The sequence below is a fragment of the Macrosteles quadrilineatus genome, unplaced genomic scaffold, assembly GCF_028750875.1.
Source record: "Macrosteles quadrilineatus isolate MER2022 unplaced genomic scaffold, UCM_ALF_1.0 Scaffold_4__1_contigs__length_99947679, whole genome shotgun sequence".
Lineage (NCBI taxonomy): Eukaryota > Metazoa > Arthropoda > Insecta > Hemiptera > Cicadellidae > Macrosteles > Macrosteles quadrilineatus.
Genome location: NW_026542597.1, coordinates 86,217,343 through 86,361,521, shown reverse-complemented (window position 1 = coordinate 86,361,521; position 144,179 = coordinate 86,217,343). Strand labels below are relative to the sequence as shown.

Here is a 144,179-nt window from a genome sequence, read left to right as displayed (position 1 = left end):
TATGATCTTGTTAAAATGGGTTGCTCTTGCTCGTAAAATAAACAAATAAACTTATATTGCAATCATAATGTTGTGTTGGCAGATTTTTGTTTACTATAATCAACAAAACAGGATGACGCCATCTTGATTTTGCCTCTCTAATTTGACAAATCCCACCAACCCGATCACCCGGCCAACCTAACGAAACGAAACTCTGAAACAAAACCAGCAAAAACAGTGGTACGTTTTTAAAACACAGAGTGGTTACTCCAGTTATTATTATAGCTCAGTGGTAGAATTATGCATATGGTCGTAATGTAAACAAATCTGAAGAGGCAACTTTAAAGGCTTCTGGGGCAGAGCCCCAAGGGAAATTACGTCGTTCCTCTTTTGATGGCTCATCTACAGACCAAGACCTTTCTTTAGAGACCCCTACCACGTTTTTACGCCCAGCCGTTCTCTCAAATTAGCTGTGACAAAAACCCCGTTTTCCTCCTTAAGAATAACATGGGATGGGAATTCAAAGGCCACTGGGGCAGAGCCCCAAGGGAATTCACCATGTTTCTCTTTTGATGGCTCATCTACAGACCAAGACCTTTCTTTAGACACCTCTACCGAGTTTCTACGCCCAGCCGTTCTCTCAAAATAGCTGTGACAAAGAAAAACAGTTTCAAATTAATATATAGATAGGAATGTCTGGTGGGGGTTCTTAGATTTGCTGTAGAGTAACCAATAAATACTCCCTTCAAAAAACTACATATTTTATTTTATTTTTGAAGTAGACATAGGTTAAGGGCTTCTTTAAAAAAGGTAATAGAAATGTTTTGTGGATTATCTGGGCATCGTTAACACTTTTAAATGAGTTTTACAGATTATGACAAGTAATACTTTTTACCATTATATGACCTTTGTCGATTTACCTATATTTTCCCTTTATAAAAGTACCTCAATACGTTTGGCATGTGATTCAGTATACTTTTCAGCATAATTTTTCCTATTTCCTAGCCATAGTGGGATTTCCTAGTGATGTTATATATTTTATTTGTTATTGTTACCTATAGTTATAGTCTGTTATTCGCTGAGCATGTTACTTAATTATTATGATTATAATCAGATGATTATGATTATTAGATGATTCAACTTTCACTCTTCAATTGTTATCACAACTGCATGTCATTTTCATTGAACGATGTATCTGTACAACATTATTAGCATGTAATAAGCATCTTGTCGCATGTATCACAATGTAAAACAATTGTAAAATATGGTGTTTGCCGTAAAAATAAATAAATAAATAGATAGATAAACCATATTCATAAAAAAAAGAAAAAAAAAACACAAATTGCCATCACCACCTTAGGGTTTTTGTATGTATATGATGGTAGCTACGCAGACAAATCATTAAAAGCATTACAAAATTTATTAATGAATTCAGAACAAATTTATTAGGAATCTATATCAAATACTAGGTAAAACTAGATAATGAAAAAAATTGATAATTTCAATTTCTACAAACACTGTGTGAATTTGTTTCATGGCTGTTGAGAATCGTAGAGCCTAGTGATCCCATAGACACATTGGGTTGACAGTTGCTAGTTTCGGTTCAAGTTAAGTGTTCTTGGATAGAGTCCAGGAAGTATAATTTGTAAGGAGCTATTTCTGTCGACAATATTTACCGAAGTTCAGGCTCGGTTGAACTTTTGTAAGCTAGTGCTCGCCCATGGAGAAATTTCTTTGTCGTCAGAGTTTTTGAACCACCAATTTTGCTTAACGTTTTAAAATCTGTTGGAGACAAATTAGTATGGAAATTACTCAATTTCACTCTTTTATGTTCAGAAAATAAGTTTAGGAGTTTGGATGTGTAAAAAACTTTAAAATTGGGAACCTTAATAATTTACGTTTAGTGGTGAACATAAAGCAGTAAATTTTAGTTTTAGTTTTTGTACTCTGCTTCGTCATCCGGAAAATAGCTTGGTCCAACCATACATTTTTGTTATTAATTTAAACTTCAAATCCCGTTTATGAGGAAATAACTCTTAAAAGGGGTATTTCAATTTAAATATGAATGGATTATAAAATAGAGCCTGGGACATATTTTGAAGCTTTACTAAGAACTAAAATCAGCTGTTTGTGTAGTTTTAAGCAGTTATATAAAGCCCGATCAAGAAGAAAATTCTGGGTATCGTCTCAAACCATCGAAAAATATTGCATTACCTAAATGTCGATTATTTGGCTATCCAGGCCTATATATATTGTATTTAGCATTTTTGAGTAGCATCACTTACGCTATTGGTGATAGTATCATAGAAGGAGAAAATAATCTAATTTCAAAAAAAAGCCAAGGCAATCGAGGTAAAAAAGGAGCATCAAATGTAACAGAAAGAATATCGTCAGAGATTTTCACTAACCTAGAAGGATCCATCATGGAACCCATCCATTAGAAGCTACTTGATATCAATCTTGAGGTACTTGTTTTCCATTTATGGAGCCCTAATAATAAGGATCATGTTTTCAAGAGAACGAAAAATGTTTACTTCTTCTTTATCGCAACACTTAAACATTGGGTTAATCTCTGAGCGAAAACTGACCATATAACTTACAACTTTACAACTTACATTAGCTACAACGTGTGATTCATAATTCATGAATTTGACCTTTGAATGGGACATTTTACTGTATTATTTTGTCCATACAGGGTGTATACAACTCGTTAAAAAAGGATGTGTGCTTTTCCTTAGGCGGAGACAGTAAATTTATTATATAAACATGGGTCTAGAACAAATAAATATGTTTATCTTTGTTTTGCGAATTTATTCATAGCTTTGGAACCTTTAAAACGATTGGCTTCAAACTGGGTAACATGTATGATGAAAAATCTGCATGTAAAGTGTCAAATTCCTACTTTGTACCAATTTTTCCCACAAAATTAAATTACCCTAAACATGGGTTCTTATATGTTAACAGAAATTTTGTACCAACCGCGTTCTATAAGATTTTTTTGTTTATCAATATTTTCCAATCACATTTTGAGAATATGTTTCTGTTCACTGCATATTGGATTTCTCCAACCACCATTTTGGATTCGTGCAACGATCTTACCTTTTTGTTTGGGTGTATTTCAAGCAATACTGCTAACCGAATTCGATATCTGGGGTTTTATGATGCAACCCCGAGCCTACGAGTAAAAACAATTCGTTTGTTTATATATATTTCAGTTATTACAGTTTTACTGGCCTCTGGCACTATGGCCTCCTTCAGGGTGATTTCATAATATGTTGGAATATTTTGTTGAGAATGTAGTCTTTTGTTTGTGTATAGTTTACTGTTGAAGGGAATTTTAAAGGAAGTTAATCGAGAGAAACCTGATGAGGGTTGCAGCATCAATAATAGAAAGCCCATATAGATTGACTTAAATAGCTAATGAAATATTTACTACAATTGGATGTGTTATAGTAAAATATTCACTCTCTGGTGCTAGGATTTAATAAGAAATTTAAAGCAGAGGGATAGGAAGTTCGTACCGATTCGAATACAACACAACAAAAAATTCGAATGGGCTGGATTTAAAAATACTTTTGCACTTGATACCTTGAAGAAAGCAGCCGTTGACCAGTAGACTGGAAAGGGCCTTGTCATTTAAAACTTGTCCCCTTTTGTATGATGAATGAGTGGTGGGATGAAAGTTCGATCAGCCATTTTGAGGGAATCTGGTAGTCAATTTTAAAATTTCCTTTGGTTTTTGGCCAACCAGTGATTTAGATGGTCGTTTGCTTCAGAGCCAGAAAACAGCCTTGAAAAGATTGTCGAGGATTCGAACACCGTCTCGGTCACTTATGTAGTCGACCTTGCAAGTCGATTTGGTAATGAGAATCTCTAAAAACTAAGGGTAGACATTTTACCAACAAAAAAATATTGTCACTAATTAACTAATCATAAATCTTGCACACCCTACTGTTTTCTCTACAGGACGTTGGATAACACACTATGTAGCCTTGCATGCCACCAATGCCATTACGGTCTCCCCTGGGGGCTTGTTTGGATTCAATTCTCTTAACTACTGCTCTACTTCCTACTACGGATTAACATTTGGATTATTTTCAATTTGTTAACGTAACTAGACTGGAAAGTAGTTTTTACTTGGCACATATGTATTTGTATGATATCACATGATGAAGATTGCTATCGTATTTTGAAAGTATCGAGGGTGTTAGAAGTAAAATAAATCCAGGATTTTAATCCCTTCACTTACAGTACGAATTTAATAAAATGGGTAAGACGTTAAAAATTGTTATCTTTTTAAAAGTTGAATACAGTGGTGTTGGAAACGTTAGTATTGAGATTTTAAGATAATTATGAGTTAGATAAATAATGGTTTTACTGTATGAATACAATTTATTAAATAGTTTGTCATAAATAATTATAGAACTTGTTTAATGAACAAAGAGTCACATGATCGCTTGTTTGAAATTGTTACGCCTTTTATCCTCCTAAAAATTAAATATTTTGTGCTCATTTCTTTTGTAGTCTATTGTTGGATACTACAGACTAGCTATTTCAAAAATTCCTTTGAAATAATAATATAATGACTCAAAATTAAAATTTGTTGCTTTCAATCTCCAAACAAAATATATTACATACATTTCTGTGTTAAAACACTTTTATTTTTCTGTTACATCGAAATTTTGTAGAATAATGGGACTTCCAGACACCTCAAAGGAAGGTTGTATACCTACTTTACATACTTAACCCATTCAATTATCTCTTAGCCATTGTTACAATCTATTACTTCAGAGAAAGGATAGAGGGTGAACCTCATGTTTTAACACAACCTTACAAATAATTAATGTCTTGATTTGTCGATATTCTGTGGTTTCAATTATACTTACAGAGAAGTAAAATAAAATAATGGCTGAATCCAGTAACATGGTTTCCCACTTAACGGTACATCAACTCAAAGCTGATCCAGCGAATTGTGGAGTCAGCAGGTGTAATGGGCTTTAGAAGCCTCAGCGGTGCTGAAGTTCCACTGATAAACATACTACTTAGTTGTAACATTTATTTGTCAAAGTGTTTTATTTGTATAGGCGTACACAGCTTCAATATTTGGTCGTCAGTGTCTCTTAGTGTTTTACAGTTATTTTAAAGGAAGTTCCTTAAACAGGCGTGGGTCTGTTTTATTTTAATGGACTGAAGAAAGCTTGGAACTTAAAACAAATGCTTAATTAAAAGCATTTGTGTAAAATGAGCCAGGATAATCCTTAAACAGAACATAACCCTCATCAAAAGTCAGAGAGATGATGAGATTAATAGTATTAATCTCATAGATTAATAGATTAATAGTACAAAACGTACGAGGAGTCTACTTTGGGATAAACATTGTTCGTAGAATGCGATACCAGACCGTCAGCCGTGCTGTGGTTACCATATATTCTGGCGCACACCGCTGAGATCGCCATGTAGTTGCGGCCTACGAGCTACGTAACTACACGGCGCTCCCAGTGGTGTGCGCCACAACCTATGGTAACCATGGTAACCACAGCACGGCTGTCAGTCTATATTTAATTCTTTGGTCTATAACGATACGTAAAATAATAATTCGCAATTTATTTTTAGTAGAGAGTTTAAGATTTTAGCATCTTCAATAACATTCTTCTTTTAGTCATAAGGCATCTTACTTCATCCTACACTCATCATTGCCTCATTTCGGGTGAAAACACGAACCTAGGGGCGTCTCTACGTCAGTAATTGGTAATTAATATTGGTAATGATTTTTACCTTCAAACCAAGATTATGTGTTTGGTTACAAGTGAGATGGTTGTAAAGTTTATCATTTGGATGATACAAGTGATACTGTAATGATGAATAATGGATATTAAAATTAATGTTGACAGTCGGATTACCAAAGTAATGCTATATTGATAGGGGGTTTCCTCTAGGTTCATTACTTTAGGCTAGGCCTAGGGGTTGCGTCATTATCACTTAGATAACATACTTTGGTGGTTGGCGGGATTTGAACCCGGGGCCTGGGGCCTAAACGAGGCTGCTTCCCACAATAATGATAGTTGAGGGTCCAGATATTCATATTCCGTCAAAACTGTAAACATGGCTTTAAATTTTAGTAATGTATTTATATTTTGCATCGCCACCTTTGTACCTTATTAGCTAACAGCATCAACAAAGATAAATTAATACTATCACGATACTATCTATTGATTGTGGAATGGATTAAATCTTCCTTTATTCTTAATTTACTTAATACATAAATCAAACTACTAGAAATGCTTTTGATTGTGGAGGTTATAATCAGATTACACTATGAAACAAGGAGTTAAGTGCATTATATACATAAGGGGGTGTTCTCTATTGTGTTATATTGACTATTACTGGCCTTGACATTTCAAGCTGAGAATAACACTCCAAATTGATATTGTTGATATTGCTAATGTTCATTTTGCGTATATAGCAGATATAATGTCTGATTAATTGTTTTAAGCTATTTAAATTATGATTCCGTTTGTATATACATTATAGGTATTATATTGTAATATTATTTATGTAACCCAAATTACATAAACTACAAATAATGCGGATATTGATGAAACAGTTTGAATTCTTTTGTAATTACATTTGAATTTAGCGTACCTAATTAAAATAATATAATGTTTCGTCCCTATGGTGTTAAGTGAATCTTTTTGAGAAACTATCTAATTTATGTCTAGTCCAGGTGTAAAAAGTTTGAACCAACATTTTTGGGCATTGTTTTTTACAAACGTTTACTAAAAATAGTAACGGTTTATAATTCTACTTTTTCCTTTATTTAAGAATGTTATTTACTTTTTTCAACAAAGCATTTCATGTTTTGTTTTTTTTTTTCAGCAGGCATAGTATCTTGTACATATTATAATCTCGGATAGTATATTTAATGTAAATGTTTTAAAGACTGTTTTGGAAGGAATTCAAAAATCAGCGGAAAGGTTGGATTCCAGCTGCCACTGAAGAAGAGTAATAAAGTTCGTGATAAATTTAATTCCGTCACCACCATGTTGAAAAACCCTTTAATAAGGCAGGGGTCTTTCATTTGTTAAACTATAACTAGTTATACATTGCATTATTTAAGGAAAATTATCAAGAAGTGATATTCTTTTAATTTTTTTATCTTAACAAATGTCTCATTAAAGCAAAAATCTCCATATCCACCCTAATTTAAAAAAAAACCTTCACTAAATCAATCCACATCTAAAGTTCACCCATGATTTGATTAAAAATATATTGATTAGTATCGCTAGGAATTTTTACTCTTGTTTGTCTTAAATAACACTATTTAACTGCAGATATGAGTATGTTTATATTTTTAATTTCTTCTTTTGGCTTTAAAACATTTTGACACATAAAAGAACATTTATAAAATTTTTATTTTTTCATTATATACAAAAGCGTTGTTTCTAAAACAATATCCAAGTAAAATATTTAAGGAGTCTAGTCACGTCAAATTCCAATAACTCACATCTTTAAGCTCACAACTATCTTTCCATGACGAACTCGGCCTTTTGCTATATTTTTCAGCTAAAAATAACGCTAGTGGTAAAAATTGCCAAAAATGGAAACATATTTTGCCAAATCGTCTATTACAAGAGTTAATCGTTAATAACTGATTTATTTACTCTAACTCAGCATAATACAGTGTGTTTAAAATCTAAATTAAGACGGAAATATTGCTACAACTTGATTTTTTTTATTTTACGTATAGCTATACTTTTAAATAATCAGAGCTTTAGTGACTTCTGGAACAGCCCTCATTCGAAAAATCTTCACAAATTTATTTATTGATTCATTTGGCACATTATTTAATTATGAAATTCAAGTGATGAACTGCTAAATTATAAACGAAACTAAAACAACATAGAACATTATCTAGTTCCTCTTTGATTTATAAATAAATTTATATTTTGCTTACAAATATTTTCTTAGAAAGAGTGTGACAGGTGGCAGCCCTGTTGGAGTCGCTCCAGGTAGACAGTGTTGCCAATCGCTTGAGGTAAACAGCTGTTTATGAGCCACAAAGCAGGCGTGCCAATCTGCATGATCAACATACAATATGGAACACCTGTTTTGTGATGGTATCTTTTCAAACATGAAGCTTTCAACATAAATTTTACTCATTTATAGGTATTGGCAAAATTTATTAGTTATGCTTCATTTTAAGTATGATTGGAAATGAGAAGCTTTTCTCATGAAACATGAACTGATTTATTTTTTATACTGGCTTTTAGCACTGTGCTTTTAGTGACAAGTTCTGCATTGCAGAAAAATCTTGTTATCAGTTGAAGATTTGTGGATCTTCAAAATATGATATATCTCACGCTAACACTACGGATTTCCACACGGTTAAAACCTATAGGTGTTTAACAGGATTTTAACCCTGTAAGATGTTTCTTAAGTAGAAGGCCCACACAAGATCCTCGCCATATTTCCGGCGGTTAAAATCAATGTCATCACTGAAGACATCCTTTAGGTGTATATTAGTAAATATATTTATCGTTTGGAAACATCATGAAGTAGAAAAAAGCAAATATTTCTCTCCACCAATAATGAAAAATAAGAACACCATTCTTAAATACTTTAGTAAACTTACTTAGGTATCATATTTTGAACTAGCCGGCCGGCTTAATAAGCCTGTAAATTTCTGTCTAAAAGTGAGCGCACGTTAGGCCCTGGGATCTTGCTCAACTATTCAGGTCTTTACTAAATTATTCAGCCATCAGCTCCCTCTCGCTGAAAGTGTTATGGGTCGTTTGGGAAGCATGTGATGTTTTTGTTTTGTCACATTGTTTACAGCATACGTTTTTTAGACGATTTAAGAAGCGAATTTTATGGCAGTTTTCGGTTTAAAAGTATATAACTTTGAAGTAGATACCATGAATATTAGAACAGAAAGTGGTATAGATTGTAAATATAAACAAATGACGTAACTGGTACGAAATCTATACTGTAAAATCAACACATGGTTTGGACAGTTCCATTTAAGCAGTGTTTTTTTTGCCAGTAACATAATTTGTTCATGTTAAGATCTATTTTAAGGTTGTATGTTTTACACATGTTTTATATGTATTTGGAATAGTTTTTGTTAAGGTAAAAAAGCAATTACTAAAATTGTCTGAGTGCTCTGTTATATTATGCTCGTTTTTAAATGTGTATGCTCTTAATTTGACCCTAGCTGAATTGTTTCTGGACTTAGATCCCATTTATAAATGGGTCACAAATCAGTTGTGCTTTCTTAGACAAGTTAGACAATACAATAGTATCAAGACTAGGGTTAGGACCGTTTCCGTAAATGTAAAAATTGCCATCGGCGTATTAAATCATGTCCATCTCAACAGTATCGAATAATATTTGATCCCCACTAAAAAGTTAAACAATTTTAAGAATAGCTGAAAATATTGAAAATTTAAATTTCTTACAATACTTTGATCCTAGCTTTATACACTAATAATAAAACAACTTGTCAGGACAAATTCAACAATCATCAATCATAGGGAAATTTTAAGTTTTTAAAGACCACAGTTTTTGCAAAAGTCATGAATTTTTAAAAAATATTCTTGCAGTAACTTTTAAGTATTTATAACAATACTGAACTCATCTTGGACTTGGCCTAAAGCCATGGCCTTGAGCGTGAATAGAGAAACTTGCCAACTAAACAATAGACACAAACTCAGCAACTGGTGAATCATGTTTGTATCGATAAGTGAAAATAAGTGAAAACTCAAACAGGGTCTGTAGTGTTTATTTGTGTATTTGTCCATGGATAAAACGCCTGATAGGTTATATCGAGTCGGTATGTTGGTATGGTTGTTTGTGGTTTTAAAATGATAATATCTGGTTATTGGTCCAGCTTTAATCAGTGAGGGGTTCCTGTTCAACAAAACAGGTTTTGACTTATATTCACAACTGATAGTATTTTAAACATATTCATATCAATAAAATCATACATTTTTTGTGGTCATTTTATTGTTATCTGTCTATTTATTGTTATCTTTTTTGTCAAAGTTTATATGTTATTGTTATTCTTTTTTTAGTCTGTTGTTTTAGTCTGTTTTTAGTTTTTTTGTTTCATATGTCATTGCTTTTTGCAATAACGAAATGTTACGATCTTGCCTTCGTTCAACTTGATTCAAATTAAATTGAAGTTGAATGAAGGCAAGATCGTATTATCCATGTAGTAATTTTGAAGTTGATGAATTAATACTGTTAAATCAATCAAACTGTGAAATCGCGGACATTGTTTTCAACGCCATCATATTTGTATTATTTTTATAAATTGTAAACTAAAAGGTACAGTCGTTATTTCATAACAAAAAACAGCCATAATTTTCGATGACTTAAAAGAGTCAACTCAAAGATAATGTATAATCAATCACTCCACTCCAGTTATCGAAACTGAAACGAACGCTCTTATGTGTATTATGTGTTTACTATGAACAGCTGTTAGTATGCAATCAATGCAAATTATTCGTCTATCTTAAGTAAACAAAATCTTTTCTTCATAAGAAATACATTAGGATTTTGATTTAATGTGGGACAAAGCCTGAGGACTTTTATTACAGAAATTGGTGAAAGGGGCTTTAAAAAAAAAAAAAAAAAAAAAAAAAAACACTTTTTAAAAATTGTTGTAGGAGTAGTGTTTCGTAGAAATCGCCTTCACGTATATATAAGGATAAGTTTCCTCAGATGATGCTGTAATCTCCACTTATCTAATCGCCAGTTCTGTTCACAGGTGACGCCACTAGTGTCCAATCAAACTGGCCCACCAGTTTTGGTTCTCCTACCCGCCTCCGGGCGCTGGTTCTTCGCGCTCGCAGACAGACGAGGAGAAGAAGGAGAAGAAAGACCTGCAGGAGCAGCAGCAGCAGCAGTTGTACCAACAGCAGCAACGTGCCATCCATCGTGCTGAGCGTCACGCCGAGCGAGAGCTGAGGGAACTCCAGCAGCAGGAGCTGATAGCCGCGTCAGCGTCGCTGGTAGAGGCGGTCAACCAGTCCAGGGAATGTCGGTCCAACTCTTTACAATCCATGTGAGTGATATGTGTTATATTTGACTTATAATAAGTTCTTGATCAGCATCGTGCTGAGCGTCACGCCGAGCGCGAGCTGAGGGAACTCCAGCAGCAGGAGCTGATAGCTGCGTCAGCGTCGCTGGTAGAGGCGGTCAACCAGTCCAGGGAATGTCGGTCCAACTCTTTACAATCCATGTGAGTGGGGTTACATTTGACTTATAATAGCTTCTTGATCAGCATTGTACGTTTTAAATTACCTGAAAGTACAAAAATTCGTAAAATAACACTAGTAATAGTATATTTACACTTATACTGTTTACTCACAAGACATGATACACACATATACCGGGTGTTCCACGTTTTGTACTTCCATTTTTTTACTTTCTCCCACTATACGTTATTACTACATTTCATACTTTGCATAAAAGCGTAAATGTAGAATGCTTGTATTATACTGTACTGTGTCGGTAACAATAACGGCGCTCTAGCAATACAGAGCCACGCATGTATTGCGGGTATTGCGTCGGGAAAATACAACGGCGCTGCCAACTAATAATGCTAAGCATGAGTTAACGGAAAATAATTTATAATTTAAAATATTAAATACTAAAATAAATCTTATTACTTTCTCCCCGTATACATTATATATTAATACAGTTTTTTCGACATTTTCGAGTTTGATTTAAAGGTGGAAATATCTGTGTAGGTCCATAGGTCTCATCTATGACCGAATGGTTCTATTGCGTTTCCGAAGGATTGGAGATTAAAAGAAAAGAGAGGTTAGTTAAGTTGAGCTTTCTACGCGAGAACCTTCCAAGAGTAACAGATTAACTATGATTAGGTCATTGGTTGCCACGTATAGGTCTGATCAGGAGTTATGTCTCATGTAAAAGACAGAGAAATAAGCAGGCTTCGTAGATAAATGATTTGTATCCTGCCTCAGTCAAGCCTGTTGGGAAACTCAACAGTTCAACTTATTGGCAGAACATTTAGGGTCACTTAAAATAAACGTTGGAAGGTTCGGGTGGAAATTGATGGGATAGGTGGAGCCATAGTGAGTCGCACGTCAAACTAGCATTTCACTACTTTTTGCAAATCCGTGCTGTTTACAGTTGTTCACTGAAACTTTTTTTTATTTTTTAGCTCATTGTATAGGAAAATACCCCCGCTGCAGCAAACCTGCAGACTAAGCGAATTTCCATTTGACTGATTGGATTTACACTGAAATGTCTACTTAAAAATATAACATTTATTCTTGATTTAAATAGAATTAGTTTAACAAGTACTTAGGTTTGCTGCATCAGGGAGGGTAAAACTGTTTTTTTTTTTGTAAAATGTGAATAGTTAGTAAGAAATAAAAACATTTTCCAAATTTGATCAAAATATGTTCACAAACAAGCAAACTACAACAACAGTTTACTTATTCTCCATAAGAATAACATGGGAATTTTAAATTTACAATTTTTTGGAATTTTCTCCGTAACCATTAGGCGCATAATAACGCTTCAATATACTAAATTATTTGTTTTTTTAAGCTCTACAAAATGGTTTGGAAAGAAATTGCTAAATTTTATGTATTTTGGGTCAAAAATGGGAAAAACCTATTTTTACCCCATAAAACCCTCCGTAAACCCCCGTTCCCATGGTCCGATCATGCTGGATCGCGAACTCGTTCGAATAAACGTACGTTTACACGTTTGTACCAAATTTCATCAAAATCGGATCATTTTTGCTCAAGTTATCGCGCTGACGGACACACACATATATATATATATATATATATATATATATATATATGAATTTGAACGGATGGTGTTTTTGGCCTCTAGGGACCTCAAAACTAAAAAAAAATTCGGTCCCGCGTCCAGGTCTTACCATGAGTACTACGGTAATAGCTTATTCCCTATATGGGAAATTCGCTAAAACAAGATGCAAATTTTCATTAACACTGATTAATTCCTGGAGCTCAACGGAGTAAGATAAAGATGCATATTTTACTTCCCACGATCATTTATTACAAGTAAAACACTTTTTAAGACCAAAGTCAACTAAAGAATTGAAATGTCTGAATGTTTCAGTTAAAAGTATTAAAATATTCAGTATAGAATTAAATTAAACAAACCATCGCACTAACAATGGGGTTTTTTTATAAGAAACATACAGAATATTTACCGATGAAATATTGTCCCGCTTCTATTTATTAAACATCTTTTTTTATCAAATACTTTGACCACATAGATGGTAAATATGTTAGTTGGAGCAAGCATATTTCCAATCAAAGTGTTACATTTTCATTTTTCTTCGAATCAACCTCCAATAACATTAATGATGATAAATACATAAGCCTGTTGATCAAATCAATTTAGGAGGTTTTATCACTTAACAACAAAACTAATTGTCATTTGGAATTTAAGCTTAGAAATCATTAATTGCAATCAAATATTCATAATGCAACACTTAAAAATTCAAAACTTCATTGCGAACCACTTTATATAATGCTCCCGTTTGTTTGTTAAATGTACAAAACATTCATCTGAATAAAGTATATTTCTCTTCCTTGGTTCAAGATATTTCGGTAAAAACCAACCGTTTAGAAAGAACATAAACTAAACTCTTGTTGTGTTTTCATGAAGACTGTAAAGTGAGTCAAAACCCGGGGTTCCCACCTGAGTCTGAAGATCTTGATTTTGCAAATTGTGACACTTCATGGTTAAAATGAATACATAACGAAAGTTTCATCAAGAACACCGTTGAAAAAAACGTTAATTGAAGTGTTAACATTATATTTACTTGGGATTTTATCGTAAACACATAGATCGGAGGGGTTTTAACAGCTTGTTTTCGTGACCCACTAAAACTAATCGGTTTCCTTTGAAAACTTTTAATGATACCTAAAAACGTTGTTTACATACAGTACTTAAGATTGATAAAAATATTTTATTGGATGGTTTAAGTAACAAATAAGACAATGATAGGTTTTTACAGGTTGAATAGTCTAACGAATACCATTGCTCATGAACTTACATGTTTCGTTGCGATGACAACAATATAGTAACAACAATAACAATATAGTCCAGGGACCAGAAACATGAATTTTAACTATAAAGTGCCTACTATGCTTAGTACAGGTAAATGTTATAATGTTAAATTAATAATACATAATTAAAAATAGGCCAACGTTTAAAACAAAAATATTCATTGATAACAAATTATAATTATATTTAAAATGTACAGTAAATTATAAAATACAAATCATTGATTTATTTATCTTTCTGCCTGGTAAATCACGTCGCTTTTCTTACAATCATTTCGATCTTACGAATAAAAAACAGATAAAACAATAATGGAAATTTTATATCCATTCATGACTTCTAAGCTTAAGTCAATTTTAAAGCAAAGACGTGTAAAGTAATGCCTCTTGCGGAAATGAAGCAACGACTGCAGTGGAGTGATTTTGAATCACTTTGATTTTCTCTCGCTTCTCCCATCAAGTAATTTCCGCTGTGAGCATTTTAGTGATCAGCTGATAAACATAAGCTCGATTTTGCCCTTAATCGAGAGAAAATTTTAAGATATCTTGGATTATAAATTGAGTTAACCATTGGGTTACCTACTCATTGTCTCATAATAGTATATTCCATAACTAAAGTGTGAAGAGACTATTCAACGAGCTCAAGTTTAACTAGTAAAAATCTTCACGTCCTCTAGTTATTTTACTATATTTCGATCAGCTGGTATAGTAGATTGTTTTGTACCACTCTTTACCAGAATTTCCATTGCAAACTGATGCGGAATCAACTAAAATGTCACAACAATGAAATATAATCAGCTGTTTCAGACAAATGAAAAGATTAATGTGAACACAGCTGTTAGGTTCACCTCTGTTCCATACATTACTAGTTGGTTGAATTCACCCTGTTACTTTGCAATGAAACTGAATAGGTTTTATTTAAACAGCTGATAGTGCGAGTTTATGTTTCTTTATACATTTAAAATATATATATATATATTATAACCGGGTAGAATTTTATATTTAAAACTCTTAAAAAAGTATTAATTGAGAGTAAACAGTATTAAACACATGTAACTGTCCTTTATGGTGCTGATATTAATGATTTCTCAACAATAAAAATTTTGTTTAGGCTTGTATAAACTTTACATATGTTTTTGATTCAAAATTTTGATCAAAACAAGTAATTTTGCCTTAAAATATTACTTTTTTATAATGTACTTTAAATTACTTTGAATTTTGTTTCTTATTCATTTTTCAAAATAAAAAATCCTCTTCTCATTATAGCAATGTGTCGTCTGAATTGTATTCTTTAAATTCTTCATAGGTTCATTTTTAAATAATTTATTAACTATGTCAAATTAAATTGAAAAACCGTTGAATCTGACTGACTTTTGTCAGCCTGGATAAAAAAGGTCTTTAAAACTTTAAACAATATAGTACTTTGAAATTTAATTCATAATCAACTCATAAGATAAATGATATATAAATAGTCAATCCAATCAGATAAACTAATAAAGTGTTAACTCTTTTTTTATCCTGTATCAAACATTTTAATAATACAAATTTCATAAATTAAACAAGATTGTTTAAAAGTGTACTAAAAAAACTTCTAGGAACAATTCCTTATCAGTAAGTTAAAGAAACCATTAAAAGTAATCATGTAAAGTTATAACTCTTAAAAGTTTTAATGGTGCCTTTTCTGAAAACAATTAATTTCAGAACGGCCAAATTATAAGTGGAATTTTCCACAAAGTATCTAAAGGCACTTCATCTTAATTATGTCAGCCATTATAAACATTAAATTTCCAAACAACTTTGGGACCCTTTATTATTCTTGTTTCCTTAAAAGTTAAATAGGTTGATTACATTTTGTATATAACATTTAAAGGTGATTAAGATGTCATTATTTGCAAATTATTGATAGTTTACTTCGGTAATATTACTTTAGATTCATTGTAAAATTTCCCACCTAATCAGCTGCCTTGGATCAGTTGTTTACATTTTCTTGGTTATAAATTGTAAACAACAAAGCGACCAAGGGCAAATTTTGAGATTTCAGGCAATGGGAAATGGTGGCTTACTGCTTACTGGCTTTACTGGCTTACTGTGGATATTGTTTATGAAACACACCTCATTTAGTGTTCTATATGTATTTGGAATAAAATTGCCTCTCTTTTAAATTGCAAGAACGCCACAAATACATTAATTTAAAGCGAAACTGGTATATTGCCTTACACTGTAAATTTTTTTAAACTGCAATTAGGCCTACATGTAAATAAATACCCAGAAACGGAATATTAATGTTTTATATGTGTAACTCTTAATTCTATATAAGCTTCAAATACTATTTTTAAGGCTGTGAAAGCTTGGTCCAATAATATAAAGTTCACTAGTTATCCCATTTCTGATGTAATATTATTTGTTCGTGATTTTAACTGTGAAAAATATTGTTTTTAAACAACACCATGTTAAAAATACTTTAATATTTTGGTATCAGAATGTCCAATGTTTCCCTCCGTTGTACACTTTTCACCTCATGTACCTGTCTCCACCCCTGACAGTAGCTTCTGTAAGAGTGGCAACCCTGAACGGGTGGTGGCTCTATGCGCACATGCCCGCTTGCTGCCAACCTTTCCAAACGAAATTTCCCCACCCAGCCTCCACTAATGATTCGTTTGCATCCCATCTCAGTAGTTCAGCTGGATGGCATTTCATAAACCATCTCAACGTTCCACTTCTTACATCGTAGCGTTTTGACGCGTGCTCTACCCCTATCTCTCCCACCCTCTCTCTCTCCCGCTCTCTCCCTCCCCTTCACAAGCAACTCCTCGAATCCTTGAACTCTCAACAACAGTTGGTATTTCCCTTTTGTTTACTTCCTGCTTTTTTTCTCCTCGATTCTGCTTCACAACGACGATGTCATTAAAATTCTTCCCGACCATATTGGATTTTGCAGTTGTGTTTAAATAACGTTACGGTCGTGAAGATTCATTTTTACTCTCTCCTCCCCCCCCCCTTATAACATAGATGGAGAAAGTATTGTTTTCATAAATACGTTTGCGATTTGGGAGGAAATGTCCGTTTTGGGCATCGATGTATAATAACTCCCTACATCGATGGTTTTGGGTTCCCGAGAACCTAAAATTTGGTTTACAAGTGATGTCTGTGCGTGTGTAGATGTGCACAAAGCTACATATAACACCTCTATGGTCCGATTTTAATGAAATTTTTTAACTACAGGGGTTTTTCCGTTTTTTAATTTAGTTTTAATGATGATTTCCCCTTAAAACCCAACAAATATTGAAACAATCGAAATTATACAAACACTGCTAAAACAATTTTGATTATAGTTTTGGATAGTGTAGTGCTTTTTAACGCCGAACAAAACAATACAACCCACAATAGTGTAAAAATGCGGTTCAAAATTATTGCTACTTTTATATTTTCATCTATAAAATAACATAATTAGTTCATCCTCTTACCAAAGGCTTTTGACAAATGGGAGAAAACCATTATGCATCATGCTTCCTTTTAAGTATTGGTTGTTTGCCGTTGGAAATAAAATAAATAAATAAATGAAAGTATGTGTGACTTTGCCGAGTCCGTTTATTTATAGGCCTAGCGTGTAAATGAACTCTTACAATTTTATTAATTTTGACAATAAGCTCTCAAAGAGTTAATGTAACACATGGTTTGTATCCCCGAAAATGCACAAATGAATCAATTTGAGTTTAGCCAATTCATAAAATACTGAACAAAACTTTTAAACGTTCTTTTGTGGCCGAATTTGCAAGAAAAAAAAACACTACGAGTATTCAGTTTATATTAAACATATTACTAAATGGTGTACATACTTAAGTAACTTATGTTTTTACCGATAATATAAATGAGATAACATTGCAAGCCGTTTAAAGGCAATACTGGTTTGATGTCGCATTTTTCATGATGCCTGTCTAACAATAAACAATAATAACTGTTCATGAAGTTACATCGAGTGCAAACACAAACAACCCCACCCCCTGTGAATGTGGAATAATATTTGTTTTTAAAGGACGTAGCATTACTGTTGATTTTACAGTGACAATGCTGTTTTTTACAATGTAAATAAACAAAGGTACTAGATGTAATTTGTTAATTAAATTATACCATGTCAATGATTATACTTAAATTTAGATGATTGCATGTTTTTTAATGCTTTTACCATAACAAACATGAATATTAACTTTGACCAACTATTTATCAATGTGACCATATTATCAGCGTTTACAAAAGCAACACAAATGTGGAATAAACTACATATTTGAGCATTATCCCATAAATTTACCATAAAGCTGTAAAGACTTACAATACGCGCAGACTCTCCATTTAATGCAACAGCTGTTTCAGTAGGCCTGAACTGCGGTGTTGCCACATCTCGCAGCCTTGTATTAGAGGATGGTAATGATTTTGATCAAGTTACCATTTGTGCTCCACAGCTGATATAACTAAACCTAACCAAAATTAATGAATCGTGGGTGTAACTCTTTTCAGTAGATTTTTTTGAACATCATTCTCTTCTATTTTTACACCCCATTGCGACGCACAGACAGAGCAACTAGTAAATTGTGTACATACTTACTTACTCTTACTCCTGTGGCCACTCAAAATCCAAGAAGATTTTTGGCCTCGCCAACATCCTTCCATCCTTCTCCTTCTTCTGCGTCGTCCACCTCTGCTTCCAGTCTTCTGACTCCCAAGCAAATTGGTCATCCCATCTCAATCTTGGTCTCCCCAGTGTTCTTCTTCCTTTTGGCTTTCCTCTCCACACTCTTCTTATACAGTTGTCTTCTTCTCTCTTTCTAACATGCCCAAGCCATCTGGTTATCCTACTTCGAATTAAAACTACAATATCAGATCTTCTATAAATTTCCCTTAACTCTTTATTCACACACCCCATCTTCCAAAGTTGGTACGTATATTCTCCTCAATATTTTATTTTCAAAAGTTTAAAAGTTTTCTTTGTATTATGTTCTTTGTGAGGGTCCATACTTCTGATCCATAGAGAACAGGTTGAATTATTGCCAGATATATTCGAATCTTGATGTTTCTTGACAGGAGCTATTTTTTTTTTAAGTATTTCCTCATAGTACGCTTTATTACTTAATACTAAAACAAAACTCTGAGCTAAATCAAATAATCATGTAAACAAATGGCCTAATGATTTGACCTACTTGGAATTTTCTAGTAAAAGTTGATGGTGGATTGCTGGCTTTAGCCGAACAAGTGACATATGGTGCAGTTAACTAGGACAGCAAAGCCGTGTTCAGTGATATATGTAACGCGTTAGTCGCGCCGAGTAAAATTCTGGTTATACTTTACAAAGGTATTGATAAATTCTTGTCATTTATTATCTAAGCTGAGCACTAATCCTATTTTACAAAGGCATTGGATATTAGCAAAGAGTGCGATTGTTAATATACATGTAAAAGATGATTAGAGTAGTATTGTGTTAATATTTCCTTTAACTTTATGGTTTTCGTCATAATTCGTAAATATTCCTTAGAGGGAAGTAATAAAATATTTATTTGTACGAAGATTGATTCAATAAGACCCTGGAAAATGTATTAGATCGATTTTTGTACTTAAAAGATTTATTGTATCTAATCACACATTTAAAAAAAGCAAAATCATGTTTTCGTCGTTAAATTTAGATGGGAAAAACACACATTTGAATATAAATAAGTTATAGTTCTAATTATTTTGGTTGTGTTTTAATACTGAACGTGTTTTAAGTCCAGAGTTTTCTATGTTGTACTTTTGTCTAATAAATAATTACCTTATGTTGCTTGAATACAGGTTAATCTTCGTATCAGTGGGCACATTTATTTAATCCATTGTAGGTTTCTTTATTTAAATTCAATTCAATTTCAATTTTTTATTTTGAAATTGATTTATGTAAGAGTTTACTATTTCAAAGATACATTGATGCTGGCCGACTTACTATATAGGATGGTTGTAAATGTGAACCGTAATTCAATAACAGCTGATCTTTCAGTCGAATTTTTAACAGGTTACTTTGATTTATGATTGTGAAACGTTTAGTTCGGTAAATCACTATTCATCGCATAGATTGAACTCGTTAAATTTATAATCATAATCATCGTATTCTGAAACAACACAACACTGTCTACAAAACACAAAATGTTTAACACTACTATTTTACCAATCCGTTCAGTACTTTACCGTCATATTTCGCCAGCTCACACACAATAAAGCATTCAATACCCAAAGCACTTTGAAAGATAAGACCCGCATAACGCTTCCAGATATAGCCGCTATACGAAATAGGTCGGTTATAGCGGGGCCTCACAAGAAACCGTACAATAGAGCTTGAGGCGGTCACTGGGCGCACAATGATACCTCCTTAACGTCGCCACTGAACACTTTGTGAATGACGAGAATAGAGCTCAATAGAAGTTGCTGAAATAGAACTTAACAGGAATTGAAACAAAATAATGATTTTTGTGAATTTGTACTTTTTGAAATAGTACACAGTTTTGGATGTTGGCAGTACAAAATACTTTTTATTTAATATTTTATTTTGCATAGGTTAAACAAAAGATTAATATACATAAGCGTGGTTTTTCTGTAGAATTTTAACAATTATAGCTCTCTTAAAATATATCTTAGCCCAAAAAGTTAGTTTCAACATATAATTTGTTTTTAAGTTAGTATGTGTTGGCATGTGCAAGATGAATTGTGTAAAATATGACACATAAATTGGTTTAAAATAATTAAGATAAATCTGTATTTATTTTTATTTTTTTCATGTCAAACTACATGGTTATTTTTTGTAAACAGAAAGGTGTGCGCGATGATAACTGTATAAAAATAGAATCATTTACTATAGCAAACTCAAGTATAAGCGAGATTAACTTTAAAATAAACACATATTAATGTAAGCACCGTAGACTTATACATAAATGTAGAATTTAGTTATGGTTTGACATGTTATGTGAAATTAAATAAACGTGTTTAATTTTTAAAACATTTCATAATTTATTTGAATAATAGCTAGGCCTACTGTTACAATTAAGTAATTATTTGGAAGGTAGGAGATTTGGTGCCATATAATTTTTAATATGATGTTATGAACTAAAAAACAAATAATTGAGCCCAAAACAAAATTGTCAACACGTGTGCTATTTTATTGTACTCTTTAAGACTTTATTAAACAGACAATTGCTATATTTACGCTTTAATATACAAGTTTTTCTCATTTAAGAAAGGCCGCGTTGTATTTCAATTCCGATGGTAATAATTCGCTTATTTTTATATGAGACCAAACAAAAATAACGTGGTATTCAGGAGTAATATATTTTTTATGATTTTAAATTATGCTATGTGTTTTCATAGTAACTTTAAAAATTTCAGTTCTGAACTTACAATACACAGATCACGTTTAAGACAATTTTAAAATATTTTATTTATGTGATTTAGGCTACTATTTAATAGTTTTGCTATGATTTGGTATTTTTCCTTGACATTTCTTGAAATGTAAAATATAAATCGCCCTCAAGCAGTTTATATTTATTAAATCAAGTTAAATTTATTATAGCAGTTTATATTTATTATAGCAGTTTGTATTTATTATAGCAAATTCATATTTACCATAGTAGATTATATTTATTCTATTCATTTACTAATATTTACAGTAGTAAATGTAGAATAATCCTCAGGCACTCTGTTGCTAATGAGTGGTTTATAAATTAAATGTTAATAGTTCAACAAATCGAAATAAAATCAATTCGGAGAATGTTTTACATTATCAATCATGTACATAATTCTATATGATATTTCAAAATCCTATTAGCAAAGAAGAAGTTTAATCCTCTGCCTCATTAAATTAAAAGTAATAAAAAATAATATAAACAAAGTTTTAAATGAGCCAAATTTTGTATTTTTAATTAAATGGAAGACACTATAAAAAGGCTGAATCAACATTAAACCTTACCTTACTATCTGGTGTAAAAGTCATAATGGATTTAGTACGTATTCTTGTTGCAACGAAATACTTTCCTCAAGCTATATTTTCGAACGTCGAAGAGGAACCTACCCGGCTTCATTGGACCCTTCCGGTTTATTTTTACTGTCATTATATTTCACCTCTGGACAAAAATAAACAGTCGTTGAATGAGGAGTGTAGTTTTAACGAATTTGACACTTCCTAGACAGAAAGTTTCGTAGTCAGATTGTGTTTTGTATTTCTCAATTGTTAATTTTGTTAACTCTTTGTATTGTCTTCGGATAAAGATACGATGCTGTAGAGAAGACAGATATAAAATTATAAAAAAAATCTTCTGCATTTTTAGTAAAACATTTCAACATCTCAGAACAAAATTAAGAAACCCCTTTCTTTTGACACATTAAAAATTAACCTGCAAATCTCTTGTTGGTTTAAACTGAAGGTATTTTTATCTTAAGCTTTTTAGGTGTAAGTTCCTCTAGGGAAATTTTCTTGTTAATGACTTACCCCTTTTATAGTATGTACGATTGAACTGTCTACATACCATCCTTCTACCTAGTACTAGACCGGGCCCCTATGCAGAGGAGGGTTGGGATACAGGTGTTATCATACAGACTATAAATAGCCGAGCTTGTAGAATATGGTGTTTCGTATGGTTTAAATTTGTCAAAATGTCATCACACTGCTAAAAGATATTTAGTGGTTAGTGGGATTTGAACCCAAGTTCCTCCAGTACAGAAGTCCAGGTTTCCAGTCGCTAGACTAGCTACACACCATATATTCGTTTTTGTGTTATCTACTTCAATGGTATTTTTCACGTTTTGAAAGGGAACAGCCCAAACCCTGGTCTTGTGGCATCTGGGTCTGAAAAGATCTTGGTTGGAATCGAACCAGCGTCCTTTGGATTTGAAGGCGAGCACTATAACCACTCGGCTACCCGGACGAATAAATTTAATTCTATGTACATTAGTTGCTTTCATATTCAAAAGCCAAAGAAAGTCCAGTAAACTTCCTTAAACTAATGTTAATTATTATTAGTTTAAGAATTAATGAAGCCTTTAAGTAACTAACCATATTATTTCATGGCTAAGCTTTTTTAAAATCGTATTTTCGTAATATCCGCGTGTAATATTTACTGTCAGTACACGACCAAATAATTTTATAATTTCAACAAACTATATAGACTAATTTTAACAATTTAAAACCAATTTTGACTCAACCGAGGTCTACGGATCAAGGTTACGTTCTAAACGTAAAATAATGAAAATCAGTTTACAAAATAATTTTGCAAAAGGGTGCAAACACTTTTAACCTCAAATTTTATTATTATTTGATAACAAATTACTCCCCCTGAAAGGATTATTTTATCTATGGAAATTGTCGATGTAAGTAGCTTAAGTTTACGTAGGGCGATAACGATCCTACAGCCAATTTTCCACGAGCTTTTACGAGTTACCAATTTGAATGTTTTTGGTGGACGTAGTTCCCGGTTTCCACTACAGATGTCTCCACCGGCCGCAACACCATCGCTTGTATTGATCATCAGCAGTCGGTAAGTGTGAGGGTAGATCGGCATTTCAGTCTACTTTACCGACAAAAATAAACATTTTTTTAAAAAACTGTATAATTTGATTGACTTTGAAAGTATTAAACGTGGGGTGGAATTTAATTGTTAAAAAAATGGAATGGAGCAAAATATTAGGTTCTTACAGAGTTTTATAAATCGTTGTATTATACCCTTTCAGGCACTTAAAACTACACCTATACAACGTTTCAGTGCAAAAAAATGTATTTAAAAATACATATTCTTAAAACAGTTTAAACATACATTCAGTAGTAATAATAATTAGCTTCTTATGATTTTTTTCCAAATTAGAAAATTCTAGGACTGTTTGTCCAGTAGGCTAAGTAATTTGTTATCTACTAATATCTTCCTTATCTGATACGTCTAATTACTTAAATTTGCACAAATAAAAAAATATATAATTGGTTCAAAATAATAAATTTTACCCATACAAAATCTATCCGACGATTAAGGAGTCCTTTTACGGAAATTGTTTAACATTGTTTACGATTACCGTATATGGGTTAAATTTTGTGAAATATTTTATTCGTATCCATTACTAATTTATAGAGTCAAAATTTAACATTTCCATGTGTAATTTTAAGTTCGTGATTATAAAAAATTAAATTGATGGTTGAAGTAGTTGGAATTATGACTAGGTTAAGTAAAATATTTAAAAAATAATTATTGGACGGATAGTTTTAGTGGTTAGAACCTTATGATTCTGTACTAGCCGAGATGTGTTTCTGAATCACACCTATTAAATGATTTTCAGCAATTGGCTATTAAGCTTAATGTAGTTAAAAGCTCATCTTAAGCTGTAGGACAACCCTTAGGCGAGTAGTTTTCTCTTTTCTTAGTACTTCTTTTCTAAAAGACATACGATAATGTATTTATTGTGGAGTTAAAACTTGTTCAATGTATAATTCCCCTATTACTATTGGTTTTTGAAATCGTAACAAAAATTTTAAAAACCTTTGTGAAAATTATTTATTGGAAATTATTTGAAATAATTTATTTACGCAAATTCGTAAAAAACTTTATTTTTGATTGATGATATTACCACACACACTCTCAGCTTAGCAACAAATAAACTACAACTACAGAGTCTTGCGGAAGTTTGAGGTTTGGGACATACAACCGACTTTGGCTTATTTATGCTTCTCAAGCAATGACGTGCATGTTCAAAATTTAAGAGACTACAAACATAACTCTTAACTTTTCGAAAATACTTTCTTGTATAGGTTTGAAAGATACACAGCTGTTACATAGAATAAAAAGTGATTAAATAACCTACTTAAAATAAGCTGTAAATTAGGTTATTTAATAGCATTTTTTAATATAGACTAACAATTTTGAAGCATACTTTTTATTCCCTTGTTACTGTTGTTATAGCAAGTGTTAGAATAAACCAAATCATGGTTATTATTATTGAGCCACAAACAAGGTAAAAGGGGAAAATGTATACATTTACTTATGTTCAAACGTAATATGGTTATTTAATCATTTAAAATGATTCAACAACCATGGTTAATGCTAATAAATAGTTTATTTATTATTAAAAAAATCTTAAGCACTATGTTTAATTAAAATAAGATTCAATTTAGTAACAAAGGACTGAAAAGAAGAGGAAAGAATGAAACTGAGAAAGAAGAATAATCTTGACCTGATATTTTTAATTTAAATGCTCATAACCTTGACCTTATTTATTTGAATGTCTTTCAACCAACCCATGAACTTAACCTCATTTCCTTTGGCTGTCCTTTATATATAGTGCAATGGCAAATACGGCGTAATTTTCATTTTTAATAATAATTTAAATTTCATGTATTAATTAAAAACTGTATTGACGTGTTATCTTCAAAACTAAAACTAATTTATGTGACCAGGATCAATTAAGACGTATTTAAAAAGTAGGCTGGTGACATAAAAGTTTAGATTACGATTTTAATTATTTTTTGCAGCGTTATATAGTTGATCGCCTCTTTTTACTATACATAAACACAGTTTACTGTTTACTGACTCTGACTATACTGAAGAAAATAGCTCCGAGTTATGAAAACGCGATGGTAAATTAGTAAAATGTTGTTGTATTTTCCAAAGTGTCATGTTGTATATTTTACTACAATAAATTCACCTTAATTGACTACACAAATATGAACGTAAAAATATTGTATATCCTAATATTAGTTTGAATTATGTATTGGTTGAATAATACTATTGCATTTAGGATACAAAATTAGGCAAGCCATTCGTATGACCATCTGTAGCCATTTACATCAACGGAGTTAAATGTTCTCACAGAGTGCTAGCCTGTCACCACTATATTTTATTTTTTGTTACTATTATTATAGTTGATGTCCTATACAAAAATTAAAGTCCTCAACACTTTTTAAGCTATTTGAAACGTTTCTGCATTCGAATCAGAAATCAGTAATTTATACTAGCACACCTTTTGGCTTAGTTTTACTACGTCCATTTTCAATGCTCTACTGACCATAACTGTAACATGGAAATGGGATGAATACATATATCAATAGTTAAAGTAATGCATGCACTTCGTATATAGATAAATTGAATTGGACCATGTTGGAGGCATATTAAAGGGAATCGGTGTACAATATTTGGTTTTGTGAATCAATTTCTTTAACAAATAGTGAAGCATGACGAAAAATGTAACATATTTTCGATAATTGTTCATTTCCGTAGTGTTTTTTGTCGAAAACAGTAGCTTTAGGTCCGAGTGATGGTGTTCCATTGTATTAATACATTGATTCAGACCTACTCATCATGGAAGTATTAGCTTATTAGTTTAGCTGTTACTATGTATACAGCTATAAAATCCATTCAAATTTTGAAGTTGTGTACAGTTTTAGAATTAAAATGTACGTCAAATTATAGGCCAGGGACAAAGTGTGAATTTACTAATTTCTGTCCAATAAGTTTACATTCCAAATTACAAGAAAAACTCATTGTGAACTACAGCATTTTAAACTCGCATCAACCACCATAGCCATTAACAACTAAGGAAGATAGTAAATCTTTAGACATTTAAGATCCTTGTGAGTTTACATTCGATTAGGTTCTTTATAAATAAACATTGACTACAGCTAGTCCGTACAGATACAGACGGGATGAGCCTGCAGTATCCAAAGGTCAGTCGTAATAGGCCTAACTTTGAATATTGGAACCGAAACTTTATTAATCATGAACATAAACAAATGGCGTCACAGCCCCGAATATTATACTAAAATTCGTAAGAGCTGACTTATACGTTATTTGTCAATTCCAATGGTTCCATTTCAATATTATTACAAAATTGTATACTTTTTGGCCAGTGATGTCATTTGTATAAAATCTTACAATCTTATCTTGTTCATGGTTTATGATCAATACAGTTTCCGTTCTAATATCCTTTATAAATAACTCGTACATCTAAATTACGGCAACAAACAACTGAACGAATGTGATAGACAAGCTGAACAGAAAACTTTTGAATTATTAACTATCCAGGAAAACAATATGGCCAATTATTGTTTTCTGACTTAACGAACCTGATTATACAGTATTACAAGAAGTTCATCATACCATTTTTTTGCCCTTGCTAACTATATTGTCAAAGTAGAACTGTCAAAAAGATTTATTTTTCGTCTCGGTGAATACATTAATTTGATTAATCCGTTGTTCCAGACTAATAGGGATATTTTTTATTGGTTTGCAACTAGACCCAATTAATTGTCCTTTAGGCTAAAATTGTCCTGGTTTGAGAAACAGCTGATTTTAATCACTACTCAACAAAATGAAGTCTACTACATTATACAAAGATTCACATATGTGGGCTAAAATTCACCCAGTTGCTTCCCCATCTCAATTGGTAATGCATCGCGAATATATTAGTTTGTATAGCTACACCATTAGCATGCGGCCAGGGGTAACTAGTGGTAACTATAGTTAGGTTAGTTACAGCCGGGACGGCGGCAGGTGGCGCATTGCGTCGCAGTGCAATATCGAACTAACCCCCCCCCCCTCTGAGGGCAACTCTCCCCCCACCACTCTCCCCCCACCACCACCCTAGTCGGTCGGAATCGTCAACTATTTAAACCCTAGGTGCATGCTCTGCTAGAATAGCTGCGGGCTGCGGGTGAGATTGTAAAGGCTGGTCGAGTTTTTAACTTTCGAGGTCAAGGTTTGGAGTTTGAAAATTATTGGGATTAAGTTTGTAGTACGAAAAAGTACTAATCTAGATCCAGAAATATTCACTCAATTTAACAGGAGTACTTAAAGACATGTCTGTCTGTGGGAGTCTTTAACTAAATGTAGGTGTCATTTACATTTTGTACTAAAATATAATTAAAATCCATATTTTTTAGCCCCTGAGCTGATCTTGTGACTAAATCGTTAAATAGAGTTACCTTCGTCAATCAGCTCATAGTAGTATTACAATGTTACGGCCGTTTCAGCATCTTCGTGCCATCATCAAAATTGAAATTAAATTAATGTAATTTTTTATGTATATTTTGTCTACACTTGTGGTATTTTTAGAGGAGGTAATTTACAAAACAAACTCTTTTAGGGAAGCGCTCCAAAAACCATACTTACAATTCAAATATCTATATTTTAGCTACTTAAAAAAGCTACTTAAAAAAGAACGATGTTTCAGAAACATTTCTTTAACTAATTTGATAGTTACTTAATTAGTTTAATTTACCAAAAAAATTAAAAAAGGGAATTTCCATTAAAAATTGAACATCTAATCCAATTTTATCCCTTCTTTTTTATTCTCTTGAACAAATGTGACAAACCATTCCATATCAGGACTGAAAAAGTGACCTAATAAAACTGTTTTGCTCAAATCCCATGGAAGATTGTCACGATCCTTAAGTGGGTCAGGTCTAGGTTAGACTACTTGACCTAAATAGGCAACCAACGTAAATGATCTAGGTACTTTATATAATCCCCATCCCATAGTTAGTTCATTAAAGTAATTCAGGACTTTGTAACATATCGCCAATATTAAGGCACTTTTGTTAAGGGGTTTATATATTTATTTTTAGTTTTTTTTTCAAATTTTCAATGTATTGTAGTCTAGTGCTAAAATTTTTGTGGTAAAAACATTTGGGGTCTGTTAAGAGTGATACACAATGTTTATCAGATTCAAACTTTGTAATCCAATCCCAAATTTTGGGATCTTTTCATTGGTTAGATATTATTAATTTTCATTACATTGACAACAATTTGGGATTATTTTGTTTGAAGTGTTTCTTTTGTTTTTAAACTTTTTTTATATGTTGCATATTCAAATGAAGTCTTTCCACTGGTGGGATACTGAATAGGGAAATTTGAACACTAAACCGTTTGTTTTCTTGCTAAATAATTCTGGGATTGGTATCATAGCATAATCATTTAATTTCACATAAATATTTAAAAAAAAACATCTTAACACAATTGATAATTATTCATCTGTAATGTAAAAGACTACTATTTATGAACTTTGTATGAAATATTATTTTGATTACGTTTGAAACATTATTGAGAATTACATGCGTTTTCATATTGTAAAGCTTTCATTGTCCTGTTTCATTGTGTTGTTTTGGTGTTGTTTGTAAAGCTTGTTGTGCGTTGTGTGTAAAGCTTAATCACTGAGTATTGAAATTATTTTAAATGGCTTAGCCCGTATTTTCATTCTTCCTATGTAAGCCAACACTTGATGGATTTTGTACAAATGATTGATAGGTTACCGACAGAGTTGTCAACTTTTAAGCTCTTGGTTTGACTTCATCGAGATCATTCTGCAAAAATTTCAACTCATATTTGTGAATACATAAACCAAAAATATTCTGTTAACTTTGCATAAATAAAATAACTATAATACCTTTTAAAGTTTGAGTTGTGTGAATATTTTGAAGTTAATTTTTAAACTTAATTTGCTTACATAACAGTAATCTTCAGATATTTGTCAATGCTTTAAACCCGTTGTACATCCAGTATATGAGAAATGCAGGGGTTTTTTCACTTTAAATGTTGTTTTAGTTCATTGAAATTATATTAGTGGCTAAATATTTATCTATATACAGTATAAGCAAGCATGTTTCTTGAAAACATTTTTTCTCAGCTGGTGTGCATCATAGGGAAAATCTACGCATACTGGAATAGTTATTTGTGTAACTAGTGGTGAAAGTGGCACTTTGCTGCACACGAGAGCAATGTTTACGCACGAGCCGCAGGCGAGTGCGGAATGATCTCGAGTGCAGCAAAGGCCTTTTTCACTCGTGTTACACATTATATTTTTCCTACAGTCACTATAAAGCATATAAATAATTAGTCTTTCAAACACTATACAACACGTTTTTAGGTTCAGCTGGCAACACAAATGGTGCCCTAGAGAAAGTAGTACCCGCGGTCCGTATCACTCCGCTATTTTTCCTCGGCAAGAAATGTGCTCCGCGTTTTGAGAATATAGTTCCGTATGTTTTTGTAATTTGAAATGGTTTCCGCGCCTAAAAAAATGCTTTAAAGGTATTTTCTTGTTTATTAAGATCGTAGGAATGTTTTAAAAACGTTTAAAAGAAAAGTCCAGAAAGTTCAGAAATACCGAAACTATAAACACAAAATGACAGGTTAAATCGTAGTTATAATAGTCAATCAGCTGCTCATAGTATTATTATCTTTAAGTGTTGCCAACCTATTTCCAAGCGTACACGGATTACGTGCATAATAGAACCACGCTGTTTTGTGTTGTTTCGTTGGAATCCTGATGTGCGGCAAAGTATAAACCGTACGGCAAAGTATAAACCGTACGGCAAAGTATAAACCGTACGGCAAAGTATAAATATGCAGCAATTAGCAGCTTTCTGTACTATAAACAGTACAAGAAAGCCAACTTTGTCGGGTGACTGTAGGAAAAGATATTTTCCTGTAGGTATTCAGAATCCCTTCATAAATAAAAATAGGGACATAGAATACATTTAAATTTAAACAAATTAACATTGGCCTTATGGGTTGTCATGCTGGTGACGAAATAACAACGCAATATACACAAATCAAAACAAAATAGAAGAAAACCAATCATATGTTTTATTTACAGCGTGAGGTGGAAATAGAGAAGTATGTACATTACATAATTTTGGTCAAGTTTTTCGACAACTGGACGACCTGAAGTTTATTTTAATACACATTCAACTTGTATAAGCAAATATAAAATTGTTAAATTTATGTTTTGGAAAAGAAAAATTAAAATTACTTACCCCAACGAATTGATGTTTCATAGATGAATTTTGTATTCCATTTTGTTTTTGATCAACTTATTTATTTGTTTCGTTTGGGTTTCAGGTAGGTAGACTAGAGTTGGAGTAATTTTTGTGTTGGTAAGTAGCATTTTGTTAATATTCAATTATCAGTTCTGTTTTGTTTCAATCATAATTATTGAATTTCGAAGTATATAAATTGGTATACCGTTATAAAACGAAGTTTTTTGTGTTGGCCGGAAAATAACAAAAAATATTTTAAGCATTTTTTTTTATAAAATTCTTAATATTATCTTTGACGATTACCTACATGAAGTTAGTAGGTTATTTAGATTTCTAACCATTCCAAATATCAAGTTACAAGATTCGTTGTGTATATTATAAAACAAATAAACTTAAAAATTATTAACTAAAACTCCTGTTCTCCTCAAACATTTGTCTCCAAAATTAAGTTTTTAAGAATTTCCAAGCCCCTCAAACATTTTATTTATGTAATAAATGTAATATAATACATTTATGTTTCTTGAATATAACCTTTATAATATTTAGAATAGAAATAATTAAAACATAATACCTATTACTGCTCCTTGTTCGTCAAAAAGGTCATTATTTTAAATATCAGATCTTAAGTGTTAGAAGTTTAATTTTTTAACGGCTCTCTTAAGTATAAATAATCGCAGAGAACTGACCCGTTTTAGAACCTAAGATAAATGTAATGCATAAAACATTTTCCATGATGTATCAACAAAGACGGCATGAATCTGAAATGATAAACTATGCTTTTAGGATAATCTGGCGATTTTCAACCACTTTGGAATCATTACGAACCTCAGCTGCAGAACATTCTGATTAATCTATGATAATCCTGTAATCCTTACTGAATTATCTTAATGTGGTACTTTGGTATTATACAGACCACACCTTAATTGTTTACCCTTAGGTTAGGTTAGGTTATGTTAGGTTATCTTATCCTAACCTAAACTAACCTAACGTAACCAAGGTGTAGTTTTTCTAGTATTCGTGGGTAACACCAAAGTACTGTTAATATTATCATAATGTTTATCTTCGCGTAAATCTCTGGTAAAACTTTGTTAGCAGCTTTATTTGCTTGTTCTGCAGTTTTTTTCTTTTTCAGTTTGTATTAACTTATTACAACTTAATAATGCAAGTAAATGCATTGGTCATTTAACCAGCTAAACTATTACAGTATACATATATTTTTTTTACATAAAATTAGAATCTGAAACCAGATGGGTCTTGTGTTGTTTTATTGTATTTCCATCATCAACTAAATTTGAAATAAGTTAATACAAACTTATTTCAAATTTAGTTGATAATATAAATACAAGAAAAAAACGCAAGACCAAAAAAATATATGTATACTGTAATAGTTTAGCTGGTTAAATGACCAATGCATTTTTCCATACAATACTTATGTTAATAAATTAGTTGCTATAGTACTGTTTTCAATACCAATTATGATTGTTTAAATGAATGGTTTTGAAAACGTCATGAATTCCTAATGCGTGTGCTAAACTTTAAAGTCATAAATTATCCAAGTTAGTGTATACATTATAACAAATGCCAAGAAAATGCATTTTAAATTGTATCCCTTTATAAAAATGCCAGACTAAAATTAAATTCGTTATGACATTTCATTAGCTACGGAGTATATTTAAAATGCACGTATTTGAAATTACTATTTGATATTTACTTCTATTTCTGAAACTAAGTGGTTATTTAATAAAGAAACTCCGAAGTGTCATTTAAGTACCGTGAAAGACAAATGTAACTTGGGCAATAAAATGACGCTTTTATTGCTTTTCCAAATTTATTACCAAACTAAGTCTCTTTAGGACTTCATCCGTCAGATGATGCTTCAGTAAATGTATTTTATAAAATATTCTGTGGTGACTGAGCTTTGAGAAGTTGAAACAAAACTGTTTCTTAGTTTTTTAAAAGAGCTTTATTTTTATTTAAACTGACAAAAATATTTACTTCCATCCTGATATTGTGTGTAGAAGAGCACGTAAAGAAAATCTCATTTTGATGTAATAGATTTAAAAATTAATTATTATTGTACCATATAAATATTCTATAAACAATTTTTATATACTAGTTAGGTACCCATTTAGTTATAACCCATGGGTTATATACCCATTTTTAGGTAAATTCACTCCCATGAGATCGAATCTCCTATTTCATGATCCGTTAAATATTTACAATAGTTAGAATCAACTATTTAAAAAAAGTTTGAGAAAGATACTTAGGATTGAAGTTATTTAATTCAAGTTTCTAGTAAAACTCAAAAGATACCTTTAAAAGGCCACTAACATGTATACATTTGTTTACAATCCTATCACAATAGGCTCAAGTACTTGTTTAACATATTTACAGAATATTAGGACGATAATTTTGAATATTATAAGATTCTTACTCGGAATACATGTAAGTTTTGAGATGTATATATTGAGAGATATAACCATACCTAAATCTGTCTTCAGCTGATTCATGTATTAGGCCTTTAAACACGAAAAGGGCTGATAAATTTCATTCTGTATTTTAGACAAATTTGTTTCCGATTGCAAATTGCCTGGTGGATATAAACAAACCTTAACCAGGCCCGATTGGAAAACTTTACGCTCCACGTGTTTTATGAGATTATACTACGAGCTTGTTTGAAAATATTTTTTCCTTTTATATCTCTAAAAATCTTTGAGTAAATACCCTTTCAATGGATGTAATATGACAAATTAAATATTGATAAGCTGTTAATTTTGTACTAAATTTACACATTACCTTCCATGAAGAAGGAAACACAAGTACTTTTAATATTAATTTTATCGAAACAAGGGAAAATCCTTTATGTTTAATGACATGTTTTAGTAAATCTTTTAATACTTTTTATTGAAATGGTGACCATACAAAGTAAGAATTTTAAGCCAAGTATGAATGGAGATGAGTGTAGGATGGGTGGCATGATCTTGTAGTCTTGTTAGCGAGGCCGACATATTCCGACACAGCTGCTATTTAATAGCCCATACAGCTAATGGCAACTAAGGGACCTACAGTTTATAGTGGAATCCGAACCATGTCTTCCTTTTAATTGGTCTAATTATCAGGATAGTACATCTTATAGTCGTCGTACTCACTAGTGCGGGGGAGCGAGCTGGTCTACTGGTAGAGCGCGGGACTTCGGTCCAAGAGGTCCCGTGTTCAAATCCCACCAAAACACCAATGGAATTAATCTAAGTGATAATGCCTCAACCCTGAACTAATGTGAAAAGCAATCCCAGGCTCGTGCCTAGGTCGATGGTCAAATTAGGACAAAAAAAGTACTCACTTGTGCGGTAGTTAATCCACACCAGGGAGTATCGCATCCACAGTGCATGCCTATAAATATCAGAATTCTTTCTATAGATGAACATTCAATCAGGTGAATAGAAATTCACTTAGTCTGCAGTTTACTGCGGTGGGAATATTTTTAAGATTACATTAGGTATGTAATGAAGACTGAATTGCTCATTGAAATGCTTTTATTGACTGAAGGATGAGTTTTGTATGGTCAAGATGACACCTTTACTGACAACTAGCTGTAACCCGCGGCCTTTGCCCCGTTTAACTTCTTAATTTTCAAGATGATCTCGTTCGCATGGCTCAATCACGTCCTGGTTGAAGTTCGTTCGCTACGCTCACTCACCTTTGGGTTGGAGCTCGTTCGCTGCGCTCACTTGCCTTCAGGTTAGCTCTTTCGCTACGCTCACTTGCCTTCAGGTTAGCTCGTTCACTACGCTAACTCGCCTCCAGGTTGAAGTTCGTTCGCTATGCTCACTCACCTTTTGGTTGCAAATTAGCTGTTGTCATAAATGTAAAAGAAATAATAGTGCTGCACCCTGTTGGTAATCCTTGTAACTTTAACGCTATTGAACATCATAGAACAGAACCAACTTGTTTAATTGAAACAGCTGTTAAGATTCATTAATTCCATTTCTCATAAGGTTAACATGGGAAACTCCAGAGCCGCTGGGGCGGAGCCGATTGGACGGATCACGAAATTGATGGTGTATAAACCTATTCCATGAAATTCTACACGTATGTACCAAGTTTCGTGGCAATCGGTTCAGCGGTGTCTGAGTTTATCACTGCCAAATATATATACAAACATCCTTATTATACTTATAGATTTAAACGTTATATACCTAGAGCATTACGTTAAAAGGTCATTAACAATATTTCCTCAACAACAATAATCATGGAACTAACCATCATAGTTTAATTCAACGTTTTATTTCTATCTTTTACATTTTATTATTTACTATATTGATCCGAAAAATTACTATACTTTTACATTTACATTTAAAATGCTCTATTTCATCCTAGAATGGTGGCAAATTATTATTACTCACTTCATGTAGTTTGGCAGCCCTGAAACAGCTGACTCACACCCCCATATTGTTGCCAATTTCCCGCTAAAAACCAACCCCGCGATGGATCACCAGCCTTATCGTGAACCAACACTAAATCCATCTAGTGTCGGTACAAATCCCAGGGTAAAAATGTGTTGGTTTGTTTTGCTGGAAATTTATTTAAAAACAGTCTTTACATAAAAAAACATACATAACGACTTTTTGTTTCCTTTCTGTCTTACATTACTCTACCCTTTTTATTTTCATGAATTTGAAATTTAAATATTGCAAATTAAACTGTACATTTATGAAGGGTATTGCGAATAAATAACTTTCAAAACTGATCCAACCTAACCCTATTTCATACGAAATGTGCAATATTTTATATACAAACGAAAACAAGTAAGTGCTTTTGAATGAATATTGCCTTTTACATAAACTTATGCAAAAATAACTCCTACAATAAAAAAGCTAAATATTTTCAAAAGGGCGAGACTGACAATTGTTTTGCTAGCAGAAAAGCAAAACAATTCTCGAAATTTCGACGTTTCATGAAACTTTTCAAACAGCAATGTTAATGGAAGGGTACAAATGAAACTGGGTAAACAAAAGACAGTAAACATGCATAAAATCCTGTCCTGTGTTTTAATCCCGTGCATGTATAAGCACGAGTTCAAAACTATTGTTCACTCTTTTCTGATTGGCTTCTTTTTCAATGTTGTTGTTAGTAAGACAAATAGCAATGGGGAAAATAGTTTTAGCAATTTATCTTAAATGTTTGCGTTGAATTTGTATCAGACCAACACCTTTTATTTAATTTTTTGGCGGAAATATATTTGGTATTTTTTTTAAACTTACGTTGGGTGCAATCGTCGTGTATCATTTAAATAGTTAAAACAATGCAATAAAGGATTTCTGTATTCAGTATATACTAACTTACCTTTAAAAATATGCCAGCGAACTATTCAATTAAATAGTTCGATGAAATATGTTTTATGTAAAATACCTATAAAGTGAATACAAAAATCCTGATTGGAAAAATACTGATTAGAAATTGTTTTCCTATTGCATATTTCTTGGTAGTAAAACAATTAGTCTTTTATTGTTTGGTTAAGATATAATTAAGATGTCATTTAGCTTTGCTAAAAAAGGAAATTGAGAATTAAAAATTATGAATCAAGTTTTGTTTTACTAGTATGATGAGTAAATAGGAAGATGTCGGGAACAAAATATAACATGCTACATAATTAGTTGATGTTTATGTTTTTAATATTGAATAACCACCTAAGGATATTTCCACGTATTTTCAAATAGTGTACAAAATAGTTTTGTCTCACTCTAAACACAAAAACTTAAATACACATTTATATACAAATAAAATCTTAAATTTATGATTTCTCAAGTTGGCACTTCTGCACTCAAGTGTGGTTAGGTTGGCACAACTGAGTCTCAGCTGATACATGTTCCGACGATAAATCTGAGCAGACGACACATGGCTGAAATTAGTTCCAGCGCCTAAGAACACGTAGAGCTTGGTGCAATTAATTTGTCTCACCCTGTAAGGTAATTGGGGTTGGATAGTTAATCGATGTTTCTACGCTGCGCTCATCGTAAACGAAACTGTCGAATCAGTTGCTTGTTATAATTTTAAAATACGAACACTTATTCGAAAATACGTAGATGTGTTTAGAGATACTGTACGTTTCTTATTTCCTTGGTGTAAGAAACTCGTTACCGTAAAGTCTAATTTTTATTGTGATAATAGATTACAACAAATTTTAATTGAAAACGTCGGTGGAAGTCGTATAACTATATACCCCTGCCGCAGAAAACCTGCAGACTGAGCGAATTTCCATTTGCCTGATTGGATTTACACTAAAATGTCTCCTTAAAAATATCACATTCATTCCTTAATTTAACGACTACTTAGGTTTTCTGCAAGAGGGAAGCAAAAGTGTTTTTATGTCAATAGTTTTTTTGCTCGAGTTATTGCGCTAACGGACACACATATGTATGAATTTGAACGAATGGTGTTTTTGGCCTCTAGGGACCTCAAAACGAAAAAGTAAATAGGTCCCGGGTCCAGTTCTTACTATAAGTACTACTGTAATAGCTCATTCCCTATATGGGGAATTCGCTAATAGCAACAGCTATTGGCATTTACAAAATATTTACAATAATAACTTTCATATACAATGTATATCTATTTGGTTTTACATACTGAACAGACCAATTCAACGCTAAATGACGTGTTTGTCTATGAAATTTTACCATTTTACACTAGGCCTCTATAATATTGGGACCATGTTTAAATCTATAAGTATTCGTTTTAGTACTTCACTTGTAAATTTCTGTAATATTTATTAGTTAAAAAGTTAAGAAACTACAATGATTTAATACGTAGGTGTAATTGAACACATAGGTTTTTAAGGGATTTTAACACGTAAGGATTTTCGAAAATACTTCAATTTTTTTAACAATAACAATTCAGTGGATTTAGATACTGTTTAAAAGTTTAAGGGTTTATTTTTCTTAACATGAATGGGAAAAGACTTTGAAAGGATATTTTAATTAATTTCATCCTTCTCCAGACATGAGCAGTGTGCCTTAAAACTGGAATTGTGTTAAGTTTAATAATTTTATTCTGTAATTTGAATTTTCCACTATTATTTTATTTGAAAAAAAAGTTTTTCCAAAATACTATGTAATTGAACAACATGAGGACTTATTAAATTACTATATGGAATATCTTATCATGTAGTTGGGCATGTATAAAATATGTGTTTTCAAACCTAAATGAGTACCTCACCTTTTTTTAAAACATTAGTTATAAATTAAATTACAATTTAGACTAAAGTAACAGTTTGGTAAAATGTTATTACCAATATTTCTATTTAGTATTACAAACTTAACCATTAAAATCAAAATGTATTTCAATTCCTCATAGGTTATATCATCGTAATACTATTAAAAAATTAAAAATTATATACGGCTTTGACAGGATTTGAACCGTGTTCTCTAAGCTAGACTATCAAAAAAGTTTAAGAAAGGTTACCAGTGACAAAATAGCTTGGGTAAAACTTAGTCATATTTTATAGGGCAAAATGGTCTTAAAATGGGATAAGCAAAATAGATTCAAGTCGCACCATTAAAGTCATCTTAGTTTGATATGTAACCCCGTTGTGCGCAGAGCTGCTATTTGTTGAAGACATCAGCTGTATATTACCAAGTACAGGCGCAGCTGGTGTTGGTGCCAACGCTTTAATATCAAAATGGTTCCCACTTCTGCCATATTTAGCGAGATTAATACCACTGTTTCAACTGAGTACCGAGTTTAAAACCTGATTGTTCGTTAGTGTGCACACTCGTGGGATGTTTTAATTTTGATGGAAGTATTTTAAAAGCTGTTTTGGGAAAGAGGTTTAAACTATTGAAATGTTTTTGATAGGTCGGGAATCGAACCCGTATCACTCACGCCGAGACATTAACCAGAAGCGCATTGCTACAAGTCAAAACATGTATGCAGCGTATTTGTTTTGGCTTTTGGTACTATTTTTTGGACTAGTTTTTTGGTTACTGTATTGTTATAATCCATCTATTTTCCCTAAACAATATATTGGTCATATATTGTTTAACCAACTATAGTGAAAACAATACATAGGTGTTTGAAGTAGTTCTTTCCTTTAATTTCATTGCAGTCAAGGAACGCCAATATATATCTTTAACGTGTTATCTTCGATTGAAATAATCGAATGTATGGAGAGCAATAATCAATCGTAGATAATTTTGAGCTCGTTTTCCAAAAGTGTCTTGTTTAGCTCTTACACGTTAAACTTAAGATTGAGTTGAAAAACGGTGGTTAGGAATCATGAATATACTTATTTTTGTCCTAGGACGTTAGGCACCCTAGCCTAGACCTAGGGGTTGCGGCATTATCACTTATGAAAATCCATTGTTTTTTTTGGCGGGATTTGAACCCGGGACCTCTTGGGCCGAAGTCCCGTGCTCTAACCACTGAATGAAATATACTGTAAGTTAACCAAAATTTAACATCATTTTTTTACATATCACAATTATTTACAAACGAACGTAAATAAAAATAAACAAGTAAACAAAAGTAAAAAAGTAAACAAAAAATACTCAACACACAACTATTTCACAAATACAAATTTAGTGCACACTATATTTTTATCGATAGCCTTAAAATCTAAGTGTGTTTTGTTATTTCGTATGGCCTGTTTTTTTAGAGTCGATTTTAAAAATCAAGATACATATTTTATTATTGAAACCAAGTTGAAACCCGCTGTTTTTCAAAAGCCCCATATTGATTGTTTAACTTGCTGACTGGCCAATGTATACAAAAAGCCCGCATTCACCAAATTGTTTCCATGAAACTCTTTCAGTATAAAATGTACTTCCCCTCGCCCAATGTCACTTGTACGAACTTTTGTATGCATTTCCTGGTGACCGAGCTTTGCTAAGGGAAAATATGATCATAACTTCGTTTTTAATTGTTTTGTCCAAAATTGTTTATTAAGTTTTTCGCAATTCAAATATTACCTTGATAGCTTAGGCAAGATCATTTTATATATTTAATTATATTTTCCATACGTGATATTTTGCTTACAGATGTTTTATTAGTAAGCCCACTTATTTTTCCGAACTTATTATAGTCATAAATAAGATTGTTGACCTGTCATTCAATCCTATTGTTTCTCGTGGACTAGTTTAATCGTTTCAACTCAATTTTAAATCCTTATTTATTCTTGTCAAACGTATATCAAGGAAGTTGTATTTACATACTAATAAAGATCTATATTACTTTTATAATAAAAACATATATAATTCACAACTAATACTACAGTAGAAAATTTTATGACATTTGTATTGGTCATAAAATTCTAAAATATTATTTCAGCCTGTTGTACTCTCATCGACGATACAAATGAACCATGTTTGTCTGACCATGGATCACAGTATCAATTAAGGCAAGGTCTGTGTCACAGTCACTGTTACAGCAGATGTGATCAAGCGTTAAATGTAGGCTGTCGTAGCTGTAGTCATGTCTGTAACTCAAATTCGTACATGAAAGTAAACCCAATCAAGGTTAAAATCTTTTATAATCGATTCTATTAATTCATCAGGATTCGTTTAAAAACTAATGGTAATTTTTAATGTTACACGTTTTTAGCTAGAAACCCTAAGCTATTTTCATCATATATGTAGAAGGTTTCTCTAATGTTGAAAAATCGCATATATCAATTATCTAAAATTTCCTTTTTTGCCACCTTAAAAATCTTTACATCAGTAACTGACACTATAAAATATGTACAAATGCATTTTACCGTCTTAAAATATATCAAAACTAAATTATTGACTCTCGTATAAAATGTTCCTAGGATAAAAAAAATAAGCTACAAAATAAATGGCTTAAAACAATCATGTGTTTTATGTTACTTGTTCACTCCAAAATCATCCGTATTTGCATATTTTAACCTTTTATATCGATAATGTATATATAGTCTCTTTGGTATCGTTTTAAACACTAACATTTTTTTGCTCAAAAATATCAGATCGTTTTTTGACCATAAAAATCATGTCATTAAAAACAATTTCAACAATCACATTTTAAGTCAATACTTACAAGCCTTAGTTAATTTTTGTTCTTCTTTTTTTCTAACAACTGATATACAGAGTGCGTCCTTAACTCCGTATGTTTGGAGGACCTTTGAGTGTCCTGCACTAGACAGTAATTAGTATTGAGTCAGATATATTTCGTCCTGGCACTATGCCACAACTATCCTATCTCCTAATCCTTTCAGTCTGTCTCTAGTCTGTGCTTGGTCTGTCTCTAGTATGTCACGACGTGGGTAGGTCTACCTTCATGGGGTGGTACAATTGAAGTTGTAAAACATTGTATTTTATGTGTGTTTCAAATGACGTAAGGATCTGTGAATTTTGTGTGAACATTTGATACGTGAAGGGGTGCGTTTCTAGGAGGTTGGTAAGTATTGGAGGGGGGGTTAGATAGTTTTAGGTAGATATATTTTATTTTTTTATATGTAATTTTGTATTCATAAGTCATTTGTATTAGGTTACCTACGTTGTTGTAAATTGTCACAATAGATTCGCACTTCCATTAGCCATGTGGAACTAAATACATTTCGTTTATGTCATGACTATTTTAAAGTGAAAATGTGATTTGTGTAGGGTCCCGTTGATGCAGAATTTAAGTGTGAGTATCATGTTTTTGGAGGGGTGTTGGGGGCGTAACCCAAAAGGAACTCAGGGAAGTAAACATGCCTATAGCATTCCTAGATATCTGGACCATATTTGTACTTAATTTTGGCTGTATCGGTTTTTAGTCGTGACAGCTGCCCAGACATACAGACGCCACCTCAATTTTACAATAGTAAAGATTTAGAAACCAATTTATTCAACAGTAGTTAATAGACTAAGTAAAAGTCCAACATATCCATATTTAAATAGGTCGTCAAATAGCTAAGGATAATGGATCAAGTAAAAAGCTAGTCTAGGGAATAAAAATCAAATCTTAGTCTTTAATTGTATTTTTTATTCGTATATTACCAAATAAAAGTTTCAAGTGCTGTGTATGTTCTACCCTACAGTAAATGGTCTGGTATCTAAATTATTTAATTTACAATCATCAAAAGATGAAATTAATTCAGTAAGAGTTAAAAGGTCCGACAAAAGATCCTGTTGGTTAAATCCCCTTAGATACTATCTCGTTGAATTTTCCCAGTTTCAGCCGGGATAATAGTATTAACATTTACGCTGACCCCACAGGATACGGTCTAAATCCACTTCTGCAGCTGGTATCATTACAATACCTGTATGGTCGATTTAGTCTTACTTAGAGGTTGAGCTTTAAAATAGGCAGTACATCTGTGTTTGGTTGCATGCTAAATGGGAGTTTTAAGATATTTTTTACCTGTAAACTGGTTTCTTCTTACTGAGGGATCAAAACATTAATGAATAAAAAATGTTCATTTGATAATTTTATGATACGTAGGAATAAACACAATTAAATTTATCCATGGTTGATTTCTTCTTACTTGGAGGTTCCCCATTCAAAAAACTATGTCTATCTTAGCATATCAATCTAAAACAAAATTCAAAATTAAACTACTTTTCATAGCTAATAGCCTGTTTGTTTAGCTTAACGATTAGGATGTTCCAAGAACTGCAGAGAGAAACTTGAAATTCTAAATTATTAAAAGAAAAACAACCATACAATTATGACCTTAGGGAGTCTGACACCAAAAAACATCAAACTGTTATTTAACTAGTGAACTTTACAACTAACTAAGTTATACCATAAATAACTCGTAATGTTAGTAGATATAATAGGACAATATGACCCCACTTTCGGCGTTTTAGAGGCACTTTTAGGGCACTTTTTATAGGGGAAAAATGAGAAAAAAATGGAAGAGCTTTTTTTGGCCACTTTTTTTAAAGACCCAGCTCTTGACCTATACACCCCTATATAAATTTTCTACTTTTGTTAATACTAAAAATCACGTCTGGAATATGGCTCATTTTTTGGCCACTTTTTTAAAAGACCTGGATCTCGTCCAATACAAGCCTATATAAATGTTCAAACTCTATTAAAATTTCAAATCCACATCCATTCCCATGTATATTTTCAAAATCATGTGAGGTTTGTGCGTGAACTCGGGCATGCTTATGGCTATGCGTAAACTATGCCTGACTCAAATGAATGACTGTGAGTGTAACCTAATGACCCCAATCAAAACCAATTGTCAACATTCTCTGCCTGTCTGGCGCCAGTCTGTCTGGGGCAGGTTTAGACAATTGCCAAATATGTTTGATTGATTGACCTCAATTATTCAATTGTTCAATTTCAGTTTGTTCAATTTCCATTGTTAAGTTCTAAATTAATTTAGACAATTTTGTGGTATATAAGGGGGGCATTCTACGGAATCATCACTAACTCTTCCACCTGGATCTTCTTGTTATGGTAAGTCTTTGACATCTAAGCTAGACTAATGTAATATGTTGTCGCGTGTCGGGTCATGGGATCAATTGGTGATGTAATTGATGCTTTTACTCATACTCTGTATTTCTTTTAACTTAGGAGTGTAGCTAATTTCCCGAGTCCATTTTTAAAAACTTAGCCGAATTGAGTCACTAAGGAACTTGTAAAAATGTATATAAGTCTATTTTTAAACACTTAGAGTATTTTGAACAGTCACCAAGGAACTTAAAATGTATATAAATCTATTTTTAAACACTTAGAGTATTTTGAACAGTCACTAAGGAACTTAAAATGTATATAAGTCTATTTTAAAAAACTTAGCCAAATTCACTCATGAGGGGGACTTTGAGTCAAAAGTTTGCACAAGTTATTATTTAAAAACTTAGCCAAACTTCACGCACTGGGGAACTTTGAGTCAAAATGTGTACAAGTTATTATTAAAAAACTTAGCCGAATTATACTCACTATATAATTTTGTCAAGTCCCTTTTAACGTAGGTAACATAGTCTTCTCTATAACTAACACTCACTCTGTATATATGTAGACTCAGCATTCTGAATTGCTAAAAAGTATTTTTATTTAAGATTTTGGATTTAGTTTTGATTTAGAAAATTACAATTGCCAAATCTTATTGTATGAAATTGTTTTGAATATTAAAATTTAAAATTTTGATTGAAATTATTATTTCCCATTAATTGAAATTGTCTAAAATGTAATTTCCACCATATAGAACATGCTAACTTAGTTTTTTTAGTTACATGTCAACTGTGTGCTGCTTCTCTATCCAAAAAAGTAACTTATTTTGTTATTACTATTTTTAAGTGAGTCAAAAATATATACAAGTTATTTTTTAAAACTTAGCCAAATTCACTCACGGGGGAACTTTGAGTCAAAAGTTTGTACACGTTATTTTTTTTAAACTTAGCCAAATTTACTCACGGGGGGAACTTTGAGTCAAAAGTGTGCACAAGTTATTATTTAAAAACTTAGCCAAACTCACTCACGGGGGGACTTTGAGTCAAAAGTGTGCACAAGTTATTATTTAAAAACATAGCCAAATTTTATGCACCGGGGGACTTTGAGTCTAAAGTGTGTACAAGTTATTATTTAAAAACTTAGCTGAATTATACTATATAATTTTGTCAAGTCCCCTTTAAAATAGGTAACACTCACTCTGTATATATGTAGACTCAGCAATCTGAATTGCTAAAAAGTATTTTTTATTTAAGATTTTGGATTTAGTTTTTATTTAGAAAATTACAATTGCCAAATCTTATTGTATGAAATTGTTTTGAATATTAAAATATAAAATTCTAATTCAAATTATTATTTCTCATTATTGAAATTGTCAAAATGTAATTTCTACTATATAGAAGATGCCAACCTATTTTTTAATTACATATATAAAAATGAAGACTACATGTCAACATTGTTTTGCATCGCTCTCCAAAAAAAGCAACCTGATTCGCCACTACAAGGTAATACATAAAATGAAGGTGAAACTGTGCAAAGTTTGTGATATAATCTGTGATAATAACATGGCTCTAAAATCTCATATATTACAAACTCATAAGACTTGTAATTTCTGTAAAAGAAATGTTGTTGGTCATTTTAAAAGACACATCAATTCTTGTAACAAATGTCCATATACAATGATTAAATTTGTTGGTGAATCGATTAAAACTGAACTTAAAAGTACTCTTCAGTCTTGTCCTCTACCGATAAAATGGACTTTAGTAAGGAGAATCAAATTTATAAAATATACAATAGATCAAAATGGAAAATTAGTTAATGAGAAAGAATGTATTGCAGATTTTAGAAGCCTTACTACCTTAACCATTGAGAAGAGAGATTTAAAGCCTCAAATTGAAAATGCTCTTTTAAAGATTGATGCTTCCATACACAAATATCAAGCCGAAGGCAGTGGATGGATTTATGACCATACTAAATATTGGCAGTTGCACGTTTACAAGTATAAGCCCCTAACTCCAAAGTCATATATCCCCACACCAAAAAGTATTAAATTGACAAAAGCAGTTTTAAATATAAAGAATGTTGATAATAAATGCTTCCTTTGGTCAATTTTAGCAGCTTTACATCCAAGGAATGCTAAACATGCTGAAAGGGTATCGAAATATGCACCCTATGAAAATCAGTTAAATATGACAAACATAAAGTATCCTGTTAAAATATCTGATATAGATAAATTTGAAAGACAAAATAATATAAGTGTTAATGTATTTGGAGTTGAAGACCAACAATTTATATATCCATTAAGAAGAACCAAACTGAATAGTAATGCTCACATAGATCTATTATTATTACTACAAGGTCGTAAATCACATTACTGTTTAATTCGTGATTTTGATAGGTTAATGCTACGGTCTACGAAACAAGACCACAAGAAGTATTTTTGCAAGTTTTGTTTACAACATTTTTACACCAAAGATAAATTAGAATGTCATATAACATATTGTAAGAACTTTGATGCACAAAGAGTGGAAATGTCTAAACAAGATACATTACAATTTAAAAATTATAAATATCAACTTAAAGCCCCATTTGTGATTTATGCTGATTTTGAGTGCTTTATAAACTCCAATATACATATTCCATCGGGATTTGCATTTGTCGTAGTAAAAGATTCTAAGATTATTTCTGAAGAGTTATATAGTGGTGCAAATGTTATGGATGTGTTTTTTGAAAGATTATTTGAGACTTATGATTTTATTAAAAGTCAAATGGCGATATATATTCCCCTTGTAATGACTCCTGAGCAAGAGGCATCTTTCCAAAACTCAACACATTGTCATATTTGTGAAAAGCCTCTATATTTTGATAGGGTACGAGAACATTGTCATTCAAATGGCCAATACCGTGGAGCTGCCCACAATGATTGTAATTTAAACTATAAAGTAACAAAGAAAATACCAGTATTCTTCCATAACTTGAAAAATTACGATGGACATTTAATAATGCAACACTTGGGAAAATATAATTGTAAATTAAATTGCATAGCCAAAGATATGGAAAAGTACATTTCATTCTCTGTTGATGATTTAGTATTTTTAGATTCCTATAACTTTCTGTCCCTTCCATTATACAAATTAGCTTCCAATTTAAATACATTTAGATTTATAGACAATCCACTACTACAACGCAAAGGCGTATTTCCCTATGAATATATGACAGGACCAGATAAGTTTGCAGAGTCTCTACCTCCAATTGAAAAATTTTACAGTACTTTAACTAAAGAACATATCTCTCCCATCGAATATGAACATGCAAAACATATCTGGACCCATTTTAATATACATAATTTACAAGAATATCATGATTTATATCTTAAAACAGATGTATTGCTACTGGCTGATGTGTTTGAGACATTTAGAGACCTGTGTTTAAAGGATTACAAACTTGACCCCGTACACATGTATTCACTTCCAGGACTAACATGGGAAGCCTGTCTTAGAATGACTGGCATAAAATTACAATTATTTCAAGATATTGACATGCATTTGTTCATAGAAAGTGCAATCAGAGGAGGAGTCAGTATGATTTCCACACGTTACGCTAAAGCCAATAATAGATATATGGGTGAACATTATGACCCCAAACAAGAGAGTGTGTATTTAGTATATTTAGATTGTAACTCGCTATACTCCACAGCTATGTGTGAGACACTACCCGTGGATGGATTTCGTTGGACGAATGAGATAGACTACAAAATATACAAAAACAATCAAAATGATGAGTTTGGATACATTTTAGAAGTTGATTTAAAATATGATAAAAGCTTACATGATTTACATAATGACTATCCATTAGCACCTGAGAAAATGAATGGCAAATTAATACCTAATTTAAATGACAAAACTAAATATATTTTACATTATAAAGCATTACAAAAATATGAGGAATTGGGTTTGGTTGCTACAAAATACCATAGAATTTTAAAATTTAGACAGTCCAAATGGCTTGCACCCTATATTAATTTTAATATTGAAAAACGCAAATGTGCTAAAAATGATTTTGAAAAAGACTTTTACAAATTGTTAAATAATAGTCTCTTTGGTCGAACAATTATGAATCAACGCAAGTTTCGTGACATATATCTCAAGGATGAGTCACTATTAACTAAATATGTTACTAATCCAAGGTTTGACTGTAGCAAAAAGTTCGATAACAATTTACATGCTATACATTTAAATAAATTAGTTGTAAAGTTTAATAAGCCGATATATTTAGGAATGACAATTTTGGATATTAGTAAAGTAATAATGTATGATTTTCACTATAATTATATGTCAAAATTTAAGAACAAAAGATTTCTTATGACAGATACAGATTCTTTAATGTATTCTATAGTTACAGAGGACTTTTACAAGGAAATAGAATGTGACTTGCACTATTTTGATACCTCTGGATATAGTAAAGACCATTTCTTATACTCTGATAAAAATAAAAAAGTCACTGGCAAGTTTAAAGACGAATTAGATGGTCATATTATGTATGAATATTGTGGTTTAAGACCAAAGTTATATTCTTATATTCCTCTAAAATGGTTAAATGAAGAAGACAAGCAAGCTTTAGAGGTGAAGAAAGCTAAAGGAGCTGATGGTGCCACAGTTAAACATCTCCTCAGACATCAACATTATTTGAACTGCCTTGCAACTGGGCAAGATTATTATGAGAATGTGACAAGAATTAAATCTACAAATCATCATCTTCAAACCTTAACTATGAATAAGAAAGTACTATCGTTTGACGATGACAAGAGGTTTATTCTGGAAGATGGCATCAATACTCTTGCGCTTGGTCATTATAAAATTGATCAAACATAAATCTATATTTGCCATTATTCTTTGACCTTTCTTTGTCTATTACAAAAAAGCCATATTTAGTTTTATCCCAACATTGATGACAGAGATTTCTAAATTGGTTAAATGAAAAGTCATTACCAACATGATTGTTATATACATGTTTTAAATTTAAATCATCTTGTTTAAATAATATTAGGAAATTTACATTATCACGTAAATGTTTATGTACTTTGCTGTAAGATTGACACAAGTAAAAACAGTTAATATTTTTATGTCGACCCATTGAAAAAAATTGTGTAATATTTTGACTATTTATGTCATCAAATACAACAACTGACTGTGATTTTACATCATTTGGTGTGATTTCACAGTCAGTAAACGTGTGTAATTTCACTTCGTCACACAAACTAAATATTTCAATTATTTTTTTATATTTTTCTTGTTCTAAAGATTTAGATATTAAATATAAGTTTGTAAATTTTAATCCTTCCTTTTTCACAATTAAATTGTAAATTACAACCGTCTTCCCACTTCCACTTGGACCACAAATAACACATCGAATATTGGTAGGAAATAGACCCAACTTCTTTGGTATATTTTCCTTAGTATGTACTATTTTAAATTTATGTTTTTGTTGAATAAAAGACATTTTTTATATAATAAAAATGGTGAAAAATAATAAGAAAACATGTAAAAAGGGCAAAGGTTTATTCTTAAAGCCTTACAGGGGTCGAGGGTTATTGAATACTCTTATAAATAATCTTCCATTTCCACTTCACATACCATCATATCGGTACTGTGGACCTGGAACGAATATACGTCAAAATTTAGCCAAAAATGTACCTCCAAAAAAAAAGCTAGACTCTTATTGTAAAGAGCATGACATATTCTACATGAATAATCCCGATACCGCTGCTCGGAACAAAGCAGACATGAGATTAGCAGACTTAGCTTGGACTAGAGTAACGGCAAATGACGCAAATCTTGCTGAAAGAGCTGCAGCTTATGCGGTGACAAATTTGATGAAGGCAAAAGCAAAAATGGGAATGGGATTAAAATTTAATAAAAAAGATGGACAACTACCAGCTGTTAGAGGCCGCAAAAGACGTGCCTCACTTCCGGGGGGTGTACCTAAAAAACGAGCTAAAAAATCTAACACCAAAAGTAAAAGAGTGCGGAATAGTTAATTTAGACAGTTCATCTGGCACACATTGGACAGCATATCGTAAAAATAAAGATATTGTAATTTATTTTGACCCATTTGGAATCCAACCTCCAAAAGAAGTAATTAAATATTTTGAGGGACATAAAATATTCTATACAACCGATCAAATACAAGATTTAAATAGTTCTATTTGTGGAATTTTATGTTTATCATTCATAAAAAATTTTTGTTTATAAAAATGGATTCATTTACTATAACATTTTCGGGTACAGAGCCAGAGCTAAAGTCAGTGTTCTTTCCTCCCATAGAATTAAATGATGATTATGTAATTGGATTAGTAGATTTTCAAAGTTATAATTCTATATTTAATGTAAAAAAAACCACTTAATACTTTAACATATTACAAAGTAGAGAAAAAAACATTACCAAAGAAGGAGATCTTAGTTGATGATTTAAACCAGTTATTAGATGGTAAACTTAAAGTTATAATACATAAGAATGGAGAAGCATTAATTAATACTAAAGTCAAACTTTTATTCAAAGGGCTTATTCCAAAATTAAATCAACTTAAAGGCAACAAATTAACCATTGAAGAAGGTGATGATGTTTTCTATTATGACCACAAAGCTCCAGTTACAATAGAAATTTCTGAAGGAACATATGAGGTGGTTGAGCTTGCAAAGGAAATTCAAAAGCAAATCCCAGACTTTTTCCTTACAGCTAATAATAAAACTATGAAAGCGACATTACTTTCTAGCCACGTGTTTGATTTTACAAAACCATGTTTAGGGTCTGTTTTATTGGGATTTAAAGGTGTTTCTACTCCTGGTGTTCAGTTTGAATCTACAAATAAAATAAACATTAATAATGTAAATGTGATTAGAGTAAAATGTAATATTGCAAACGGGTCCTATTTAAACGGAAACAAATCACACACCATACATAGCTTTTATCCAGAAGCTCCTCCTGGCTACAAAATTATTGAAGTTCCAAGAAATATTATATATTTTCCTGTAAATAAGAGAAGTTTAGATGTTGTCAGTATTACATTTGCCGATCAGCATGACAAGGCAATTGACTTTAATGGAGAAGAAACTACAATTACTTGTCATATAAAAAAGATATGAGAATTTATAAGAATTTATCTATAAGTGTACAAAATGCTAGGTTCCTACGATCAATAGGACTAAAGTTAAAATTTTCTATTAATAAAAATGGAAGATTTTCTAGACGTTACAGGGAAATCCCAATTCGACGATAGTGTGGTTAAAATTACAAATCACTCCTATGTTCCCCACAACACTTTGGCAATAAATAATTCCGATGAAATTCGAATATGTATTAATAATCAAGATTTGCTAACTCTCCCGTGTAGGAGTTATCTGTATATTAAGGGAGAAATTGAAAATCATGATAAAGGTCATTTTATAAATAATGCATTTGCATTCTTATTTGATGAAATTAGATATGAAGTCGCAGGTAAAGAAATAGACATTGTAAGAAACCCAGGAATTTCTAGTCTTATGAAAATATTGAGCTCTTACAATAAAACTACTAAATTGTCAAATGTGGCATTTGATTCTGACACGAATTTAAAAGAGTTCCATAAAAGTGGCAAGTTTAGTACTTGTTTGCCATTAGAACTGTTAATGGGTGTATTTGAGGATTTTAATAAGGTATTAGTAAATGTCAAACAAGAATTGGTGTTAAAAAGATCCAAAAATGATTTGAATTGTATATTAACAACCACTAGTGCTCCAGCCAGTGGTACTGCTGATATGATTCCTAAAATTACACTTAACTCAATTCAATGGGTGATGCCACATGTAATACCATCAGATGGGGAGAAGTTACAATTACAAAAGATGTTACTGCAAAATAAAAATTTGCAAATTGCATTTAGAAGCTTAGAGTTGCATGAACTTCCATCATATCCCAATACTACAAGACATACATGGTCAGTAAAGACATCTTCAAGTTTGGAGAAGCCTAGGTATATTATATTTGGTTTCCAAACAGCTAGGGATAATAGTGCACGAAAAAGAACTGATGAATTTGATCACTGTAAGTTAAAAAATCTCAAAGTATTTCTAAACTCTGAATATTATCCTTATAGTGATTTAAATCTCGACTTTGAAAATGGAGATGTCTCTAAAGCTTATGAGATGTTTATGAGGTTTAGAGAGACTTACTATAATACTATCCCAGATCCTATGATTAGTAGGGCTGAGTTTATGAAGAAATATCCACTAATTGTAATAGACTGTTCTAGACAGAACGAAACAGTGAAGGAAGGAATTGTTGATATTAAATTAGAGATTGAAACTGCAGAAAATGTGCCAGCAAATACATCTGCATATTGTTTGATAATACATGATAAAGTGTTTGAGTACAATCCTTTGTCAAATGAGATAAATAAAATGTAAATAAAAGATGAAAAACATTCAACAAGAATTGGTTGACTCTGCAAATCAAATACGAGAGAAATATAGAGCTTTAAAACGTGGCAAGTTTCTAGAGGCTGAAGAGAGGTTCCAAACATTCCAACCTTTAATAGAGCCATTACAAGAATTAAAAAAAATCGCCAAAACAGAGAGGCCTCGAATAGAGATTCTCCCAATGACTCCATCTAGAATACCAATAATACCAAGATTACAACCATTACAACAATCTACTCCACAGAAATTAGATTTTGGTCTTTTAGCATCAGACTATTTAGGAAATTACCTCAGTAAAAGTAGTATGACAGACACTACATATGGTATTAGACGAGAAGCAAATAAATTTTTTATTGGAAATAAGGAAGTTGATATTGCCAATGATGATGTTACAATTGCAAATAAAACCTACAAGGGGACAAAAGGTTTGTGGCAATTGTTAACTTTAAAAGAACCTGAGGATTATACTCCGGCTGATTTGCAAAATTATAAAGAAATTTTGGAAGCTACAAATGGACATTTAAAGAGTTACAAAGATGGTGCACCAATTTCAAGTAATAGACATACTAAATATCTTAATATAATTAAACCTCTTTTTAAATCTGTTGGTGAAGGTTTGAGACAAGTGACTGGTAAGAAAATAGACTATATTTATTGGGATGATCCTAATGAGCTTGTAGATAGGTTAAGACTTCTTTGGCTAAGTCGCCAAGCCGGTAACTCAGGAGTGGATAATGAAATAGATTCCATTATTGAGGAATTGAGAGAAAGTGGAATTATTTATTAAATAAAAATATGTTTATAGATAAATTTTATCGTTTATATAATCCATATAATAAGCCTGCAGAACCCAGGGCTAGTAGTGAACCTACTTTAAATTTACAAGACGATAGTTGGAATGGTTTAAACCGTAAACTTGGTAATGTTAAAGATGGGGAGTTTGTAGATGATGTATCAACTTTGGGACAGACATTAACTAGAAAAGGTGATGTCTTCTTACAAGGTAAAACTAAATATGAGTTTTTAGAATCCAAGAATAAAAATTGGAATGCTAAAAAACGGAAAATTACTAATGTGGAAAAGGGTGAAAGTTTAGATGATGTGCCCACTTTACAACAGACTTTAATACGAACAGCTGGTGGTACATTTGTACAAGACAATAATAATTATGAATTTTTAGAATCAGAGAATGGTATTTGGAATGCTAAGAAACGGAAAATTACTAATGTGGAAAAGGGTGAAAGTTTAGATGATGTGCCCACTTTACAACAGACTTTAATACGAAAAGAAGATGGTAAATTTGTACAAGACAATAATAATTATGAATTTTTAGAATCAGAGAATGGTGTTTGGAATGCGAAGAAACAGAAAATTAGTAATTTGATGGAAGGTACAGATAGTAAAGATGCTGTGAATGTTTCACAAGTTCCAAAAATGGAAGCAGGCTATTGGAGTTTTAATAGTAAAAGGTTAGTACGTGTTAAACCTGCCATTGATGACACTGACTGTGTTATAAAAGAACAGACTATAACTTTTGATAAAAAAGAAAAATGTTGGGATGCCAAAAAACAATTCATAAGAAATCTACCAGAGGGGGAACATTTGGATGATATTTGTCTAATGTCACAATCTATGCATTATGATGGATCAAAATTTGTATATGGAGAAAAAAAATTTAATTTGATGGAATATAATCCTGATTTATTAGTTGCTGACCCCACATCTTTGAGTGGATTTAAGTATATAGATAATAGACCATATATACCAGAAAACTATGTATTTAAAAGAATGGAAGATAATCTATTGATTGGGGCTAATGGTGATGTATTTAGAGTTACAGGAAAGGATGATGTTATAAAAAATGAATGAAATTGCATACGAACTTCATAAACCTGCAAGAAAGAATTTCATTAGAAGGTCTTTCAAAGTATTAGGTATAAATGAAACCGTACAAATAGATTTAATTGATATGCAAAACTATGCTAGAGAAAATTCTGGCAATAAATATATTTTAACTTTAATAGATACATTTTCTAAAAAAGCTTATGCTGCTCCACTAAAGAATAAGACAGGGTTAGTGGTTACAGAAGCCATTAAAACCATTCTACCAAAGGGGGTTAAAAACATTCAATCTGACAATGGAAAAGAATTTTTTAATCAATATTTTAGCAAACTAATGAAAAAATTAAATATTAATCACTATCACACATTTTCTACAACTAAGGCTGCAATTGTGGAGAGGTTTCAGAGAACTTTAAAGAATTGGTTATATAGGGAATTTAGTGCTCAGGGGAGTTATAAATGGTTGGATTTACTTCCAAAGTTAATTCGAAAATATAATAATAAAGTGCATAGATCTATAGGAATGAAGCCTAACCAAGTAAATGTTAAGAATAGTAAATATGTACATGAGAGGTTGACTTCTAAAGTAGAGCAAGTTAAAAAGCCAAGATATAAGGTAGGTGATAGCGTAAGGATTTCCAAGTATAAACATGTTTTTAGTAAAGGTTATACTCCAAATTGGACAGGAGAACTATTTACAATAGCAGAAGTTAAGAATACAAAGCCTGTGACTTATATCTTGAAAGATGAAAATGGCAATATAATCAGGGGAGGCTTCTATACAGAGGAGTTGTTAAAGACCAAGTATAAGGACATGTATTTGGTAGAGAAGATAATTAGGAAAAAAGGTGATTCGTTGTATGTCAAATGGCTTGGGTTCCCAAGTAGCCAGAACTCATGGATTTCCACTAAGGATGTCCAAGGGAGCACGTCATAAGCCGGGAGCATGCCCGAGTTCACGCACAAACCTCACATGATTTTGAAAATATACATGGGAATGGATGTGGATTTGAAATTTTAATAGAGTTTGAACATTTATATAGGCTTGTATTGGACGAGATCCAGGTCTTTTAAAAAAGTGGCCAAAAAATGAGCCATATTCCAGACGTGATTTTTAGTATTAACAAAAGTAGAAAATTTATATAGGGGTGTATAGGTCAAGAGCTGGGTCTTTAAAAAAAGTGGCCAAAAAAAGCTCTTCCATTTTTTTCTCATTTTTCCCCTATAAAAAGTGCCCTAAAAGTGCCTCTAAAACGCCGAAAGTGGGGTCATATTGTCCTATTATATCTACTAATGTTTATTCATTTTCTAGCAACCAAATAAATACGAGTGTATTGTCAAATCACTTAGATTTTACACACTATTAAAACCAAGTAGTAAAATTATGATATATACTCCATTGTTTATGGTTTGATAAAATAACGTAAATTTTAAATCGTATTTTCAATTAGAAAAGCCCTATGAGATGTTATATAGTAATAGTTCTTGTTATAATGCTTAAACCAAGGCATACTGTATTGGATGTTCCCAAATAATAGGCATACTTCTCCACTAACTCCTAGCCACAGAAATGTAAAACATTATAACTTAGTTCCCTCTTAACTATGCGAGACAACCGACATAATAACCAGTAACCAGTTAAGTTGTCTTTTGTTCGGACAAGAAATATAGTTCCAACTTAGTATTTTAATTGTTTAAAGTTCTCAGTGGAAAGCAAACTACTTAATTCCGAGGATAAAAATGAAAATAAAACTTGCAACTGTAAAACAGGAAAGTGATGTTGTAAAGCAATTGTAAAGCAATTTGATGAAGTAAAGCAAACGGATATAGCAAAGCAATCATAGAGCAAATGGATGTGGTAAAGCAATCATAGAGCAAGGGAATGTTGTAAAGCAACCATAGAGCAAGTGGATGTTGTAAAGCAATCATAGAGCAAGTGGATGTTGTAAAGCAATCATAGAGCAAGTGGATGTTGTAAAGCAATCATAGAGCAAGTGGATGTTGTAAAGCAATCATAGAGCAAGTGGATGTTGTAAAGCAATCATAGAGCAAGTGGATGTTGTAAAGCAATCATAGAGCAAGTGGATGCTGTAAAGCAATCATAGAGCAAGGGGTTGTTGTAAAGCAATCATAGAGCAAGTGGTTGTTGTGAAGCAATCATAGAGCAAGTGAATGCTGTAAAGCAATCATAGAGCAGATGGATGCTGTAAAGCAATTATAGAGCAAGTGGTTGTTGTAAAGCAATAGTGCAAGTGGTTGTTGTAAAGCAATCATAGAGCAAATGGATGTTGTAAAGCAATCATAGAGCAAATGGATGTTGTAAAGCAATTATAGAGCAAGTGGTTGTTGTAAAGCAAACGCTAAGTGCAAGGCGAGTGTAAAGCAAGTAGAGCAAGTGGATGTTGTAAAGAAATCATAGAGCAAGTGGTTGTTGTAAAGCAATCATAAAGAAACTGGTGGTTGTAAAGCAATCATAGAGCAAGCGGATGTAGTAAAGCCATCATATAGCAAGTGGATGTTGTAAAGCAATCATAGAGCAAGCGGATGTAGTAAAGCCATCATAGAGCAAGTGGTTGTTGTAAAGCAATCATAGAGCAAATGGATGTTGTAAAGCAATCATAGAGCAGATGGATGCTGTAAAGCAATCATAGAGCAAGTGGATGTTGTAAAGCAATCATAGGGCAATTGGATGTTGTAAAACAATCATAGAGCAAATGGTTGTTGTAAAGCAATCATTGAGAAAGTGGATGTTTAAAGCAACCATAGAGCAAGGGAATGCTGTAAAGCAATCATAGATAAAGTGGTTGTTGTAAAGAAATCATAGAGCAAGTGGTTGTTGTAAAGCAATCATAAGGCAAGTGAATGTTGTAAAGCAATCATAGATAAAGTGGTTGTTGTAAAGCAATCATAGATAAAGTGGCTGTTGTGAAGCATTCATAAAGAAACTGGTTGTTGTAAAGCAATCATAGAGCAAGTGGATGTTGTAAAGCAATCATAGAGCAAGTGGTTGTTGTAAAGCTTACATAGAGCAAGTGGATGTTGTAAAGCAATCATAGAGCAAGTGGATGTTGTAAAGTGCTAAGTGCAAGGCGAGTGTAAAGCAAGTAGAGCAAGAGCAGTAATTGTGGAACAGCTGGCTTTGTTATTGACAGACACTTCAAAGCCGAATCCAACGCGGCTCTCGGCGAAGCTCTCATATCCACTAGCTCTCCTTAATGAGGTGTTTTCCAATTGCCTCTTTCTCTCCAATATTCTCTATTTGTCTGCCTAATTCAAACCCAGAGTATTATTTTTTAGAATCTCATTCTCTCTTTGTTCTGTTTCTGTATGCTGTGAAAATAAAGCTGTTAATAACCAACCTGTTAATTTTACCAACCAAAGCTGTTTTAATGTTTTGTAAGACCAAGAAAAGTTTCACGAAGAAAAAAGTTTGCTTATTGTTTGACTTCAAACCATAAACCGTAATAATTATACATCTATTGTTAAAAAATAACTCTCGTTTCAAGGTATGTTAATATTATGAAAGATTTTAACAAATCAGGCTACTTGAAACGGGTGGGCATTAATTGCACCAACTGACCTGAGTCAGGTAGTCGGGTATTCCTGAATTGCGCCAACTACTCCAGGGAGCTACTTGTTACGTTTATTAACTGCACCAAGTAGCGGCTCTCTTTGACTGTATAATTGAGTGGGTTAGGTCAGGTTGAGTTGGGTTAGGTTATGGTTAGGATGACACTTGCAAGGACATCGTTCTGCCAGCAACTCACCCCTACCTGGGCTTGGCGCAATTAAGGAACTCTTTGGCACTTAATGTACGACCGTCGAAACCACGACATGTTGTTAAATAACAATTTTTTCAAACTGCAATCACCAATTAAAACCCATTTAGGGTAATTTACTTTATGTCACTGGGTAACCGAGTAATCAGAAGTAGGCTGAAGACCACCAGTTAGGTTTTGAAAAGTCAGTAGCTTATGGTTCGGAACTGGATCCGGCTAGGTCTAGATCCTTAAACGTCGTGTCCTGGATGAAGAATCAGCTGGGCAGTAACAAATCTGTAATCCAATTCGTTCAACACTAACCCTTATTCAACATTAATATTGTAAAAAATTAATAAATAACTTCTATAACGATTTATTGTTTACAATATCTTTCTTCGAACACAATTTTAAGCTCGACATTCACTAATGTTACCTTTTCCGTTATAATTATTATTTATATTGTATCTTTAACATCATTACGTCCCCCCCTCCCTTGATAATAGCATCACAACAATGGGGTCTCAAACAGTTGCACTAAACACTGACATATACACTCCAGTCACGACCCCCCCCCCCTTTTAACAGACTGCAGGTATCTTAGTCACGAGTCAGGTCACGCGCCCTCAGAGGGGGGGGAGGGGGGGCTCACCAGTAATTCTCTACAGTTTATCCCTCCACTTGAGAAATCAAGATGAAAGTTACACTTGATTTCCGAGTTCTAAGTAAAAAAAGATTGTAGTTAAAACCGTGCATTATTCCAGATGTTCTTTGAATATGTATTGGGTTAAAAATATTAGTGAATAGTTATTAACACGAATATTAGAACTGAAACTGTATGGGTCACAAACATAAATACATGACGTCACTAGCCCGATTGTCTATATGCTAATTGATGTTACAGCTGGTTTGTACGTTTTTTACAGTTTCTTTAAATATCAATGAAACATGTTTAGTTTGGGGCCAGTGACGTTGTTTGTGTTTAAGATCCATACCATTCCTGTTCTAATATTCTTTGTTAGTAATAAAGTTCATTTGTTACTTGAAAATGCGATTATAAACCTTTGATTTTGAGTATAATTAGATTTTAATCAATAATTTTGTTAGTATTTCTTTTAAATTCCACTCCCTGAAGTTAAATTTCACATTACAACGAACAGCATACTATTGGTAACATAACATATATATATTGACCACTGTATTGTTTTAAGCCAAATAATATAATGCCGAGAGTATTAAATTAAGATTATAAACATAAAATTAATCCAGGAAAAATTCACACCTGATATCTTAATTTTGCATTTATAATAGCTAATATCTTTATGACATCTACATAAATATTTCATCCAAACGGTGTGTTACAAATATTTAACTCTAAAACCAAACGCCATTCTACGTTAAGAATATATTTTACTAATGTCAGCATAGACAAATAAGTAGCTTTCTACCCATTTTAAACATATATGTAAAACTTTCATGTTTTTTTCTTAATGATGGTCAAGCCATTAGGTTTCTTTCTATCAATAGAAACTTATTAATTTAAATTAATGTCTTACTTAAAATGAATGTAACCATGTTTAACTAACTCGTTCCACAAGGGGTTTACAGTGTCTATGTAAGACGCCTAGTTTATTAAGACATTCTATAATCTCGTCACCTCATGGGACTAAACTGACGTTGTACATATTACGTTATATTGCAACTTCATTCCACATCATACGTTACAATGTTACACGTTTTTAATTGATCACGTTCATCCTGGATTATCCTGTCGCTTTCGATTTATGTATGTTGAAAATTTACCATTTGCGTGTGTTCAAGCGTATATTTTGGATCTTTAACATGTTTACATACACTTTTAACGTATTTTCCATGCTGATATTTTTAAATGTATTGAAGTAAACGCGTCTTGTTAATTTTATAGCTCTAAAACTAGCTTAAGAATGAAAATTAAGTAATTTAATTTGACCCTTGAAATTCACTGCTGATTATTACTGATTTCTTTTGTACACCCCTATTTTTAAACCAATCCAAATTAATAGGTAACTTATTAAAGTGTATTGCATCTTTTATGCCATTTTAATTATTAAAATACTCAAAACTAGGAGAAGAAATAGAATGTTGATAATATGGCCTGTATGATTGAATCCAACTCCTGGCCCTTGCCTATCTTGGACTTCCCCGATCTTTAGCCATCATCCAGTTCCAGATATTCAGAGGGTCAGGTGACAGGTTCCGTCACACAGAACTATTAATAACCATCTTTTAAGGCCAAAAGGGATTCTAATTAATTGATAATTTAAGCATATGTGTTTTGTGAATGAGTAGTAATAAATTGTTGCAAATGAATTTGTTACCTACTAATTAACGTCATACTGCATACTGTTAATATCAGTGAAAAAAAATTGAACTTAAAATCCTGCAAAACATGTTTATTAAAATGTGATAATTAATTATGAAAACAACAAAAGCATATTAATATGATTAATTTGTATTTGCCTTTCGCGTAATCAGTATTTTGTTTCTAAATACTGAATGCTAAATACTTTTGAGAGTTTCAAGCTTGATCTCCATCATCATCAAATATATGTACTGCTGTATAATACAATCATCCAAAGTAATAATCCACAATATCCATTTCCGTTCGGCAATCTGAGGGTAAAAATTACCGAAAATGCATTTTCATACATATACACTCCAAGGTCAAGCACGCCTTCTTACTCTATGCACCTGCCATTAATCATACGGGCGCGACACAGAGTAATCAGATGGTAGTTGCGCACGCGCTCGACGCGACACCTCGCGGCATGGCCCGGCACTACGCGTCGTCTGCAACCAGCCCAGTCCCGCTCACCATCTCTTCCAGTGCGGTCGGTGATCGGTGTTTCTTTCCCATCTGTTCGTCTTTTTTGTTCTTCCGCCTTTCGTCGTTAAGTGTAACCGAAGGACCGTGTATTCTTTACGTATCCCACAACGTGTAGCATAACACCTAGGTGATTGTCGATAGGATTGGATCGAGTTATTGGAGCTTTTGTTTTACTGTTCTTTGTCTGGAGTGAGAATAGGTTTTCTTTATTTTGTTTGTTTGGTAACAAACTGGTTCATTATTGGTTTTTATATTGTTAAGCAAAACATAAATGTTGAAGATGTTAAATAACACATACATCTAAAAATTCAGAAACATTGAGTCTAGCACAATAACATAGTTTTCTCAACAGATCTTTTATTGAGACCTATCTAACCTATTTTCAATTTGCATTAAATATGATATCTCTTTTGTTTACCAAACGTTACCTTGAAACTAAAAGCAGTAACCTCTTTGACATACAATAAGGAATAAGGCTACTTATTTTTCCTTTTTTAACATAAAGTTTTAAGTAAATATTTTTCAATAGAAGCCAGATTGAAGCAAAGGGTTTCATGCAAAAGGCGAGATAAAACGACCGCTTAAATGAATAAATATGAGGTTCCGCTTATTGCAAAATCAATACAGACCGTCAGCCTGACCTAACCTCACCATTGCGGTATCTTTAACCTACTCCCTTGTGTTTGAATAATCGTTAACTTCCTAACCCCTTTTTGACTTGCCTTAATTCCCATATTCGTCATTTAAACCACGTGCAACCCGGTGATAAATATAAATAACTATCTTAACCTCAAAAACAATAATTACTTTCAAATGCATATTTGTAAATCAATATTAATCCAGCTATAACTTATTGTTCAACTCAATTACCCATACAGAGCTAAATGTGTACGAATCTTTATGATTAATTATTCATGTGATCATCTAGTTTGAAGCATTATAGGCCTAATTGCAGACATGGGTGTTTGGAACTAGTATCAAGCTTTAATTCTTATGCTATAACGACACCATTTCCTCGGAGTAGAGTAGATAATATATGTTAAAACGGAGTGTAGGGGTCTCGGCCACTGGTCGTAAATTCGGGGCCATATTTATATAATCTAACCTAACCTAACCAAACCAAACTTCTATATGCGGATTAAGGCCTGAGGGAGCCGGTTCTCCGTTTCCCGTTAAAACGATCTGCAACTTACTAATCTATCGGTTGACCTACTGACCTCAATGTTCAAACTATCCCTTAACCAACCCAATGCTTACCATTAATCCTCTGTCTAATGTTCAAACTATCCTTACTGATCCCCTTGCCTAAACTAACATCCATTCAGACTGGCGTATTTCTTAATCATCGACCTATTAACCTAGTGATTTTTAACACTTGACCTACTAAAGTCAATAGTTAATCTACCCCTTACTTGCTGTAACAAATGTTTAAAATATATATTATTCCTTCACCCATACTTTTAAACTATTGCTGATCCTAATGGTTAAACTGTCATTAATAGGTCTTATTTTTCAAACTGTCATTGCTAACCTGAACGTCAATAACATCATTAATCTTTTGTCCCCGATGTTCGAAATATCATTGCTAATAACAATGTAAAACCTATCATTAATATTTGAAACCTAATGACCAACTATTTTTACTACTGTATTCACAATGCTAGGGTTACTAGCATTATTTTTTGACCCGACTGTTCAAATTATCTTTGCTAATCACAATGAATGTCATCATTAATATTTTTACCCTAATGCTAAAACTATCTTTAATTATTACAATGTATAAACTATCATTAATCTTTTTACCTTAATGTTTAAATTATCTTTGCTAATCACAATGAATACACTATCATTAATATTTTTACCCTAATGCTTAAACTATCTTTACTTATTACGATGTATAAACTATCATTAATCTTTTGACCTTAATGTTTAAATTATCTTTGCTAATGATAATGAATAAACTATCATTAATCTTTTGCCAGTTTTGCCCCTAATGTTCAAACTATCTTTACTTATTACGATGCTTGTGCCATCAGTAATCCTATGACCCGAATCCTCTAACTATTGTTTCTCATATCAATATTCAAATCATAATTAATTAAATATTGATAACTTATACGATCAGTTCTTAAAGTATCATCAATCATCAGACCAAATTGTTCAAATATAGTTTTTGGCTGCACTTTACTTTAGGTCCTACACTCATTTGAATGAAAATATCGATTTTTCGATTGTTTTATTCGATATATCGTTTGGTTAGTTAGGTTAGGTTAACCTTACCTAACTATCCAAACGATATTACTTATTGAATAGTCGATATATCGATCGATATTTTCATTCGAATGTGTGTAGGACCTAAAGTCAGGTGTAGCCTAGTTTTCTAACTGTAATGTTTTAACAGTTGTTCACTTTTAGGTACTTATCCTAGTGTGTGTCCCTGACATTCCTAATCAGTAAGCTAATTTTAATGTTTCAACTATTATCAACGCCCTGATCTGGATGATTCTGACCTTCTCTTTATTTTCTGATCGATCCCGATTTTCAAAACTCAACTTATACCTAATTTTCTACCTAATGTTAACTAGATTAACTAAGCCCAATGTGTTTGCTACCCTTCGTAAATGATATGTTTAAATCATCTCAGTATTTTCCTTCAATTTCAGACCACAAGTAAATTGTGATATTTCAGCAGACACAATTAATCCCACAGAAATATAGGAGTTTCGCTGAACACTAGGTAAAATACATCCAGGGGCAATCCCATATAGCTAAGGGTAAAGGGTAAAAATACATATAGGTACTAAATGTTAAAGGGTTACAAATTTACTCTAGTAAGTGAAAGCACAATGTTCACACTCTAGCACCCTTTAAATTGAACAGTAAAACAAAAACAGCTGTAAATATATACTTTTCCCGCAGTACCTTGAGTGCTATGCTCCACTAGCTCCGTGGAAATCAAGGGATCAAGCTCACAGTTCCTACGTCAATTGACCAACAAGCAATGTCTGGCCTAAGTACACGCCCAGTTAGGCCGTAGGCCCACCGCAAGTGTCTTAATGTCGCAAATAATGCTTTGCTCCCTGGCGGGGGACTCGAACGTCAACGTCAGTGATACCAACAACAACCGCAACAATGCCACCGAGGAAGACGATATATTCCCCATACCCACTATATACCGGTGAGTTGGCAGCAATGTCTGTAGTTTCTATTGGTTCATGTAGTCTGTATGATGAAACCTGTCTCCTGGCTGGCCTACCTGGGATGCTCCGAGCATTAACCATTGGCCAGTCACAAAGTAAACAGGGTGGGCAGACAGGTTCCATCATACAGACTATAATATTATGCAGTGTTTTGATAGAGTGGGAGTATTGATAAATTATTATTGAGTGTGTTCATCTTTTTACCTCTTACCTTTTTTGTGGGATTAATATTTTTCTAATAGAGTGTCTTCATTGTGTAACCCTTAATATTTCCTATTTCTTAAACAGTTTTAATTCATTTGCTTTCATATTTTTTTCTATTTGTATAGTTTATCTCTCGGCATTAAGTATATTGATTGGTAAATACCATTGTATTTGTATACTGTTTTGTCCTATTGTAATATATTTACTGGTTTTCATGATTGATCCAAGTCCAACTAAGAACTTTAACAGCCACTGGGGCAGAGCCCAAGGGACTTTTTCAAAAATGTAAGGTCAGTTTGCAAATCGACGCGACACGCTCTTTCCAATGAGACGACAATGGATAAAATCGGTTAAGAAATTGCGGAGAAGTTCAACCGACAAAGTTTCATGTAGCGTATTAATTATATAAATTGGTTTAATCTCAAATAAAGAAAACACATTTAACTGGTTCTTAAGTACATATAAAATCAACGTGAATAAGTTACATCAAGAATTGGAACAAATGTGAACATAATTCAAACGATACAATTGCGGAAGAGAATGGCAGGATTTGAATCCCGGTCACTAGGCAGAGCGCCAGCCATCTTTGTATCCTGTATGGAGATTTATTTGAAATTTACATTTGAACATAACTGCCTCGATAAAAAACATTTCATTTTATCATGGATTTTATGTAAAGATTTTCTGATTTATGATTTCTGATTTTGCTATTGAAGAATACATATTATCTTTATCTAACAACATTTTTCAAATTGGAATTTTCTAGAGTTTTAATAAAGTAATGTCCCAGACCTTTAGTATTCAATAGTCAATGCTTTCCAATAGTCAATAATTTAATATTTAGTATGCATAGCGTAATAACCAAATATCAACATATTCACAGACAATATTTTAATATAAATTGTTGTGATTATTTTATATCCATTTTTGTTTGTGATTATGACTATTACATGTACATGCCTAATGGAAAATATAGAATGTCATTTAATTTTCATTGATCAGTATACAAGATTCAATTATTTCAGCTGAATCAGCTTTTCCTGGTGTATTATAATTTTCTAATTTAATCTAAACAACTTCTTGGTTAGTTCTTAAGAGTTTTGCTTTTAAAAGTATTTATCATCCATTTGTTTTTGCATCGATTATTTAATTGAACATACAATATTTCTTAAGCCAGCCACAAACTAGTAAAACTCGGTTCATCAACGTTAATTTATCTTAAAACTGGATATAAATTAAAACAAAATCCAGCCTCTAACAAAACTGTAAGGTACTGACTCACTAATGGCAGCTTTGCTCAAACCAAGCAGTATTATTTTAAGTTCTGCTTCATTTGGCAAAGCGGTATAAATTTTGATATTTTTATGCTTAGGAAACCACAGCCCTTATTATTTTAAGAATAGACAATTTGTGTTTTCTTAAGTTTTTGTAAATGTTTTTATTCTTAGAAAAACTTTTTTTGCTGAGCGTTAACTGATTAGAGTTGAAAAGAATATTAAGATGCTGAAACACCTCCTCCTAATTAGATGTTTGATTTGAAAGTACCTAATTGGATACAACTAAATATTCTAATTAGCGTCTGAATCTCAATGACCTAAAGTAATTAGATGGTATCTTTGTTGAAGAACCTCTTTAATTATCTGCTACAACAAGAGTCTCTCTAACCTGTTAGAGAACTCTGATATGAATTGTCCAAGAATAAAATTATGAAGCAGGAAAATTTGACGGAATACACTTACCTTTTATGTTAAGGTGATTTTATAGAATTGTATTCAGAAATAAAGTGTTCAGTGATGAACGATTTGATAGAAAGTGGTCAGTGATTGTAATTTAAAATTGTTGGAAGATGTAAGATTCAGGCATGAAGTGTTTACAAGGTACATAAGAGATCGTGTTCTAAGTATAATTTCATTAGGGCTTAAGGAGTACACTGCCCAAGAAATCGGTGCCCTGACAATAAATGTTAAAGGGTGAAGTCTTTTTGAAGGGTGGTCTATTGAATAAAGCGTTCAAGAGAAAGAGTGTGTCATGGGTCAAGTGTTCAGGAATGAAGTGTTTAAGGATTAAATGAAGGGGATTAATTCTTCGTGAAGAGTTTATGACATTTTGTATAAGATTAAAAGGTTGAGGCATAATTTTCGTCAGGAATGAGTGATGAAATGGTATCTGTGAGCCGTTAGACCTTTGTAATTCATAGTTAAATAACAATAAAAACGTACTAATAATATACTGGATCCGAAAAATTGCCAAAGTAGGTAAATGAATATGTCTCCAATATTTTAATCGGGATAGAAATACATCCACCCCACCCCATCACACACAAAACATAACACAACATTTCCACTCTCTTTACGTTCTGACCTGAAAACGGGGTCAGATTCCAGACTCCACACGTCGTGAAAACTTGGATTTTACAAATCGTGATAGACAATTTCCGCTATAATCTGTTAGATAATACATCCAATCTGCTAAAAAAAGCTACTAAGCCAAATAATTTATTGTCCTACTAATTTCGGCAGTACAGCTGCATGAAAGGAGCGATTGTCTAAGCAGAGTTGGCAGTGTGTTTGTCTGTGTGAGCCAAGCCTTGTTTATTGTGTCGTACACTGGTGTTTCCCATCCTGCCTTGGAACAATCTAACAATATAATTTACTGTTAATTTTGTATTTGGTTCATCATTGATCTATTTATAGTTACTCTTGACTCCTGTAATATTTAGTTCCTATCTTGGAATAGCATCTCAATTTTATCAAAAGTTTAAATTTTTACGACCTCAGTGTCTTCAGTGGAATTGTCAAAATGTTTCAGGAGTTTTCAATTTTTAAACACTTTTAAGGGAGAGCTTTCGAAACTTTATAATTTCTGTGTATATGGATATGGTTTTAGTCCGTCCCATCTTGCACCGAAATACCTAATACACAATAATATACAATCAGCCAACAATACTAGCGTCTTCAATCCCAACCTTCAAACACCTTCTCTACTTTCTAACAGTGAAATTCTGACAGATTTTTCTTCGAGAACAATTCTCTAAACCCAAATATGTCCTCCGTAGAGTATTATCAAACTTTTGATCAAAGGCCGTTTGTATCGGCTAATATTGTAAGATTTTATTTATTGTTTAGAATGTGTTATATATTTAACTGTGTTTTGCTAGCTTGGTATGGTACGTTTTAGAGTTAATCAAAATATATTACGTCTTCTAACCCAGAGGTAGGCGCATAACTTTAAGAGAGGTGGTCCATTGCCCATTCCCATGCGTCTCATAAAATGCGCGTGGAAGAGACCAAGCAAAGCATGACAAGAATGGACCATACCGATCAATTTGATTTTTAGTGATAGGGTAGTTCAGGGTTGTACGCAAAAAATGTTGATTTGGTTATAATAAAATTGTTTTAAATAATTTTCGCTTGTGACATGAAAGTGCTAAATGAGGTAAATGATCGTGTCGATGAATTCCTTTTATACTTTTACTAATAATGTAGTCATTTCACTTTAAAATCTCAAAACATTGAGCACAGAAAATATTTAATAACACCCGAACCATGCTCCGTCCATTAGGGAAATCTGTAAATAAACTTAATTAATATTCAGAACTTATCGCTGTTGACCAAATTAAATGTGGATTTCACTGTTCATGCTGGTATTTGCCTAACAAACAATGCAGTCGCCATGTACTGGATGTGGCTGTCAGATAAATATTCAACATGCAGCTGCTACCTACCCGACCCTTGTAGGTTACACGGTTTATGTCAGTGCAGGGCAGGCAGAGCAATTTGCCATGAGACTGTTGTGTTACTGTTTCATGAGAAAAGACTTCTCTGGCTCCAAAATTTAATCTGTAAAAGATTAGATTGAATAGTTTATTATTAAAGAAACATTTTTGTATCTATAGGTAAAGAAAGACACTGTTATATTTTGTTAGTTACCTACTTAAAATTTAATTTATCAAAAAACCCGATGTGTACTTCGTAAAAATTGTTAGTTGCTAATAATAGAGGCTCGATTGTTCTTAGGAACTAGCTGAAGGTTGCTGGTTCTATCCTGAGAAACATTAAACATTTTGATAGTTTCTAAACTGTACGAAACTATTCTTGATCTTTGGGGTTTTACAGAAACAGCAAATCTTGTTTTGGAAAAAAACTGTCATTCTTTGAACACTCATTCTTCACTCATTCTCATATAGCCACCCTAGGATGTTGGAATCGTCCAATCTTATCAACTCTAGGGCTTTCTTGAAGTGATTGTTGTGTTTCAAGAGGTGTAGAGTGCTCAAGTAGCTATATGGCATGTATCCTCTTCATCTTTCAATATATTAGGACCATAATCTGTTCAGCAAAGGTTAAATACTTCACCAAAGACCAACAAAGTAGGGTTGCACTATTGAGGTCCTTGCTGATATCTTTGGATGATATATTCCACCCTCTTGCGGATTCTTCTCAGGCCCTCATCAGACCACTCCCCAGTAGTGTCCAGCTGACATTTTCAGACCGACAGGTTTATTCTTGTCCGTTATTCTCGTCCGTGTCCCGTCACGAAAGTTGGATGTGGACCAACTGTCAGTCATACTGAGGAAAACTCACACTAATGTAAACAACTTTGCGGGTATTTATTTAAAGTTTGCTTCAACTTTTACTTCAAGATTCGATTTCATGAAGACTTAATTTGAGTGGTGTATCACATAATGATGAGTCAATGAGTAACTGATTTTTTATTGTAAGTGTAGCAATTTATCAGTGGTTAGTTTCTCGGACTTTGGTGCACGATAAGTTTTTATCTCTAGTGTATGCACAGATATTTCAGCAGTTCGCACAGTTTATTATTATTTGTTGTGTGTTTATCCAGTCCATGAGTGTTTTGTGATGTTGTGTAAGGAAATGGCCTAAACGTGGTCTCTTTACTGTCTCTATTAATAATGTTAGATAGCATCATTAATTTAATAGCCAGATGACAAATGACTACTACAGTCGGGACCACGAGAGTCTGTAGTTGAGGGAGGAGCCTATTTACCACGTGACTTCGAAGGAGCCAACGAGGACAGTGTGGTGTTGCCAAATCGAATAATACCAGCTGATTTGAAAATAATGTTTAGTATTTTAATTAGTGTCGTCATCGGGCGATGGCAACGTCGCACTAGCCTTGTCTTGTGATTGGTTGCCGCCAATTGCAGACTCTCGTGGTCCCGACTCCTCCTAAAATGAATTTAATTTGCTTTCCTTCCACTGACACAACTATAGAATTTTCATATTTTAAATTTAAAAATTTTGCACAACAGTATGTTATAACTGTAAAAGTATTAATAAAGTATTAATAACTGTACTGAAGCTGGGTAACCGCTGTTTCACACCATTATTAAATAAACATTTAGTTTTAAATAAATCAATAACCTCTAAACAAAATCAATGTACTTTTACTGTTTACGTTATTTGTTTCAGATAATATTAATAATCCACTTAAGTTATACTTTTTTTAAATCCATCTAATCCTAACGTTTATAAAAATAAGATGTAACATTAGCATTTTTGTGATAATCCGTCTTGATTTAAGGCTCTCCTTTTTCACACTTTACATTGATAAATTACTTTTTGTCGAGGTCCACGTGATAAATTACAGTCTGTGTTATCTCCTGACCTCTCCGAGCTTAAACTAAGGATACTGGGGATAAAATAAAAATATATAATCGTAGAACCCCTTTAGAGTCAATAAACAACCAGTTGTTAAATTGAATTAGGGCTTAGGATTGTTACTTATATTAAACTATACAAAATCGTTATAAAGCACTCAAGCTGAAGAACCTATGTATACGTAATATTAAATTTTTAAGTGTATTTTTTTAGTTTTTTTATACTTGAACCATTGTTGTACCTTTCAAAAACTGTCCATCGATTTTCATATCAAAATTATTCCTAATTCTTCATTGATCGAAATCAAATTACTCAACGTTTCAAATTCCTCACTTGATAATTGCATTTTAAAAGTGAAATTTTATTTCCTTGAAACAACAGAAACCTCTTTCCCATGTCTGCTGATTACTTATCAGAGGACAACTAAATGCAGGAATGCACTTTTTAAATATTTGCAATTTAGAACGAATACTTTCGAATGGACTTCAGTATAAATGTATTAACATTTTTATTTCATCATACAATTATTTGTTTATTCTCCTACACCATTTTTTTTTTACTTTTTCACCACACACATTCCCCTACCTTCAAAACTGCAGTTCCTGGTAGTTTTCCACTAGAACGTCACATCAAACTGTTAGTTTAGCACCACACTTCAGCTAAACTATATTTAAACCTGACATAAATTCCTGGAATGAAGCAAAGCAGTGCAATACGTTAAGGGAAACAATAAACATTCCTGCTTGGGTCACACAAATTACAGTCGCAGCAGTGGTGGTTGCTGGTGGTTGCTGGGGGTTGCAGGGGGTTGCGGAAAGGGAGTTTTGGGGGGGGGGTGTCGGGTTTAATATTTATCCACATGCCACGTACTGTGGCAATAGTTTAATCTGTTACCACTGAGGTGTGGTGAAGATTTTTTTGCACATAAGTTAAATGTTATAATTGTTGACATTTTAAGTATTTTAAGGTGGGTAAGGCTTTTACAAGGTTGGTAAAGGCTTTTAAAATACTGGCAAGAATTTTATAAGGTTGGGAAAGGCTTTTACAAAGCTTGTAAGAATTTATAAGGTTGGGAAAGGCTTTAACAAGACTTGCAAATATTTTTTTTAAGGTTGTGAAAGGCTTTTACAAAGCTTGTAAGTATTTTATAAGGTTGGAAAAGGCTTTTGCAAGCCTTGCAAGTATTTTATTAAGGTTGGAAAAGGCTTTTAAAATACTGATAAGTATTTTATAAGGTTGGGAAAGGATTTTATAAGACCTGCAAGTATTTTATAAGGTTGGTAAAGGCTTTTAAAAGACTTGTAAGTATTTTTCAATGTTTGGTAAGGCTTTTACGAGACTTGTTGAGCGAAGCTCACTTTCCCTCACTTTGTAACTTCTTTGTAAGGGCATCAGAATGTAATGGCTTGACCAATTGATATGAAATTTGGCCAACAGCTAAAGAATACTGAGCACAATGTTTTGAACATATTGATGAACACATATTTGAACACAATACTGGGAACATATTGAAGAGTGTTAGCTGCTTTAGCCATTGACAATCTTTAAATAATGCTTCGCTCATTTATGCGTCTAAAGTGTAACGGCAGACCACCCTAGTAAGTATTATACTAAGTTGAGTAAGGTTTTTACAAGATTTGTTAGTATTGTGTACGGGAGGGTAAGGCTTTTAGAAGACTTGGAACTATTTTAAAATGTTATGTAAGGCTTTTACAATTATAAGTATTGTATATGGCTGGGTAAAGCCTATATAGGACTTCTAACTATTTTCAAAGGTTCGGTAAGGTTGTTACAAGAACTGTAGCTATTTTACAAGGTTGGGTAAGGCGTTTAGATGACTTACCAATATTTTACTAGGTTGAGTAAGGCTTTTACAAGACTTGTAACTATTTTACAAGGTTGGGAAAGTCAGTGTACTGTACTACGTTCTGCAGATAAGACTGTCCCACGTCCCCGAGACAGATGTATGTCCCAGGCACGTACTCCCGCAACCCAAGAGAGACATCTGTAAAAGTTTACTGCTTCCTCCAGTAATTAAACTTTATAACTGCTTTGTTGCTGTTTCTTGGATTCTTTAACGTAATTGATACAAGTTTCGTTTATTGTAGCATGTGTAACCGTTAAGTTTCCTGATAAATGCCTACTGGAATTTACTTTTGTTCATAAAGATTTTTTTTAGCCTATTTGTTAAATTTGTGTATCGCCAAAACAAAAAATATGTTAATTTTTAAAGAGATACTAAGTATACATATTCCGTAAGATTCATCTTGTTTCAGGAAATGTTTTTTTTTTTTTTTGTAAAGAAATGTTTATTACAATCGTCGTTTGACCATATGTTTTCATGTTTTTTCAATTAAATCGTAATTATTTTTAGGTACTGTCATAGATAAAACATACTCCCTTAGGTAAACATTCCCTTGTGTTGGTTAGTCTATACTGTATTTAGCGTCAATTCAAGTTCTTAGCTCCTAGATGAGTCCAGTGAATTAGTCAAAAATCTGATTCAAGGCATAGCACGAATGGATAACAAGTTTCTGTTTTCGGTAAATAAAGGACTATTTTTCCATATTCTTCTTTTTGGTAATCCTTACTCTCAATTACCTTAAAAATGTATCATTGTATTTAAATTATTTATTACAGATGATATTATTTTTAGTTAAAAGTCACACAAAAATAGAATCGCCAGTGAAATTTATGATTTAATGATATTCCAAATATTTACAACAGTTATATGTCCGAACAGTTCTTTTGCAACCGGATATTTATAAGTAACCGTTGGCCTTGTGATTGTGACTTAAAAGAACCTAGTTGTAACAGGTGCAGTTGCACGTGCACTCATCATTTCTCCGCGACAAATATGAATACTTCCCAAAATATTTTAAATGTGTACTAAACTAAACATTAAAAGGTTTCCTGGAGGCTTCCTGTGTTAATTTTACCAGTTAGAGACTTTTATAGCCTAAGAATATTTTAGTATGAGAACATTTAGCGTTTACTTTCAACACTCTACTTTATGCAACCTTTAATTTGGAATTAATCTAATGAAGAAGCTGTTATAGTTAAAACGTGTGCTTAAGATGCATTTAATAATCATAGTGCTTTAACGATTTCTGTTATTTTGACAAAACCATTTAAAGTGAAATTTCGTCTTCCACAACAAAGGTTGTTCTTTTTTTGGAAAATAAAAATACGCTGTAAATTTAAGTTAAGGTATCCCCAATCAAACATAAATAACGCTGTGAACTCACAATGTACGCCAAAAATTACTATCAGCTGATTTTGTAGGACGCACACCCGACGTAGTTCAGGAGCGTAAATACGTTTTTGTATCCAAAGATAGTTTTTTTCTGTTTGAAACGTTCTCAAAGGCAAGCTTTTCAAATTAACTTACCAACCTTAGTATTTTTATATATTGTCTTTGGAAACTAATTTAGTTAGATGTACCATTTGAGGGAAAATAAATAAAGATTTATGATGATGATGATTATAAACATGTTTATTCACTATTCTGTTGAGCTTCAATAAGATAATCAATTTTTACAAGGAAATTGTTATAAGGCATGAGAAAAAAGCTAAAGGCAGTGTTTTTAGAAAGCCTTGTCACATATATTACATATTTCAATTTAAAATATACTATAATGAATCAAAGAGTTTTTTGGTAAGTTTGTATGTCTTGAACGTGATAAAAATGGTAATACGTTCTTTTGTGCTTCAATCCATTGTTTCGAAGCTGTGAAAACATCTCCAGGGAGATAAAAAAGTAAACTGTATTGTTTAAGCATGGGAAACACAGGTACAATGTGCTCGATCCCAGAGTAAATAAAAAATCCAACCCAACAGACTTCTCTTTAAATTTTTAGCGCTAGCGCCTTTCCCTAGTCCTGCGTTTGAAATAGGGATGGCTTTGCTTAATCTTACTTTATGTAAAGGTCGTACCGAAACTCCCTGGTTATATTTTTTTGTTTGGTCCTGTCTATTTAGACAAGTATATTTCACTTCATGGGTCGAAATTAGGTTTTTATCAGTCTGCGTGTGGGTGATTTTTACTAAATTCTTAATAACTAATAGCTTATGATCCCTTTGTGCTAAAAGTTGTAGGTAAAGAGTCTTAGGTCTCCGGTCCACGTTCTTTTGGATCTTTAAACATCCCAAAGTACATTAAATATTAAAATAGCTGCTTTTGAAAAAGGATAAATTAACGGGTTGATTTTTTAAGTACAGATATTGGTAAATGTGGTTACTTTTGTTAATCCAATTTAGTATGGTATGTAAATGATCAAATTTTGATACAAACCACAAACCCAAGTGAACGGGGAAAATCAAATGGTTAATGTGGCACTCCTATTTAACTATTTAGAACAGGCATGACTTAAATTACATAATTTTATCTTTTTGTCAACATAAATAATTTTTTTAATTGTTCAGTTCCCGTATTTTTTGCCTTTCCTTTTTTAATTCACTATCAAGGGTTTTTTGCGGGTTATATTTAATTGGGTATAGTTGCATACAAATTATAGTGGCACAATTGACGAAAAAGGTTTTTAAATAACAATTACAGTACCACTTAGCAGATTTTTTTTAATTAATTGAGTTTCTATCCTAAAGCCTACAATATTAATTAACTTTAAAACTAAGTTTTATTCAGTACAATTTTGACAAAGCTCTGTGTACAATTGAAGTACTATCAATAACGAATGTACCGATGCAGAACTATAATTGCAACCCTTTGAAATTCGCTGTTGAAATTGCGCCGCTAGGAACTAGGAACTCTGTTGTTCGTGTTGGGTATTGTACTTGCCTATCGACCTGTGGAAACCCGTTGTAACTTGCGCTGACTTGCACGAATGGAAGGCTCTCAAATCCCTCTCCTTTGATATTTAACTCGTGAACTTTTATTTAAATATGTAAAATAGTGGTGAACTGAACATGGAATGGAATATTGTTTTCTTTATTAGCCTATAATAAATTGAAAATCTACGATCAGAGTATTTAAAATTACATTGTTTGTCTATGAATGTATTGGTTTAGGTGGATTATCTATCTTTATTAATTTTTATCCATATGAATGCTAGTAATTAAATTAATTTCCAGTTTATAAACCAACACTACTAAAGCTGATATTGGAAATATACTGACGTTCGTCAAGGCTGTAAATTTAAATACAAGCCAATTTTATGTGAACATATTTTTTTATGTTTTAGAGGTTTCATAATTATTTATGATTTATATTACAGTAACATTCGATTCTTTTAACTGCTGTACCGAGTTAGTTTGTATTACAGTTAAAATAAAACTGAGAGATGTTCGTTGTTTTCCTCTAAAATAAGAGAGAAACTCTTGGTCGAGATCGGTTCAATAATGGATGTAAAACAAACAGAAACATACATTAAGGTTTTGGAATAGGATTCTTGGACTAAATGGATTATAGTATGTATGATGTAACCTGTCTCCTGACCCTTTGTCTACCTATGAATGGACATGGCCTTAAACCATTGGCCAATCCCCAGGTAGACGAAGTGTCGGACGACAGGTTCCATCATACAGACTATAGGAATTTTAAGCAGAAACATCATCAGTCTAGAAAGATGTTAGTGTCACACTAACAAATTGTTGATTCAATTATTTAATTATACTCAAAATATTCCATATAACAAGAGAGAATCAGTTAGTCAAATACAGTACAGAGCATTTTAAGCAAAAAATATTGTGAGACACTCAAAAACCAGTTTCAAATTTTACTTTAGGATAAAATACATACTTGTAGAACTAGTACGTAAAGCCAGTAGAAAAGGTAGTATAACAAAATTATGTTCCAAGAAATATTAAATCAGTTTTTATACTCTTGGATGAGAAAGGTTTCAAAGGGCTAGCCAGGTGGCAGTGCTAATCAATAAGGCTGTTGAGATCAAATCAAAACACTGCTTCTACCCCCCCCCTCCCCCCTTCTTTAACCCCTTTAACCCCCCTCACTGCCCATTAGCGAGAAACCCTTTGACAACAGATACAAACCAAGGTTGTTTTTACAAAGGCGTTAGCTGTGTTCGCCACCTCCAGTAACAGTCTTTGGACGTTCAGAAATTCTCACAGTAAAAAAATCTTTATTTTTTAATATTTGTGGATTTATAAAGTTTGTTGTACTTACGTATCATACCGATATTGTTATGGGGTAAAAATAGATTTTTCTTATTTTTGATCCTCAAAACACAAAATTTCCCAATTTCTCTCAAGACCTTTTTAAAATCAAATATTTAGTACCTATATCAAAGTGTTTTGTACGATTATTGTGTGACGCAAAATTCTAGGGGGGGAATAAACTAATATTCACCAAAGTCAGGCTAGGCCTACCCCTAGAACCAGTCATACTAAAATTTCTTCCCCGGAGTTCTCAGAAGCAGCTGAGAAAAATCCAGGGGTCGATACGAAGTTGTAACGGCTTTGACTGATCAATTTATTTAATTCATTCGAAGGCTCAGATATCTAGAAGCACTCAGGAAATCCTGCAGTTGGAGCTATATCATCCTCACCTTCGTTAAAGTGGTTTTGGTAAATTTTGCCTAACTTTTATAGGTACTGACTCTTAGCCAATATGATGTAAATACTAGTATTAAACTTTAAACTATTTGGCTAAAGGCGTTGGTAAATAATATATAATATAATGTAAAAAGAAATTCCTACAGAGTCGTCGGGGCCTATATTAAGTCATCGTGGACCTGTTTCCCTACCTTTTCGTAGCATTTTAGAATTGCAGGTAATTCATTATGATAATGTCAACTATGTAAATCATTGGATAGTGTACCTCTTAAATACTGTGGTAGTTTCCAAATGTCCTGTAATACTTTTTCAGTATTATTTGATCAAACGTTTTCACATGAGTGGGGTTTCCTTTGCGCTGTATTTAGATCGTATATTAGTTTGCTAACGAAATGATTCTTTCTTTACATCCACGTTTTTATCTCGTAACCATCATGGCAACCCATAAGGCTTATGCTAAAAACATTATGTTGGTTTTAAATTGTACAGACATTATCAAATTTATATTTGTTTGTTTAATAACATGAACACTGTTTGTCAAAATAACCCTTAGATAAATATGTTCGGCCGTTATTGAGTTAATTCATTACATATTTGACAAAAGGTCCGGTCTCAAAGAGCTTCGTTCGCTCAAAATATTAGTAGTATCAGGAGTATCAGTAAGTTTTTTTCTTCTATTAGTAAATCATAAAATTAATTAAAACTTAAATTACTTGATAAATTTACGTTAACCCACGTACTGGAAAATCTAGTTTTTCTTACCGGAGCTTCTGAAGTTAATAATTTTAGTTAAACTGGTTGGTTAGTAAAAATTATTAAGGCAGATTTTTTCTTGAACAATTTATTTATTGATGAAAGCAAACCTGAATACAAGACTAACCTCAGTCCCCCTCTGTGGTGACCCTTGTAAATTGCAGATCTGTGTTTTCCTTGTAACGACTCAAAGCTAGAGTCAACTTTTCCTCTTGAAAATCGAATTTTGCCTCGAAGCTCCTTGGGACTCTACCTCCTACAACCTTCATACGACGTAGGACGAGCGATTGTTGTTCCACTTTCACATGAATAGATTCAACATGTGAATTATCACATCCTCTGTTTACTAGGTCGGCCAGATTAAATTCGTCAGGTTTAGTATGTCCGCCAAATATTACTGGGATACGGTAGTAAGTGTTGAGACAAGGTTCTCCATTTTTATCGGTCAGCCATAATACGATCGAATTTGTAACATATTTCTGCATCCAATCTTTTCCATACACGCCAATTGATTTCATGACCGATTCGTAAAACTCAAATTGCTTTGCATCTTGAATGACGTACTCGTATTTCACGTTTAGGAATTCTTTTAGTGCTTCCCCTTCCGTTTCAGTCCATACAGCGGTGACCGTTGGAACCACAAACGCCAACAAGACACCGAGCATGGCGATGCTATTTTATTCTGTAATTAATAAAACATTTATCCTAAAACAACCTAACACTTACTTGCAGCTAACAAAGTTTGTAACTGAAACACTGGCAACGATCGTGCTGATGATCAACGATATTCCGATAACTTACTGTTACCGCGTTCAAACTGTTTTCGCAAAATTCAGTAGAGAAACTAAATATCAGAAGAGTAACTTCGATGATTACACCATCATTTACATGTCATGTCTAAAATTAATGAGGTTCTGGCGTAGCTGGTGTAATTTGTGTCATCTGCGATTGATGTCATTTGCGCCACTGCTCGAAAATTGTCTTGTTTTCCTGTTCGGTTTTCGAAAAACAGCAATTTGACAAGTTTTTTTTTTACGGTAAGCTGTACATCTCTGCATATACTTGAGTTAGGACTTAAAACTATTCGCTTTGCTAAAAAATATACCATTAAGAGAGCCCTTACATAAGATAAAAATATTTCTGTATGCAAAAGAGTTATCAACAACGGTTTTCTGTAATTTCTACACTATTTTACGCACGTACGACATGGAATGACGTCTTAGATAACGTAAATTTAGCATTACCAATGCTTTATAAAGGTGGCTTATGAAAATGTTTGCATGGAGGGATTCTAAAATCGGTTGACTGTTATGCGTATTGACAATCATCAAATTTGAGTTTGGCCGAAATGTTACTGGGCCGAAGTGTTACTACATCCCATAAATGCGCTTAGGCTGGGCGCACACTTATATGGTCGGTATAATACTTAGTAACAAGTTTGATAATGTGTGTGTGTTGGTATAGTGTAGATGTTAAGTGCATAATTAATCATAAAGTTAAGATAGGAAATTTTGCTCTTACTATCTTATTAATATTGATACTTATTTGATTAGTATTTATGGATTGGAATGGAGCATACTGGACACCACGAAATTAGACTAGGATTAGTTCTGAGTATGACAAAAGTAACTTGAACAGTTTATTAATTGTGCACAAAAATGTTGAGTTGGATTAAATAGTTATAATAAAAGAGTTCCATAATTTTCCATTTCAAATAATATATTCAATAAAGATGGATTCACTATAGCATTTAAATTCCAGGGATTTAAGTTGGATTCCCTGTGTGAAGATGGTGAACGATTAAAAATTTACAAATTTCAAATATATGTATGATGAACTATCCATTTAGTTAAAAATCAGTTTTCTGCCTTTTAAAGGCATTTGGCTATGTACTGCCTTCATTTATCCACATAATCAAAAACCTATTTTCATTTTTTTTCTGAATTAATTTTATCATCGTACTAAACATGTAGTAATATCAAACTAAACACTATACAGTAAATTGCTCATATTTACATCATTCTTCTTAAACAGATGGATTGGATATTAAATTATTTTTAAAGTAAAAACCAAAATTGTTTAAATCCTCTTCATAGATTTCATAGCGTTTTCAGGGGAAAACGAAGAGTCACCATAAGCATACACACAAAAAGGTAGACGACAAATTTACAAAAATGTATTAACATTGAGGTTGGGGGTTTGAACGCAAAACGTTAAACTTGTATAAGGATTTTAGTAGTTAGTTAAGGGTTTAATTTCGTGAAATGAAAGAACATTCTAGACCTTAATGCTACCCAGTCCAATTCATCTCGACACAATAGACTTCGCACAATAGAAGCTCACGCCCGTGATGGGTTTTGTTGGTCTGTTTCATCTTATTAAAACATCACTGATGAAATGCAAGTGGAAATTAAAACAATTATTGAATAGAAGATTGCTTTAGAAGATATTCTAACTGTTTTTATCGTTGCAGGTAAGCTGAGCAGATTGGTGTACAGATTGTAAGTTACTGCGATAATTCTTAGAAAATAAAATTGTTGTGTTAGCGAATGTAACATAAATTGTATCTAATAGTGTAATGAGGGAAATCAGTGAAGCAGCAAGATTTATAAAAATACTCGCGGTCTACGTACAATAGTCCACAATCCACAATGTAACCTAATGAGCCCTACGACGTTGACAATTTCGGTGTAGTAGGATTTTAACACAGCTCCGTATGAGGGGTTTGTGTTTTATCACCAAATACGTTATTATACTAAACCAAAGCACCAATTAACCCCCCTTAAGTGTTTCAAAGTACAGAATAAAAAATTATTCGTACACATCCGAAGGCAAAATTACCTTTATCACTGAAACCGAAGCACCTAACTCTTTCGGTAGCATACGACCTTAGGTCCAAAAAGGTTTTCCAGTGGGACTAATTTCAACATCGCTTTTTACCCAAATACATATAATCCCTCAGTTGATACAACAATGTTGATTTTGCTTAAGTTAATTTGTTTCTACAAAGATCAATTAACCAAATGTTAATTTATAGTTAGACAATAGTTATTTGTGTAACTTAGGTTAGGTTTTGAACAAAATGGGAAACACTGCACCAGCTGATCGTAGTCGTAAAGTCTTTAAGTGTTGCCAACTTATTTTCAAGCGTACACGGATTACGTGCATAATAAAAGCGCGCTGTTTCGTGTTGTTTGGTTAGAATACTGGAGTGCGGAAAAGTGAGTGCGGCAAAAAATGAGTGTAGAAAAAAATGAGTGCGGCAAAACTAAGTAAATGCAGCAATTAGATACTTTGTGTACTATAAACATTGTAAGGATGCCCTCTTTGTCAGGTTTTTCACCCGTTCTACTTAACCAGTTTATACGTCTGAGGTGACATTTTAAAGCTTAAAGTACTATTTAATACTTTGGTAAATCATTAGTAGCGTAAATACATCGAATCGTGTTCGAAGGCATATTTCATTATGCACACTCTCTTCTCCGTTTCTCGTTTTCAACAAACATTCATGAAAAACTTACCAAACTTGAATAGTTAACCGCATTTTCAGCCACCTCTCGTTATAGAATGTCCAAATGAAAGGCTCAGCTGCTGGCCTGGTTATAATTACGTGGGATATTCCAATGGAAGCGAATGGCTGACGTCCAATAATAACAGTCGGTTTATCAACAATCGAACTCCTCGCACCGCATTGGTTAACTCTGGCTTTGTCGTAAATTCATTTTGTTTAACTGGTTATTTGTTTCGCGGATATAGTTGAAAACTTGCCCTTTGCTTTGTACACTGCTATTAACGATTCCTGCAAAGGATAGAGTATGAATGAAAGGTAATATGGTTTTTCCTTTATGGGAATTTTAACATTGCCACACCTGAGTACGCAAAATAGTTCATTTCCGCTCTAGTTCTCGCTCACGTTTGCCCATTTACAGTTGTCTATGGCAATCGCGTACTTTGCGCTCTTCGAGTAGCTATTGAACACAATTTTTGAGTATATAGCATGTATGTATTTATGTGATGTTTCAAATGATTTTTACCATTATTCAACTATTCTTAAGTACACACCACGATTCTATGTTAAAATTGTAGCATTGACTTTAACATTAACGAAAAAGACATCTCATCTATGTAAACAACTTAATCTTTCATTTAAACAGAACATATTTCAATAAGATAGTTGAATGAAACAGATTTCGAGGTTTATTTTACTCTCGAAATGCTGTCTCAATACTCTTTTTAGCGAATTTCCCTATAGGGAAGTAGCTATTACCAGTAGATATAATAGGACAATATGACCCCACTTTCGGCGTTTTAGAGGCACTTTTAGGGCACTTTTTATAGGGGAAAAATGAGAAAAAAATGGAAGAGCTTTTTTTGGCCACTTTTTTCAAAGACCCAGCTCTCGACCTATACACCCCTATATAAATTTTCTACTTTTGTTAATACTAAAAATTACGTCTGGAATATGGCTCATTTTTTGGCCACTTTTTTAAAAGACCTGGATCTCGTCCAATACAAGCCTATATAAATGTTCAAACTCTATTAAAATTTCAAATCCACATCCATTCCCATGTATATTTTCAAAATCATGTGAGGTTTGTGCGTTTGGCTTATGACGTGCTCCCTTGGACATCCTTAGTGGAAATCCATGAGTTCTGGCTACTTGGGAACCCAAGCCATTTGACATACAACGAATCACCTTTTTTCCTAATTATCTTCTCTACCAAATACATGTCCTTATACTTGGTCTTTAACAACTCCTCTGTATAGAAGCCTCCCCTGATTATATTGCCATTTTCATCTTTCAAGATATAAGTCACAGGCTTTGTATTCTTAACTTCTGCTATTGTAAATAGTTCCCCTGTCCAATTTGGAGTATAACCTTTACTAAAAACATGTTTATACTTGGAAATCCTTACGCTATCACCTACCTTATATCTTGGCTTTTTAACTTGCTCTACTTTAGAAGTCAACCTCTCATGTACATATTTACTATTTTTAACATTTACTTGGTTAGGCTTCATTCCTATAGATCTATGCACTTTATTATTATATTTTCGAATTAACTTTGGAAGTAAATCCAACCATTTATAACTCCCCTGAGCACTAAATTCCCTATATAACCAATTCTTTAAAGTTCTCTGAAACCTCTCCACAATTGCAGCCTTAGTTGTAGAAAATGTGTGATAGTGATTAATATTTAATTTTTTCATTAGTTTGCTAAAATATTGATTAAAAAATTCTTTTCCATTGTCAGATTGAATGTTTTTAACCCCCTTTGGTAGAATGGTTTTAATGGCTTCTGTAACCACTAACCCTGTCTTATTCTTTAGTGGAGCAGCATAAGCTTTTTTAGAAAATGTATCTATTAAAGTTAAAATATATTTATTGCCAGAATTTTCTCTAGCATAGTTTTGCATATCAATTAAATCTATTTGTACGGTTTCATTTATACCTAATACTTTGAAAGACCTTCTAATGAAATTCTTTCTTGCAGGTTTATGAAGTTCGTATGCAATTTCATTCATTTTTTATAACATCATCCTTTCCTGTAACTCTAAATACATCACCATTAGCCCCAATCAATAGATTATCTTCCATTCTTTTAAATACATAGTTTTCTGGTATATATGGTCTATTATCTATATACTTAAATCCACTCAAAGATGTGGGGTCAGCAACTAATAAATCAGGATTATATTCCATCAAATTAAATTTTTTTTCTCCATATACAAATTTTGATCCATCATAATGCATAGATTGTGACATTAGACAAATATCATCCAAATGTTCCCCCTCTGGTAGATTTCTTATGAATTGTTTTTTGGCATCCCAACATTTTTCTTTTTTATCAAAAGTTATAGTCTGTTCTTTTATAACACAGTCAGTGTCATCAATGGCAGGTTTAACACGTACTAACCTTTTACTATTAAAACTCCAATAGCCTGCTTCCATTTTTGGAACTTGTGAAACATTCACAGCATCTTTACTATCTGTACCTTCCATCAAATTACTAATTTTCTGTTTCTTTGCATTCCAAACACCATTCTCTGATTCTAAAAATTCATAATTATTATCGTCTTGTACAAATTTACCATCTTCTTTTCGTATTAAAGTCTGTTGTAAAGTGGGCACATCATCTAAACTTTCACCCTTTTCTACATTAGTAATTTTCCGTTTCTTAGCATTCCAAATACCATTCTCTGATTCTAAAAATTCATAATTATTATTGTCTTGTACAAATTTACCACCATCTGTTCGTATTAAAGTCTGTTGTAAAGTGGGCACATCATCTAAACTTTCACCCTTTTCCACATTAGTAATTTTCTGTTTTTTAGCATTCCAATTTTTATTCTTAGATTCTAAAAACTCATATTTAGTTCTACCTTGTAAGAAGACATCACCTTTTCTAGTTAATGTCTGTCCCAAAGTTGATACATCATCTACAAACTCCCCATCTTTAACGTTACCAATTTTACGGTTTAAACCATTCCAACTATCGTCTTGTAAATTTAAAGTAGGTTCACTACTAGCCCTGGGTTCTGCAGGCTTATTATATGGATTATATAAACGATAAAATTTATCTATAAACATATTTTTATTTAATAAATAATTCCACTTTCTCTCAATTCCTCAATAATGGAATCTATTTCATTATCCACTCCTGAGTTACCGGCTTGGCGACTTAGCCAAAGAAGTCTTAACCTATCTACAAGCTCATTAGGATCATCCCAATAAATATAGTCTATTTTCTTACCAGTCACTTGTCTCAAACCTTCACCAACAGATTTAAAAAGAGGTTTAATTATATTAAGATATTTAGTATGTCTATTACTTGAAATTGGTGCACCATCTTTGTAACTCTTTAAATGTCCATTTGTAGCTTCCAAAATTTCTTTATAATTTTGCAAATCAGCCGGAGTATAATCCTCAGGTTCTTTTAAGGTTAACAATTGCCACAAACCTTTTGTCCCCTTGTAGGTTTTATTTGCAATTGTAACATCATCATTGGCAATATCAACTTCCTTATTTCCAATAAAAAATTTATTTGCTTCTCGTCTAATACCATATGTAGTGTCTGTCATACTACTTTTACTGAGGTAATTTCCTAAATAGTCTGATGCTAAAAGACCAAAATCTAATTTCTGTGGAGTAGATTGTTGTAATGGTTGTAATCTTGGTATTATTGGTATTCTAGATGGAGTCATTGGGAGAATCTCCATTCGAGGCCTCTCTATTTTGGCGATTTTTTTTAATTCTTGTAATGGCTCTATTAAAGGTTGGAATGTTTGGAACCTCTCTTCAGCCTCTAGAAACTTGCCACGTTTTAAAGCTCTATATTTCTCTCGTATTTGATTTGCAGAGTCAACCAATTCTTGTTGAATGTTTTTCATCTTTTATTTACATTTTATTTATCTCATTTGACAAAGGATTGTACTCAAACACTTTATCATGTATTATTAAACAATATGCAGATGTATTTGCTGGTACATTTTCTGCAGTTTCAATCTCTAATTTAATATCAACAATTCCTTCCTTCACTGTTTCGTTCTGTCTAGAACAGTCTATTACAATTAGTGGATATTTCTTCATAAACTCAGCCCTACTAATCATAGGATCTGGGATAGTATTATAGTAAGTCTCTCTAAACCTCATAAACATCTCATAAGCTTTAGAGACATCTCCATTTTCAAAGTCGAGATTTAAATCACTATAAGGATAATATTCAGAGTTTAGAAATACTTTGAGATTTTTTAACTTACAGTGATCAAATTCATCAGTTCTTTTTCGTGCACTATTATCCCTAGCTGTTTGGAAACCAAATATAATATACCTAGGCTTCTCCAAACTTGAAGATGTCTTTACTGACCATGTATGTCTTGTAGTATTGGGATATGATGGAAGTTCATGCAACTCTAAGCTTCTAAATGCAATTTGCAAATTTTTATTTTGCAATAACATCTTTTGTAATTGTAACTTCTCCCCATCTGATGGTATTACATGTGGCATCACCCATTGAATTGAGTTAAGTATAATTTTGGGAATTGCATCAGCAGTACCACTGGCTGGAGCACTAGTGGTTGTTAATATACAATTCAAATCATTTTTGGATCTTTTCAACACCAATTCTTGTTTGACATTTACTAATACCTTATTAAAATCCTCAAATACACCCATTAACAGTTCTAATGGCAAACAAGTACTAAACTTGCCACTTTTATGGAACTCTTTTAAATTCGTGTCAGAATCAAATGCCACATTTGACAATTTAGTTGTTTTATTGTAAGAGCTCAATATTTTCATAAGACTAGAAATTCCTGGGTTTCTTACAATGTCTATTTCTTTACCTGCGACTTCATATCTAATTTCATCAAATAAGAATGCAAATGCATTATTTATAAAATGACCTTTATCATGATTTTCAATTTCTCCCTTAATATACAGATAACTCCTACACGGGAGAGTTAGCAAATCTTGATTATTAATACATATTCGAATTTCATCGGAATTATTTATCGCCAAAGTGTTGTGGGGAACATAGGAGTGATTTGTAATTTTAACCACACTATCGTCGAATTGGGATTTCCCTGTAACGTCTAGAAAATCTTCCATTTTTATTAATAGAAAATTTTAACTTTAGTCCTATTGATCGTAGGAACCTAGCATTTTGTACACTTATAGATAAATTCTTATAAATTCTCATATCTTTTTTATATGACAAGTAATTGTAGTTTCTTCTCCATTAAAGTCAATTGCCTTGTCATGCTGATCGGCAAATGTAATACTGACAACATCTAAACTTCTCTTATTTACAGGAAAATATATAATATTTCTTGGAACTTCAATAATTTTGTAGCCAGGAGGAGCTTCTGGATAAAAGCTATGTATGGTGTGTGATTTGTTTCCGTTTAAATAGGACCCGTTTGCAATATTACATTTTACTCTAATCACATTTACATTATTAATGTTTATTTTATTTGTAGATTCAAACTGAACACCAGGAGTAGAAACACCTTTAAATCCCAATAAAACAGACCCTAAACATGGTTTTGTAAAATCAAACACGTGGCTAGAAAGTAATGTCGCTTTCATAGTTTTATTATTAGCTGTAAGGAAAAAGTCTGGGATTTGCTTTTGAATTTCCTTTGCAAGCTCAACCACCTCATATGTTCCTTCAGAAATTTCTATTGTAACTGGAGCTTTGTGGTCATAATAGAAAACATCATCACCTTCTTCAATGGTTAATTTGTTGCCTTTAAGTTGATTTAATTTTGGAATAAGCCCTTTGAATAAAAGTTTGACTTTAGTATTAATTAATGCTTCTCCATTCTTATGTATTATAACTTTAAGTTTACCATCTAATAACTGGTTTAAATCATCAACTAAGATCTCTCCCTTTGGTAATGTTTTTTTCTCTACTTTGTAATATGTTAAAGTATTAAGTGGTTTTTTTACATTAAATATAGAATTATAACTTTGAAAATCTACTAATCCAATTACATAATCATCATTTAATTCTATGGGAGGAAAGAACACTGACTTTAGCTCTGGCTCTGTACCCGAAAATGTTATAGTAAATGAATCCATTTTTATAAACAAAAATTTTTTATGAATGATAAACATAAAATTCCACAAATAGAACTATTTAAATCTTGTATTTGATCGGTTGTATAGAATATTTTATGTCCCTCAAAATATTTAATTACTTCTTTTGGAGGTTGGATTCCAAATGGGTCAAAATAAATTACAATATCTTTATTTTTACGATATGCTGTCCAATGTGTGCCAGATGAACTGTCTAAATTAACTATTCCGCACTCTTTTACTTTTGGTGTTAGATTTTTTAGCTCGTTTTTTAGGTACACCCCCCGGAAGTGAGGCACGTCTTTTGCGGCCTCTAACAGCTGGTAGTTGTCCATCTTTTTTATTAAATTTTAATCCCATTCCCATTTTTGCTTTTGCCTTCATCAAATTTGTCACCGCATAAGCTGCAGCTCTTTCAGCAAGATTTGCGTCATTTGCCGTTACTCTAGTCCAAGCTAAGTCTGCTAATCTCATGTCTGCTTTGTTCCGAGCAGCGGTATCGGGATTATTCATGTAGAATATGTCATGCTCTTTACAATAAGAGTCTAGCTTATTTTTTGGAGGTACATTTTTGGCTAAATTTTGACGTATATTCGTTCCAGGTCCACAGTACCGATATGATGGTATGTGAAGTGGAAATGGAAGATTATTTATAAGAGTATTCAATAACCCTCGACCCCTGTAAGGCTTTAAGAATAAACCTTTGCCCTTTTTACATGTTTTCTTATTATTTTTCACCATTTTTATTATATAAAAAATGTCTTTTATTCAACAAAAACATAAATTTAAAATAGTACATACTAAGGAAAATATACCAAAGAAGTTGGGTCTATTTCCTACCAATATTCGATGTGTTATTTGTGGTCCAAGTGGAAGTGGGAAGACGGTTGTAATTTACAATTTAATTGTGAAAAAGGAAGGATTAAAATTTACAAACTTATATTTAATATCTAAATCTTTAGAACAAGAAAAATATAAAAAAATAATTGAAATATTTAGTTTGTGTGATGAAGTGAAATTACACACGTTTACTGACTGTGAAATCACACCAAATGATGTAAAATCACAGTCAGTTGTTGTATTTGATGACATAAATAGTCAAAATATTACACAATTTTTTTCAATGGGTCGACATAAAAATATAAACTGTTTTTACTTGTGTCAATCTTACAGCAAAGTACATAAACATTTACGTGATAATGTAAATTTCCTAATATTATTTAAACAAGATGATTTAAATTTAAAACATGTATATAACAATCATGTTGGTAATGACTTTTCATTTAACCAATTTAGAAATCTCTGCCACCAATGTTGGGATAAAACTAAATATGGCTTTTTTGTAATAGACAAAGAAAGGTCAAAGAATAATGGCAAATATAGATTTATGTTTGATCAATTTTATAATGACCAAGCGCAAGAGTATTGATGCCATCTTCCAGAATAAACCTCTTGTCATCGTCAAACGATAGTACTTTCTTATTCATAGTTAAGGTTTGAAGATGATGATTTGTAGATTTAATTCTTGTCACATTCTCATAATAATCTTGCCCAGTTGCAAGACAGTTTAAATAATGTTGATGTCTGAGGAGATGTTTAACTGTAGCACCATCAGCTCCTTTAGCTTTTTTGACCTCTAAAGCTTGCTTGTCTTCTTCATATAACCATTTTAGAGGAATATAAGAATATAACTTTGGTCTTAAACCACAATATTCATACATAATATGACCATCTAATTCGTCTTTAAACTTGCCAGTGACTTTTTTATTTTTATCAGAGTATAAGAAATGGTCTTTACTATATCCAGAGGTATCAAAAAAGTGCAAGTCACATTCTATTTCCTTGTAAAAGTCCTCTGTAACTATAGAATACATTAAAGAATCTGTATCTGTCATAAGAAATCTTTTGTTCTTAAATTTTGACATATAATTATAGTGGAAATCATACATTATTACTTTACTGATATCTAAAATGGTCATTCCTAAATATATCGGCTTATTAAACTTTACAACTAATTTATTTAAATGTATAGCATGTAAATTGTTATCGAACTTTTTGCTACAGTCGAACCTTGGATTAGTGACATATTTAGTTAATAGTGACTCATCCTTGAGATATATATCACGAAACTTGCGTTGGTTCATAATTGTTCGACCAAAGAGACTATTATTTAACAATTTGTAAAAGTCTTTTTCAAAATCATTTTTAGCACATTTGCGTTTTTCAATATTAAAATTAATATAGGGCGCAAGCCATTTAGACTGTCTAAATTTTAAAATTCTATGGTATTTTGTAACAATCAAACCCAATTCTTCATATTTTTGTAATGCTTTATAATGTAAAATATATTTAGTTTTGTCATTTAAATTAGGTATTAATTTGCCATTCATTTTCTCAGGTGCTAATGGATAGTCATTATGTAAATCATGTAAGTTTTTATCATATTTTAAATCAACTTCTAAAATGTATCCAAACTCATCATTTTGATTGTTTTTGTATATTTTGTAGTCTATCTCATTCGTCCAACGAAATCCATCCACGGGTAGTGTCTCACACATAGCTGTGGAGTATAGCGAGTTACAATCTAAATATACTAAATACACACTCTCTTGTTTGGGGTCATAATGTTCACCCATATATCTATTATTGGCTTTAGCGTAACGTGTGGAAATCATACTGACTCCTCCTCTGATTGCACTTTCTATGAACAAATGCATGTCAATATCTTGAAATAATTGTAATTTTATACCAGTCATTCTAAGACAGGCTTCCCATGTTAGTCCTGGAAGTGAATACATGTGTACGGGGTCAAGTTTGTAATCCTTTAAACACAGGTCTCTAAATGTCTCAAACACATCAGCCAGTAGCAATACATCTGTTTTAAGATATAAATCATGATATTCTTGTAAATTATGTATATTAAAATGGGTCCAGATATGTTTTGCATGTTCATATTCGATGGGAGAGATATGTTCTTTAGTTAAAGTACTGTAAAATTTTTCAATTGGAGGTAGAGACTCTGCAAACTTATCTGGTCCTGTCATATATTCATAGGGAAATACACCTTTGCGTTGTAGTAGTGGATTGTCTATAAATCTAAATGTATTTAAATTGGAAGCTAATTTGTATAATGGAAGGGACAGAAAGTTATAGGAATCTAAAAATACTAAATCATCAACAGAGAATGAAATGTACTTTTCCATATCTTTGGCTATGCAATTTAATTTACGATTATATTTTCCCAAGTGTTGCATTATTAAATGTCCATCGTAATTTTTCAAGTTATGGAAGAATACTGGTATTTTCTTTGTTACTTTATAGTTTAAATTACAATCATTGTGGGCAGCTCCACGGTATTGGCCATTTGAATGACAATGTTCTCGTACCCTATCAAAATATAGAGGCTTTTCACAAATATGACAATGTGTTGAGTTTTGGAAAGATGCCTCTTGCTCAGGAGTCATTACAAGGGGAATATATATCGCCATTTGACTTTTAATAAAATCATAAGTCTCAAATAATCTTTCAAAAAACACATCCATAACATTTGCACCACTATATAACTCTTCAGAAATAATCTTAGAATCTTTTACTACGACAAATGCAAATCCCGATGGAATATGTATATTGGAGTTTATAAAGCACTCAAAATCAGCATAAATCACAAATGGGGCTTTAAGTTGATATTTATAATTTTTAAATTGTAATGTATCTTGTTTAGACATTTCCACTCTTTGTGCATCAAAGTTCTTACAATATGTTATATGACATTCTAATTTATCTTTGGTGTAAAAATGTTGTAAACAAAACTTGCAAAAATACTTCTTGTGGTCTTGTTTCGTAGACCGTAGCATTAACCTATCAAAATCACGAATTAAACAGTAATGTGATTTACGACCTTGTAGTAATAATAATAGATCTATGTGAGCATTACTATTCAGTTTGGTTCTTCTTAATGGATATATAAATTTTTGGTCTTCAACTCCAAATACATTAACACTTATATTATTTTGTCTTTCAAATTTATCTATATCAGATATTTTAACAGGATACTTTATGTTTGTCATATTTAACTGATTTTCATAGGGTGCATATTTCGATACCCTTTCAGCATGTTTAGCATTCCTTGGATGTAAAGCTGCTAAAATTGACCAAAGGAAGCATTTATTATCAGCATTCTTTATATTTAAAACTGCTTTTGTCAATTTAATACTTTTTGGTGTGGGGATATATGACTTTGGAGTTAGGGGCTTATACTTGTAAACGTGCAACTGCCAATATTTAGTATGGTCATAAATCCATCCACTGCCTTCGGCTTGATATTTGTGTATGGAAGCATCAATCTTTAAAAGAGCATTTTCAATTTGAGGCTTTAAATCTCTCTTCTCAATGGTTAAGGTAGTAAGGCTTCTAAAATCTGCAATACATTCTTTCTCATTAACTAATTTTCCGTTTTGATCTATTGTATATTTTATAAATTTGATTCTCCTTACTAAAGTCCATTTTATCGGTAGAGGACAAGACTGAAGAGTACTTTTAAGTTCAGTTTTAATCGATTCACCAACAAATTTAATCATTGTATATGGACATTTGTTACAAGAATTGATGTGTCTTTTAAAATGACCAACAACATTTCTTTTACAGAAATTACAAGTCTTATGAGTTTGTAATATATGAGATTTTAGAGCTATGTTATTATCACAGATTATATCACAAACTTTGCACAGTTTCACCTTCATTTTATGTATTACCTTGTAGTGGCGAATCAGGTTGCTTTTTTTGGAGAGCGATGCAAAACAATGTTGACATGTGGTCTTCATTTTTATATATGAAATTAAAAAATAGTTTGGCATCTTCTATATAGTAGAAATTACATTTTGACAATTTCAATTAATGAGAAATAATAATTTGAATTAGAATTTTATATTTTAATATTCAAAACAATTTCATACAATAAAATTTGGCAATTGTAATTTTCTAAATCAAAACTAAATCCAAAATCTTAAATAAAAAATACTTTTTAGCAATTCAGATTGCTGAGTCTACATATATACAGAGTGAGTGTTACCTATTTTAAAGGGGACTTGACAAAATTATATAGTATAATTCAGCTAAGTTTTTAAATAATAACTTGTACACACTTTAGACTCAAAGTCCCCCGGTGCATAAAATTTGGCTATGTTTTTAAATAATAACTTGTGCACACTTTTGACTCAAAGTCCCCCCGTGAGTGAGTTTGGCTAAGTTTTTAAATAATAACTTGTGCACACTTTTGACTCAAAGTCCCCCCGTGAGTGAGTTTGGCTAAGTTTTTAAATAATAACTTGTGCACACTTTTGACTCAAAGTTCCCCCCGTGAGTAAATTTGGCTAAGTTTTAAAAAAATAACGTGTACAAACTTTTGACTCAAAGTTCCCCCGTGAGTGAATTTGGCTAAGTTTTAAAAAATAACTTGTATATATTTTTGACTCACTTAAAAATAGTAATAACAAAATAAGTTACTTTTTTGGATAGAGAAGCAGCACACAGTTGACATGTAACTAAAAAAACTAAGTTAGCATGTTCTATATGGTGGAAATTACATTTTAGACAATTTCAATTAATGGGAAATAATAATTTAAATCAAAATTTTAAATTTTAATATTCAAAACAATTTAATACAATAAGATTTGGCAATTGTAATTTTCTAAATCAAAACTAAATCCAAAATCTTAAATAAAAATACTTTTTAGCAATTCAGAATACTGAGTCTACATATATACAGAGTGAGTGTTAGTTAGAGAAGACTATGTTACCTATGTTAAAAGGGACTTGACAAAATTATATAGTGAGTATAATTCGGCTAAGTTTTTTAATAATAACTTGTACACATTTTGACTCAAAGTTCCCCAGTGCGTGAAGTTTGGCTAAGTTTTTAAATAATAACTTGTGCAAACTTTTGACTCAAAGTCCCCCTCATGAGTAAATTTGGCTAAGTTTTTTAAAATAGACTTATATACATTTTAAGTTCCTTAGTGACTGTTCAAAATACTCTAAGTGTTTAAAAATAGATTTATATACATTTTTATAAGTTCCTTAGTGACTCAATTCGGCTAAGTTTTAAAAAATGGACTCGGGAAATTAGCTACACTCCTAAGTTAAAAGAAATACAGAGTATGAGTAGCCTACAAGCATCAATTACGTCACCAATTGATCCCATGACCCGACACGCGACAACATATTACATTAGTCTAGCTTAGATGTCAAAGACTTACCATAACAAGAAGATCCAGGTGGAAGAGTTAGTGATGATTCCATAGAATGCCCCCCTTATATACCACAAAATTGTCTAAATTAATTTAGAACTTAACAATGGAAATTGAACAAACTGAAATTGAACAATTGAATAATTGAGGTCAATCAATCAAACATATTTGGCAATTGTCTAAACCTGCCCCAGACAGACTGGCGCCAGACAGGCAGAGAATGTTGACAATTGGTTTTGATTAGGGTCATTAGGTTACACTCACAGTCATTCATTTGAGTCAGGCATAGTTTACGCATAGCCATAAGCATGCCCGAGTTCACGCACAAACCTCACATGATTTTGAAAATATACATGGGAATGGATGTGGATTTGAAATTTTAATAGAGTTTGAACATTTATATAGGCTTGTATTGGACGAGATCCAGGTCTTTTAAAAAAGTGGCCAAAAAATGAGCCATATTCCAGACGTAATTTTTAGTATTAACAAAAGTAGAAAATTTATATAGGGGTGTATAGGTCGAGAGCTGGGTCTTTGAAAAAAGTGGCCAAAAAAAGCTCTTCCATTTTTTTCTCATTTTTCCCCTATAAAAAGTGCCCTAAAAGTGCCTCTAAAACGCCGAAAGTGGGGTCATATTGTCCTATTATATCTACTATTACCGTAGGTGGCACGGTAAGACCTAGACCCGGGACCGATTTACTTTTTCATTTTGATGTCCCCAGAGGCCAAAAACACCATTCGTTCAAATTTTTATATATGTATATACGTATATATATAGACGTATAATCTATATATATATATACGTATATATATATATATACGTCCGTGAACGCGATAACTTGAGTAATTTTTGTCCGATTTTGATGAAATTTGGTTTAAAGGTGTAAAGCGGGATAAACTTGAATGAGTTCGCGAACCAGCACGATCGGACCATGGGAACGGGGCTTTACGGGGGGTTTTATGGGGTAAAAATTGGTTTTTCTCACTTTTGACCCTTAAAACACAAAATTTCCCGATTTCTATTTAAACCTTTTTAAAGAGCTTAAAAAAAACAAATAATTTAGTATATAAAAGTATTTTGGTTCAATTATTAGTAATGGAGAGAATTAAAAAAATTGTAAATTTAAAATTACCATGTTATTCTTATGGAGAATATTGTCAAATGTTGTAGTTTGCTTGTTTATGGATATATTTTGATCAAACTTGGCAAATTTATTTATTTTGTACTAAGCTATCAATATTTTACTCAAAAACACACTTTATTAGTTTCCTTGTAGCAGCAAACCTAGGTACTCGTTAAACCTAATGTTATTAAAATATATTTAACTGAAAATCAATTCAGACAAATGGAAATTCACTTAGTCGGCAGGTTTGCTGCGGCGGGGGTATTTGGTAATTACCTAGTAACTTAATATATATTATACATTATCAAAAAGCTATCACATTCCCATATTAAGCTGTTGCCAATATTATCACAAAATTAGTTTAACTGAACACCGTCATAGTGCGCAAAAATCAATTTTATTTCTTATATATTAACTCGGAACTAAGCTAAACTGGGATGTCAATCTATTAGAAGCCAAACTATGTCAAATTGTAGAATCCAAAACTAAAAGCTAAAATATAATTTTAAAAGTAGCACACTGTGAAGAGATCCCATGTTATGTTTTTTTTTTTTTAAAGATCCATCAAACTATCCAATATATCTGTTCATTGAAGAGATTTGAAATTTTAGAAAACAGAAAACATCTTTTAAAATAATGTTTGAAATGTTTTGGTTCAAAAACAAGTTCTTTTTCTTGCAACATATTTCACAGCAAACTGCAAAGTTTCGCTTTGTCTTGTAGAGTTTCTAGGACACGGGGTCATAAATGTGCGGTGTTTTCCCGGAATTCCTCCCTCCCCCTCCCTTCCTCCCTGCACCGGTGGAGACAATATTATCCTCATACTAGAACAAGGATAAAATGTCAAACTTCATCTCAGGGAATTGTTAAAGAGGTTAGAAGAGTTTAGAAACAACACTATTTTGAGTTTTACAAAATTAAAGTAAATTTCTGAACAGTATGTTTCCTGAGGGTTGGAGGGCTTTTACCTTGAATGTACTTAATACTGTTCTGTTCTATGAAATGGCGACCATACAAAGTAGGTATTTTAAGCCAAGTATGAATGGAGATGAGTGTAGGATGAGTGGCGCGATCTTGTAGTCTTGTTAGGGACTAAGGCCGACATATTCCTTAGACACAGCTGTTAATTAATAAACCATACAGCTAATGGTAACTAATGGACCTACAGTTTATAGTGGAATCCGAAACACATTTTTGCCTAGGTAATTACGAATTGGTCTAATTATCAGGATAGTACTGCGGATAGTCATAGTACTCACTCGTGCGGACCATCTGCGGACTTGTCCATATATGACCTTAGGAATGTGTGTAGAAGGAATCAAGAAAATAAGAGAGTGGATATACAGGGTGTTAAAAAAGGTGGGGACATATTCTACGTAGTATTCCTTGGCTCAAAATAAGAAAAAAGGTTGCTAAGCACATTTCCTATCTTGTTTCGTTTAGCATCTAACTAAACAATTCATTACTCCTTAACGGTTTGAGCGGCAGCATTGAGAGTAATCAAAAATGTTCATCTTGGTTGCTATCTTTGTGTCGAATGAGAATAAAGACTCTTGAACCTTTTTCAAAATGGCAGCTATTGTATATATTTTATGCAAAATTTTACAAAAACCGTTATGTTTATCAAGTGATCTCTAGATACATAAACTCTTAGGGGAAATTATTACTATGGGAGCTAATGACTTTCTTGATATACCTACAGGTTTCTCCAGTTGAACAATGTTAAAAATATAGACAATACTGTGGGTAGGAAGAAAGAAATTTATTTCTCAATTATTCTGTTTCCATTTGTTTTTTTTTGTTTTTTTTTAACACATACAGATGGACAGACGCTAAGCTAAACGAGATATGATATATTATGCAAAACTCCTATGATAAAAAATCGAAATATTTTAAAAGGGTCGAGAATGACAATTTGTTTTGATAGCAGAAAAGCAAAACAATTCTTAGGACTGTTACGTTTCATGAAACTTTTCAAACAGAAATTTTAATGGAATGGTACAAATGAAGCTGGGTAAACCAAAGACAGTAAATATGCATCAAATCCAACCTGTCCTGTGTTTTAATCCAGTGCATGTATAAGCACGAGTTTAAAACTATTGCCCACTCTTTTATTTCTGATTTAAGCCTTTTGATTGCTAGCATGTGTAGTAAAAATAATAAATGGTAATGGAAAAAATTTATCTTGGTAATGGTTTTAGCGATTTATCTTCAACGTATACGTCGATTTTGTAATAGACAAACATGTTTAATTTTATAAGTAGGTGGATGACAAAATATTTCGGTTTTTTAACCCTACGTTGGGTGGTATCTTGTACGATTTAAATAGTTTCAATGGCTTATAAAATGCAAAATATATATATATTTTTCTTTAAAAATAGTAATACATTTAGGAGGGACAGTATTTAATTGAATAGTTCGATTAAAATATTTTTAATTAAAAGTTTGTATACATTGAAAACGTAAATAATTATTAAAAATAATAGTTTTTTTTATTTTCTCTGGTAGAAAAATAATTGGTGTTTAATCATATTTGGTTAAGAATTAATTAACAAGGAGTTTTAAAATTTAAAATTATTAATCAAATTTAATTTACTAGTATCATGAGCAAATAGGAAGATGGGGGGAACATTTGGACTTAAAACCACTTAATTAGTTGAGTATTATTAGATTTTTAAATAATTAATAATTAAATAATTAAACTCAAGATATTTCCACGTCTGTTCAATCCATAGTATACAAAATAATTTTATTTCACTCTAAAAAATATTATCAATAAAATAATATTTATAAATTACTTGACTTTAAATCCTTCAAAAATACTCATTATGTTTTTGATAAATGAGAGAAAAAAGTTATTTTTTCCTCGTTCTAATAGAACAAAAATAATCAAAGCAGACAAGGCACCGAGCCAACATTAACCTTATTTTACACTCACAATTCAAATGGAAATTCGAAATACACATAAAAGTTATTTTATCAGAACAGCTTTATTAAAACTGTAAAACTGAACGCGGAGTGGCGTTCAATAAGATAAACAATTCCCCTCTAATCACATGGATTTATGAAAAGTGTTTCAAATATGGAACTACGAAATGAGAAAACTTCTTATGAAATTCCATAGTTTATCTGAGAGCTGTATGTATGAGTTTCCTATTTATCTTGGATATATAAGTTTGAACAGAAATAATATTGTCTTTGTTCTTATCGTTTTGTTTTAATTATATTGTTTGTGTTAAGTACTTAAAACAGGCAAAGGATTTATTTTAAAACTATGATGAATTAAATGTCACATTTTGTTTTGATTGAAGATACTGTAACCGTGATTTTATTTTATACAGAGTAGGCCTATAAGGAGTTTGTGCCGTACTGTTAGGTAAAATAATAAATTACCCGGTATGGATCATAAACATAAACAAATGACGTTGTTGGCCCGCCTGTACTAATAGCATTAACATATGTTTTGGCAATTCCATTGAAGCAATGCTAAATGTTTATTTTGGGACCAAAAACGTCATTTGTTTATGTTTGTAATCCATACCGGTTTTTTTTCAAATCGTGCTCAGACTTATTTCCAGAATGTACGTTTTTAACAACTGTTTATCATTTATAACTCACCAGCTGCTTATTATTTAAAACTTATATTTACTACTTGTGTAAACACTTTCCGGCACCCTCTCCGTTTATTTACAAATACATCACCTCCTTGTAAACTGTCCAATTTGTTCAGCACAGTTTGCCAAATCGCGTCCAAATTCACACCTTCATTTCGCAATAGCATCCGTGCAAGATACGTCTGGAGATAATTTTAACTACCAGGAATTTCACTAAATGTACTTTTAAAGAATTTTCCTGACATAAGTTATTTTTAAATTTAACTAGTGGTTAACGTTTTCAAAATGATGAAGTTGTTTAAAGCGACACACCCATAAAAAAATGTTAACGAATATAAACAAGGAGATTATGTTATTTTGATTTATTACAAACACCTTTTGGTAAAAAAGGTTTAAATTTTAGTATAGTCAAGCTAAAATATTATTTGAGCTAAAATTGTAACAGAATAAATTAAACAATCGACTGTAATAATCGCAAGTAGACTTCCCATCCTTAAGTAAAATCTGAAGTATGTTTTCATATGTTTTATGTTGGTAACTTTTGAGTAAGGTGACGGTTACTAGAAGATTTTTTTTTTTTTGGTGCATATTCTGTGTTTTACATTTATTTTCATACCAGAGGACTAAACAATAGTGATAAGAAAATGGTTTTATTTGGTCTAAACACTTGAAAGTTGGCAAAACTATATGAAATAAATTAATAAAAAAACACACTCTTAAGAAACCGGAGTGATGTATAGAGGATAGGCCTACATTGTGTTTCTGAAGTTTTATTTGAATTAATTACAAACAACAAGAATTATATGATTAATCCATAATAGAAGTGTCAGTTAAAAATCATGGCATGAAACACATCAGCAGATTCTCCATTGTATGAATCTTTGGCAGTCAGTCAATTTGTTTCAAAACTTGACTCAGAACCGACATATCCATTTATTTGAGTTGCCTTTCGTGGTGTCAGATAGTTTCCTAAGCTTAGCTACAGTTTTAAAATACCTTGTCAAAAAGTTGCTAAAGGCTTCTATGTTTACTTACTTATTTGATAATCGATTCCTTCATCGGTGACCGACAATGTAGGATAGATTTCATCGAATATACATTAAAATACTACTATACAAACATAACTACAAAATAAAGCTTCGGTGAAAAACATTTAATACCGTAGATTTAATGAGAGAAATAGGCCTTCTAATGTTGAGACCTTGTAGGCCTGAAATATAGGTTTTCTATCAAGACTTAAGGCGTATTTTGAACTTTTTTTAATTAATTAATTAAAGATAATAAGGACACTTTTCTTAAAAGATTTACCAAAATACCACTTTCAATTACCCATTAATTTTCCTCCAACTCTTTAAGCACTCACGAAATATTGAAAAATATCTAGAATTATTAGATTGTTGTTCGTATTTCAAAAAGCTACTTATATTCTAGACATAATATTCTTGTTCAGTCCAAAAACAACGACGATCCATCTTTGTCAGATTTTGTATGCATAATGTAGAAGGTGTTAAAGTATACTCGGCCACCTTCAGGTTTATATGCTTGACGTAATGTATGTAAATTATGTAAATGTCTGTATTTATTTACTTTGGGATGGTGTGAGGTTTTAAATGACATCTTTAGTGTATATAACTAAATTAGTTGAATTTCCTAATTGTAATGTATTTAAAAGATGTATTCAAAAATTTAATTATACAGGTGACAAGTTAAATATATGGGAATCTTATTACTTTTTTCAAAAACATAATGCATTATTGTTACTTTGACGTTATTGCCGATACGGTAGTGGAAGTGTGTTTATAAAGTGTTTTAAAAAATCAAGTAATATTGTATTGCTAGTTATTATATCACATTTATTATTGTATAGCTGTTGTATCGTTATTGTGTGTGGTGGTATTGTAATGTTTAATATTGCATCGTTCGATATCTTCCTGTAAGATCATATATCATACTACAATATTGTATGATATCAATACATCACAGATGTATTTTATCTTTATTCCGCAGTGTATATTGTGGGGTTATATCATATTATCTAGTACCAAAGCACTATTTATAGTGGTAGAATCAATACTTCGATGACATGAAAGCCTTATTAGTGCATTATTTTAAGGTGAAAAGAATTAAGGTAAGCCTTGACTTAAGTAAAAAGATATCTGTGTAGCTTCTTTACTACCTAAGACATTTTTTTTTAAATTTTGATCATTCAGTCCAAAGACCAAAGATTGATGGGTTCAGTTTAAGGCTACCAAAAACCTACTGATTTCTCAGGATTGAACCGGCGATCTCTTAACTGTCAGGCAAGCACTAAAACACTCAGTTACTTAACTACTTAATCATAAAGGAACAAAACCTGTCCATTTGCATACCATTGTCGCGTTAGCTTTAGCCTGTAACTTAATAACTTGTATGTAAGGCAGAATAACATTTTGTCCTAAGACCCTAGGCACAAGCCCAGTTTTGTTTTTTACATTATTTCAGGCATAACTAGGGTTTGCGGTATTATCACTTAGATAAAATATATTGGTGATTTGGTTGGATTTGATCCCGGGACCTCAGGGCCCGACCTTCTGCGCTCTACCACTAGACCAGCGGGATTTCACCCCAAGGCAGAATAATTAACAAACACAAGTACTACAGAGAAAGAAAATTTAAGTTTACACCCACAATGTTTTGCTCTAAGGTTTCACCTTAAATTGGTTTTTCAGTAGGAAAACAGTTTAAACAATCTTGTCTCCAAAAGGGAGTGACAATCAATAGACCTAAGATTAAATCAAAACACTACCCTTCCCTCTCCCTGTTGACCTCTAGCACTCACCCTCCTCCCCCTAACTTTGTACCGGTGATAACAAACACGAACTAGGTAGACTTATCTAAAGAAAACTGCACGCTTTCGCGAAGGTTCAGTTGCCTATTGCCAAAATATTCAATTCTTTGTATTTTTTCTCAACACTGACATCTTTACGTTATTTCATAGTTACCTGGTTTAATTTATGTCAATTCATTGCTAAGATGGATCAATAATTGAGCCCAATGACAGATGACAGTATAGGTGAGTGGTTATAGTGCTCGCCTAATAATCAAAAGGTTGCCGGTTCGATACTAGAAGTCATTAGCCTTTTGATAGTTCGAAACTGGGCTCAGCTGTTCCTGATCATTGGGCTTTCAATAAACAAATGATCCTGGCTAATGAAACAGCTGATCTTAGTCAGTAACTAAGCTACACAGATCATCTCACACCCTTCTACACTCATCCTTCACTCATACTGTATTTGGGTTAACCTAGATGGCGTCCCCATCTCAACGATTGATAATTAAATTGAATCCATGATTGACACCGTCAGGGGTAATACCATAGATAAAAGGAGTTAATACGAGCAACTTATGTTTTTAATTTGAGAATTCCCCATTTTTTGTAAGTAGTGATTAGTACTCAAAAATCCTAGATGTTTTTTACGTCAGCTTTACTAAAACACCTTTTTGCGGACGTAAAGAAAACTATTTTTTGTTATAATATGGTTCTTAAATTACTTTGAATCTGAATAAAATACCGTGCCAGTGAAGAAGTTCTTATAGGAACCTTAATCTATTTCAAACCTAAAGTTTTTGTAATCTTAATTTGCATTACTAAGAGTCTACTTTGGATTTAGTAGAACAAATATTCTCGCTGAAGAACCTCTGTAATTTCCACTTATCTTTTCCTCTCTTTTGTCAACTTCTGCCCTTATTACCCTGGCGTCTGATTCGAGATAAGCCACGATTCTACGTTGAATGCAGAGTTGCTCATTTTGTGCATTTTATATTCATAGACACCTCTTCGATTTGTGTTTTGCGAAGTCGTAGGCTGTTGTGTAAACAGTTTTGTATTGTAGGTTATGTTAATAGTATGTTGAAAAGGAATAGTTTAATACCTAGTTTCTTAGCTTTCACACGTATTAACCTATAGGACGTGGTTCAAATCCCAACAATCACTAAAAGTAGGTGACCATGTTAGGACCCGACGGTTTTGAGCCCAATTTAAGCTGCAGGTTAACATACAGCAGTTTTGGGGGTTGAAAATAAGAAAATCTAACTTTTACCCATATAACCACGTTCCTAGGGTCTTTTCAAGCTGGTTCGAGAACTCGTTTGAATAATTCTCGGTTTACACGTGTTTTTTTTTCGAATTTCATTAAAATCTGGTGATTATTCCTTGTGATATCATGCTAGTGAACATTTAATTTGAGCTGATATGTTTTTTTTTTCTTTGTGGACATAAAAAATAAAAAAGTTAATCTGTCAAAGTCCTATGTCATACCAACGGTAATAGCCCTTTTCTACATGAGAAACTCACTGAAAGCTATGAAGGGGGTGCTGTATAGGGTGTATATAGTACTATTTTACCTTTAGCATTACGAGAGAATCCCCGAACTCCTTTCAAAATACATAAGTTCAGGGGCCCTCCCCTATATTGTTAAGGGTATTATAAAGGAGGCTATTATAAATAGAAACTACAGTCAAATTTTGTTTCACAATATTATTTTATTCCAGACTCTTGCATTCCAGACATAACATAAGCATTGGTTGAACGATTATTAGTTTACATAGGTTCCTTAAATTTAAGGGTCGCAGAAGTAGTAGTTAGAACGCGGGCCTTCCGTCATAAAAGAACTGTTTCAAATCCCATCAAACGCCAGTTCATTGTCAGCTACGTATTTAGTACCTTGAAACTTAAAGGCCCATCTCAACCTTTTGTCCACATAGATAAAGAAAATAAAACTCCTAAGTTGAGAATAAATTAGATATTGTGGAAGAGCTGTTTTCGCTTAAATCTTCCAGAAGAAACTGCAGTACTAGCGATATTTACTTAACCAAAGATCTGGTTATGTATGGTATTTTATACAAAGATAAGCCTAAAAAACCCTTTCACTACTGAACTCGTGTTTTTTTGTCCAAAAACTATAAGAAAGGCGGATCTTGAGATCATTAAGTATTCAAATAACAATCTCAAACAATATTGCTGTAACAAAACTTGGATACGGCGTACTACCCGTGAATATCTGGATAAAGGATAAACTTGGTTAATTCCGTCCAACTACCCTTGTAATATGCACTTGCAGTAAACATTTAGACGTCTACTACCCTACCTAGCTGCCAGTCACATAAACTTCATCTTCAGAATAATCTTTATTGTCATCATTATTGTTATCATTAACCACATCGACAACAGAACAAAGAGATTAACATAACGATCGTTTTGATCGTCAATATTATCAACAATGATAAAACGTACCGTTATCATCGACGAATGTAAAAGTTGCATGATTGACATTATCAATCGGAAATCGTTAACGAGGATAAAAACGATAATCATAATAACTGTGTTATCTTATCAACAGAGACTGTATCACCATTACTATTTTCCTTGACTTATCATTATCATCATCGATGACAGTAAAACCAACGAGATAACATAATCAGCACTAGAATTATGATCATTAACGATAACAAAAACTTAACAATAATTAAACGTGATTGTGATGTCATTATAAACATCGAAGATAGGAAAAAACAGCAAATCTAACGACATAATCTACATTGTTATCATCATATTTTTTTTGACTTTGTAATGAAAGTTTTCTAACAGAGGACTATACCAACAGGAGGACTCTCGTGATTATGGCATTTACTATGGGGAATCATCTAAAACACATAACAATGGTGTAAGTTAACCACGAACAGAACTAAGAATAACCTCATACTTGACTTTAAGTAAAAGTTCAAAACAAAATGTTAACATTTACAGAATATTTTCCCAGTGATAAAAAAAACAATATATGTAAGTAGGTATACTTCGTTGTTTTCTATTGCCGTGTTTTTACCCATTATAGGCCCCACTTATTCGAGAATGCGTAGAAAATAGTGAGTTATATTGCATGTTCAAGCATTTAAAAGAACAGTGTTTTATCTTCACTAGCTTATAAAACTTTGTACTGAACTCTAATTGCAGTACGTAATTCATACTATAATTAATTGCACCAAGCTTAGCAGCAAACCCTGCAATATCTCATGTCAACTAATCTATTCACCAGTGATTCATGGAGGTCGACTAGTTGACAATAGATTCACATCTGAATGCTATGTACAAAGATTTTTTTTGTTATTTTTTTATTACAGCTTTCCAAATGTTTAGGTTTAGTATTTTAAAATGAATTTACCACAAAATAATTAAGTTATTAGTAGTTTAAATGCATTTAACAAAAGAACTTGCAATTTAGGAATACCATTAAGATATTTAACTAATATCGTTTTTTACACAACAGATCAGTCGCTTACGTGTGTTAGATTTGTAGGTGTTTATTTTAGAGTAGATTTTATACTTCCTGCTTATCCAGAGGACAAGAAACAGTTAGTACAATTTTGTTATATTTAGTTGGAATAGTTCTAAATTTGGTTAAATGTTAGATTAACAAAGACAAAGATTAAACTATGAATCGCCCTCCAGATGAACTGGGCAGAATTAAGCTTAAAAATGTCTTCAGTTGATCCATAAAATCCATAAAACATGTAATTGGAATTTGTTTGGATTTTCTGTTTATATTTTTTTAATATTTTGTCACCAGCATGGCAACCTATAAGGCCCATGTTATTTTTTTTAATTCTAAATTCATTTTCCATGCTTATTTTTTGCCTATTTTAATTTATAAAGGGATTCTGCACATCAACAGGAAAATTAATTTGGTACCAACAGCGTGTAATTCGGTCCAGTAGTCATGAGATGTAATTCAGTCAGGCTAGCTGTCATAAGTTTTGCAAAAGCCTTTGTAATATATAAGATAATTAATTCATAAATCTTACAATCTTTCCCTTATTTGGAACCTAATATGTACAAAACCACCTCATCAACATAATGCTTCTTAATTGAATCAAACAGAAATCTCTATATTGTAGTTCATTGTATAACCATTTTGAGCGTGGATGTTCCATATTACATTTCCATTATGGAGAAACTTCACTGGGGTAACTTTTATTTCGTGCCACAAAAGTGTCCAATGTAGCATCAGAACTGTCAGGACTTGGCTCCGGTTAAGGTTGGGGAAGACGCAGTTGGGTCGATATTTGGCCCGAAGCCCACTGGAAGGACCTACTTCTAACTGGATTCAAAGGAAGCCAAAACTATATTTTTCAACAAAGAAAATCCTTTCATATAGTAACTTCCTTGCTTTGTGACAATTCCGATAAGGTAGAATGGTTTTAGAAGTGCTTGTCTTCTATTTTGAAGGTCTCAGAAGCAATTGTGTGAAATTACATCAATATCCGTTTTATGTGTACTGTATGTGTGTTACTTGTTTGATTGTTACACGTCTTATAACCGCAACACCAATAAAATACCGGTCATAAACATAAACAAATGACGTTTTTGGCTAGAAAGTAAACTAACATTTAGTTTTTTTTTACTTTCGGGCCAATAACGTCATTTTGTGTTTATGATCCATACCGGGTCTTTTCTAGTATTCGTGGGAAGTACCTTTCAATTTAAAAATTATATGTAAAGCGGCTCTAAAACCAATACAAGTGTCAGCTGATATAGTTAGAAAAACAGTTGGAAAAATCACGCAAATTTTACAAAAATGTGTACTTACATTGTAACATACGACGCGAGCGATTTTTCAAAGATCGTTTCAAACTGACCGAGTTTTCAAAGATCGTTCCAAACTGACCGAGTTTTCAAAGCACGTCGTTCCACCGGAACTACCGATGCAATTCAAAACTTAGATAGCTCCCTTCGGCATGCGCAAAAACTGTTGTTTTGTTTTGGTTCTAGATAGTGGATAACTTATTAACCGCCATAAACCAAGAAGAAAAATTATTTGTATGGGGAATAGTAACTAAAGCACAACCTAATTTTATTTTTGGTCGGTGATCGTGATGAACTAGGAAACCTTGAAATTATGTTGTGAGTTTGCGTATCGGGTGGGGCTACTAATATTTATCGGTTCAATTGATTCCGATTTTGAATTAACTCACCGCTGAGTAGGTTTTTGCTATGTACTATGAGTACGAGAAAATACAAGGTACAAGATGTCATCAACCTCTTGAAGGAGGAATCCCGTTGGGGCTCTACATTTGCACTGTGATTATTTTAGTTTTTCCCACCCTCTTATCCACTGACGCTGGTTCTAGCTTGGAAAAGTATTACACATTAGTTCTAGTCCTAGAGGGTGGCGGTATTATAACATAGATAAAATCCATTGGTGATTGGCGGTATTTGAACCCGATACCTCAGGCACCAAAGGTCCGTGCTCTGCTACTAGACCAGCTCACCCCCAATATTATCTTAGTAATACATAGCTTAAATACATAGCTGATAATACTATCAAAAATATATTAATGGATGTATAACGGGAATTGAAACCAATGGTGCCATCAAAATTTACAATACTTAATACCCTCCTTTTTCATTTTCTCAAATAATTATATGTTTTTGTACTCAGTATTCTTTAAATTCTAAACATATTAAATACTGCCAAGCATCTATTCTACATCTTGTGATAACCAAAAATAGTAAACACCTCAAATTTATATAATAGGATTATTTTGAAACTGCGTTATATTTTATTTATCCGTTACAACAAATCGTTGCTGCAAAACCACAATTTACCACTGCCAGAACCGTTATAAATAACTCGGAACGTTTTGTCGTTGACAGTGGATAAAATGGACGCATAAATGAGGATAAAATAATGAAAATTAATGGTTTTGTCATATGACAGTGTATCGTCCATTGGATACCTCGCGAACTCGTTTCATTTATTTGGAAATGGGTTTTGTGATTTAAATCATGCGCTGTGGACGTGAATTTCAGTCGGACAAAACTTGACAATGTTTATCGTAATTGTTCAGAAAATCGATAAAAAAAATTATATTTCAATATGTATCATTGTATCATTTAGTTTTACATGGATATAAAATGTAGTTTTTCCACCTGAAATCTTGTTTTTCAGTATTCATTTTTCGTATAATACTAAACTAATAGTACCACCTTAATGAAAATAAATTACACCTAACAGAACTGTATGTCGTTGACTTTATATGATAGTACCAAGTATTACTGTGAATATCATGTAACTCTATGTAATTAAATTTAGGGGTAAGACTTTGGATGAACACATATTGAAAAATAGCATAAACTAGTGCAAGAGGGGTTGTCTAGTGATCAGTGGGGCCTGAGCTGGTCTAGAGGAGAGACTTCGGTCCACGAGGTCCCGGGTTCAAATCCCACCGGTCACCAATGAGTAATGGCCGCGACCCTAGCATGAAGTAATGTGGAAAACAATGCGGGGCTAGAAACTTGGAAAAAGGAAGAAAATTATGGTTACTGTACCACTATTTGTTCACTAGCGACAGTTCTATTTTGAATTAGGAACAGATAAATTTTAAAACAAACCGTTGATAACAAAATGTCAATGGTTATTAAAGCTTCCGATAAATAATTCAACTCGATATTGCTTGGAAATTCAATTATGGAACTGTCTAACCGTCAACCCCCTACACAATACCGCCTCTGTTATATTGTATGAATCCTAGCTTTTGTTTTAGAAGTGAAAGATAACTGAAAGTCAACAAGGTTGCCCCCTGTATTTTAGGTTTATAGATATATATTTTATGAAATGTTCAATTATTTTGGCAGCTGTATGATTGTAATATTACATTCTTAATGTGAAATCAACTATACACAATGTTTGTATGGATTTTATAGTGACTAAATGGACAAAAACAAACTTATTCTTACAAAAAATTTAACTAATTTTACCAAACCAAGAACCAATTATTTTCATTGGTGTTTTTAATGGATAGGACGATGAAACGAAATAAAACGTAGCAAGGGTTTATTAGCTCCAGCTAACATTGAAGGGTGGTTTACAGAACACTTGAAATTCTTGTTTTCACCCCTCATTATCTGTTTCAAAACATCGCTCTTGAAATCCGTTGCTCTACTGAAACTGGATAGTTTCATAAAAAGTAGCTTTAGTGTTTATTTTAAATAAAGTCTAAGGTATCATACCTTCAAAGGAAAATAATTTTTATGAATGTACTAGCAGAGTACCCGTCCTTCGTACGGGGTTGGCGTATAAGTATAAAATGCTTATTGCAGTTATAGCCTACTCGTGCTTTGGGTTTGCAGGGTTTAAGAAAAATTTGTTTTTTCACTTACAGTAGTATAGCACATCTACCATAGCCATAATGTTCTATCACTGCCCTTAAACAATAAAAAGGTTAAATTCTCATTTTTCACAGCTTTTTTGTAAAAAAATATATTATGAAAAGCAAAAAGATTGTGTTTCCGCCCGGGATCGAACCGGGGACCTTGTGCGTGTGAAGCACACGTGATAACCGCTACACTACGGAAACTTGGAATGTGAAGTAGAAATTAACTATGATAAATTTAAATTATGTATAAATTTAATTTGCAGTACAAAAATATGACACTAGCAGATTGCCCGTCCTTCGTACGGGGTTGGCGTATAAGTATAAAATGTGTATTGCAATTATACTCGTGATTTGCGTTTTCGATGGAGGACACGTTTTAAGAAAATTTGGTTTACTATAATTTATAATACTACTATAATAATGTTCTACCACTGCACTTAATCAATAAAAAAGTTAAGTTCTCACAGCTTTTTGTTGCTGCTTAGTTCAAATTAGTTGTTGTCATACATGCAAAACGAATTAATAGTATTGCACCCTTTTGATAAACCTTATACATTTTTAATGCCTTTTAACATCAAAGAATTAACTTGTGTAGTTTAAACAGCTGACTAAATTCTTTTATTCCTTTTATGAATACTCATAAGGTAACATGGGTAACTATAGGGCCACTGGGACAGAGCCCAAAAGGATTTTTGAGATGTTAATCGGGAATGTGAGCTATCATCACGCCAAATTTCAGCCCTATACGACCAGTATTTTTTGCGTTAACTTGTCACAAACATCCTTCCATACATCTAAAACTTTCTCACTTATAATATTAGTAGGATTACTTATGTTTTTACCTACGTGGCTTGAACGATCTACTAATCAAAAGGTTGATGGTTCTACTCGGAGAAAAGATGTGGTTTGGACGACTCTAGCTGAGCTGGACACAACTTTTCTTAAGCTTTTAATTTTGGCTGTAGAACCAGCTGATCGTATTCAGTAAAGAAGCCATCATCTTACCAACTCTCCACTCATCTTTTCTTAAAATATGCACCCTCGTGCCGGTATGGAGTCGTCTAAGGCCGCGGGAGAGAAAAGTGGCATCGTCGCAGATCCGGCCTACTGAAACAGCTATTGCACTTAATGGTACGTCTGCGCAATGTTTATGTTTACTCGTTTGTTTCACTATTGTTACCATGGCAACAGGCCGGTGCGATGTTGCCACATCATAACGTCTTGGCCTTGTATTAGAGGAGGTTATGGTGTCGGTTGTGTAAATCTTATCTAGTTAGAATATGTTTTACATATATCAAATACCAAAACTGGTAATTCAACAAATTTCTTTAAGAATGTGCTTGGTTGGTAGGCTTAGTATAAATTGACATGGTTCTAGAGTCAGTTTACATTGAAAAATTTTGATCGCAGTCACTCAATACATATTTTATGGATGACATTTTGAATTATCTTAAAGTTTAATTACATTGTTAATGGTAAAACAGCTAAAATTATAATTCAAAATACTCCTGCCACAGCGAACCTGCAATAAGAAAGGTATGTGTTTTGTTTAGTGAGATGTTTATAACTTGTATGAAATAAATAAATAAAATACCCAAAAGTAATCAAAATATTTCCACGATCAAGCAAACAACATCAAACTACTTAGGAATTTTGAATTTACAGTTCTCTTTAATGTTCTCCGTAAATATGCAATAATATGAATACAATAAATATTCAATAATTTGAATTAGTTATTCTTTCAGCAATATAAACTAGTCTGGAGATAAATTACAATTTTTTGGGTAAAAATGGGACAAACCATTTGGGTTACTATATCGTAAGACTTTTATTATAATAAAATATGACTAATGTCATAATCTTTTTAGTTATTCAGAAGAATCAATATGTTTCTTGTAATAACATAATGACACCTTCTACGTATGTAGCAAATCAGGTGATTGGGGAAATATACGTAGTATGAAGGTGTTGGTAATCAACAATAATTCGCCCTACAGCTTTCAGAACTAAAATCATAAATTTTACTTTATCAAACCGCACCCATTTCATAACTTTAAATCCCGATCCCAATTGAGATTTATTTTTCATCAAATTGGATGACAGTTTGTGCTGGGAAATCAGAACTTTCTGCGACAATATTTCAAAACTGAGTCCGGCTGTTGACAGTACAACATTAGTCACAACTGACAGTCTTGAGTACCGAATGGGGAGAAGAGAGAAGGAGAAGAAGGGGGAGAAGTAGGTCGATAGTTGCCCAAGGCCCATAGAGGTCGCTACTGTTTCCTTGGTTTTGATATTAAAAATGTTTCATGTATAACTTGTACTTCGCAACACTTGCAAACTAGCTCTCCATTTTTCACAAGCTTATTTTTGTAAGGCAGGGTTTTTAAATGTATTTGGGTAGGTGAGCACAATTACAATTAAATTATGTGTGACTAGCGGAATACCCGTGCTTCGACAAGGAAAATCTGTTAATGATTTGAAGATGAATAATTTTCGTACTTACATTCATGTTGAAATAAAAGTAAATTACGTATACGAAATTATTTAGTTGGTATGAATTCGGAAGTTTATAAACAAAATACACTGTACTTTCCTAAAACCACTGAACTGCCAATGATTACATTTAAGAAATGTAAGACCAACAAATATTTCTTTCTTTAGAGATTTTTGCTGGTTAGTGGTGAAAGTTCTTGGGAGTGTACGTACCTTGCAAGAATGCTCAAATGTACTTTTGGATATTAAATTAATTTTGGAAAGTTGATAGGTACTTTGAGGGGACTTTTGAATATTGGGGGTAATCTTATAAATATTTTGGGGGTCCTTGAATATTTTTATAAAGCTATTTGTATTTAAAAGAACTCTAAGGTGTACTGTGGACGTACTTTTGGATGTGGTAACTAGGCTACTCTTGATAAATATTGTGAAGGAAATTTTTGATGTGAATTTTCATCTTAAACGTAACTTTGAAATTATATTTTAAATTTTTAGTAGCATTTTGTCTCCTTACAAAGTTATTTTTAATTTGAATCAGTGCCTCATAGCTCACAACAAACAAATAGTGTTTCTTTTGTTATTTTGTCCTAGGGCGCTAGGCACGAGCCCGGGATTGTTTTTCACATTACTTTAGACTATACTTAGGGGTTGCGGCATTATCACTTAGATTAAATTCATTGGTGCTTTGGCAGGATTTGAACCCGGGACCTCAGGCACCGAAGTCCCGCGCTCTAACCACTATAAAAAACCAGCTCGCTCTCCCAAACAAATAGTAATATCAATAACGGTACAAATGTTAACCGTTGAAGTAGAAAACTATTTAGGCTAATAATCTGTTACCTCTATCACACTATATTTCTTGTCAATCCAAGCAGTTGAAGATCGTTTTATCCTGTACCCGGATCGGTTTGAGGCAGCACGGAGCGGAAAGAAGCAAAGCTCCTTGAAGGAATTATTGTAAGAGCATTAGAGGCTTTGTATCCTCTACCTCTCCTATGTTTGTAGACATTGACGTTATTCAAATGTTTACATCTATTTTTTTCCATTGACACTAATTTATAACGTCAACATCATTTTTTTACTATGGAAATAATTTATACTCGCAATTTCTTCTAACCATTATGAGTTGAGGAATTAGTGTTGAAATTCTTTTTTTAGGTTCTGTTGTTGGACCCGTTTTAAAATAACTCTTGTATGGGAGTAGGATTTAATTAATTTAGTATTATCTTGGATAAAATATACTCCCTTGTGTTGGTTAGTCTTTAGTATTATCATAGATAAAACAAGTCTATGGTATTATAGGTATTAAAGGTATTATGCAATCGTTTTTGACAAGAATGTAATAACAACAAAAACAGCTGTTAATTTATTAGTTTGTTATTTTTATTTTATTTTTTACAAGCCTTATTGTGGATATTTGGGTGTGTGCTAGGATTAGATCATTTCAATCTAGTTAGTATTTGTATTATTCAATCCGGGGTAGAAAAATTGATAGCAGACACTTAAAAATAAATAAATTTACTGTACACTTTCAGAATATTATAAGCCGATTGAAAGGGAGATAAAATATTTAAACACTTATTGCTTAGAATACTGATCAACTGACATAAACAACTAAATTACATTTTACTTTGGAAATATTTCTAAAAAAACACACAATGTTATATTTTATCTTATCTAAAAACATTTATGGGACAGAAAACAAAATTTTTTGAGTAGAGGGGTTGGTAAAGTGGCCAATATAGTAGCAATCTTGACATGTCAGCCAACAATAAAATGCGGATACTGCAGAGAAATCCAGCGCCAGAGGTCGATACTGTAGCTGAGTTATCCGTGGATATTCATCACCTCGTGCTGCGGATATTATATCCTGCATATCTAAAAAAATACAATGTGTCCACAAGTTGTGTTGTTTGGTTGGTTTGAAAGGTGTGCTAAATTATACTATGGATTCTTCCATGACGTGCCGATTTTAATAAGAAGACTTTCTTAATGTTTTATATCAGCTGTTACAAATTTCCTAAGTGTAACGCCTACACTGTTACTGACAAAGTTATTGCTCGAAGTTATTAAATTGCTCGAGCAAAACTTTAAGTAGGCTAATTGTACAAAACTTTGGTATGAACGATGTCAAAATTATACCAAAGACTACCACAACCTATGTTAGATGCGTATGTAGAAAAATCTCAAACGAACCAAATTCGTTGAACTGTAAAAATAGCTGAAGGTTTAACGTGAATATTTAATTTGTATAGGTGGTGTGGTTACAGCAAAAAATAACATTAATATTAGTGTATTTTACTGCAACAATTAATTAATTTATTTCGCTAAAAAAAATTATTTCATTCGATATTTGCCATTATTAACTGGCAGCCCCGTGGTATTTTCCCGACGCAATACCCGCAATACATGCGTGGCTCTGTATTGCTAGAGCGCCGTTAATTTTACCGGCAAAGTACAGTTAATGCAGGCATTATACATTGCCTGAAGCTTTTGGGCAAAGTATGAAATGGAGAAATAACAATAGGATATTTTACAGTTTTAATACACATTTTGTAATGTGTTCGCATTCAAAGGTAGAATAAAAATACCCCCGCCGCAGCAAACCTGACGCCTAAGCGAATTTCTATTTAGCTGAATTGATTTTCAATTGATCTATTTAAATAACATTAGGTTTAACGAGTACCTAGGTTTGCTGCTACAAGGAAACTAATAAAGTGTGTGTTTTAAGTAAAATAATTATTGCTTAGTATAAAATGAATATATTTGCCAAGTTTGATGAAAATATATCCATAAACAAGCAAACTACAACATTTTACAATATTCTCCATAAGAATAACATGGGAATTTTTAATTTACCATTTTTTTAGTTTTCTCCGTAACCAATAACCGTACAAAAACACTTTCATATACTGAATTGTTTGTTTTTTTAAGCTCTTTAAGAAGGTTTAGAGAAAAATTGGGAAATTTTGTGTTTTGAGGGTCAAAAGTGAGAAAACCCAATTTTTACCCCATAAAACCCCCCATAAAACCCTGTTCCCATGGTCCGATCATGCTGGATCGCGAACTCATTCAAGTTTATCCCGCCTTACACCTTCAAACCAAATTTCATCAAAATCGGATAAAAATTACTCAAGTTATCGTGTTCACGGACACATATATATATATATATATATATATATATATATATATATATATATACATATATAAAAATTTGAACGAGTGGTGTTTTTGGCCTCTGTGGACATCAAAATGAAAAAGTAAATCGGTCCCGGGCCTAAGTCTTACCATGAGACCTACGGTAATAGCTACTTCCCTATAGGGAAATTCGCTAAAAGATTAGAACACTAATTACCTTACAATATTAAAATTTGTATGTATGGTTGGGTTAGGTTAGTTAAAGTTGATTTATTTGAAATTGAATTAACTTTTAGCGAATTTCCCTATGAAGAAGTAGCTATTACCGTAGGTAGCACGGTAAGACCTAGAGCTGGGACCGACATACTTTTTAATTTTGGTGTCAAACATTATACGTTCAAATTTTTTATATGTACATAGAGTACATAATTGCTAAGTAAATAATACATTTTCACATCTGTGTCCATCATTAAGGTCTCGATGCTTTAAACCAAAAATATTTATGAGTTAGAGAAAAATATTAAAATTAGTAAACCTGTGTAGGCATCGTAAATGTAATTTTAAACGGTTTAGAAGGATAAAATATTTAAAATATGGATTTTTGTATCCACCAAGGATACGTGAAAATTCAATAGAAGAAGTGAAAGAGGAGTGTTTTTCACATAAGGCATTCCGCCTCTGGCAAAAGCAAAAGCCTTTTTATTTTACGCATGAGAAACTACGGTTGAAAGTTGTAACCGCCATATTTTCCACATCTGCATACATCAAGCTGTTTTACATGCAAGTTATTCAGTGAAATAAACTTCACCTTTGTTATAAAAGTCGTGAAAAAGCTGTTGACTGATTGTAAAAGTTATCTTTGTTTATCGTTTGTTGTGACCCGGTTTTCCAACAGTAATAAATCACAATCTTGGAAATAAACATTTTTTTGTCAATAATTTGTGTCGTCTAATATTTGACTACTTCATATTGTACAGTGAGTAGGCCTAATTATGGTGGTAAAAGAGCGGAGGTTCTGTCTCCGAGGTCCCGGGTTCAAATCACGCCAATCGCCAATGTATTTTATATAAGTAATAACGCTGTGACCCTTTAGACCTAGTTTGAAGTAACGTTTAAAAAAGTTCTGAACCTACTCTTCTGTGAGGTGAGACATGAAAAAGAGTAATCTTGGTAGACTATAACAAATATTCCGTATTAAAATCATGAAACCTTCCCTAGAATAAATATTTTAATAATGAGGTCTCTAATGAAAGGAGAATCTTTAAATGTGCAACATGCATCCTCCAAAGAAAACCATTCTAAATTTGTATTTAATTTAAACAATAATTTAGAGAGTGTTGATGGACAATACTTTATCCCGATTCAAATACATATTTATAAAATCCAATGTATGTTTGTCGTTTGTTTGTCCTTTATGAGTTACCAAACCGGCCATCCAGTCAAAATGAAAATTCTGAGAGTTGTTCTTACCACCCCCGGAAAGGTTTGTGTGAAGTAAAATTTTGGAAAACTCCTCAGGGCTCGGCCCCCCGTGGCCTTTAAAGTTCCCATGTTATCCTTATGGAGAAAAGGTTTGTTTGCATTCGAACAGATGAATCATTTTGATTTGTACACTATTAACTAGGGGAACAGTTGGTTGTGTTTATTTGGTAAAAATGAAAATATTTACATTATTTTGTTGCCTGAAAATTGGTCGTTTGAATTTAAAATCAAGATATATGTACTATTTTTTGGGGCAACTATATAACAGTATACCTCGATTCAAATGATTTATAAATATATTTAACACTGATATTACCGTAAACAAATTTGCATGAACATATCGGATTAAACCCCTCATCAAAGTTTAATGCGTTCATAACATTGTAATTATGGGGTTTAATCGCGCCAGATTTGGTCTAATGGCGCATTCTATTGGAGCAATAGCGCTCGTGTGCATTACAAATACCGTTGGGAAATGGGCCATTACACCGAATGGCCGACATTACTGCAGCCGATATTAATATACAGTTACATGTATGTAATTATTTGGCTAGGTTACATGTTTTTATTGATATGTTCTAAGTTAAATATTAGGCTGTGGTTTATGTGCAGCTTTTTCGCCAATGTTTAAAGATCCATGAAATATGTTTTGCTAATTTTGTTTATACTAATTTAGAGTATATTTGTGCTTTACTGTTTGTTATACAGTATAACTGAGGGACGAGTCATTGTTTATGATTAGACCATTTTATTTGTTAAAACGAGATTCTAATTTACTGAGATAACAAGAAACAAATTTCAAACATAACACGACCTCTTCAGTCAACCGGACTAAACTAACAATAAAATTGTCTTCAGCAGATCCATAAGGATGATAGATCTATTAAGGGAGTATGTTTGATCTAAAGTTACATGCAACCACCAATTCTCCGTTACAAAGTCCAAACATAATCCATCGTGACTCATAGTATCTATTTTGTAGAATTTAAATACTAATCCATGTCTGTATGATGAATGTAATTTTAATTTTTCTGCATGGAAGGAAATGATTATGTTCACTTAATGATGAAATATTTTTCTGATTGAATACAGCATGAAAATGACCCAGGTCGCACAACGTAAGCTACACTTAACCTCAATAAGTGGACTATCCCTACTCCAAGACAGCTTGTTCTCGAATCCTCATTTTATCCCTACTACCATAACAACCCTACCCGACACCTACTTGAAATCCCATTACAAAGGACTTAGGATGATTTGCCCGATATAACTGTTAGGGAGGAAGTGGGTCAGGAGGGAATACAGACAAATGGCCTCAAAATCGATTGGAATAACTCCCTCCACTCCAACCCCCTCACCCCCCCCCTATCATAACGTCACGCCATTTCTGATTCAAGTGCGTTTAACCCCTTCACATTTCATTTGCTTTGCACTTCGTAATGTTACTTTTGCAGACTGGCAAAACTGAATGTATTTTGAGTGGAAATGGGGTATGGTTGGGGTGTGGAATGTTCTTAGGTTTTATCATAGATTAAACATGAGGAATATGTTTAATCCATGGTTTTATTTACTGGTGATGTAAATTTGAAGTTATTGAATCCCGTTTCAGAAAATCTATTTCAATTAATGAAATAAATGAACAAAGGTTAGGGTTCGAAATAAAAGATCGGTGATTTAACATTTACTACTCTTAGCATCCATAATTTATGCATTCGATTGAATGGTCACTACAAATAGGATTATCCTCCAATTGTGAAATATAAAGCTTAAGTATGTGTTTTTATGTTAGGTACATTGTAGTGTACGTATTTGGAGTATTTTCAAGAAGAGGATTACTATTTCAATTTAACATATGGAAGTTAGGTTAGTTTTGGTTAAGTTAGGTTATGTTACGTACATCAACTTCATTTACATAGGACACTATTTAATAGTGACGACCCTTATCTTTAGAAGGACCATGATTCACATGTTTTTCTTTGTTAAGTTTAACTGTGCGCACTCCATTCATGCCAATGATTTAACAACAAATAATTTCAAGAATAAACGTTTTGTTCGGGGGAATCGCTTTTGCATTTTATTTATTTCATGAAGTGTGACAATAACAGATAAAAGACACACTCTATTGCAGACAGAAAAATAGTTAAAAACCATTTCATTCAACCACATGGTTGACAAAATCTACAATCGTTAAAATTAAGATAGAGAAGGGGCTGACGTCACCAGTACAAAATCTAGTTACATGTCCGTCAATCGTATAATCGATGGTGCAGCAAAGTGCAAGAGAGAGAAAGAAAACCATGTTGTCACCGTTGCTTAGCAACACGACGAAACATAACCTCAAAGCTCATCGTTCATTTCTCATTTCATAATCGTTATTCGTTTGAACGTGTCAGAATAAATCACAGAATGAGGGATTCGTTTTCATTAAAAGTTTGCGAGTGTAAAATATGACGTTAATGAGTGCGTTGATTGATTTGTGTTCTAATTAATCGTCGATCACAAAATTTGTTTCATGTGACGCATCAGCAGTGTTTTAGTTTTATCGAATACGATTTATTTGTCTGCGGAAATGTAGGTTAACTTATTTGTTAGGTAAGTTTATGTTCCTCTGTTAGTCATCATAGTATTATTTATATGAAGAGTAGATACCAGTCGTCAACCACATGCGAATGAATTAATGAATATTTCCTGGCAATTTTTACATTCAAAAATATCAGATTTTCTAAAAAAATTTAAATATTTGAAAATTGTGGAAAACTTTACATTAAATTAGATGTTGCAGAAAATTGTCTACGTGTACAAAAATGTTTCATAAGTTGTAATTTCTTGTCTATAAAGTATACTCCAGTTGCATTTATTTAGGGGTTTTTTGTCATCGACTTGTTGTTGGAAAGCGTCGTTAATTGATTTCTTGGAATCGAACCAGCAACCGTCAGATTTGAAGGCGACCACTATAACCACTCGAGTAACCAGACAATTAATCATGGACACTTAATCACTTGAATCTGTTTAAAAGTACAGCATGAACGTAACTTAATTATCAAAGTCTCACATTCATTTTACCCTTTAAACTATCACGTTCCCGTCAGTTTCTTTTATGAACTGCAACTCCAATCTCAAACTGTGGAATACATGTTAACACTTATGTCGTATAACTGCACTTGAATGTGTAAACTTTATTATTTTCACAGCGTCTACAGTGAGAGCCGATCCAAAGTGCCTAAGAGGAGCAATTTCGTTTTCACAGCTTAGCAGTAAACTTTCCTTGTCCGAAATGGAAAATAACCGTAAAACAAATTTATAACGTCCCTCTGTTGCAGCTGAACAGTTTTACGGGATATAATCTCTGCGTTTGAAGGGTGGATGTAAAGAAAATTCCCTCCCTTGGCTCACCTGCGTTGGTTATTGGTCAATAACTTCTTCCACCTAGGGAAATTTCTTCCCCAAACTACTTTGTGTGTTCGGCTTTATATTTGTTACTTGTTTATGGGGAATCTTCTCCAATATATAAGGTATATTATAAGAGTATAATTTGGATAAAATTATAACACATAATTTTTTCGTGGCAATCGTATAAATTCACAAAAATCGCCTTAGACTATGATGACTGGTTCTACAGTTAATACATGTTAATAATTTATTGATATGACATTTATGTATGCAAAAGTGATAACAAACTTCAGGTTTTGCAGATTTGTTGGCTTGTGAGAAATTTGACGTTTAGAGTGTGGTAACGTTTTACATTTAGAAGGATGACATTTTTTCCAAGAAACAGCTGTTGCAACAATTGTATTTTACATCTGTTGCAGTTGTCGAGCCCCCATCGCCAGTCTGGACTGTATGGAGGAGTTCCAAAGCACGAATGAACAGCTGTGCATGCAACTGCAACAACCGTGCTCCAAGGAACAGCTGTTGCTACAGAACATCAACACGCCGTCCGTAACACGACAGTCGTCCACGGTGACACCGGGCCTGCGCTACCGCAACATCGGCAAGAGCGGGCTGCGCGTCTCCAACGTAGGCCTAGGTTAGTGCCTCACAGTTTTGTAAAATTATTATTACAGTATATCCCACCTTCACATCCTAGGACCCTTGGTTCTAGCCCGGAACTGGTTTAATCTAACTTCAGGCTAGTCCTAGAGGGTCAGGGGGTTATCACGTTGATAAAATCCGTTGGTGATGGTGGGATTTTAATCCGCAACCTCGACTTTCAAAGGCCCAAAGCTCTAACACTAAACCAGGTCGTTTCCCAGTGCCTCACAGTACAGTAGTATACTTCCTTATAAATAGAAAAATGCATTATAAAACATATCAGAAACTTACTTCCAAAAAGTATAACTGAAACATACTTCCCATCACGTGCATATAGATCATATATAGCCTCCTTGTTAAAGTGTATGACATAATATAGTACACATAGACATGCGTATACGGGTACATTTTTTTTACTTGCTGAAAGTTTAACGTAAAAATTCTATTGGTGTTTTTGAGTAAAAATGTAACATTAATATGATTATTTTGTTATATAAATCATGATTTATTTTCCGTAAACTCAATATTTATTTGTCATTAGTAGTTGGCAACGCCGTAGTATTTTTCCGACGCAATACCCGCAATACATGCGTGGCTCTGTATTGCTAGAGCGCCGTTGTATGTTACCAGCAAATTACAGAGTTAATGCTGGCATTATACATTGCCTGAAGCTTTCAGGCAAAGTATGAAATGAAGTAATAACAGTAGGATTGTTTGTACTGCATTTATTACTAGAATATGGAACTAGAACTAGAATATGGAATTTTGCATCTCACCTGTTGGCCCTTTAGTGCAAAATATATTATTTTAGACCATCTATTTTCTTAATACAAGGATTTTCTCTGTCACACCCGTTTCTAAAGTCCTACTTAACAGATTTTTTTAAATTAATTGACAGTTAAATATTTTATCCAATTCATTACAAACTTGAACACTGTTTCTTTCTGTTGTAAGTAAGGATTTATGGTCGACATTTAGTAAGTGTATTTGTCATATTCATGTGAAAGTGATCATGTATGTTTTGTGTGAAAACCCTTTTTGCTTATACAATCCGGCACAGTTCGAATTAAGAAGTATTAAATATTGAGACACATTAAAATTTAACTAGCCTTTGTACAAATGACAAAGGTCAATCCTCAACCATTGCTAAATGTTAGGCCTTGAAAACCTGTACCTCATTGTTTTATCCAAATTCAATTAAGCCTCTAGTGAAGGAAGTTTGACTGACAGTAATGGGACAGCAGATGGACAGCGTTCTCCATTGTGCTTGAACAAATCCCAAATGTGTCTAATGGAGACGGGACATGAATTTGAATCAACCACCAAAACACATGTACACTTCAGTTCTGATTCAATTGTGTCAAAACATTTATCATGTTAATGCCTGTATTATAAAAAAAAAATGTTTTCATCTTTTTAACTACCATAGGTAGTGAGAGTCTTATAATAACAAAATATATATCTACATAATTGTTGTGTTTGAAGTCAAGGGATTGTTATAATCAAGAAAAATTTTAAATAAAAACATATAGAGTACTTATGGACAAATTAATTGTATCCACTGGAACATCGCACCACTGAAAAATCCAAAATCCTCTTCTTAGTGGTTAAACGTAAACCTCAAAAGTAAATGTATAGCAATCCTAAGTTAAAAAAGCTTATTTGTTGACGGTCCAGTAGGTTTTTGCTTTTAGGACTTAAGTTTCTAGGGGGTAGCAGAAAACATTTTCAAAGTATAATTGAACCCCAAATTGGAAAGCTCTCTAGGACAAATACCTGGTGATGTATCAAAAATATTTTTACTTAAGAAGAGGGATGGTTCAATTTTCAAGGATATGGTGTTCTAGGGACTTGGGTGACATTTGGCAACAACGTCAGTGAAGAGCAAGCCGAGGCGGTGGTGCAAGCGGCGTACGAGAGCGGCATCAACGTCTTCGACCTCTCGGAAGCTCACTGCGGCATCCGAGCGGAACTGGAGTTGGGACACATCCTGCAGAAGAAGGGCTGGAAACGCAGCTCTTATATTGTTACAACTAAGATCTATTGGAATTCTAAGTGAGTAATGTTGATTGTTTCCACTTATTTGTTTGTGGTATAGCTCAGCTGTCTTTGATTGTTGAGCTTTTAATAAATGGACCTGGTTGAAGAAACAGCTGATCTTGTAAGTAACAAAGTTACAAAAAGACATGTCCATTCCATTCAATGATCGCCCTTCATCCATTCGGGATCAAATACACAGCATTGTGTCCCTTTCTTGATTGGTAATAAAAATGGTATCTCTTAGAAAATCATGTTATTTTAAGGTTAAAAGGCATTTCTTCTTACAATGGCATTTAGAACTTTTGGGAAAAGTTAATGGGAAAATTATTGAGAATCAGACTGTTCCAAAGCAAAAGAAGGAAGTGAGAAGTAATATTCAAACACACACTCCTCATTTTTACTTAACTATTATTGTTGCAAAGTTCAAAATTAATTGTCCAGGCTTAAAATATTTAAAAACTGAAAGAATAATACAGCTCTTAGCTCTGGATACTTTGGAGAAAAGTTAAGAGGAGTTGAAAGAAGGGAAATTCAATTTAAAATCAAAATACTATGACAGGAGAGACTATGAAGAAACCATTTATAATTTGGGTTTCACTGTTGTTGCTATAGGCTAGTTTATAAACTAGATTTTCTTGAATTCATTGACTTAGAGAGGAGAAAATAGTAACAAAGGAATTAAAAACCCAATCGTAGTCTTCCCGGTGAAACAGTGTCACATCACTTACAAGGTGTGCTGAAGTTTCAGCCTCCTCAGAAATGGTCATGGTTCTGATTCTGAGCAGTAAAAAAGCACACAGAGAATTAAACAGAGGAAACACACATTAATGGAACAACTGAGCGCTTTCAGCTCTGGTATGTTGTGCCGGAAATATACTTGTGACAAGCAGAGAAGAGCTCGAACGGCGAGTACTGTGGGGAAATTGCTATCGCACAGGGCATATGGTCCTCCTCCACCATGAGCGTTGTAGTACATGAGGGCAAGGGAGGCAGTTTTGCACTTTACCCTCCTAGTCACTAGTACAACTGCTAGACACCACTTAAGGGTACAATGGAGTGTATCCACTGTTGCTTATATTTTTGTACAAAGCATCACTACTAAGGAGCATTGTTGTGGAAGTGCTCTGTTACTGCTCTGAAAACGACTGCAATGTGGATGAAACCACGTGATAATATTGATGTGGTCTTATCTTGAAGATCCCAATGATATTAAGCACGATCATGGAAGCGTTGTTTTTAATGGGGTTAACCTTGAAATTGCAAAGGTTGGTCGGTTGGTGTAGACCTTCAGTAATTCATCAACCAATAAGTTTTAGTTTAGCTAGCAAAGAATTACAATTACATTCCTCTTGATGGTCCAAAAATGCTAAACTTTTACAATAGACAGTTTAAGATGATATTTTGCTAGTCATGAGTAGTATTGACTTCTCAATGTTTTAAATGTTTCTATTTGTTGATCAGATCTGAAGAAAGGGGGTTGTCGAGAAAGCATATCATCGAGTCAGTGCGAGCGTCACTTGCTAGACTCCAACTCAGCTATATTGACGTCGTAATTGTTCACAGGGCAGACCCAATGTGTCCAACAGAAGGTAAGTTTACTTAAAAATCTGTTATCTGGTTGATAAAAGACACTGATTCATAGTGATCATTTGGTTGTTACTGTGTGTTTGGGTATAGTCATGACACCATATAACTGTAACCTGTTTTGAAATAACACTTAGACTGGTACGAATAACAGATCAGATGTTTTCTTTAGTATTTAAAGTCTGTGTTAGTATTTAAAACCTTTTTGGGGTTTACGTTAGTGGGATAACATTCCATAGTACAGTAAACACTTTTAGTAACAGATCAAAAATAACCTTTCTCTTACTTCTGCATATGTTAAATGTCGCTATCTGAGCGAAATTTTAAAATTTTGATTAACTACCGTCAGATTATAGCTGGATGTATAGAGCAAAGTTTTATAGTTTAGGTTAGCGTAAGAAATTAATTATTGTAATATTTCTTTCATCTTGTGAACTTTGACATTGTTCCGCAGAGGTGGTGAGAGCCATGCACCACGTGATTGGTCAAGGCTGGGTGATGTACTGGGGAACGGCCAAGTGGACGCCGGTGGAAGTGATGGAAGCCTACACCAACTGTCGTCAGTTCAACTGCATCACTCCGATTATCGAGCAGACGGAGTACCATATGTTCTGTAGGGAGAAGACGGAACTGTACATGCCCGAGTTGTACAACAAGATCGGTAAGATTCCACTTTTAGAGCTTCGGTAGTCTAAATTTTACCAGAGTCGATTTGTAGATTATTGTTCCCTGTGAAGCTAAGTTTTTCTAGTCCATTTTCTGTGCAATGCACTGCATAATTTGCACTTCTCGCTTCATTGTGGAATGTGCTGCAGTCACAAACATTTTTACTGCGCCGCAGCAAGTAATGTTTGTTAAAAGTAAGTGAGTGGGAACATCCTTCGCTTCGGTTTCCTGTTCTCTAACTAAGAAATAAAATAACCATTACTTTTTTTATATCCGTAGCAATACGTGTTGGTAGCCTAGTGGTTAGCTTCTCTGACTTCCGTGCGGGAGGGACGGGTTCAAATTCCAGTACATCCACAAAACTTTATTCTCATGTTGTCCTCTTGAAAAATATCACTAACGTATAAAAAATAAAAATATAGTGTCCCTAAACACTTTTTAAAATACACTTATTCAGGAGCACTGCCATATTGCTAAGGGTATAATTGTGACACCATAAAACTGTAACCTGTTTTGAAGTAACACTAAAAATAATATCACTAATACGAATAACAGATCAGATGTTTTCTTAAATATTTAAAGTCTGTGCTAGAATTGATTGTAAAAGTTTGGCCAATATCAGACTAATCAATGCACTATGTTTTGCAGGAGTGGGTCTCATGGCGTGGTCACCACTAGCCATGGGTTTGGTCTCCGGTAAAATTGACGACGGTGGTTTACCGGTTCTTTCAAGATCGTCGATGAAGGTAAAGGTAAATTGAAAATCCAAAATTTACTAACCTAAATTTAATTTTAGATGATTTAGCAGGGATCACAGTCAATATAATCTGTGTTGTTTTATGTTTGTGTAGGTTTTATTGCTGGTTATTTTAATTTTGTATGATTAAAATAGTTTTTAAGATGGTATAGTTTAGTGTTTAGCTGTACATAGATCATTAGAACACTTTAATATTTTAGTTTCTTAATTAGTTTGATGGATAGCTAGAATATGTGGAAGAATAGGGGAAAACTGTGTAAAGAAAAGTAGTAAAAATAACAAAAAATAGATGTTAGGTATTTACATCTTTTATTAACTTCTTTTAACTTAAATAAAATATAAGTTTTTATGAGAGCCATTCATATACTGTTTGTTTACTTATAATTCTTCTGAATGAGTCATAGATATTTGTATAGAGATTACGTAAGTTAGTAATATTTAGATTATTTACTTCGTGGAGAGTAATTTAGTAAATATCTTTAGTCTATAATATAATATTGGTTCTAGTCATTATAACAACAAAGAAATCATGTCCTTGGTTGCTTTAGAATAGGTATTCGTTTCTGATAGACAGTGGTTTTTTAACATATTTTATTTTATCATGAACTCATAAAATCTCTACTTGGTGTTACAAAATTTAACACAAGATTTTCTATATTTTTTTACTCTTTTCAGACTAGGTACAGTTTTTAGCAAAATATTTTTTTAGCTAATAAAGCTCTTATAGTCTTAGATATAGTTAATTGCAATATCAAAACTTAATTATGTATGAATGTGTCTAAAACTGAAATTACTGACTAGTATAAAAAATTTTTGTTTATTTTGTGATTTCAAACTACACGATAAATCAATAACAAAAAGTTAAGCAATGTTCAAAATGAAGATTATTCCCATGCATTGCAGTTGAGATAAGTTGGAATCCAAGCCAAGAAAGGAAGCAATTTTCATCTCTGAATATTTAAGCGTATCTCGGCGTCTACGGCTAATGAGTCTTTTCAAGTTAAAATTTTGTCCATTCTCGTAAGTTTTACAGACTCGTTTTATCTTGCACAAAATTGTCATTGCTATTTCTTTAGAGCCAGTTAAAGTTAAAGTTTATATGTTTTTGCAAATGATATGGCAATTATGAAAATCACAATAATTTGTTTACTACAATACGCTGAAATCTAATTGGTTAGATATAAATTAATCAATACTAAACTGTTGATAGGGTTAAACACTAAATTCTCATTTCAAAATTAAGTTTTACTTCTTGAACTAATCAATTTCTTTTGAATCAATAAAAACTAAGGGAATATTCCGGCCCGTGGTTCACATTAGACACAATATGGATCCGAGAGCTATTTGCGCCCAACCTTCCTTGCGGGTAATTTTTCTCTTCCTTGTATTCTCAACAAAGTAAAACCCTTGGCGACCCTGAGTCCATTTACGAAAGCAGTCCTGATAATAATATTGTAACTGTAACCCTTTGTAATTTGTGCTATCAGACTATTTCATAGAGTAAATTAGTGTCTTAGTTAATTTAAACGTTTGAATTCTAATCCTAAAATAAAAATTAACATTAACTTTGAACCAAAGCAAGTGAATCTGTAAGAAGATACTTTTGTACTTTTACAGAACAAGTACTCTTCATTCTCTCACAGTTGGACTGAAGATGAAACTCAGTCGACTAAAGAGGTAATTTATATATTTTCTTTTAGGATCCAAAATGGAAATAACAACTTTTAAACAATAACTAAACAACTTAACTCAATGTATTGTACATTTTTCAGCATGTGTGCTTTACTTGAAATAAAGTCCAAGAACAAGGATGAGAGATTAATAGTTTTTATATTAAAATGGTTAATAATAGTAGTATCTTCCAATTAATTAGTAATTTGGTGTTTTATGTCACATATAGTTTTGTTGTGGTAATTCCTAATGTAACTTAACTTATTTTTCAAACTAATGTAGATATTTTCAAATTTAAAGTTAAAGCATGGAAAACAATTTTGCAAACTATAATAACGTCTAACCGCATTACTAACACATAATATTGTTACCTACCGGTACTGAATATCTAAAATGGTAAATTTTAACTGGTAAACTTGTACTAAATAACTAATATTGGATAATTAACCTAGAATGTGTGCATGGTTGTCTGCATGTTGTTTAGAGTAGAGTTTAGTACTAGAAGTTAGATTAGTACTAGCTATCACGCTAAATTTGTACTCCTATTTTACTTGTAGTGTTTAGCAAACGAGATTTAGTTTGAAGATTTCTATTGACAAGTTAGGCTGTGCAAGACTCATAATATCAGCTGTAGTCTGCTCTACTGCAGGGTGTCAAAGAAATAAAAGCGACTGAGCCAATTGAACAGATATCATTGAATCTTGAACTTGATACCTCCTATTCCTTGTAAGTTACATCGTCTTTTTTGAACATTTTCCATGGCTCGAGATATTCTCTGTCTAGGAACATGATTGTGCAAGGTAGTTTTTGCTAAATGAGTAGAAATTAGGAAAGACCTTTTTCAATTCCAATTGACAACTTGGATAAGTTTAACTGCCTTGACAAGTTAGACTAAGAATTTTTGACTGTATTTTTTCTCTCCCATTCCTTTAAAAGTAATTTTTACAGGATTGAGGGCTGTACCGTTTCATTTAACCCTTTGATGCACAGGAAAATTTTTTTATTTCAATTTTTATTGAATTGATGTTTTTTGGTAACCTTAACCGTGTCAGAGCTCAGGAAAAATAATTTAAAAAATTTAATTTTGTTTTTATAATTTTTATTAATAAAAAACGAGGTGGTATTCTATATATACCACTGTGTATCAGTGCGTAGTCTAATGTGCATATAAAATATTAAAACCCTTCCTTGAAACGTAAAACCTACCAATATGTTACAGATAAGAAACAATTATTTACCTGTTCATGTATTGTAATAAAAAGATTACTTATCTAATCTATGTGAAAAATAGTAAATTAGCTCAAGATATTAGTACTCGTAAATACATTTGTATGACAATACTGAATACATTTGAAGGTCTGTTATAAAATAACAAGTTTCCAGAGAATCATTGTACAACATCGTATTCTCCAATCTTAAGATTCAAGATTAATCTTTATCTTAGTTCAGTTGTGAAACTCATAAAAACCATTTTTTGTCTGTCTAGCATAAGCACACTTTGCGCTCGTTACATTCCCAGTATGAGCGAATCTTTTTCTCTTTTGTTCTGCATAAGTTGCATCTCGTCCATGTTGATATTATGGGCATGTGAACGTTCTCCTTGAGCCTCTTTTCTACTGGCATTTTAAATTTATGTTTGATCAAATTTAATTTAGCCTTTCCTTTGCCTTTCGTCGATTTTGAGTGTAAGCCATTCGTGACGGAGATACGGAATTGCTTCACCTGGGTTATGATTCCAAACGCAATAGGTGATTTATAATGATAAAAATAAATTATGTATTTTCATCAATGAAGATGATTATATTTGCTGAAGAGAGACTACTGTCACGGGGCTACAGAATACAGGGGCTGGCTCACGTCGACTAGCAAAGTGGCCCCAGTGCCGGGGCTACAGAATACAGGGGCTAGCTCACGTCTTTGATGTAGCACTTGCCGACACGGCCCCGCTCCCCCACCTCCTGTGACGTCACCTGACAGTCAGGCCTGTTTCCATTACGCGGCCAGCGAAATTCTCACTCTTTTACACGCTCCCCTACCGTTGTACGAACATATTTCTCAAATGAAACTTATATCGTTTTATTCTGCATTAACTGTAGAATCCAAATATCCAAACAGTTTTTAGTTTACTGCGAGTAAATTGGTTTTATAACAACAAACGTAGAGGAACTACAATAATGAAACTTGAAAAAGTCACTGAGTGAGGAATATTTTTATTTTTGAGTTAGGCACACACTTTCAGCGAGAAAACTATAGTCAATCAGTTCTTCCACAGTAATTACTTAACAATTCTTAAATACCCCTAACAGTTCATTAATAAATCGTCTCAAAAGACGATTGTCACAACTGAGCGCTGGCGGGTAATTTTCCCGCTCGCCTCGCAATTTTTAGGTTGTTGTTATGGCAACACTGCATCAAATACGCGGGAAACCAACTTCGCTCTTTCATTGTTATTCGCGTCTTCTGTTTGGCTCTGTCTATGTGTGCAGTATTACATTCTGAAGTTAGTTTTTAGTAATATAAGTTATGAGTGTTTGCTCTGTTGCCGTGTGTAAGAATCATTCCAAAAAAACTACAGGTGTTGTTTATCATAAATTTCCGAGGGATAAATCTGTTCGTGCAATATGGGTAGCTAAGTGTAAGCGAGCTGACGCATTTAATTCGGACTACGCCAGAATTTGTAGTGACCATTTTACCGAGTGTGACTATGCAGATGACATGAAAAATAGACTTCTTGGTTTGCCACAGAAGAAGATTTTAAAGGAAGATGCAGTGCCATCACTGAAACTATTACCTGCCGAGGTTAGTAATAACGAACCTAAACCAGATGTAAGAAATGAGAGACATGTTAAAAGAGAAATTAGGAATCAGGCTGTTGAACATTTAAAAGCACTAAGCCCTAAAAAACGTAGAATAGAACTGAACTTAGAAGCAACAGTAAACAATGTTAATGTAAATAACGTGCCCCAAAACTGCCCTCAAAACGAGATTGTGTGTCAAAATTGCATTGATAAAGAACAACAAATATCATGTCTTAAAACTGAGTTACTCTCTTTAAAAAAGAAACTTCAATTGGCTAAAGCGAAAGTTAAATCAAACTTAAAAAAAATTAAAAGGAATTTGAACACTAAGACTAGTTTAAAAGTGCGCTTAAAGAAACATCAAAAAGATTCCTTAAAAAAAAGTTGCAAACATTCATGCCATTTGTTTTTTGAAAATTCTAAAAAAATACTTACCCAAAATCAAATAAAAGCCATCTTGAACAACAAAAAGACTAAACAGTGGGAATCAGATGATATTTCAAGGGCTATAATATTAAGAGCGCTAAACCAGAAATCCTATGAATTCCTCAGGCTCAAAATGCATTTCCCTCTTCCCTCCCCAGCTACTCTTAAAAGGTGGTGTGCAAAGTTTCAGTGTTATCCTGGCATCTTAACGAATGTTTTGGAATTAATTGCAAAAAGTGCAGAAACCATGAGTGACCTCGAGAGGACTTGTGTTTTGAGTTTTGACGAGATGCACCTTGACAGTAAAATAAGCTATCATACTGGTCTCGACCAAGCTTTAGGCCCATTTTCTAGAGTACAAGTGGTTTTGGCCAGAGGTTTGATGTCTCCCTGGAAACAACCTGTTTACTATGCATTTGATACAACTATGACAAAAGATATTTTGTTTGATATAATCAACCATCTTGAGCGTTGTCAAATAAGAGTAGTAGCAATTGTGTCTGATTTAGGAGGTTGCAATACATTGTACAAGGGACTGGGTATTAAAGGTGAAAAACACTTTTTTTCCAACCCCTATTGTGATGAAAGAAATATTTATGTATTTGCAGATTTACCACACTATTTGAAACTTTTGAGAAATCACTTTTTAGATAGTGGTTTATTGCTCAAAGACGGCACGAAATTGACCGGTGACATATTGGTAGACTTGATACAAAAAGACAATGGTGAAGTAAGACTATGCCATAAACTGAAACCAGAGTTTCTAACGTTAACTGGAAATGCGAGACAGAAGGTCGGACCTGCAAAAGCCATATTTTCTAATACGGTTGCCAAAGCCATACTGGTGTTATTAGACAATAAGAAAGCTGCTGACTTTTTTGAACTGATGGACAATTTTTTTGACATCATGAATAGCAAGTGCCCCTATGTTAGCAAACGTTATAATTGCGCTTTTGGAATAGATGACCAAATACTCAAAGAACAACAACATATTTTGGAAGAAGTACAAAACGTTGTTTCTTCAATGAGAGTTGTGGGAAAAAATACATTGTTGCCTTTTCAAAAAGGTATTTTAATGTCAATAGCATCGCTAAATATGATGTTTGAAGACCTTAAAAAGATTGGGCTAAAATACATACTAACAGCAAGGCTGACTCAAGATGTTCTTGAAAACCTATTTGGTCAGTTACGAGGTATAGGGAGATTCAATGACCACCCGTCTCCAACAGAAATCATTTACAGGATAAGACATCTGTTGCTCTCTAACAAACTTCCAAAGCCATCTCCAAAATCAAATACCCAAGAAGAAAGTGAGGAAGTGTCAGTGAACACATATTTAACAGCCAATCTATTAGATTCTATATTTAATCACAAAGAAAACAACGAGGATCCAACAGAACCTGAGCATAATGATTTAAATCAGCCTCTCAGTATTGACATTCCTGGTAACCTTGACACCGAAATCCTCACTACCTGTACTGAAGAAGAGCAGCTTGTGAATGAGGTCCCCGAGCAACATTGGGCCGAAGAGGAAGCAATTAAGTATATTGCTGGTTTCATCGCTTTTAAAGTCAGAAATGTAGATCCAAGCCTTGGGATACTGACAAAATCCTTTGAGGAGGAAAGCACTAGCTGGATATCAACTATATCACGAGGAGGTAAATGGCATTTTTAAGTTGTTTAAACTTTTTTTGTAAATATTCCGTAAGACAAAAGATATGACGTTTCAAAATGTGAAAACGTTTCTTGGAAACAAATGCCACATGCGCTGCAAAAGTATTTAAAAGTATTTAAGGTAATCAGCTTGCCGAATTAATTTTTTTATATGATAGGTAGTTGTTAACGTAAAATCGTATCTTTAACTGTCTGGATGGCAAAATAGTATGCTCGAAATCCTTTTTAAATTTTACATGTAATTAAACATGTTGACGATAGTCTGTATATCCCTTCCGTTTTTAACTCATTGTGCATAAAATAGAAATTATAGCTTGATGACCTTTTTACAATAATTTGACTTATAATCATAATAAATGTTACTAACAACATTATAATGTTAAAAAAGTAAGTAATATAATAAGTTAAAACAATAATGATATTTATCGTAGGCCTACTTATCACCTATACATACAGAATGATCAGAACATGAAATTAAACTGAATTTTGTAACCACTCTGTAAAATATTTAAATGATTAGATGATATTTGTATAGTTATAGCTGTTAAATGACTAAAGTAAACATTTTCCAGGACTAACAACGCCATCTGACAAGTGGAAACTACTTATTAAAATGTTTGACAGAGAATTTCACATTCTTCACGGTGACTCCCTTGATAGACAAATTAATGTTGTCAAACGTTTTGAAAACATTTTAAAACGAAAATTCCCCAGTGTATGTCCACAATCTATTAGGCTCTTTTCAAAACTAAGAACAATCATCCGAATTCGGCATTTAAACAGAACAATCAAAGAAGACGGAAGAAAAAGTGATCAGAAGATGACTAAGTGGCTGAAATCAGCAAAATAGGATAAAAATATTATAAAGAAAATATTATCTCATTAAAACGCTCTTTTACTTATTTTGTACGAATAAATTACCTAAACCATTACACATTCCTAAAAGATACCCAACCAAGTGTATTAGAAGATATCACAAGGAGTACTGGAATATCAAACAAGGTAAATAATTTTCTAAGCCTTAAATCTACACAATTTTAAAATACAGTTTTAGCACTAATTACTTGTTTCACTAATAAAAACAGTGCAATAATTGTTTTATCACGATCATAACATTTTTTTACTATCATGTTATAAACAGCACGATGCGGACATTTGCGGAACGATGTAATGTGATCGCCAAGTTTACAAAGCCTTACTTCCTGATAAGCAATAAACGACCCGTTGGTTTTATCGTGAATTTTCAGACTAATTACTGAAGTAGAACTATTAATGAATATTTTTCTCGCTCAAAGTTTTTTCCTATCCCAAAAATATAAAAAATCCCCGCTTAGTGACTTTTTGAAGTTCAAAAATTGTTAATCCTTATATTTTTCTCCTTTAAAAAACATATTATTGATCACAACTAAAATATTTTTGGACCATCAGATTCGGTAGTTAATGCAGATTACAACGATATAAGTTTCATACGGACAATTGAGTTGTGTAAATTTAAGGAAGCGTTGAAATGAGTGGTTTGTATCGGGTTTGTATATGTGCCGCGCGCTAGCTACACCCGCGGAGTCAGCCCGGTGACGTCACAGCCACACGGCACTGGGGCGGGGCTACAGAATACAGGGGCTGGCTCACGTCGACTAGCAAAGTGGCCCCAGTGCCGTGTGGCTGTGACGTCACCGGGCTGACTCCGCGGGTGTAGCTAGCGCGCGGCACATATACAAACCCGATACAAACCACTCATTTCAACGCTTCCTTAAATTTACACAACTCAATTGTCCGTATGAAACTTATATCGTTGTAATCTGCATTAACTACCGAATCTGATGGTCCAAAAATATTTTAGTTGTGATCAATAATATGTTTTTTAAAGGAGAAAAATATAAGGATTAACAATTTTTGAACTTCAAAAAGTCACTAAGCGGGGATTTTTTATATTTTTGGGATAGGAAAAAACTTTGAGCGAGAAAAATATTCATTAATAGTTCTACTTCAGTAATTAGTCTGAAAATTCACGATAAAACCAACGGGTCGTTTATTGCTTATCAGGAAGTAAGGCTTTGTAAACTTGGCGATCACATTACATCGTTCCGCAAATGTCCGCATCGTGCTGTTTATAACATGATAGTAAAAAAATGTTATGATCGTGATAAAACAATTATTGCACTGTTTTTATTAGTGAAACAAGTAATTAGTGCTAAAACTGTATTTTAAAATTGTGTAGATTTAAGGCTTAGAAAATTATTTACCTTGTTTGATATTCCAGTACTCCTTGTGATATCTTCTAATACACTTGGTTGGGTATCTTTTAGGAATGTGTAATGGTTTAGGTAATTTATTCGTACAAAATAAGTAAAAGAGCGTTTTAATGAGATAATATTTTCTTTATAATATTTTTATCCTATTTTGCTGATTTCAGCCACTTAGTCATCTTCTGATCACTTTTTCTTCTGTCTTCTTTGATTGTTCTGTTTAAATGCCGAATTCGGATGATTGTTCTTAGTTTTGAAAAGAGCCTAATAGATTGTGGACATACACTGGGGAATTTTCGTTTTAAAATGTTTTCAAAACGTTTGACAACATTAATTTGTCTATCAAGGGAGTCACCGTGAAGAATGTGAAATTCTCTGTCAAACATTTTAATAAGTAGTTTCCACTTGTCAGATGGCGTTGTTAGTCCTGGAAAATGTTTACTTTAGTCATTTAACAGCTATAACTATACAAATATCATCTAATCATTTAAATATTTTACAGAGTGGTTACAAAATTCAGTTTAATTTCATGTTCTGATCATTCTGTATGTATAGGTGATAAGTAGGCCTACGATAAATATCATTATTGTTTTAACTTATTATATTACTTACTTTTTTAACATTATAATGTTGTTAGTAACATTTATTATGATTATAAGTCAAATTATTGTAAAAAGGTCATCAAGCTATAATTTCTATTTTATGCACAATGAGTTAAAAACGGAAGGGATATACAGACTATCGTCAACATGTTTAATTACATGTAAAATTTAAAAAGGATTTCGAGCATACTATTTTGCCATCCAGACAGTTAAAGATACGATTTTACGTTAACAACTACCTATCATATAAAAAAATTAATTCGGCAAGCTGATTACCTTAAATACTTTTAAATACTTTTGCAGCGCATGTGGCATTTGTTTCCAAGAAACGTTTTCACATTTTGAAACGTCATATCTTTTGTCTTACGGAATATTTACAAAAAAAGTTTAAACAACTTAAAAATGCCATTTACCTCCTCGTGATATAGTTGATATCCAGCTAGTGCTTTCCTCCTCAAAGGATTTTGTCAGTATCCCAAGGCTTGGATCTACATTTCTGACTTTAAAAGCGATGAAACCAGCAATATACTTAATTGCTTCCTCTTCGGCCCAATGTTGCTCGGGGACCTCATTCACAAGCTGCTCTTCTTCAGTACAGGTAGTGAGGATTTCGGTGTCAAGGTTACCAGGAATGTCAATACTGAGAGGCTGATTTAAATCATTATGCTCAGGTTCTGTTGGATCCTCGTTGTTTTCTTTGTGATTAAATATAGAATCTAATAGATTGGCTGTTAAATATGTGTTCACTGACACTTCCTCACTTTCTTCTTGGGTATTTGATTTTGGAGATGGCTTTGGAAGTTTGTTAGAGAGCAACAGATGTCTTATCCTGTAAATGATTTCTGTTGGAGACGGGTGGTCATTGAATCTCCCTATACCTCGTAACTGACCAAATAGGTTTTCAAGAACATCTTGAGTCAGCCTTGCTGTTAGTATGTATTTTAGCCCAATCTTTTTAAGGTCTTCAAACATCATATTTAGCGATGCTATTGACATTAAAATACCTTTTTGAAAAGGCAACAATGTATTTTTTCCCACAACTCTCATTGAAGAAACAACGTTTTGTACTTCTTCCAAAATATGTTGTTGTTCTTTGAGTATTTGGTCATCTATTCCAAAAGCGCAATTATAACGTTTGCTAACATAGGGGCACTTGCTATTCATGATGTCAAAAAAATTGTCCATCAGTTCAAAAAAGTCAGCAGCTTTCTTATTGTCTAATAACACCAGTATGGCTTTGGCAACCGTATTAGAAAATATGGCTTTTGCAGGTCCGACCTTCTGTCTCGCATTTCCAGTTAACGTTAGAAACTCTGGTTTCAGTTTATGGCATAGTCTTACTTCACCATTGTCTTTTTGTATCAAGTCTACCAATATGTCACCGGTCAATTTCGTGCCGTCTTTGAGCAATAAACCACTATCTAAAAAGTGATTTCTCAAAAGTTTCAAATAGTGTGGTAAATCTGCAAATACATAAATATTTCTTTCATCACAATAGGGGTTGGAAAAAAAGTGTTTTTCACCTTTAATACCCAGTCCCTTGTACAATGTATTGCAACCTCCTAAATCAGACACAATTGCTACTACTCTTATTTGACAACGCTCAAGATGGTTGATTATATCAAACAAAATATCTTTTGTCATAGTTGTATCAAATGCATAGTAAACAGGTTGTTTCCAGGGAGACATCAAACCTCTGGCCAAAACCACTTGTACTCTAGAAAATGGGCCTAAAGCTTGGTCGAGACCAGTATGATAGCTTATTTTACTGTCAAGGTGCATCTCGTCAAAACTCAAAACACAAGTCCTCTCGAGGTCACTCATGGTTTCTGCACTTTTTGCAATTAATTCCAAAACATTCGTTAAGATGCCAGGATAACACTGAAACTTTGCACACCACCTTTTAAGAGTAGCTGGGGAGGGAAGAGGGAAATGCATTTTGAGCCTGAGGAATTCATAGGATTTCTGGTTTAGCGCTCTTAATATTATAGCCCTTGAAATATCATCTGATTCCCACTGTTTAGTCTTTTTGTTGTTCAAGATGGCTTTTATTTGATTTTGGGTAAGTATTTTTTTAGAATTTTCAAAAAACAAATGGCATGAATGTTTGCAACTTTTTTTTAAGGAATCTTTTTGATGTTTCTTTAAGCGCACTTTTAAACTAGTCTTAGTGTTCAAATTCCTTTTAATTTTTTTTAAGTTTGATTTAACTTTCGCTTTAGCCAATTGAAGTTTCTTTTTTAAAGAGAGTAACTCAGTTTTAAGACATGATATTTGTTGTTCTTTATCAATGCAATTTTGACACACAATCTCGTTTTGAGGGCAGTTTTGGGGCACGTTATTTACATTAACATTGTTTACTGTTGCTTCTAAGTTCAGTTCTATTCTACGTTTTTTAGGGCTTAGTGCTTTTAAATGTTCAACAGCCTGATTCCTAATTTCTCTTTTAACATGTCTCTCATTTCTTACATCTGGTTTAGGTTCGTTATTACTAACCTCGGCAGGTAATAGTTTCAGTGATGGCACTGCATCTTCCTTTAAAATCTTCTTCTGTGGCAAACCAAGAAGTCTATTTTTCATGTCATCTGCATAGTCACACTCGGTAAAATGGTCACTACAAATTCTGGCGTAGTCCGAATTAAATGCGTCAGCTCGCTTACACTTAGCTACCCATATTGCACGAACAGATTTATCCCTCGGAAATTTATGATAAACAACACCTGTAGTTTTTTTGGAATGATTCTTACACACGGCAACAGAGCAAACACTCATAACTTATATTACTAAAAACTAACTTCAGAATGTAATACTGCACACATAGACAGAGCCAAACAGAAGACGCGAATAACAATGAAAGAGCGAAGTTGGTTTCCCGCGTATTTGATGCAGTGTTGCCATAACAACAACCTAAAAATTGCGAGGCGAGCGGGAAAATTACCCGCCAGCGCTCAGTTGTGACAATCGTCTTTTGAGACGATTTATTAATGAACTGTTATTTAGGGGTATTTAAGAATTGTTAAGTAATTACTGTGGAAGAACTGATTGACTATAGTTTTCTCGCTGAAAGTGTGTGCCTAACTCAAAAATAAAAATATTCCTCACTCAGTGACTTTTTCAAGTTTCATTATTGTAGTTCCTCTACGTTTGTTGTTATAAAACCAATTTACTCGCAGTAAACTAAAAACTGTTTGGATATTTGGATTCTACAGTTAATGCAGAATAAAACGATATAAGTTTCATTTGAGAAATATGTTCGTACAACGGTAGGGGAGCGTGTAAAAGAGTGAGAATTTCGCTGGCCGCGTAATGGAAACAGGCCTGACTGTCAGGTGACGTCACAGGAGGTGGGGGAGCGGGGCCGTGTCGGCAAGTGCTACATCAAAGACGTGAGCTAGCCCCTGTATTCTGTAGCCCCGCTACTGTCATCTGGTCAATTATCTGATAAACCTATTTCATCTTAGCAACCGTCATTTAGAATTTCTGTTAGTAAGATGTCTTCAGTCATGTCTTTTGGATATCTGAGAATAATAAATAAATATTTAAAATATAGTAAGTAAAATTTATATGACTGAGTTACCTAAAAAAAATAACGAAAGTTATCACAAAATATGCTTGAAATTATATTTTAGCTTAGTAAGGCAACAACAAAATATGTCTAGTGTTAGTAGCATAGTGGTATTGTAGGTATACCACCTATATTTGGCAAAATAAACTTTCAGTTTGAACAAAAACAGTGTTTTTGACGCAATATAACAATTACATAGTGTCTAATTCAACATAAAAACATATATCTTACTTTGTTATATGTAATAGAAGGGTATACAAGACAGTCAAAACCTCTGCATAACAGCCTGTAGCCTGTAGCATGCAACGACGCTTTGAAACTTCAACTTTAATACTAAATTAATCTAGAAGCTACTAGTTCCTCCAAAATACGCTAGGTTACAGCACTGACTAGGCCCCCTGGTATGGTATTTCCACAATACCAGTATGCATCAATGCAGTAAAAATTATTTTACAAGTGGTATCCTGATAATACCACTGTGAATCAAAGGGTTAAAGTTAAAAGTACCATATACTGAAATTCAGTATGTGGTCCTTCAGTATCAAAATTGTTCAATCTGTTTTTGTGAAAATCCGCTTTTTCTGTTATCTTATGGGTAATGGAAAAATCACCGTTAAAAATCAAAATTTCAAAAAAATGTTGACATTGTTGGAGATACAATGGATTAGTTTAAAATTAAAGGCAAGTTTTCCTAACTGCCGAAATTTGCTGTCGAAACAGCTGTGTTTTTACCAAAAAACCTAAACAAAGGTCAGGTACCGGCGTTTTCCTAGAAACCCGAATTTGGTAAAGAAAACTTAGAACTCGCACGACATCCACAATCCCGCAGCAATTTCTGGCGGCCAAAATCGGCAGTTAGGATAACCCTGTAAGAGATGTGTGACTGATTGAATGATGCAGGAGCGGATGCAGCCCGAGGACAACAGACGACAGCAGGAGAAGCTGCGTGAGGTCGCGCAGGTCGCTGAACGACTCGGGTGTTCTGTTATCCAGCTCAGTATCGCCTGGTGCCTCAAGAACGATAGTGTTCAGTGCCTATTGCTGGGTGCTACCAGCGTAGAACAGCTCTACCAGGCTATTCACAGCTTACAGGTACCCAGCTAGTTTACTTGCATACACACCTTTCTTGCATTCCCAATGAGATCCGAAACGGCGATAAAAGACACAATAGTAAGCTAATCCAGTTGACTTAGTTTGTAAGAAATTGTTGTTTCAGTTTGGCTTGGTTAAAGAGTTGTTTGACAGAAATCAGTTACTGGTTCATCATCACATTCTGCCAGGTCGATTCAGCTACATACATGTTCATCTCAAAACTAGCTACAATGTTATGAGAATGGAATGCCTAGACCATAGTGAAATTGATCACTAAACAAAAAGCTACTGAAAGCATGGACATGTACTGGAACATATAGGAGTGAAGAACTTTACTAAAAACCCTATTGGCAAAGGAAGGATCCATTTATATTCCATCTCCAGAAAATCTGTTCATTCTAGTAGCTGTACAATTTTCACATTCCTTGTCAACATTTCCAGAACATCCAAACAACCTGATTTCCACCAACTGTTCGCCCAGCTGATCTCAACTTATTTTCCAGATGGTGCCGAAGCTGAACACAAACACCATGAACGAGCTGGAGCGTATCCTAGACAACAAGCCATCTCGTCCACCGATGGTGTCGACTCTGGCGCTTAGATGACAAACAATGTGCCCGCCGGGCGGATCTCTGGCGGGCGACTCCTCTCCCAAGGAAGAGGACCTTCACGAGGAGTCTAAGGAACAGAAGCTTCCGTTCTGCAGCATCCAGTGACAGTATGAACAGTTGGACCACGTGTAGTCTGCTGATACGTCATAGTCTCTCACGCTGTCCACGTCGTTCTTTAGTGAGTTGAAAAAGTCTAGGAATGATTAAGTTTTGAAATATGAAGGTCACCTGTTTGATTCTTAACAGTTTGAGTCTGGGTTAGTCCATTTGCCATTGCTCATTGGTCTATCGATTAATGATATTGGCTAACAACAGGTTAATGCTAGGTAAACATAAAAAATCAAAGGTTTTTTAATTATGGGGACGCTATCAGACCCGTATGTAGATTTGGCAGGCCCTGGTAAAGATATTAAAGGCTGGGCCTCCTCCACTCCACCACACCACTGTGCTATGTTTGGCAAGGCCCGGAAAATTTTTTTCGGATAAACCGGTCTGAGTATGGCCCTGGACGCCACCTATGTGCGCTACCCAAATATGAATGAAGGATGAAATGCCTTGTAGCTTTGTTACTGACTATGACCAGCTGTTTCATTAGTCAGAACTATTTAAAGCCTAATGCTCAAGGACAGCTGGGTCCAGTTTTGAGCCATCAATAAGCTACTCGCTTTTCTCAGGATTGAACCGGCAACCTTAGATTACTAGGAGAGCACTCAATAACTAACCTTAGTAGTTGCATAATCACTGATTAGTTGGTGTTGAAACACGAAAAAGATTTAATTTCCGTTCATACGAGGGTGGTTTTTAAGTAAGGGCCAGTTTTGTGTGAATCTGTAGTTCGCTTCTACGCCGCAATGAGGCTCATCCACATTTACTGGCATCATTTGTGGACAGAATTACACAAACTTCAGCTCTGTAGCTGTCATATACGCTTGGTTGTGTGTTTAAAAATTTTTTTTTAAATAATCAAACCTTTTGTGGAGTCCGAGGTAAGGTCAGTGACCCTGATGCAAACATAAGCGTGGAATGTGCAGAAATAGGCTAAGGAGTTTTAAAATTGCTGTGAAAATGCTTATTTTGGAAGAAATTCTGTTTTTGCTGGGTACCCCAGACTTCTCAAAGAAGACCACTTGGAAAAAAGGAATTTACGGCCATGTTTACACTCCATAGCCCATTTCCACACTCATTGTAGGGACATCAACTCCAGTCATTTGTGAAATTTTAAACACACCCAGCAAAGCGTATATGACAGCTACAGAGCTGGAATTTGTGCCATTCTGTTCACAAATGATGCCAGTAAATTGTGATAAGCGTTGCGACGTACAAGCGACTTACGGATTTATACGTGAAATCGACCCTTATTTAAAATACCCTCGTATATTTTATTGCAATAATATACTTCAATTAACTTTGTTACTCTTATTTACCATGGTCTTTAAACAGGTGTTTATTTTTTAGGTGGACACCTCAGGACCTTCTGAAAACAGGTTTCTGAGCTCTTCTACGTTTTCAACGGCTCCCATTTTCCCACCGCAGGAGTTGAGCAAGCTTTACTTATATGAGTGCGGTTGGCGTAGCTAGCTTCGTCACAGCCTAACTCTTTCTCTGGTGTACGCTGCACAGTGACAAACGGAAACAGGAGATGGCAAGAGAAAAACATAAACTTCTGCGTAATATGTATTGCTGTGTGTCTGTAGACCAGTAAGGTTTAATGACTTTAAAAATGGTGTTATTAGTCAACAATTTGAAAAATTCTATGACGTCTAAGTTTGTAAAACTGAAATAGGAGACGGCTGGGGGAAAAACATAACTCTTTGTCTACTTAAATTTATTTATTACTGTAATCTGTGCATAGAGATCAACTAGGTTGAATGACTTTGAAACTGACTTATGAGTAAAACAATCGAGAATATATTAAACCTTTACCCACACCATCACATTGTTGACATAAACAGCTGTAGTTATTTAACATCAGCTGTTTTGACTGCTCATGTGGTCTGTAGCTCAAGGAATGTTCTGGAATTTATTTATAATTGTTGAATTCATTATAATTACCATTAGATTGAGACAGGGACACAATACTATTTACCTTTTCTACTTGAAAAAAGTGAAGGAAGAATGTAGAATGAAGTTAGATGCCTCTATGGTTTTGTTACTGACTAAATATCAGCTGTTTCTTTCATTAGGAGCATTATCCAAACAACAGCTGAATACAGTTTCTAACCTCAAAAAGCTACTGAATTTTCTCAGGATTGAAACGGTCAACCTACTAATTACTGGGCAAGCACTGTATTCAGTCAGCATTCACATGTGACAGTAATGTCCTTTATGTGATAAGGTTAGCTTTATCACATTTTGAACTTTTTGAATTAAAAATAGCTGTTTGTTCTCTGGGGAAAAATTTTCTGTATGTTGGAACCAAAAGAAATGTGATATGTTAACTCATTTGGGCTGTCAATTCGTACCTTTGATGCCTTGCGCTGTCGGAGCACTACTCGTTGAGAGTATGTACACTATTACCGGGGCATTAGAATACAACGATAAACGTATTCTTTCAATGTTAAAAGATCACTGCCATTTTTTTAAAGTCCTTCTCAAAAACACTTACCGGCCACCAACACCAACACATTTCTGATCTATTAGTATTTATTTAATAACAATAGCGCAGGTATTATCGTAATTTAGTTTAAAAAATGATTATAAAGACTTTTATGGTGTAGTAAAATATGTCTGTTGAAAAATATTACCATTACTTGTTCATAACCAGTTTCAAAGTCAATGAGCCTGTTATGAGACGTTAAGCATGATTTCTTGGTGATTATAAATAAGTGAACAAATTTTGGAAAAATCAATATTTCCTGTATTTATTTAATTTGATATGTGTAAGGTTTTAGCAATGAATGATTTATAAGTGAATTCATTAATGCATTACCGAAGGGATATTTGTTCTAAATTGTTGTAGCATCTATCAATACTACTAAATATTGAAACGCTATATCAAGCTGTTTACCTTTAAAATATAGATGTACAAGTATCGACGTAAAATGTGTTTGACCATGTTATGCGTAAAAAATCTATAATCTCTTTGTGTTTAAACTTACACATACAGAAGACCTTCTCTTAACAGACCCACGATCAACTAACGCCCCGAGGGTAATAGACGCCCGGGGTGAGATTTAAATGCTCACCCCCTCCCCAAAAAATGTATTTGGGGGGGGGGGGTTGCAACCCTAGAATTTGAAAATGGTTGGTTTACCGATCTTACCTTTAGGAATCTTGAGCCTTCTACTGCCATACTTAAAAAGTGTTTACTTGAGACCCCAGCAGAGCAAGCAGGTTACATGCCTCGAGTGTATTTTAAGTTACCTGAGGTAGGTAACCTGCCCGCCAACTGGCTCCAAGTAACCGTGGCTTTATTGCATCAAATTAAATCATGTAGGTACCCAAAAAAATAGTATTTTTTTACCACACAAGGCAAAATGAAAATCAGAAAACTGACTTAAGTAAATGTTTGAGTGTGGTCGTACATTTTGCGTAAATCTTACATTCCTGTGTGTTTGTATTAAATTTAGTACCTTTTAAAAATTTGCTTCGCTGAAATTCAATTTTTATGAGTTTTTGAACACATTATATATTCTTATTTTCAAAAGTAATATGCAGAAATGTAGAAGGGTTGTTTTTCTATGGCACTGATAATTTATATTGGTTTCTAAATAGTACGTCACTTTCATGGTGTGTTTAGTTCTGGGTTTTTATCTACATTAGTTCGATGATTCGATGATTCGATGATTGCCTGGATGAGAGAAGGTGTTCTGTAGAGATTTGATTCAATATTTGATCAATGGTAGAACAAACCAAAGTAGAGGTTAAACGGAAATCTTAATCACAATTGCCTATTTACCAACCTGACAACAATAAAACGTCAACGCCTACACCAGGGGACGCTCATTGCACTAAGTAGTGCCAACCGCGCAACATCCGCTCACATCCGAGGTTGTTATAAGGTAGTATAGTTTTAAGAATGTGACAATATACCACATGTATATCTTTTCACGAAAGCTGTATGTCACGTACGTTATACATGAATATATCTTTTAAATCTTCTTACTATATAATTGTAAATATACGCTAATAGTTAGGTACAAATTAACAAATTCATAAGGCTTTTTATATCGACGAACCTCTTTTTACCTAGATTGAATAATTTTTGCACTGCCTAGACTTTTATGTTGGTGTTTCAGTGTGTATATAATCGAGAAGTTTTCGCTAACTTTGTTATCGTGTTAAGTGTTTCTTCAGGATTTCAAACTGTGGGATTAAAATCTTAAAATATTGTAAATTTAACCTTTCTTTGTTTGTGAAACAAAATAAATTAAAACCATGATAAATTCCACGTTGCAATTAATCTGTATTCAGTAAAAGTGAATCAGATTTCATTTTCCTATTTTGTTTTACTTTGCCAATTTAAAATACTAGTACTTGTCAAGTCCAAAAGAAAAAGATTCTAAACTATCGCAGGCTTTCTGTCTCGATTTTATATCATTAACTTGTTGACTTGATCTAATTTTCTGTTGGATCTTTGAATACATCTTTGGATCATGTGTTTGAATTTGAAACTAAAATTTGAGTACTATTATATCTACTATATCAAATTTCAACTCAACTAATTGTTCATCGTACCTCATTAACATATCACTGGCCAGTTTTCTCAAATTATTAACCTGTTAAATTTTAACCCGAAGTTATTGCTTGTTCAGTTACTTATGGGAAGATATTTTATCAATAGTTTATTATTCGTATAGTTTATAAGTAAGTTATATCTAAAAAAGTGCTTGAAAACTAATAGTGATAAAAGTAGTGTGCATAGGAGCGATAATTTAATACATTTAAGTATACATAAGACCATTTCATAGATAGGCCTATGCTATACACGGTTTGAAAATATTGTAAATACGACTTTGTTTTACCTTGTTTCCGTTAAGATGTTTTCATTACCGTAATTTATTTTTGAATTTGTGTGTGGATATAATTGTTAACGATTTACCATATCTTAGTGTGTAACTTTAATTATTTTATTCTAGCGTTTTGATGTTTCGAATCGGAAGAGGCGCTGTTAAGCTGTTTGGAATGTAATGAATATTTTCTTGACTTATATTTTTAACTATATCAAGTTAACCTGTAGAATTTATAGTCTTTCACTGATTCGTAATTCAACTAGAAATGTGGCTCTGTGGAGTTATTAATGGTTAAAAACATTAAATACTTAAAAGTCTAATTTAAAACTGTTTAAAAATTATTATGAGTTTATAGAATAATGGAGGATAGGTTTATATCTACAGAAAATTCCCTTTAGTCATAAACACATTTTTTTTTACAATCAATTTTATAATGTTTAGCTTCAAAGTCTGTTTGGCTGTGCTGCTTGATTTTTATAATTATCTTTTCATGTTTTGAAATTTTCCTTACATCACAAATTTTAAAAAAAAATGCCCATTAGTGCTTTTAAATTATCAAAACTATTTTTTTGTAATTTTTTTCTCAAAGTTTGTGTTAAAAATATAAGTTTAGAAAGATAGAAGAGATCATTGAATATGTTATGTTAAGCGAATTTCAAAAACACTATTCGTCAAATTTTTATGTACTGTATTTAGATATGTTCTAAAATACGATAGCTCGAGTGCTTGAGGTCAATAAATTTGGCATAAATGTTTTGGGCTGGACAAACTTGAATGAGTTTGCGAACCAGCAAGATCAGGTACAAAGTATTATACGTAAAATGTTTCAAGTTTTTCAAAAATTGGTTATTTACAAATATCCATCATGAAAATTCCCAATTGTTATTATAACCATGTTGAGCTAAAAAAGGAATAATTTTGTACATTAAAGTGGTGTGCAATTAAAGGTTTTAGAGAGAATTTAATATCTTGAAAATAACCAAATAACAAAACAGAGTCCACAGTTAGAGCATATCCTTGTAGTAAACCTATCTTTCACTTATGGTTGTTCCATTTCCTACTAATGGCAATATCTAGGATAAGTGTTGGTGATAATTCTTTGCTGT

At 32.9% G+C, this 144,179-nt stretch overlaps 1 protein-coding gene and 1 non-coding gene across 3 annotated transcripts; one reads left to right on the top strand and one right to left on the bottom strand.

Moving 5' to 3' along the window:
* Positions 1-60,169: 60,169 nt before the first annotated feature.
* On the top strand, positions 60,170-143,456 carry LOC128992393 (voltage-gated potassium channel subunit beta-2-like). Of its 2 annotated transcripts, none has more exons than XM_054415950.1 (11): positions 60,170-60,300; positions 63,093-63,351; positions 118,167-118,384; positions 120,237-120,444; positions 121,891-122,018; positions 122,468-122,674; positions 123,328-123,425; positions 125,054-125,113; positions 137,319-137,510; positions 138,014-138,299; positions 139,577-143,456. In XM_054415950.1, exons 2-10 carry the CDS (start codon positions 63,230-63,232, stop codon positions 138,113-138,115), a joined length of 1,335 nt encoding a protein of 444 aa, XP_054271925.1. In that variant the 5' UTR covers positions 60,170-60,300; positions 63,093-63,229; the 3' UTR covers positions 138,116-138,299; positions 139,577-143,456. The 2 variants fall into 2 exon arrangements, with proteins under 2 accessions (XP_054271925.1, XP_054271924.1); XM_054415949.1 differs by having other exon boundaries at positions 123,328-123,431.
* Trnav-cac (transfer RNA valine (anticodon CAC)) lies at positions 107,370-107,442 on the bottom strand. Its single transcript has one exon. It is a non-coding gene; the product is annotated as a tRNA-Val (tRNA).
* Positions 143,457-144,179: the final 723 nt, after the last annotated feature.

Coding starts and splice junctions, on each gene's coding strand:
- LOC128992393 (XM_054415949.1), top strand. CDS start 63,230: ATGTCGCAAATAATGCTTTGCTCCCTGGCGGGGGACTCGAACGTCAAC. Junction 122,675..123,327: donor CGAGTTGTACAACAAGATCG/GTAAGATTCCAC, acceptor TATGTTTTGCAG/GAGTGGGTCTCATGGCGTGG. Junction 123,432..125,053: donor GATCGTCGATGAAGGTAAAG/GTAAATTGAAAA, acceptor GTACTTTTACAG/AACAAGTACTCTTCATTCTC.